Genomic DNA, 144,179 nt, shown 5'->3' on the forward strand with positions numbered 1-144,179 from the left:
TCATTGCAGGCCTTCCTGCATGTTCTATTAGACCTCTCCAAATGATCCAGAATGCAGCAGCACGTCTGGTATTTAATGAACCTAAGAGAGCACATGTTACACCACTCTTTGTCTCTCTCCACTGGCTGCCGGTTCATGCACGTACTAAATTCAAGGCCCTGATGCTGGCATACAAAACAGTCACTGGGTCTGCTCCAGCATACCTAAAAACATTTATGCAGAGCTACGTTCCCACCAGAAGCCTGCGGTCGGCTAAGGAACGTCGCCTTGTCGTACCAAAATAAAGGAGGCACCAAAACACTTTCCCGGACTTTCAGTTTCATCATACCACATTGGTGGAATGACCTTCCCAAATCAATCCGTGAAGCTGACTCACTCTCTATCTTCAAAAAACGGCTAAAAACACATCTTTTCCAAAAGCACTTAACCAGTCACAAAAAAAAAAAAAAAAAAGTTAAGTTGCACTTAAATCTGTTTTGTATACTATTCTGATGATAGTGAAACTTTGTAGTATGGCACTTTTCGTACCACTGTCTCCTTAAGATGATTTGCTTATGTTTTCGCTTAAGCGTCTGCCAAATGAATAAATGTAAATGTAGTTGTCACTTGCCCATTTGGAAGTTTTGTTTGATGAAATTGTTTCTGTTCCCTTGGATTTTTTTCAAGGCCAAAAAAATATATGGTGGGAAGGTCCTTTTCATTTAGTTGTGAAAATCTAGTTCTTAAAAAGGCACATTTTCCTCTTTCCTCAAACAGGTTTTTCAAAAAAAGCTTATTCTCTGTGATTTGATCTAAAGCAGTTGAGTCATCATGAATATTACTGACGCTTTGTTCAAGGATGAGTTGTTCAAGAAACTTTTTTCTTTTAGGCTTCTGATACTTTGCACAATATATTGTTGGCAAAATATCTTTATATGGACTTTGTCAATGTCCCACCATTGACTTAGTGATTGAAATCTATTTCTCTCTTCTCTCCAAGATTTCCAGAAAAGATTGAAATATTGAAGAAAGTTATGATCTTGCAAAAGTCTATTATTAAAATGCCAATGTGATTTATACATTTTAGGAGATATAACAGTGACAAACATTGAAAAATAATGGTGATCATTCAGAAAAAGAAGGAAAACACAGCTATTGAAAAAAAAATCTATCTCTATGTCTTTTTCTAACATAGAAGCAATCCAGTCTGGCTCCAGACAAGTTATTTAAATGTATTTTCAAATCATGGCAATTAATCAGGTTTATAAAAGTTCCAGCAGATACTGGATGGAGTTCATGATTCTGTCTAATGCTGGATGTATTGTACAATTAAAATCACCCCCAGTTACAACAACATTATCTTGAGGACACTGTAGCAGAGCATCAGAAAGTTTTCCATAGAAAAGTGCACGCTCCTGACCAACATATGGTGCATAAACATTAAATAAAGTGAAATCAATTTCACCAAGAGTAACATCGACACGTAAAATTCTACCAGGCATAATTTCTAGCAATACTGGTTGGTTACAATACGTGATGAAAAGAGCATTGCAACACCTGCGCTTGAATTTGTTCCAAAACACATTGCCCTTCCTATCTAAAACCCAACTTTGTAAATGTATATGGGTTTCTTGAAGCTGCTTTTTTAAGACTAAATAATCAAATAAAGCAGCTCTCTTTGCTGTGCCCTGGCAACCATTAATATTAAAGTTTCCAATGTTTAAAAATGCCATATAGTAAATAAAGATGGGGCAAAAAATGTAATGCATGGAGAATCATAACTAAATGTTTCTTATGACAGATTTTCAGTCTTTTCTTAACAGCACTCAAGTGTTTCTTAAGTCTGTAATGTTTGGGCTGGTCAAATTCCTCAAGTGTAGCTTTTCTCATAGCCATAGAAACAGATTTAACAAAATGTTGTAAATAAGGATAAAAGGTCTATAATTTAGGTTTTCAGTGATTAAATGTAGCATCAAAAAACGTTTTCTCTTCAGAATTTCCTTGAGAATTAATTTCAGTCACATCTGTTTCATCTGATGTATCACTATCAGAATCATAAACAATCAACTGAGATTCACCTTGTTCTTGCTCTAACAGTGGGTCTATAATATCCTGTGACAAATTCTCAACCAACATTTGTGTCTCCCCCGCAGACTTAATCTCTTCGCCAGAATCATTCAATTAACTTTTTTCAGCAGCAACTATTGCAGTCACTGCAAACTTCTACTCCATCATTCAAAAGTTAATCTGTCCACAGAATTTTTATTTTCATTCACATTGCTTGCTGATTCAACTTCCATTTGATGTTCTTTAGCATCAGACGGAGTCAACATTTCAATTTGTTCATTATTTTTTCCATTCCTGTTCTCACCCAGACTATGGTTTTCTGGAGGTGGAGTTACTTTCTGTACATTAGCAAGTTCAACCTCATTCTCAACTACACTCTCAGCCTCAATAGTCAATGGACATGCCTGTTTTATATGTCCATATAAATTGCCACAATTGAAACATTTCATCGAGTCTGTGCTAATGAATATTGTGTAATCCTTGCCTTGTAAAGTCATCTTCACAGAAACATTTAAGGACTGACAATCTGCTTTCAAAACATGTGTGTTTGGCGCCTGAAAGACAATGTTTCAGATCCGGGTTTTGGCTAAGTTAGACAACGGTAAAACTGGCAAGAAAATATCCCTTACAGACAATCCACGCTCAACCAAAACATCTACAATCGACTCCTCTTTAAGAAAAACAACAAGGGCTTTATTCATCCTAGATCCCGACAAGATATTACGAGCACCTATTTCATCACCGATATCATTTAAAAATTCTTCAACAGTAATCGATTTATCCAGCATGCATTTACAGCCATGCCGTGCAGTTAAAGAAGAAAAACCTTTAGAATGTATTCCCATTTCAGTGATAATTAACACAAAAAGTATAAATTACACCTTAAAAAAAAAAAAAATAAAAATCTACAAGAAAGTAGGAAATGTAAAGAAAACGTACAGTAAGAACACTCACTCAGACGCTCACACACCTCGCGCAGTCACTCATAAACGCAACAGAAAGAGAGATTTGACATTTTTCTATAAAGGTCAGGAACTTAATTTTGGTGTACAGAAACTTTTGTCTGTTTACATATTCAAATCAACTTGAATATCATGTATACAGCTAATTATAAACTACAGACTGCTATGCTTTACAGAATTACACTGTGTATTCTTAACAATAACTTGCCATAATTATTTTTTCATTCACCTAAAATATAATGAAGTAATCAATTGGTAGGATTATAAGGTTGAGACAATGGTTTAAATGTGTAATTGTGTAAAGCATTTAGAAAGGTTAAAGCACAATTATGTCAATGGTACTAATAGAAAAAGCTCTTAATTATAAAATAACAATGAACTGCTCTTGTTAATAATGACTGTTTTAATCATAAAGACTTTTTACTTAATGTTAAAATGCTATGTGTGATGGACCAAAACCACAAGTATAATCATCTATGACATATTTTTGATTGTGGAATAATATTTGAGAGCAGCTATTTACAGGAACAGGAAATTCACGAACCCATCTAAACACAATCACAACTACAACTATTATACATAAAGCTATGCAAAATCCTAAATTGAAACCCAGAGTAGAAACCAATGTCCAGGAATTTGGCAATTGAGAAATAATGGTTGTGACTGTGTCAAACAGCCTTGAAGATACAAGTGAAACAATGTGTCATCTCTTCCTTCTCCTGTCTAGCACACTGCATGTTCCTATGGACACAGACATGACCTCTTGCATTCAGAAATGTGTTGTCATTAACAATATATTGTCCAGAGCAACACTAGCAAGTGAAGAAAAAAAAAAATATCCCCATTTAACAAGTCTCCAGAGACCATGCAGCAATGTGATGTGTTAAGCCATGTGTTACAAGTGTGAGGGCATGAAGAGGCTCTGTTACAGACACAGTGAGATACAAGCACACTAAATATCACTATTCTAATGTAGACCACTGCAATTGAAATTCAATATAACACAATGTATTTTGGTGATGATGCACATAAAACCACATACTGTAGGTTATCTTAACATGTATTAGTTAGGTTGCACCTGAATTTAATTTAATATTAATTTCATTGTATATTCAATGTATTTACAGTATAATATTCAATATACAGTATTTCAGTCATGACAACTCTTGGAAAGATTTAACATGTGAATGTGGGTATGAATATTGGTAGGATATTGGTCTTGGCAGACTATGTAGATCTGTTAAAGCTGCTGCTCAGCAAATTCTGAGACTTGCTACTGCTATAAAATACACATACATATTGAGTTAGCTTGTATACATGCTGCTGCACATATATACAAACACAAGACATGCTTCTGCAAAAATAGACATTACAAACAATCACAGAGCGCTGCAAAAAAAAAAAATAAAACAGTTGATTGGCTACCCTATAACAAGTCAAAAGAACCAGTCAACTTACACCATGCAAGCCGATTGGCTTAACATGTCACATGTGAGCAAGCTGATTGGCTAATAGATAACAAGCCATAGAACATATCAGCTTGTGCTACATATAGTGAAACGTATATCTCTGCAGAACAAAAATTGTATTTTTCCCCAATCAGTGGGCATTTTCAAACCATTGAGATTCCCTGCTTTCATTGGTTAGTTTAGAAATGCCCATCCTGGTTTAGAAACGCCCACTGTTTTCTACATTGAGATTCCCTAATTTAATTGGATTGTTTAGAAACGCTCATCTAGGTTTGAAAACACCCACAGACTTGAAAACACCAATTACTGTTCAGCAGAGACCTATACTTCCATAGAGTTGCCTGGCTGAACGTTGGTCATTTCAGTCATAACAACTCTTTAAGATAAGATTTAGCCAGTGAATGTGGGTATGACATATAGATAGGATATTTGTCTTGGCGGACTACATCTGCTAATGCTGTTGCTGCAGAGCAAATACGGAGACTTACTACTGCTAGAAAATGCACATACACACTGAGTTAAGCATGTGAACTAGCTGCTGCACATAGAGACAAAACTCAAGACATACTGCACAGAGCATCTATTACATGCTGCAGCACAAATAGACATTACAAACAGTCCCCACACCCTCCCAACCAAGCAAATCTATCGCAAAGACTTATAGACTGCTGCTTCTGAGCCATGTGCACCAAGTGTTGCATAACTAGGCATGCCACATTCCAATGGTGTAATGCTAATTAACTAAATTTCTATGTGTGCCTCAGCCTGTTTAGCCATATAGCTTAAAAAGGACCTATTATGGTTTTTAAACATGGCTAATTTTGTTTGAGTAGTCTCATACAATAGATTTACATGCATCCAATAAAAATAAAAAATAAAAACACTTTAATTTGCTCATAATTTAAATTGCAGCATTACCTTTTTTCCCCAGTGTCAAAAACGACTCGTTCAATGATCCAAAAAAGCATTCATTCTAAACTCCTCCTTTCAGAGAGCCTGTTCTAATCTGATTGGTCAGATGTCCCAGTCTGTTGTGATTGGTCTACCGCTTAGTGTAGTGTTTGAGGGTGGGTCAAAGCTGTACACGAGCAGCCAATGAAGACCAGAGGAAGGTTTTTTTGTTAACAAATTATGTAGGTTAATACAGGAAGTAAGGCTGGAAGTAAGGCTTGTTTCAGGTGTTCAGAATCGGTTCATTTGTCATGCACTTTGATTTTGTAAACTTTCCAGACTTATTTACATTCACAAACAGCTCTATAACACACTACATGAAAGGTAATTTTTGAAAAACCATAATAGGTCATCTTTAAATTGCAAGTGACCTAACTCATAATTTGTACCTAGAAAGCCCAGATATTATTTAACAAGTGACTTAGTCTAGCTATGTGTGGATTTATGTAATTTAATAGCCTAAGATAGCGATGTGTGCCTGCAAGATTTGGCTAAGGCTTAACTTGTTAAAGACACACTTATATGTGTCATGGTCAAAAGCAGACCTTATCATGCAAGCTGATAGAAGAAAAGCCCTAGCAAACCACCCGAGCAAACAGCATTTTATAAAAAATTATTGCATAGCGATGCATTGAAACCAGCTGATCAGCAAAACTGAGCCATTTAAAAATTAGACAAAGAGAGAGACTCAAGTTGATTGGCTACTCAATAACAAGTCAGAAGAACCAATCAACTTGCACCATGCAAGCTGATAGGCTTAGCATGTTACATGTTACATATCAGCTTGTGCCACATGGAGTTGCCTGGCTAAATATTGGTCATATATATATATATATATATATATATATATATATATATATATATATATATATATAGATAGTGAAGAGAGTGAGACTGAAACATAACAAGTAATAAAGAAAGAAGACTTAGAACAAGTGAGAAAAAAATGAAAGGATAGAAAGGAATGCTCCAAAGAAGTGTTATACTGATGTGAAGTTTTAGCTCTGTCTCGTGGTGAATTGTGTTGGTCATGCCTCTTCACAGATTATCAAACAGAACTTTTTTCCCTACTCCACTCCGGTTCATGTTATAATATACAGTTTTATACAGTATCGTTACGTTATGTTATGTATATGTAACCGGCCCTGCTCGCCCCGCTCCGAACGGGACTCGAACCGGCATCTCCGGTGTGGGAGGTGGGTGCACTAACAAGGAGGCTAAAGGCTACAGCCTCTAGTGTCAGTCGCTAGTGCACCTCTTGAGGTCAAGAAAGTGAGGTTTACACACTGCACAGTTATCTACCAGCTGTCTCCCGTTACACTCACCCCCCTAAACCTCACTCCCATCCGTATCACGTCACCATTGTAACCGGCACTGCTCACCCTGCTCCAAACGGGACTCAAACCGGCGTCTCCTGCATGGGAGGCGGGTGCGCCAACAAGGAAGCTAAAGGCTACAGCCTCTATATTGACAACATTTGAATGGTCTCCTGTCCACCAGAGGGAACCCTCACCGGAATTCTGAACACTGTCACTTCCTGTTTCTTGCCACATCAGTTCCTGCTGTATCAGTTCCTGTTTGTATTGTATATAAGCATGCATTCACACTCCCTTATTGCGAAGTATTTCCAGTTAATCTGCATTACCACGCGTTTATCAAGTGTAGTCTCGTTCATAGGCGTAAACCCTATCTGAGGGTTGTCCCCCCCCCTAAAATATCATTAAAATATGTGTATTGTAAATAATATAATGATATATTCTTAAAATAATTGTTTAAGAAATAAAATATTTCAAATGCAAACGGGGCAACAACAAAAAAAACCTTGGTGTCCCCTTCAAAAATTGCTCTTGAGAATTGTTATGTTTATTGTCCCCTCCTACATTTTGATGAAATTTTCGCCCCTGGTCTCGTTCTGCATTATTTTATGATCTTCTGTCGGTTTATTGGTTTCACATTTCTGGATTACCCTTTCTGTCTTGTTGGCTTTACAGTTGGCTTTCTGACCATGTTTGAGCTTTCTGACATGGATTTGTTTAATAAACTCTTCTACTTAATGGAATCTAACCCAATCTCCAGACTGAGTTCATTTCAGTTATCATGTTTATTTATAAAAAAAATTAAAAATGATTAAAAATACTAACTCATTTATTGGTATTAAAATAATACAGGCTTTAATTAGACTTTCTTCTTGTACACACAACAGGCACAGTTTTAACCAAACATTTAACCAATGTTTGGTTATTTTCTGGTTATTTTATTTAAAATTCATACATCTGTCTCTCTGAATTCCACATCTGAAATAAAGCAAGCAAACATTGGGCGACCTTCTGTGACTGGCATGGGTTCAGCATGTGACTGGAAGCATCGAGATGCAGTTCATTAAGACTCGAGATGCAGTTCAAGTAGAAACACCTAATGTTTTTCTATCCTGCCTGGAAGCCTAGCTTCTCTATCTGATGATAGGCCGAGACCTCATACGGGCAAAACCAAGTAACAAATGACCATTCATTGAAACAGTGATGTACGTGAGTAACAGCATTTACGATTAAACATAATCGCTGTCATTCAGTGGGTGCAGAGTGATTGGTTTACACTTTTAAACAATTAATTTAGTGATTATAAATCATCACTTTTATCATCTGCAAATGTTTATGTTGTAAATAAAATTGTAAATATAAGGTTCAGTATTTTTGGTATTTTATTTTTGTTCAGCAAGTTCACAAGTTAATATTTTTTAGAGCTGTGTATGTGTGTGTTGGCAACATGTCTGCTTTTGGGGGCAAAATGGCAGACACTGCTAATGTTGTTGACTTAATTTTGGAGAAATCAATCAAATCAAAATGGACCATTTAGTGCAAAAATATAGGAGAGCAGACTTCACATTTAAGTTGGCTAAATAGACCATCAACAAAAACAACAACAACAGAGACTAAATGAAATATATAATAACATTTCAAATAAAAAAAATGTACGAATACGCTTTCTTTTTTTTATCGACATCTGTGCTTCCCCTTTTTTGAAAGCTGCCACTGTTCCTCAAGTACCTTATTATTTTTACAGTAATGAATAACACAAGAATAAAAATTATAAAACCGCCCCTCTGGTAAACAGATATGTTATAAATTAATCTAAGGAACTAAAAGCTGGGGTGTAAAGTAATGAATTAAAAATACTCACGTTACTGTAATTTGTAAGGATTCAGACGAGGGCAGACGAGGAGTGAGGATCTAAACGCAGCTTTGCTTTATTAAATAAAAAAGAAACATGGAATTACACAAAACACTTGGGAATAAACAAAACATCCACGAGGGGAAAATAAATTATAAACCTGAGAAACAACCACAGCGAACAAGGGCAGGAACATACATGTATACATATAACAACTGACAAAGACTGAACAAACAACAGGGCTTAAATACAAAAAGACTAATGACACACAGGTGAGAACAATGAAGTGCATAGGCAGTGAGGGAGGTCGGGAATTGTGGGAAATGTAGTTTTATACACAGACAGTGAAACATGGGCGGACAACAAGGAAAACGCGACATGGAATGTAATAAGTGACAACAGGAACAGAAAACACGGGGCAGACAACACAGGAACATGACATAATCCCCCCTCAAAAGGACCAGATTCCAGACGGTCCTAAACAACAACAAAAAAGTAGAAAAAACAAACAAAAGTTCAAGGAGAGGGGGCTAGACGAGGGGGAGAACAGACAGACCAAAGGGGCCACAAGGGACACAGAGACAGACCAAGGAGGCACAAGGGACACAGAGACCGACTAAGGAGGCACAAGGGACACAGAGACCGACTAAGGAGGCACAAGGGGCAATCAGGCAGTCCACGGAGGCACAAGGGCAAGGGGGCAGTCCAAGAGGAGCACACGGGACAGGTCCAGGAGGCCTGGGAGGCGGCCACAAGACAGGAACAGGTCTAGGAGGCCTGGGAGGCAGCCTCAGGACAGGGACTGGCAGAGCTGAGAGGGGCTCTGGAGACGAAGCTGAGGGAGGCTCTGGAGGCTCAGGAGGCAGAGCCAAGGGAGGCGGAACCACAGAGAGCTCTGGGGCCTCAGGAGGTGGAGCCGAGGGCGGTGGCGCCGTAGGCAGCTCTAGAGGCGGAGGCCTGGAAGGCTCTGGGGGTGGAGCCGAGGGAAGCTCAGGAGACAGAGCCGAGGGAGGCCCTGGAGGCCGGGCCGAGGAAGGCCCAGGAGGCGGAGCCGAGGAAGGCTCGGGAGGTGGGGCCGAGGAAGGCTCAGGAGGTGGGGCCGAGGAAGGCTCAGGAGGTGGGGCCGAGGAAGGCTCAGGAGGCAGGGCCAAGGAAGGCTCAGGAGGCGGGGCCGAGGAAGGTGGCTCCATGGGAGGTTTCCGAGGCAAAGACCTGGTAGGCCCTGGAGTCTCTGGGGGCAGAGCCGTAGGAGGCTCGGGAGGCAGAGCCGTAGGAGGCTCTGCAGGTGGAGCCGAAGGAGACTCGGGGAGAAGAGCCGTAGGATGCTCTGGAGGCGGAGCCGAAGGAGGCTCGGGAGGCAGAGCCAAAGGAGGCTTGGGAGGCAGAGCCAAAGGAGGCTCGGGAGGCAGAGCCAAAGGAGGCTCAGGGAGAAGAGCCCTAGGAGGCTCTGGAGGCGGAGCCCTAGAAGGCTCTGGAGTCTCTGGGAGCAGAGCCGTAGGAGGTTCGGGAGGCGGAGCCGTAGGAGGCTCAGGAGGCGGAGCCGAAGGCGGCTCAGGGAGAAGAGCCATAGGATGCTCTGGAGGCGGAGCCCTAGAAGGCTCTGAGTCTCTGGGAGCAGAGCCGTAGGAGGCTCTGGAGGCGGAGCCGAAGGAGGCTCGGGAAGCAGAGCCGTAGGAGGCTCAGGAGGCGGAGCCGAAGGCGGCTCGGGGAGAAGAGCCGTAGGAGGCTTGGGAGGCGGAGCCATGGAAGGCTCGGGGGCGGAGCCCTGGAAGGCTCGAGAGGCGGAGCCCTGGAAGACTCGAGCGACTCGAGAGGCGGAACCCTGGGAGGCTCGAGAGGCGGAGCCCTGGGAGGCTCGAGAGAGAGGCGGAGCCCTGGGAGGCTCGAGAGACTTGAGGGGCGGAGCCCTGGGAGGCTCGAGAGACTTGAGGGGCGGAGCCCTGGGAGGCTCGAGAGGCTTGAGAGGCGGAGCCCTAGAAGGCTCGAGAGGCTTGAGGGGCGGAGCCCTGGAAGGCTCGAGAGCCTCGAGAGAAGGAGCCCTGGAAGGCTCGAGAGGCTTGAGAGGCGGAGCCCTAGAAGGCTCAAGAGGCTTGAGGAGCGGAGCCCTGGAAGGCTCGAGAGGCTTGAGGGGCAGAGTCCTGGAAGGCTCGAGAGGCTTGAGTGGCGGAGTCCTGGAAGGCTCGAGAGCCTCGAGAGAAGGAGCCCTGGAAGGCTCGAGAGGCTTGAGAGGTGGAGCCCTGGAAGTCTTGAGTGACTTGAGAGGCGGAGCCCTGGAAGGCTCGAGAGGCAGAGCCCTGGAAGGCTCGAGAGGCTTGAGTGTCGGAGCCCTGGAAGGCTCGAGAGGCTTGAGGGTCGGAGCCCTGGAAGGCTCGAGAGGCTTGAGGGTCGGAGCCCTGGAAGGCTCGAGAGGCTTGAGAGGCGGAGCCCTAGATGGCTCGGGAGGAGGAGCCCTGGAAGACTCGAGGGACGCTAGCTCTGGGACGGTCATGTCTACGTGCGTTGGCTCTTGGACGGTCATGGCTACTGGCGCTGGCTCAGGGACGGTCGAGGCTACAGGCGCTGGCTGCTTGGCAGAGGTAGGCAGAAGCTGGAGGGCAGAGGCCTTTCCTTTTCTCCTCCTCCTCCTCCGGGCGGACGAGGCTGGCAACGCTGGCTCGCTGACCGTGGCGGGCGTGGGCTCTGGCTCGCTGACCGTGGCAGGCGTGGGCTCTGGCTCGCTGACCGTGGCAGGCGTGGGCGCTGGCTTGCTGACCGTGGCAGGCGTTGGCGCTGGCTCGCTGACCGTGGCAGGCGTGGGCCCTGGCTCGTTGACCGTGGCAGGCGTTGCCGCTGGCTCGCTGACCGTGGCAGGCATGGGCTCTGGCTCGTTGGCCGGAATCAAGAGGGGTGGTTCCTCGGCAGCGAGTTTCTCCACCACGAGACTCACATACTCCCTCCACGTGTGCTTTCCGGGTTCCGGCGCTTCCCTCCGCTGGCATGATGGTAACCCGATCCAGTAGATGGATTTCAGGGAAGCGTCGTCGAACCCGGTGTAGATGGCGACAGTGGAGAAGAGATGTGAGTACTTGCGAATGGTCAACTCTGCCTGGGCCAGTTCGGTAAATACCGCCGCTAGATCCATCTTTGGTCGGTTGTTCTGTAAGGATTCAGACGAGGGCAGACGAGGAGTGAGGATCTAAACGCAGCTTTGCTTTATTAAATAAACAAGAAACACGGAATTACACAAAACACTTGGGAATAAACAAAACATCCACGAGGGGAAAATAAATTATAAACATGAGAAACAACCACGGAGAACACAGGCAGGAACATACATGCATACATATAACAACCGACAAAGACTAAACAAACAACAGGGCTTAAATACAAAAAGACTAATGACACACAGGTGAGAACAATGAAGTGCATAAGCAGTGAGGGAGGTCGGGAATTGTGGGAAATGTAATTTTATACACAGACAGTGAAACACGGGGCGGACAGCAAGGAATGGAACGTAATTAGTGACAAGTGAAACAGAAAACACGGGGCAGACAACACAGGAACATGACATAATTAAGTCGTTTTTCCCAGGAATCATACTTTTTTAAGTAGTCTAAAAATGGTTTACTTTTACTTTTACTTGAGTACATTTTAAGTGCTGTAGTTGTCATTTTTATTTTCTGATATCTGTTGCTGAATGCTGTTTGATTGACAGGCGGCACATGTTTGTGCGCTAATGTGGGTATGCGACTTAACCGTCAAAAACACTTTATAATTCCACCAATTCCCGTCTTGGTGAGGCTTTAATATAAACACAGTCGATTTGGTCTAAAGTGAATGTTAACAGTGGGACAAAAAGCTTATTTGCATCAAAATGTTGGACTTGAAGTGTGCACATAACCGAATTTAGCACTTTCTAATAGGCTATGTCATGAAAAAACTATTAAACAAACAACAATAACAAGGAAACAAGAAAACCACTCACTACTTTGGGCTGAATAACTTAAGTAGCTTTAAAAGTATTTATGTAATAGAATAAAACATTGTTTTTTTGTTTTTTTATATTGTTAGTTTTTTTATAATACTGCCCCCTGATGTAGAGAGTGTGTTAATTTGTATAGTAAATTACCAGGAAATTAGAGATGATAAAATAATTTGTAATTATGCTTAGCCTTTATCATGTTTTTTCTAATGTCTTTTAGAAAGGTATCAACCTTTGTAGAGACATTCCACCAGTCACAAACTTCAGAAATGTGTGCATCATGAATTAGAATGAGAACACAACTATTTCTGGGCTTAAAAGATACAAGAACTAAATCAATGTTGAACCTTGTATCTCAAAAGGAGGACAATGTGGCCCCCCATGTGCTACTTAAAGAAATAGTTCACTCAAATATGATAATTCTCTCATCGTTTTCTCTCCCTCATGACATCCCAGATGTGTATGACTTTCTTTCTTCAGCAGAACAAAAATTAAGATTTTTAGAAGAATATTTCAGCTCTGTTTGTCCATACAATACAAGTGAATGGATATCAAAATTGTTATGCTCCAAAAAGCACATAAAGGCAGCACACAAGTAATCCATATGACTCCAGTAGTTAAATCCATGTCTTCAGAAGAGATATGATAGGTGTGGATGAGAAAAATATCAATATTTAAGTACATTTTTGCTAGAAATTCTTCTCCCTGCCCAGTAGATGGTGATATGCATGAAGAATGTGAATCAACAAAAACAAAAGAAGAAGAAAGTGAAAGTTAAAGTGGAGATTGACTGAGCAGGAAGGGGAATTTATAGTAAAAATTGACTTAAATATTGATCTGTTTCTCACCCAACATATCATATCTCTTCTGAAGATATGGATTTAACCACTGGAATCACATGGATTAGGATACTTTTATGCTGACTTGTGTACATTTTGAGCCAAAGTTTTAGCACCCAATCACTTTTGTTTTTGCATTCCTTGAATTGTTTTGAACATGTTTTATGCGCAACAGTAACTTTCTTTCGACAATTTAGACATTACACATAAACTGATTTTAATGTAATTATTTCATACATTATGATATAAACTGGGGATCATTATGTTGAAAATAACTTTAATTTTTTAATTTCTGAAAAAATTCCCAACTCAATACTCACTACTCATGAGTACTTTTAAATGAGTTAATCTTTTACTCTTGAGTAGTTATTAGGACAGGTATTTTTACTCTACACAAACAATTCTTTTTTAAGGAGTAACGTCTAGGTTACGTATGTAACCTCCGTTCCCCGATGGAGGGAACAAGACATTGTGTCAGAGAAGCGACACTAGGGGTCTCTCTTGAGTGCCGATATTCACCTCTGAACTATGAAAAAAGGCCAATGAGAGTTGGCAACCAGTATTTGCATGTCCCGCCCCCGGACATACGGGTATTTATGCGGCGCAAATACGGGAGTTCATTCAGGATTTTTCTGAGGAGCCGGAAATGGTCCGGCCACAACAGTGGCTTGGCTCAGCGACGTGGCAGGGGAGACACAACGTCTCATTCCCTCCATCGGGGAACGGAGGTTACATACTTAACCTAGATGTTCCCCTTCTGTTGCTCTCTCCACGTTGTGTCAGAGAAGCGACACTAGGGGTCCACTTATAAAAGTGCCATGCGCTGAGCCGTGTACGTCAACTGCTGATACAGGAGCGAGCAGGTATTCTTACATGCAGGACGACCAACTGCAGGACGACCAGGCTGCATGTACCCTTCCCCAATGCCCCATTTAAGCCATCATGAGCCAGTCGTCGGGGTAATTGAGTATGCGTATGCCGGCTTCTCGGAGCAGGGCAAGAGCTGCCTCTGCGAGTTTCGTGAAGACGCGAGGGGACAGAGGCAGGCCGAAGGGGAGGACTTTGTTTGATACGCCTGGCCTTCGAACACGAACCGTAGGACTGGGTCGATGTCGAGGGCGAATTGAGATGTGGAAGTACGCGTCCTTCAGGTCTACAGATGCAAACCAATCTAGATGCCGGACGCCAGATAGAATTTGTTTCTGGGTGAGCATTTTGAACGGGAGTTTGGACAAGGTCCGATTGAAAACTCGCAGGTCCAAGATCGGTCGTAAGCCGCCACCTTTCTTGGGTACAACAAAGTAAGGGCTGTAGAAACCCTTCTTCATTTCGGTTGGAGGGACAGGCTCTATCGCGTCCTTTATTAGAAGGGAGGCAATTTCTTCGTGTAGGGAATGGGCATGTTGGCCGTGTACTGCGGAAAAATGTACGCCCACGAAGGCGGGCGGAGACCTGGCAAACTGAATTGCGTAACCGAGTCGAATGGTCCGGTGCAGCCAGCGTGACGGGTTGGGCAGTGAAAGCCACGCCTCTAAGCTCCGTGCTAGGGGCACCAAGGGCTTCGCAGCGGTGCGGAACAGGTAACGCGGCGTCGGGAGACAACTTGGCATCCCGAGGCTCTGGTGCTGAGAATAAACTCAAAGCACTTACCTTGCTCCACGCACCCGGCAGGGGGCGGGTTCGTGACTGAGGAGGAGGTCTGATGCTGGCGTCCTCTGGACTCGTCTGAACCGGCCGGCCGGGGAACAGTCGTGAGGCTGAAGGCGGGGACACCGCATCCATGGAGCCGGGACTGTTGAGGCCTGAAAGCAGAGTGCCGTGAGAACGGCATTTGCGGGCCATGTGCCCCAGAGACAAAGGAAATAGCTCTTTTATTGAGAATTTGGGTACATGAAAAAACAAAGGATTCTCCTCCCGGCCCTTCACCGGGGGACAGAGCGGTCTTACCACCTCCGGAGCTAATGTCTTGGGCTCTGGGTGCGTTGTCTCAGGAGCGCCTGGGAACCTTCCGGGTCCTCGAGGGGGTCCGTGAGACAGGGGGCGTGCGCTTCCCGCGGTTTGCTCGACGCTGGGGCTGAGAGCTGGGCCCGGGTTGAGGTGGAGCAGGAGCTTGTCTTCTGGCTGCGGGAAGACGCCTTCGGTGAGCAGATGGGGCATGGGCCGTGGCGGCAGGCTTGCGGCGAGGCATGATGTGAGAGATGGCTTCCGTCTGCTTCTTTACCGTGGAGAACTGCTGGGCAAAGTCCTCGACGGTGTCGCCGAAGAGGCCGAACTGGGAGACAGGGGCGTTGAGGAAGCGAGTCTTGTCGGCTTCACGCATCTCGACCATGTTCAGCCACAGTTGACATTTCTGGACCAGATTCGAGCTCATCTGCTTCCATCGCAAGAGGGTCGGCAGACTGGCTGTGAGGCGAGTCGCCACCGCCTCGAGCACGGACGGGACTCAACGAGCGTGCTGGGTGCGGGTTGTCCGAGGGGGCGTAGCCGGCGGAGCTGCACCCGCTGCCATCCCCAAATCGCCTCCATCGCCAGCCGCATCGTCCTCAATCCCGTGGGAAGAAGGAGCAACACGGGGGCGGCTGGAGTGGCTTGCTCATGGTTGTAAGCAAGCCACGACCACAACGTTGTCATGGTCACGTTCTCGCAGTGAGAACATGAACCATCCACAAACGCAGCCTCGGTGTGATCGCTACCCAGACACACGAGACAGTGCCTGTAGCCGTCTGAAGCGGAGAGCACTCTACCGCATCCAGAAACAACACAGGGGCGGAAAGGCATCTTTATAAAGACGCGTCCTTAAAAGGACGTTCAACGCTGCTGTGTTTTGCTCTTTTAGAGGAAATTACTCTTTTAAATAAAATCACTCTTTTATGAAAAAAGGACTCGTGAGAGTTCTTTTATGATCTGCACTGTCGAGCGCTCAGGGCAGGAATGCACAGCCGTGCAAACAGGAGAAAGCCGCTGTTGTGCGCGTGGAATCCAACAGCATGCAGCAGAGGAATGACAGGAACTCGGTGTGTAACACGCAGCAATTGCAGACACGACCATCGGCTCCGAAGAAATTTTCTGAATGAACTCCCGTATTTGCGCCGCTTAAATATTCGTATGTCCGGGGGCGGGACATGCAAATACTGGTTGCCAACTCTCATTGGCCTTTTTTCATAGGTCAGAGGTGAATATCGGCGCTCAAGAGAGACCCCTAGTGTCGCTTCTCTGACACAACGTGGAGAGAGCGACAGAAGGGGAACAGTACTTTTACTTGAGTATTATTTTTCAATACTCTGTCCACCCCTGACTAAAAGTATGAATGTTTGACAACATAAGGCATTTCACATGACACAGGTGAATCCAGCACATGTTCCTTCTGAAGCATATCATGGTATCCAGTCACCATTACTGAGCTGTCAGCACAGCAAAGGAGACAGAATTCTGTTGGTGTTTATTAAACACTGTTTAAATGTTAAAACTGTTGAAAGAGGGGTCTTTGGGTTATCAGAAGAAAAATCTGTGTGGGTTTTACGTTTGACATGTTATCTTAATTTAGATGCCTGAGCCAGCAGGAAAAGCTCCCTGTTCTAGAAAGATAATAATTCTCTCAAATTGTGTTTCTTTTTCTTTTTTTATTTTCTTTTTGCTAATTCTGTCACATAGTATGAATTATCAGTGGCACAAAAACTGGGTATGCAGCATAAGCAGCGTTTGATACTGTGTTGGTATCAATAAGATCTATTTTCATTTGCAGAGAGCAAAAGTAGACACAAAAACTGGCCATATTGTGTCTGAAATTTAAGTTACTCTCAATGTAAACTTCTTGAAGTTCATAAACTGTTGTATAAAAGCAATAGCACACTCACAATTGAACAGTTATACTACATATTAGCACAACTGTCATTACATCACAGCTGAACTGAATTCAACTCAACTCAGCTCAACTCAGCTTTATGTATATACTGTTGTACATTTAATACAACAGAGTTGACCAAAGTGATTCACAATTATAAAACCTAAAACAAACCAACATTGTAACATTACCACAAACACACATACCACTAAAGTAAAAACACTTCAAAACATGTCAGAGCAGGCTATGTCCTTACTTTAAGACTCAAAAGCCAATGAAAGTAGATGAGATTTCAGATGTGATTTAAAAGTCTCAACTGACGATGACAGGTGAATTTGGAAAGGAAGGTAGTGGAGGCGAGGGAATGGTCGAGCATTTGTCTGGAAAGAGAGTAAGCGGTAAGGGTCCTCACCTGAGATGAATTGCTGGTAATCGTTTGTTTCTGTGTTCACAGTTAGAGACGGGGAAAATAAAAGGTCCAGACCTCAGTGTGAGGGGAGAGACCATCTAACAAGCTATTTGTGTCCTGGCCGTTTGCTGTTAGACTGAAGCTGCCTTGATTTAATTCCCCCTTTTGATTTATTGATTTCTATTTGTTTTCTTTGTTGCTGTTAAGCAAAGGTGTCTTGTCATTAATAAGACCATTTCTGAGTTTGAAAATCACCATCTCCTGTATCCTCATTCCTTTGAATATTGTTACAAAGATTATTCCACAACATTGGGACAACAACAGCAATTGCCCAATCAAGTTTGAGGGGCAGCCAACAGACATTTAGTTTGTAGATCACTACATTAACCTCAACAGCACTCATGTTCATGTGAGGTAGCTCAAATGTATACAATGCAATGTAGAAAAGACACAAACAATAGTTTTTTCATAAGAGTTTGTAAAGGGATCAATGGAAAGGAGGAGGCGAGAACCGGCTTGACGATATAAATAATATTTTAATGAGAAACTTAAAACAAGGACACAAACACACATGATGGACATGTCCGTAAACTATCTCTCTCTCCCGCACGATCCTCTGCAGTCGACCTTTATCCCTCTCGGGAGGCTTAATTAGCCTAATACGGAATCGGGTGTGTAGGATCACGACCCGGCCCCGCCCTCCGCCCTGCCACAGAGTTATTTGCATGTCAATGAGTTTTGTTGTATTTTGGGATGATACCACTCCTCTGAGACCATTGCTAATTGAGAGCAGTCTGATGTTCAGTACTTATTTTTAAAGATTCACTAATAGAGGAAATGTTACTATGAATGCAATATGATGTAGTGTTGCATGCAGAGAAACAACAACCAGAATTTGTTTAGTTATGTTTAATAATTATGTATTAGGGGATTCCTAAAGAATTAAACCCTGTGTTTCAGCCTAACAATTAATTTCCTCTCTTTTCTTGAAAGCATATTGCCTTCTTCCATCATTATGCATTTTCCCTCACAGAACTTTCTTATTATCTCTCTCCCTCTCCTTCATTTGATTCTCCATGCCCTTGAAACCACTCACAATGCTGTATGTCATTGTTAATGAATAATCAGATGAACTATGGTCTTTTATATATAGCACATTAAATGGACTAAAAAGATTATTGGAAGGCGAAGAAGAGACTTGATGATGAGAAAGATTCCACTGGATGGGCAGACATATAGAGAGAGGATAAAAGATAGAGAGAGAGAGTGGCCTGTGGAATCCAATCTAATAAACACACAAAAACACCGTCCAATGAGCCAGTGCCCTATGCGTGCCTGTTGGTTATGGGTCAACAGCAGTTTGCAGGTCTACACACACTACACGACTGACTAAAAAAGCCCAAAATGAATAGCTCCATTTACAGTGAGAGTGACAGGAAGGATAACATTTATTGCCCTTTTATACTGGAGGCCCAGTGTTGAATAAACAGAGTAAACGTTTCTTTTTTGCTACAGCTGACCCCCGAGTTCTGTTTGAGAGCCTCGAGAGGCTCCAGAGCCATTTAATAGCTTGAAAATATACTGTTCACAACTCTGAAGTATCAGGGTGATACCTCATGACTTTTAATAATCTTATGAGTAAAAGTCTCCTACTGGATATAAATAAAATTGCAACTTGAAAATACACTTCAACCATCCTCCATAAAAAATAAATGTTCCCTATCTGTCTCTCACACAACATTGTGTCAATGAGTTGACACAAGGGGTCGCTCCTGCGGAGCCCAGACATCTCTGACCTTGAGAAAAGGCCAATAGAAATTGGCGTGTGGAATTTGCATGCCATAAAAGGAGTGACGCTGCAAACACACATCAGATATCTTCTTCGGAGCCGAGCGAGCAAGTTCACAGAGATGAATTCCTCTGCCGCCTCCATTCATCTCCCTACGCTGTTGGATCTACGGTGCATTCCAGCGGTCCTCCCCCTCGCACACCACGGTTGTGCTGAGCAAATACCCCTGGGCGCTTCAGCATCAGAAAACTAAGCAGTGAACAACTTTGTTTATATATATATATATATATATATATATATATATATATATATATATATATATATAAACACATAAAAGATTTTAATTTCCTCAAAAAGAGTAGCGCAAACGAAAAACGTATTTTTCAAGATGCCTTTTTCGTTTGTGTATGTTTCCTGGTTGCGATCGTTACCTCTCCGCTTCTCACAGCCACTATCGCTGCCTGCACTGCCCATGCAGGGACAACACTTGTGGATGGATCATGCTCTCACTGCGAGGGCATGATTCTGGCAAGGTTGTGGTCGCGGCTTTCTCTCATAAGAGGGAGCTCCCAGACTCGGCCCTTCTACCCACGGGTATGAGGCGGGGTCGGTTATCACTGGGGGCGATTTGCGGATTTCAATGGGAGCTTCTCCCATTCCCCAGCACGCTTGTTTGCCCCAGCGAGTTCACGATGTGACCACCGGCTCGTCTCAGGGCGAGTTTGCGGTCGCGTTCGCAGCTTGCGACGTGGATGAGCTTTCGATTACAGCATTGGAGAGTGGGTTGGTTCAGTCTGTCGCCATGCGCAGCTGACGGCCATGCTTGTCCGGGTGGCTGTGAGCATCGGGATGGGGTGGAATCCTCCGCTCTCCACTGAACCCTCGCTTACGGCCCACGCCCTGCCCCCGTACCTTTCCTCCCGGAAGTGCATGATGAGCTCACATGATCGCGGTGTGATCTCTCACCTTTTACTGCCCGGACCCGGTTCGCGGGCTCGTCCTCTCTCACTACCCTCGATGGTGGGGCTGCCAGGAGGTGCTCGGCGACTCCCCACGTTGGTAAGGCGATCGCGGTGCACTTGTGCCCACAGAACGCCTCCACCTGGCGGAGCCATCCGAGTCTCCCATCGAGGGCCCGTGGGTTTACGTCGTCACTCACGACTGAGCCTACAGTGCCATTGGACAGGCTACCTCTGCCCTGCATGCCACGGCTCTTCTGCAAGTGCACCAAGCCGTGGCACTCAAAGAACTGCACAAGGGTAGTTCTGACCCGAGATTTATTCTGGAGCTGCACTCAGTGACTGGTCTCGCCCTCCGAGCGATGATGGTCACGGCGTGGTCTCTCAGCCAGGCGATGTCCACCTTAGTGGTCCAGGAGTGCCACCTTTTGCCCAACTTGGTCCAACCAAGGTTCAACGGCATTCAACGGCGTCCGCTCCACAGTGGTGTGAGGTGTGAATGCTGCTGCCTAGCGCAGAGATCGCCTCCCTTCTACGAAAGGACGCGATAGAGCCTGTCCCTCCAGCCGAGGTGAAGAAGGGGTTTTACAGCCGCTACTTCATCGTACCTGAAAAAGGCAGTGGGTTGCGCCAATCCTAGACCTGCAAGTTCTGAACCGGGCTCTGCACAGACTCCCACCGAGATGCTCATGCAGAAACGCATTTTAGCGAGCGTCTGGAATCAGGATTGGTTCGCGGCGGTAGACCTGAAGGATGCATACTTCCATGTCTTGATTCTTCCTCGACACAGAACCTTTCTCTGGTCAGGCATATCAGTACAAAGTCAACACCTTCGGCCTGTCCTTGTCCCCTTGCACCTTTACGAAAGTTGCAGAGGCAGCCCTTGCCCCGCTAAGGGAAGTAGGCGTCCACATCCTCAACTATCTCGATGACTGATTAATCCTAGCTCTCTTGCGGGACATGCTGTGTGCATACAGGGACCTGGTGCTCAGGCACCTCAGCCGCTTGGGGCTTCGGGTCAACTGGGAAAAGAGCAAGCTCGCCCCAGTTCAGAGCATCTCTTTTTTTGGTATGGAGTAGACTCGGTCTCAATGATGGCGCGCCTCACCAACGAGCATGCACAGTCAGGGCTGAACTGTCTGCATGTGTTCAGACAGAACATGTTGGTCCCACTGAAATCCTTTCAGAGGCTCCTGGGCATATGTCATCCTTAGAGATGGTCACGCTGCTTGGGTTGATGCATATGAGACCACTTCAGCACTGACTACAGACCCGAGTCGAGAGATGAGCATGGTGCCACTGCACACACCGCATCCTTGTCACGCAGGCTTGCTGCCGTTTTCTCAGGCCCTGGTCAGACCTAGCATTCCCACGGGTAGGAGTTCCCCTAGGCCAGGTCCCCAGGCATGTTGTGGTTACAACAGATGCCTCCCAATGGGGCTGGGGTGCCATGTGCAATGGGTACTCAGTCATCGGCCCTTGGAATGGCCCACGACTGCTTTGGCACATCAACTGCCTCGAGTTGCTGGCCTACTACTTGCCCTGAGGAGGCTATTGCCATTGATTCGGTGTGAGCATGTGTTGCTCCGGATGGACAACACAGCGATGATAGCATACATCAGCCGCCAAGGCGACCTACACTCTCGTCAAATGTCACAACTCACCCGTCGTCTCCTCCTTTGGAGTCAGCAGTGGCTCAAGTTGTTGCGAGCCACCCACATTCCGGGCCAGCTCAACAGCACAGTGGACGTGCTGTCATGACAGATTACGCTCAGGAGAGAGAGGAGACTCCACCCTCAGGTGGTCCAGCTGATCTGGAGTCAATTAGGCAAGCACATGTAGACATGTTCACTTCCCCAGAATTCTCTCACTGCCCAATTTTGTACTCTCTGACCGAGGCTCCCCTCGGCACAGATGCCCTGGTACACAGCTGGCCCCTGGGGCTGAACAAGGATCCATTCCCCCCCAGTGAGCCTACTTGCACAGACGTTGTACAAGGTCAGGGAGGATGAGGAGCAGATCCTCTTAGTGGCCCCTTATTGGCCCTCCCGGATTTGAATCTCGGACCTTATGCTCCTCACGACAGCCCCCGCTGTTGAATTCCCCCTAGGAAGGACCTTCTTCCTCAGGCATGGGGCACCATCTGGCACCCTCGATAGGACCTCTGGAATCTCCATGTCTGGCCCTTGGACGGGACACGGAAGTCTTAAGTGGCCTACCACCCGCGCCTCTCTAGCAGATATATGTAGAGCTGCGGGCTGGGCAACACCTTTGCAAGGTTCTACAACCTCAGGGTTGAGCCAGTTTATCAGGTGACACAAACAGGTAAGTTCGGGTCAGCTGGCCGGGTATATGGCTTGTGCATAGCGCCTTTTCTCCCTTGAGGAGAAGACGTGCGCTCTTTCCCCAGCTGCGTTCGCAAGAAGTGTGAACCCTGGATGTGGCCAGTTGAGTGTTTGGAGAGGCTCGCTGCCGCCTTAGGCCCCCGTACTGAGGTAAGTGCTCCACATGTGCTGGTTTTCCCCCTAGGCAAACCCATGTGATGTATATTCTGCAAAATGTTTTCCCTGCCGATAAACCACATCTTACTGGGACAGAGGGCCCTCTGTCCTTGGTCGCCCTGTTTGTAGTAACTCCTCCACCCTTGGGTAGGATCTAGCATGACGCCACTCAGCACGATTTGCTTCCACTCCTAACTGGTAAAGATTATGTATTGTATTCCACCTGGACCATATATTTGGCACCCAGCCGAACGATTGAGAACAATAGAGAGAAGGCCACGGCTGGGCCAGCCAGTCCTTATACTCCTGAGAAGTTAGCCGTTCCCATAGGTGCAGGGGACCGCTTCATGCCTGCCAGTGTGTTGGGGGTAGTTATGCGACGACTTGCTGCACTGGCTACGAGGCACACAGAGGTCTGCCCGTCTCGCACAGCCAGTCTGCGTAAATCGGTTCACCTCTTGTGGCGCTTTCCATTGGGACCCCTAGTGTCAACTCATCAACACAATGTCGAGAGAGTGACAGATGGAGGGAACGAGACGTTGTGTCCCTCCTGCCACAACACTGAACCGTGGCTCGGCTCCTCAGTGCGATACCTGATGTGTGTTTGCAGTATCACTTCTTTTATACCCGTATGTCCGGAGGAGTGGCATGCAAATTATACACACCAATTTCCATTGGCATATTCAAAATATCAGAGATGTCTGGGCTCTGCAGGAGCGACCCCTAGTGTCAACTCATCGACACAATGTCTTGTTCCCTCCATCAGGGAACGGAGGTTACGTCAGTAAGCGAGACATTTACACCTGTTTGTTTACATTTATGCATTTGGCAGACGCTTTTATCCAAAGTGACTTACAGTGCAATTATTACAGGGACAATCCCCCCGGAACAACCTGGAGTTAAGTGCCTTGCTCAAGGACACAATGGTGGTGGCCGTGGGGTTCGAACCAACAACCTTTTGATTAACAGCCCTGTGCTTTAGCCACTACGCCACCACCACTGTTTACCACAGAACATTGATTAGCACTGATTCATGGACAGAAGAATAAGCAAATGGAAGACGTATACCACAACATCACAAAATCCATAAAAAAAACTATTTTGCTATCACTTGATGTTTGTGCTGTTGTTTTTCCACCAAAATTATGTCACTTCATGGAGGATGATGTCAATATGGTACTGACTTTTGATAGTTAAAAAGATTTTCAGAGAAATGGCTAAAATATCAACATTTGCTAAAGCCAAATTAGTGAAATTATTTAAAATTCACCACTGTACTTACTTGTGAAATGTGAACATGATTTCCATGCTGAGAAATTGTGTTTAAAATGTTATCCAATATATTACGATACATGATGGGGATGAAATATACTAAATATAATAGGATTGACCCTTATTGGAGGGGTTTTCAGAAAGAAAGAAAAAAGAGGTGGAAAAAAAAAAACAGTCAACCATTACAAGTTTTAGTATTTTCAGTGAGTCTAAGAATTAGGATTTTGCACAGCTTGTCACACGGCTAATGGTCCCCTGCTTGGAGGCCATATGCACAGTTCTGGATTGTGGTAGAGTGTTCGTTGTTGGTGACTCTGTTTGAAATTTAGATGGGTAGGGGTGAGACCAAAGCATCATGGAATGAGAGTGGCTATACTGTTCTGACATAAATACGTTTTGTTACCTCACGCTCAATCAATAATTTGCTAAGTACATAGATCACCAAGCAACCTCATCCAGGTCTTATTGTGCAGGATTCATCAGTGCATGTTTTTTCAAAGAGATACAAATATTTTTCTTCAAAATCTTTAATAAAAATGTAATGACTTTGCTGATGTCACCTAGGCCATTTGGTCTCACTCAAAACCAAGTGGAATGCTTCAGAAGACATTGATTAAACCACTGGAGTCTTATGGATTACCTTTATTCTGCCTTTATCTCCTTTTAGGTCCTTCTGAGTTCTGGCCACCATTCACTTGCATTGTGAGGATCAACAGTACTGAGATATTCTTCTAAAAATCTCCTGAGTTAAAATGATATCACCTCAGTGAATTATTTGATAAATAAAGAATTCTTCAGCTTAATTGCAAAAAACTGTATAAATATTAACAAAGAGTACATTTTAAAATGTGTCTGTATGTTTTGCCTCTCTATATCAATTATTGATTTGTCAAAAAGTAATTTAATACATTCAGCATGAAATAAAACATTGCAGGAGTGAATGAAGCAGTAAACTGGCTTCTCTCTCTCTCGCCCGCTCGCATTCACGTTTTCACCATAATAATTACGAGAAAGGTTTCCAAACCTCTCTTCTAATTGACAAATTCATCTAGAGCCCTTAAAGGGATAGTTCACCCAAAAATTTAAATTCTCATTATTTGCTCACACTCATGCCATCACAGATGTAAATCACTTTCTTTCATCTGCTAAACTCAAATGAAGATTTTTTTTGGAAGAATTTCTCAGCTCTTTTGGTCCATACAATGTAAGTGAATGGGTACCAATGTTTTAAAGCTAAAAAATATGTCAGCATAAAAGTAATCCATAAGACTCCAGTGGTTCAGTCAATATCTTCAGAACCAATGTGATAGATGTGGATGAGAAACAGATCACTTTCACATTCTTCTTCTTGTGTTTTTTGTGATTCACATTCTTTTCTGCATATTGCCCCATGCTGGGCAGGGAGAAGAATATCTAGCAAAAAATTACAAATATTGATCTGTTTCTCACCCACACCTATCATATCACTTCTGAAGACATGGATTTAACTAATGGAGTCATATGGATTACTTTTATGATTCCTTTATTTGATTTTTGGAGCATCAACATTTTGGCACCCATTCAATTGCATTGTTCTGACCTACAGAGGTGAAATATTCTTTTGTGTTCTGCAAAAGAAGAAAGTCAAACATATCTGGGATGCATGAGGGTGAGTAAATCATGAAAGAATTTTCATTTTTGGGTAAACTATTCCTTTAAAGTGATAGCTCAGCCATAATTTTATATTCTGTCATCATTTCCCTACCCTCATGTGGTTCCAAACTTGTGTGACCTTCTGTATTCTGTGGAACACAAAAGATGTTAGACAGAATGTTAGAGACTGACAGTCTCAGTAACCGTTCACTTTCAAAATACAGAGAAAAAAAAATTCACAGAGAGTAAATAGTGACTCAGGCTAACATTCTGTCTAAAATCTTCTGAAAATTGCATTGCATGGAAGAAAGAAAGTCATACGTGTTTGGAACAACATGATTGTGAATGTTGACATAATTTATGTTTTTAATAACAAAAATAATAATAATAATTCTGTAATACATGTTAAATGTGTATTATGTACTGGAATATAGGGGAGTTGACATCCATTATGTCATTTGTGAACGTAACAATTTACTCACTACTTGAGGACTCTTTTAATTGGATACTTTCTTACTCTCACTCAAGTAATTATTTATGTTAGTACTTTTACTTCTACTTCAGTAATTATTATTTTTTAAAGTAATTGTGGATGGTGGATGGTGGTCTGATTACAGCCTGTATCCAGCAATGCTTGGTAAGTCCCCCCCTGATTCTTACCGGAATCCGGTATGCTCCAGCCCGATCGGGGGCAGCCTGCTGGATATCGGAGACCCGCACCACCGTCCCCACCTCCATCAGCGGACACTGATCCCGGAAGTGGTCCGGGTCTCTGCATCTCCAACACGCCGGCACAGGCGCTACGCCCGTACCTGCGTCGGTGGGCGCCCCCACCTGAGGGGGAGCGCGGCTGAAGGTTGGGGAAGGGGAATATGTTGCTTCCCATGGCCGGGAAGCTGGTCTCGTGAATCCTCCTCGCCTACGTGGGGCAGGAACAGGCCCTGGGGAGAGAGAGAGCGAGAAGGCAGAGAGGAAGTGGAGGGAACAAGGGAAAATACAGGGGAAGGGGGAAGAGAGAGAGAGAGAGAGAGGCCTCCCCCGCCCTCGGGATCGCCGCCATGTGGTCCTCCGCGAGCCGGACAGCAGCCTCCAGCGACGCCAGGCGGTGGCACTGGACCCACTCCGCCATTCTCCTGGGCAGGCGTTGGATGAACTGTTCCAGCACCACCTGGTCGATAAGTCCCTCGACGTCGCAGTCCCCCACTAGCAGCCACCTCCGGCAGGCGTCCGGAGGTGGCTGCTAGTGGGGGACCGCTAGTGGGGGGCCGTTGGGCAAAAGCGAATGGGCGGTCGTTCTTCTCCAGCTTCATAGCCCAGAAGAGTTGACAGTTCTCTTCCGGGCTCTGACAAACCCGTTGCAGGATGGCTCTCTTGAGGTCAGCATAGGCCAGGAGGCTCGTTGCCGGAAATTGTTGAGCCGCGAGTTGGGCTTCCCCGAACAACAGAGGAACAAGGCGAGCTGCCCATTGGTCGTGCGGCCAGCCCCAAATCTTGGCGGTGCGCTCAAAGAGGTCGTGGAATGCTTCTGGATCGTCCGCCACCCCCATCTTCCGTAATGCAGGTGGGGGCAAAGAGGCGCAGGGGGTCTGGGGTCGCGGCTGTGGCTGGATCGGCCTCCTGGCCGAGAAGACTCCGGATCGCATGCCGATCCTCTGCTTGAGCCTGCATGATCTCAAAGAACCGACGATCCTGGTCCTGCCGGAGCTCAAGCAGGGACTGTTGCAAGTAGGCTCTGATGCATCGCAGCGAGGGACTGGAGGACCTCCGCCAGCTGGGAGGACTCTATGGGGCGGTTACCTTCCATGACTGGGATAACGTTTTCCTGGGTTTCGGCGCCAGTGTAATAGATCTACTAACAAGGCAGTTCAGGTCAGTCAACTTTTAATGTTTTCCTCAATGTCACACAGACAGCTTCAATGACATACAAAACAGCACTGAGCCTTCAGCTTCACACATATATCAAATTGTCCATTCTTAGTGGTCATTTATCTACATCTCCTATCTGTCTGTCTCTCTCCCTTGGAGGCTCTGTGGCTGCTCTCTTATGCCGCTCTCCCCGTGCTCACTGAAATTAGAGACAGGTGTTAGACATAATTTAGCTCAGGTGCAAGCGCCCTTACCGCTTCCTCTCCCGGACGGGCGCTTGACCACGCCCCCGCTGCCACAATAGTCTATTGATTTTGACAATTGACAATTGTCTTTGATGATTGCTACATTTGAAGGATCAATAAGCTAGTGTTAATTCTAATCAATGTTCCGTTAATTTTAATAATGAATGATTATCTTTGATAATTAATATTCTATTGAATTTGATAATTGATGGTTGTCTTTGATGATTGTTGATTTAAAGGATTAAAAAGCTAACATTGAGTCTAATCAGTGTTCTACTGATTTTAATAATTGATAATTATCTATGATAATTACTAGTTATTGCTAATAACCAAACCCGCTCCTAAACGTAGAGCCCTACATTGTGCAAGATCCCTCCTCGACGATATTTCCCATGGCGAGCTGTATATCATGGTTTCATTTCCAGAAACCATGGCTCTGCCAGATGTTTTCAAACTGGGATACGCGGACCACCAGGGGACCACAAGGGGGTGCTAAGGGGTATGCAGAAAATGTCAGGAAAGGTGAAAAATGCACAATATATAAGGATGCACAATTAATTGTATTTTAACTGTGATCATGCCTTCTGCCTCTCGCAACAGTCTGTGATATTAGTGAGCTAGCAAATAGAAATTATCAGCCATAAAATAAAGTTGCACTCATGAAGTCAACTCTTTTTTTTTATTATTGACTGTGTCAACAGATGACACACCAAATCGCAAGTGCCAAAGCTCTTCTGAAGTCTATTTTTTACTCAATTGACCAATTACGTTCTCTTCAGAAGTTCACCGCTGACCAATCAGCTTCACTTTCGAGCATGCGCTGAAATACAGAGCCGCTGTAGTTTGAGTATCATATGTCTCATGTGTGGCACTTTGATTACACGAGGCTCACATCAGAAAAATGGAAAATGATGCATTCGGAGACTGTATGGCAAGTAGGATGGAAATTATGTGTCTTTCAACTGTTCTGAGACATGTTTCCATAAAAGTTCCATTCATTCAACAGCGCTGTCATTTAAAAGCCATTAAAATTAGGCAGCAAGTAAGCTGAATAAACTTTGTATGCAGCACGGTGTTACAGCATTTCTGTCGATCTGCTCGATCGACGTGAACTTCCATCTCATTATACAGTATATTATGCACAGAAGTTCAGAACAGCTCTGCTCTGAGATCGGTACAGTTTGTGCGCACCGTTAACGTGCGCTGACTCCAGATTTACTTCAAATGCATAATTTCAAGTATGTTTGGCCATTAAAAGTGCTAAAAATTCTAAAATACACTCATGTCATCATGGTTTTGTGGACCAAGAATGAAACACTAACACCTTTTGTACTACACAGAATGATTTGCTGTTTTTCAGTTGATGGAACTGGCATTTCACAACTCCTAATGTGTTGCTGCAAGCTTTAGCATGTTAGCTCAGTACAATACTTCTCAAATAATATACAGTGAAGATTCACAGACTGATGGCTAGGTGATTGCAAAGTATTTAACAAAATTTTTAAGGTTCTTTAAAGAAGTTTTGGTATTGGAACCTTTACCATTATAAGTTACTGTTTTTACAGCCAGTATCGTGTAGGCAGCTGTGAATCTTGACCATCATTACAAAATGTTTTTTGTTGGGTTCATAAAGTACATCATCTGGGTACTTGCAGTAACTACTCTAGGTCTCATTTTATTTTTCAGTGTGAACACATTACTCACGCTAAATCAGTAAGCATACTTCTCTGAAAGCAATTATTTAAAATAGATAGTGTTTATAAAAGTGTTAATAAAATAAGTGTTTCAGATCTTTTTTTATTTATTTTGTTTGAATATGTGAAGAGGTATTGAAAATACAATGCAAAGACATGCTGCCCCCAGTTGTTACTTTGGATATCATATGGCTCCCATAGACCTTTTTGACCTATTTGTTTCTGCCATACTTAGTAGCGTAAATCTAGCAAACATTTTAATATTTTAAATTAGGTTGTTTAGTGTAAATGTATTGCATTATGGTTTATTACCCTGGAATTAGTTGCAATGTGCAGTGGAATGCAGTCTAGCTGTTAGTCATTTTGAGTGTTACTGACATGTCATTGAAAGCTAAGTTTGAAAAAATGTTGCGACTTTTACGATTACAGCAACTTTAACTTCTATAGTAGGCTTAATGTTAAAAATAGGAGGTTAAAATAGATAATTATTTATTGTGATACAGAGGAAAAATACATGACAAATTTCATTAAAAAAATAAAAATAAAAAAAATAAAAGACATGGAAGATGAATAGTCTATGATAAAGCTGATGGGCAAGAATCAGCTGAAAAAGAAGGTGAATGCTGCTGATTTCAAATGTATATTAATATGATTATTTCAACTATGTCCATAACAATGAGTTTGAGTTTGCCTGCTAGATTGGATTTGTTTCTGTGTTGTAGTTTTTCTTTTTTTCCCTGGACCTTTTTAAAAAGACTTGGATTTCAACTTCATAAAAGTTCTCCTGAGTGTCTGTATTTGTATCCATCTTAGTCCTACCTCATGTCTTGACAATAAATTCCAGTTTAAAATGTTTTCTCCCAAAGGCCATAGAAAGGACATTGTTTATGATACATTTGGAGGGCAAATGTCTGTATGGTGATGTCTGGATGAAGGTTGACTGGACAGATTTACAGGAATATACAATAAGTAAAATATCATTATTATGGCTGGTATTTGAACATCAATGAAAAATGAAAAAGTCCACTTCCTATGGCATGCTGAAGCTGGTTAGTATTTATTTTTTTTGGTCTGTTATACATTACAGACTTTTCTCAAGTTTAATTTGTGTCACAACAACAAACTGACTGGACTAGGACAAATCTGTTTAGCATCTGCCACTCATATATAAAATGGAAGTTACGGTAGTGCCTGGTCTATGTTAGAGGTCTTTTCCTTTGCTGTCACATAAAACAATACAGTACATGCCAAGTAAACTAGACAAGTATGGCATTAAATGTCAGGTCCTTCTATGCCTGGAATATGTACACTCGAAAACCCACTGGTGTAGGGCCAGAAAAATAAATAAATAATCAGGGCATGTGGTTCTTGACATAATAGCTCCAGGGACTTAGCATTTATAAGGGACAACATATCCGCTGCATTTGCACTTGGCCAGGAGCTGCTCTGGGTAACAATGTCTGATTGTGACAATGCAGGAATGCACAATGCACAAGCCTGTGCTCATATTGTGCTGATGGTAATAAACATTCAAAAACATAAAAAAATCAACATTCATATTTACATAGACTAACTTGTGTCATTTTGTCCCAAAAAAGCACAAAATTGCCATGTTAAGGAGCACACTGCACAGGATAAGTACCAGGGAGGACATGATGCCCAAGGTAGTCTTGGTTTGCAACCACATCAAAGGAGGAGTTGACAACCCTAACACAAGGTATTTTACTGATTGTTTACTGCTGTATTGTGTGCAGTATTTCACATTGTTTATGTATTATAATTATTATATTAATATTATTATTATTTGTAAGCAATATTACAAATGCAATGTTTTATCAGCATGTTGTGATTCAGCCATAGCAGCCTTTTCCCTCAAGTAATCAGATTTTTTTGGGGTAAAAGTACAAATAAAACAATAATCATTATTATATTTTTATTTGATTAAAGCTGTGTGTATCAATTTGATTAAATACTAATAGATCATAACATTTAATTAAAACATTTAACATGGAATCCAGAAAAATGTAAATGGAAAGCGCATAATTTGTATCTGTGATGTGGTATAAGTAATTTTCTGTGTAATTACATTAAACATCTGAGGTTTTAAATTTAGTATTCGATTTAGTATTGATACTGAGGTACCAGGACTGGTATCGTACTGAAGTTTGGTATCGGAGAAACCCTTATTGAGATAAACCTGTCTATGTGATGCCATTAATCCAGGTACTTCAGATTACCGTGGTACAAATGCGTACCTACCCGTATAATGGAGAACTTGTATATTCTAGTTCTAAGCAAATGTGTTTATGCATTAAGGAACTTAATGGTAGATTTGATTAATATGACTGATAAATGCCCCCCATTAGTGACCTAAAGCCCCCCCTCTCAACTACTTTGCTCTCAGCGGCCCCTGGTATCCTTTGAATGCCCCCGTTGAGAACCCATGTTCAAAACAAACTTACTTTTAACTTACAGAAAAGTCATCATTTTACAAAGTGTAGAAAGAGTACAAAGTGTTTCAAGCACACAATTTCATATCTTTGAGAATATCTGAGGCTGAGACAAAAGTCAGTGGGTGGCTTCCTTGATTTGTTCTGAAAAAGGGGCTAAAACTGTTACATTTTTACGCATTTTCTTTGTGGATCAGTTCGCTTGCAAAAGGAAATATTTAAAAATGGACCAAAACTGTGTTAATAAAAGTCATATGTAGGTTAACTGTCCTCTCTTTGGTCATAACGTTTGTGCGCAAATCTGTGATTTAGGTCATACATCAATATACCGGATAAAATAATACCTGTAAAAATTGTGTCAACTGGTACAACTATTAGGTTACTATCTGTCACTCACTCGACGTTGAGTCAATGAAATGACGCTAGGGGTCACTCTTGTGAGCCCGAGACACCTCTGATGATAAAAGGCCAATGGGAATTGGCGAGTGGTATATATGTATACCACTCCCCCAAACATACATGTATAAAGGAGCTGGTGTGTGAACCGCTCATTCAGATTTTATCTTCGGAGCCGAGTGGTTGATGTTCGTTGAGCTGAATTCCCACGGCTTCCCATTCACCTCTACTGGATTCCCCCTCTGCACTGGCAGAACTGAAAGAGTATATAAGAGCGGCACACACGGAAACGTCTTTTTAAAGACGACTTTCCGCATGTGTGTTATTCCTGGTTGCGGTCGTTATCTCTCGCCTTCCGACAGCCACAATCGCTGTCTTTCGTGTCTGGGCGCTACTCACACGGAGACATCTTTGGTGAATGCATCATGTCCTCACTGCGAGGACATGACCATGGCAAAGTTGCGGTCGTGGCTTGCCTTCGTAAGAAAGCAAGCAACCCTAGTGGCTCCCCGCCTCGGTCCTTCTACCTACGGGAATGAGGCCAGCACAATTTGGGGACCTCAATAGGACCACCTCCGATGGGTAAATCCCCATGGACCTCCCATTCCCCAGCACACATGTTTGCCCCAATTAGGCTTCCGGATGAGTGCGCCGGCACATCTCAGGGCGAGTTCAACCTCTTGTTTGGGGCCCGCGAAGGTAATGAGCTTTCGAGCGCAACATCAGGGAGCAGGCTCATCCAGTCGGACGCGGAAGCCTTGGATGGGCTGCCCGCCTCGGATACTCCCAGTCTCAGGCCGACGCCAAAATTACGGACATGCTTTCCCAGGTGACTGTGAGCATCGGGCTACAGTGGAAACTTCCACTCTCCCCTGAACCCTCACAACTCGATAACTGGTTCCTGGGCCCTCTTTCAGCTTCCCCGCCCTCACTACCTTCAATGGTGGGCCGTCCAAGGGTACCCACTGATGCCCCCAGTGGATAAGGCGCTCGCAGTGCACCTATGCCTGCAGATCACCGCCACCTGGTGTGGGTGCCCGAAGCTCCCGTCCAGGGCTTGTAGGTTTATGTCGTTCCTGATGGCCAAAGCCTACGGTGCCGCTGGACAAGCTGCCTCTGCCCTGCACACCATGGCTCTCCTGCATGTCCACCAAGCCAAGGCACTGAAAGAGCTGCACGAGGGTAGTTACACCCCAGGATTGATGCAGGAGCTCCAGGCGACGAAGGTCATGTTGCGGTCTCTCTGGTGGGCGTGTACACCTTGTTGGTCCAGAAGCGCCACCTTTGGCTCAACCTTGTCGAGATGCGAGAGGCCAAAAATGCATGGTTCCTTAATGCCCCCATTTCCCAGGCTGGCCTACCTATTCGACGACATCATCGATAACTTTGCCCAGCTGTTCTCGGCAGTGAAGCAGCAGATGGAGGCCATTCAACACATCCTGCTCCAGCATGGCTCAAGATCCCGTACCCCATCTGCTCGTCGCCATGGGCGTCCTCCTGCGGTGGCTGCACCGGCTCCACCATGGCCCACCCCCGCGGCTCCGCCCCAGCATCGAGGAAGCAGACGCCACCCATCTCAAGGCCTGCCGCCAAGAAGAAGACTTTGAAGCACTCCTGAGATGGGTGACCCAGGGACGAGGAGACCTGCTGTTTTTCCGGAGCTGGTAGACAGACCACTCCGTCCACCAATGGAGGGCCGGGAGGAGAAACTTTTGTTTCATTTTCATTTAATTTCACCACATGTCCACCATTCCACCATTCCATTTTGGCAGGTTCGGTGCTCGAGCGGCGGCCCCCCACTCCTGCGTGCCCAGTTATGGCATGAACACGCCCGCACCCGGACGGTTTTGACAGACTGCGGGGATGATATACCTCCTCCCCTCTCCCCGACCAATCCTCTGATGGGTATCAGGAGCCAGGTAAGTGCTTCAATGTCCCTCGGCTCAGCCCGGCCACAGGGCCCAAGCCCCTTCAATGTGGCACCTCTGGTTCCGCTCCACCATGAGGTCCCACCAGCCAGTATGTCCGACGAGATTGTCCCCTTGGTCCCCCTCGTCCGGAGCTTGAACGCGTGGCTGGACCGGACCGCCCGACTCGGATTCGCAATTCAGTTGCGTCCACTTCACTTCGGTGAAGGGCGAGAACACCGCTACCTTGCACGCAGAAATCACTACCCCTCTACGGAAGGGTACGATAGTCCCTCCATCCGAGATGAAGAAGGGGTTTTACAGCCCCTATTTCATTGTACCGAAGAAAGGCGGTGGTTTGCGGCCAACATTGGACCTCTGAGTACTGAACCAGGCTTTACACAGACTCCCGTTCAAGATGCTAACGCAAAAACGCATTCTAGCAAGCGTCCGGCATCAAGATTGGTTCACAGCGGTAGACCTGAGCATACTTCCACGTCTCGATTCTACCTCGGCACAGACCCTTCGTGTGGTTTGCGTTCGAAGGTTGTGTGTACCAGTACAAGATCCTCCCTTTCGGCCTGTCCCCTCACGTCTTCATGAAGGTCGCAGTGAAAGCCCTTGCCCCGTTAAGGGAAGTGGGCATTTACAACTTTCAACAAAGAGTGAATGCTGTTTCACTCAGTCCTGGTGTATTCTCTAATGTGTTAACAAGCCTGGGTACTGTGTTCTTTAGAGAAGCTGTTAAAGAAGTGAAAAATATGTACTAAGTCATCTGGGACAATTAATTTTTGCAGGGGACAATGTAGTCAATTGGAGAAATGTCATGTATTTTAACTCTAGTCATAATTCGGACGTGGCCCCTTTAAGACCATTTTTCAACACCTGCTATCCTGCACTGTCTTGTATTAGAGACATATGAGCATACGTGGTGCAAGAGAGCTCCCGGTTTTGTTCATCATTTCAGAATTATTTGGGATGCATATGGATTGCATGTGTGGTGTTTCACCACATTTTTGCAAGAACTGGCCTCTACCGTATTTCATAAACGTATTTCATTCCCGTATTAAATTTTTTATTTAAAAAAAAAAAAACATTTATATAATATGGCCCCATCGACCACTGTTTTATTCCTTGTAACAATCAGCCATCAGAATAAAACCCCAAAAGATATTTTTGTAACGTGGTGACCACTCAGAATCTAGTAATCCAGAGAGTTGTGTATTAAAATATTTTAATCCAATCAGAGGCATATACACATCACTTACATTATAAATAGTTCAAGGTTTGCACTCAAAAACATTTTCACAAGAACTTTCAGTAAGGACAAATTTTTGTCATTGAGTGCATGATAACATGATAAACAAGAGATAGGAAACACTGTAAAAACAAATTGAAAGGTGACCTACTTCAATTGATAACATCTACATTATCTGGGTTTTAGGTAAGTTAAGTATTAATGACTAAATTAAACTGACAAACAGCTCCAAATATAGGCAATTCAGGTGGTCTATTCAAAATGAGAGGTTGGTTCAAGTTTAAGGTATAGTCAATGTTCAAAATTATCTCTTTCCTAAAGCTTGTAATAGCATATATCTTTCAGTAATTAAGATGAAGATGTCAAATCACTCTAATATGCCATGAATGCCAAACAGTTATGTAATTTACCAGTCATATCATCAGTGACACGCTTTATGTAATGGCTGTTTTCTGACTCCAGGAATTTGTCATGAATTGTATCTGATAACATCTAAAATTTCAGAAGAGTGCTCAGCTGCAAGGATGTTGTTGCTTGTCTAGCAGATTGGCCATCTCCATCCAGGGAAGATCCCACTGGATTTCAGTCGCATCCTGCTTGGTTTTAGGCATTTCCTGTTGGAACCTTTCCACTCTAGATGTCCCATTTGGGCAGACATTAAATTTCTCCCTGAAAACCAAGCAAAAACACCATGCATGCAACATAAATAACATGTCTTGATGAACATACAGAAAGCTATTGCATCAAACAATACACACAAACTGAAATTTCATACAGTGTCAGCTAGGGTAGCCAACTTCAGTAAATGCACAAGTCTTTATATTTGACTATTTACTGTTTACAGTACAGCCAAAAGTGTGAAAAGGAAGCACATACACGTTTGCTGTTCCTTTACCCATTGTTAAGTGTATCATTAGTGTAACATTGCAAAAGCCAATGTTAGAGCTCTCACACCGCTCAAGCAAAAAAGTGTCTGTATTTTACAGTGCCATTTCAGTGCCACCTTAAAATAAAAAATAGTAGATTTCTGATTGCTGCTGCCTCTGTGTTATATTCCTATTATGATAATCACATCTTCAATTAATTTGTTCATGCAATTTTACCTCCTTTAATCTCCTTTTTTAATGATAATAACTATTACTATTATTATTATTATTATTATATTTAGGCTAATTAAATAAATATTTCTTAACAGATAAAGCTGAATATGTTGTCAACTGTGGATTGTTCCCTCTCATTATAAAAATCAAATATAATATTCATAATATATAATACTGAATTATTAATGTGTATTATTGTATAACTTTTAGGATTACATTGGTTTTTGCCTATGCAATTGTAATAATAATAATAAAAAATTCTCAATACAAATCTGGTGAAGCCCTGTAATCTCATTTTCTGTGTATGCTTTTTTATTATTTGTGTAATAAATTGATGTGGTAATAAATGTTTGGAATAGCGCAAATGTGTGAGCCTGCAGCACTTTGTTATCACAATGTATGTAAACTGCTTTTGAGAGTGTCGCCCATTCACTCTGTAGCACACACACATGCTTTCAAACCATTAATTTAATTTACTCAGAACCATTTGTGGTTTAATAATCACATATCACGATTTTAATGTTATTTTTGTTAATTCACGCGGGATCGTGAAATTAGAGTAATGATGTGCTCTTTAGGAAATCATGTGGCCAAATAAAAAGTGCATTCAAATCATCGTGGTAAAATCATTACTTGATTTTATATCGCCAGCAAAATCTTTGCAGTGATATTCCAGACTTACACAACCTTATACAACATTCTGTAATTGTTTTTTGAAGATAACTGCGTTCACTTTGTTTTACAGAAAGAAATCGATCATATTCATCAGAAACTTCAAATTAAACTTTTAATTATATTTTTGTTTTGTTTGAAATGTATTGAATTTGAATTTAGAAATATTTTTTGGTAAATATATTAATATGAAAAAAAGTGCTGTCTTTGTTTATATCACTGGTGCTTGACAGGGTATGGACTATATAAAAGGACAATAATGGTGTCAGTGCAATAACCGGAGATGAACATCGGAATTCAATTGCACGCATCCAGCCCATTAGCGTTATGCGTGTGCAATTTTGCCAAAACCATTTGAGCCTTAGCGTATGCATACATAAAAATATAAAAAATGTATGGCAATGCCCACTGACTTTGCAAATTAAATGGAGACAGCAATGCAACCATCTTATTTGAGCTTGAGTTCACACCGTGCACATTTTCATTCTTCAAGTGTACTCTTTATTCATATTGGCTTCACAGATTCACAATTGCGTTGTAATTTTATTGATGTTTATTAAAAATATTGCTTTATCCTTGTGCTTGTTGGATACTTAGTCTGAGAAATATTTTTTTCTAAACCATGCACAATAAAGGGTTAAAATTTTATCGATATTGATTCTTAAATCCAAAGATCGATCTTTTACTCTATGCGCAACGCACCGCTACAATGAGAGGAAATCACATGCATTTGCATGCGGTTGGCATGCATTGTGATTGCAACTCTGCAGGTTCAGAAATACATCTTTGTATTAAAGAAACAAAGATGACTGTGATTAAATCATAAAATAATACAAGACATGTTCACCTTGAACCTAAAATTTAGTTCTATTTTCTTTTCTTTAGGCAGCATTTACTGTTTTACCAAAACGCAATACAAACACAAATTCAATAAGAACACATTTGACAGCATTATTTTGGGAACCTATACCTCAGGGGAATTTATAAGTCTTTATTATTATGATTATTATTATCTTTACATTTATGATTGTCTTTAGTTCTTAATCTGTAGGCTATTAGTAATTTTCCACCTGGTGTCATTGACAGATGCTTGCGGGATGGCAAATGGAGCCTTTGGAGACAAGGGCTGAAACGATTAGTCAACGACATCGACACATTTTTTATTGTCGACAAAAATGTTCATTGTCGAATAGTCGTTTGATCTAATTTAATATAACATGAGATCACTTTGAACTCTAATGATGAGAGCAGCACTGCAGCTCGCACTTGACTTAGGAGAGGAAGAATTACACGGCTCACAGTCCAGATGCACTCTAAACTTTCCAAAAAGCTCCAGGTGATGTAGATCGCAAAGTATGAGGGAATTATAATGCAAAAATTCTAATTAAGTAAATACAGAAGCACTCTCATTGTGGAATAAGTGGAGCTGCAGCTCCGCTGAAGCAAAACTTGCATGTGGAGCGTCTTTAAAGGAAACAACCCGACGTTGCATCTTATATGCAGTTATATTTAATACTTTATAGCTTTATTAAAATAATTAAATAATACGGAAGCAGATCATGTAAATAACTACAAACTCCGAAACTGCATTTTTCTGTGTGGTCATGTCCCGATGTCCCGATCTGAGGGGGAGAAATTGAAACTGCACCCGGCTGATGCACACTCTGTCACGGGGACACTTGTCCCTCGAGCGCACGCTTGCTGCAGCTAGATTATAACACGACTTATTGTATCATAATATATGTCACTGTGCATTCCTTATTGTGAAGCTAATTGGCAACACGCAGATTTATTAATATGAGAGAGGTTTTTTTTGTGAGTTAAAGATGGATTGAAGTGAAAAGAAAGGTGAGAGTAAAAATATGTTTTTTGATTTGATTTTGTTTTGGCTTGTTTTCCAATATAAATATGCAAAACTCTTTTAAAAAGATGTATATTTTTTTAGAAACTATACTGCAGAAGAAAGAATTGTTATCTGAGAATGTTGAAATACAAATATTTTTAAATATCTAAAAATCCTTCAAAATAAGATGCATTCATCTGAGAAGCAGCATACAAGATATTTTACTTGCTTTTAGAGAATAGATCTTGAATATAAGTACATTTTGTATTTTGTCTTTACTGCACTTGCAGAAGTATAACCAAGTAAAAAATACACGTACAAAATACACGTACTGTATATTTAAGATTCATTCTCTTAAAAAAGTCTAAATATCTTATATGTTGCTTCTCAATCAAATGTATCTTGTTTTGTGGATTTTTATACAATTTTAAATGGAAAACAAGACATTTGATAACAACAGGATTTTTTGCAGTGAATTTCTTTACAGAATTAAACTTGTAAAAAGTATATTTCCCCCTTTATTTATTTATACTAGAGGTCATTTAGAGGTATTTTTAAAAGATTTTTTTTTTCCTCTTTATTGTTAGTAAGCACGTTTGATACAACCTTTTAAACCGGGGCACAAGCTGAAGAATCGGATAAGAGCTAATGATTAATCGTTGCAATAATAGTTGAATAAAAGTTCTAATAATCATTAGATTAATCGATTATCAAAATAATCATTATTTGCAGCCCTAATTGATTGCATACAACTGAGAATACACTGAGTACAGTCTACCTGAGACCTGGAAATAGCAGCCAGAGCACAGGAAGAAGCACCAGAATAATGAAGATGATACAGATCCCTGACACCCAGACCAAGGATCCTGGAAATCATTCAAAAGTATAAGAGCATGGGTATTGTATGATACAGTGCATCCGGAAAGTATTAAAAGCGCTTCACTTTTTACACATTTTGTTATGTTACAGCCTTATTCCAAAATGGATTAAATTCATAATTTTCCTAAAAATTCTACAAACAATACCCCATAATGACAACGTCAAAGAAGTTTGTTTGAAATATTTGCAAATTTACTAAAATAAAAACCGAAAAAATCACATGTACATAAGTATTCACAGCCTTTGCCATGACACTCAAAATTTAGCTCAGGTGCATCCTGTTTCCACTGATCATCCTTGAGATGTTTCTACAACTTGATTGGAGTCCACCTGTGGTAAATTCAGTTGATTGGACATGATTTGGAAAGGCACACACCTGTCTATATAAGGTCCCACAGTTAACAGTGCATGTCAGAGCACAAACCAATCCATGAAGTCCAAGGAATTGACTGTAGACCTCCGATACAGGATTATATCGAGGCACAGATCATGGAAAGGGTACAGAAAAATATCTGCAGCATTGAAGGTCACAGTGAGCACAGTGGCCTCCATCATCCGGTAAATTTAATACGTTTGGAACCACCAGGACTTTTCCTAGAGCTGGCAGCTCGGCCAAACTGAGTGATCGGGGGAGAAGGGCCTTAGTCAGGGAGGTGACCAAGAACCTGATGGTCACTCTGACAGAGCTCCAGCATTTCTCTGTGGAGAGAGGAGAACCTTCCAGAAGAACAACCATCTCTGCAGCACTCCACCAATCAGGCCTATATGGTAGAGTGGCCAGACGGAAGCCACTCCTCAGTAAAAGGCACATGACAGCCCGCCTGGAGTTTGCCAAATGGCACCTGAAGGACTTTCAGACCATGAGAAACAAAATTTTGAACTCTTTGGCCTGAATGGCAAGTGTCATGTCTGGAGGAAACCAGGCACCTCTCATCACCTGGCCAATACCATCCCTACAGTGAAGCATTGTGGTGGCAGCTTCATGCTGTGGGGAAGTTTTTCAGCGGCAGGAACTGGGAGACTAGTCAGGATCGAGGGAAAGATGAATGCAGCAATGTACAGAGACATCCTTGATGAAAACCTGCTCCAGAGTGCTCTGGACCTCAGACTGGGGTGAAGGTACATCTTCCAACAGGACAACGATCCTAAGCACACCGCCAAGATAACAAAGGAGTGGATACGAGACCACTCTGTGAATGTCCTTGAGTGGCCCAGCCAGAGCCCAGACTTGAACCCGATTGAACATCTCTGGAGAGATCTGAAAATGTCTTTGCACTGACGCACCCCATCCATCCTGATGGAGCTTGAGAGGTCCTGCAAAGAAGAATGGGATAAACTGCCCAAAAATAGGTGTGCCAAGCTTGTAGCATCATACACAAAAAGACTTGAGGCTGTAATTGCTGCTAAAGGTGCTTCAACAAAGTATTGAGCAAAGGCTGTGAATACTTATGTACATGTGATTTTTTTTTAATAAATTTGCAAAGATTGTTTTGTTAGAATTTTGAGGAAAATAATGAATTTAATCCATTTTGGAATAAGGCTGTAACATAACAGAATGTGAAAAAAGTGAAGCACTGTCAATACTTTCTGGATGCACTGTAAGTAAACCAAATTAAATCACAGGTATAATATCTGAATCTCATACCTGTAGATGGCTTTTCATCTTGTGAATCAACTGTGGAGTTCTCTGCAAAGACAAGTTTACATAACAAACTGAATAAAATGGAATCACATACAGTTAACAATTAAATTCAGATTTCACACCTCTTACTGAAAGCCAGATCTCTGAACTCTCCAAACTCGAATTGGCGAAAGCACATTTGTAAAACCCCTCATCTGCTTTGGTGACATTCTCAATAGTCATTTCAGTGCCATTCAGTGACAGGAAATTTACACCATTTTTGTAGAATACAGTCTGGCTAACTTTATACAACAAGGACTTGCATTGTAGAGTTGCTGTTCCTCCTTTCATTACTGGGTGAACTGGGCTGAAGAGAATCACCTCACCATCTGGAAACAGAGAGAGGAACATGAAACAAAACCTACCTCTACCAACTGTACAACTAAAGATAATAAACACCTCATAAAAAAGGCAAGCCTAGACAGTTTGCAATTCCCATGCTGGTTTATGCTGTATTGTGCTGGTTTGGTGCTAGTCTAGCAGGTGGACCAGCATAGCAATGTTGTTTACCAAGGAAGGTAGCCCAATTTCACACCACTCAACCAAACCAAACTCGAACATCAAACCAACTTGAGTCTTGACCTAAAACTTTAGTGTGAAAGCACCAGTGTGATTTAAATATGCATTATTGGCACTGTATTCTTACAGCTCACAGTGATATTGATGGTCTTGCTTCGCTTGTCTTCAGCAGGACCCTCACACCAGTACATCCCACTGTTCTTGCTGTTGATGTCAATAAAATGACATTCTATAGGCCTGTCTATAGATGCTGTGCCATTTAACTGCAAACAGCCAGACTTTACTTCAGTTCCTTGAAGCCTCTTCAGCATCCAGCCTGTTGAATTACCATCATTTACTGAGCAGTGAAGGGAGAGCTGATCACCCCTGAAGTGCTGTCTGCTGTCAGGCCAGACCTCCAGAGAAGCAGGGGGCATCTCTGAGTGAGAGGACAGCAGGTTGGAGATAGCAGGGGGAGATGAAAAAATGTATTAGCTATGATTGAAAAATATGGAGATAATGATATTTACTAAATAATTATAAATAAGATTAGCACTAAATGTGTTTGAAATGGTGGAGTTCCCTGGCTTCCACCTTCCATGTCAGATAAATGAGGTTGGTGGGTAGGTTCTTAGACACTCTGATGGATGTGGAATAACATCACCAAAAAGCCAGAATGAGAGACAGACAGAGTATCTCTGACGTACAGTTACATACCTTTAGACACTCCATGCATGAGAAATGATGAAAACAGCACTGAAACGTTACATAATGCAAAAACATATTAATATCTCACACTTTCATCTCACTCTACATATTTTAAAACCATTCTTAGAAAAAAACCCTTGAATAAACACTTTGAATTACAATCCTAAACAACACATACTTTCAAAATTACACATTTACATGTTTGTCCCAAATGAGTATTGTGAAGAAAGGGATTTGCTTATCAGCAACAAGCAGTAGCATTACAAATAATACAGCAGACCAGTGGGTCTTATTTTAGATCCGATTCATGGTTTGTCAATTATTTTATGTTTAAATTAGTTTGAAATCTCACCAAAACAAACAGACAAGTCCATATTTCCTTTAGTGCTGGAGCTTTTTCAAGAGAAAAGAATGACAGAGGCATCAACAACATTTATTTACCCCTCCTTTTCCACTTCCTACAGATAAACTGATACATTTGTTCACATGAACTTTGTGGATTGGGAATTGAGCCTTCTTTGCATAGTAACCAGTGAAATGTGTGTGTAGGCTATAGTGGTAAAAAAATGAAAAATGAAATAAAAATCCAATAATTGTAGGATTAAAATTACAACGTAAATTGCTGAAATAACAGGAATTGAGAATAACAGGGAAACAATAAATAACAAATGCGAACATTAACTGGTGATTAATTTGATATATGGCCACGTGTAAATGGAATGCGCTTCTTTAATCGGATGGCAATCCGATCAGTAAAAAGCATGAAGTGACGAAGTGTAAATGTAAGAGCTATTGTCTACCTATACAACTCTGGCAGATTAATAAATTAACCTCTAAATCACCATTATTATGCATTCAGAATTTTGTAGAGAGTCCTAATATAGCTAACCAGTATCTGAGTGTTAAAGCAGTGGCTAATTGTAGCTATTTGGCTAAGCATATCTAGCTATCTCTAGCTAAAGAAGTTAAGAACATACTCAAATCTAGCCTACATGAACATTAGCATAAACATAACCAGAACAGGAAACTTAAAAAAATCAGTAATATCCTGAGATACACGGCACACTTTTTATGCTATCAAAACACTCACAAACAAAGGAAGGAATCTCTCAAAGTAATTGTGATTAGTCTCAAGCAATAAGCTGATTCTCCACTTTCTAACATCTTAAAATGACTGAATTATTTAATGACTTTGTACAATGTCAATTATATTTAGAATTACGTTTTAAGTTAGTTGGCACTAAGCAACACTTGAACTCCACGATTGTCCAGACTGCATATACAGCATATTACAGCATATACATCGTGCTGACTTATTCTTCCAAATGAGAACCTTTTCAGTTTTACAAACTAGTTGCTAATAACAAACATTAGATACAAATAAGATGTATCACTGGCACTGTGAATAAAACACGACTTAAAAGTGTGTGACACCAAAAAATAGTGGAATATTTGTAATAATTGTATTTATTATTATTATTATTGTTTTTTTTTTTTTGTACATAACTTTCAGTAGTAAAAAAAAACCCATCAAATCTTTTAAACAATTTCTCCATAAGAATGCCGGACTTTTATTTTGAAATGTGAACCAATTTAGGTCCTTTTGCTATCTAGCTTCACAACATTTTCCCTGCATAAGGCTAAACATTATTAGACCCGAAATAAACTAATATACAGTTATATTTCCAGGTGGGTCTGGACCTCGCTTACGTGACAACATAATATGTTGCTGAGATAAAGAGTTAATTATATTCTGTTCCGTGTTACATTCAGTGTTAACAGAAATTGGTCTTGTAAAGAAATTCAACAGTAGTACTCAGAGAGTTAACGTTACCGCGACTGCCTCGCCATCTGTTTGTACTAGTCGCTGTTTTATAATTAAGTGTTCATGTTATCAACTCGTGCACGTGCTTTTATTATTTATAGCTCATTTGTTTAAATGTACCAATGTTTGTGTTGCCTGACACCATACATTTGTTTTAACTTAGCCTATATTAAAGACGTGCCACCTGCATCGCATGTTGAAATTATTCCCTTTATTTATATCAACTGCTATGTTTGCACTGTGTTGTGTAGATGAAGAAGACTTGATCGCAGGTGTTGTCGGATGCAGGCAGGTGCTGTGATCAGGAGCAGTGGGCAGGACTGCAGGTATGGACACCTGGACGCCCAATCCAAGAGCCAAACCCTTCATCCCCCGCCAGCACCGCAGCCTCTACCTCACCTGGAAATACAGACTCTCCAACAAAAGAGCAGTACGGCGAATCTGTCAGGTCAGCATATGTCACTTAATAAAATAACACTCACAGTGGGGGTTTGTTTTTCTCCTTGCATGGTAAGCAGTATCATAAAACCTAAATATCTGGCTAAGTTTCACAGAACCAGGCAGCACTTTGTCTTTAGATATAGGTATGGCATTGCAGTTAACTGAGTATTTTGTGGGTTTTGTATTTGCAGGCCAGTGCCGCCCTGTTTCTTCTGATTACAGTGATTGTGAATATCAAACTCATTATTGATACAAGGAGAGTTGCAAGTGAAGAGGATGCTGCTCAAGATTATGGTAATGTGGATAACAGCCTTTGATGTATTATACATAACTGTCAAATTCATGTTATGTAATATATTATATACAGCGTTCATCCATAACAACCTGTGCAGAGCAGTTATCTGAGTTACCGTAGACCACTGATGTGCACAGAATGGGGGCTAGAGGCCCAGGAGCTTCAGTAAATATTCACATCAACCACCAGAATGGGGAAAAATGTGATCTCAGTGATTTGGACCATTGCATGATTGCTGGTACCTGACGGGCTGGTTTGAGTATTTCTGTAACTGCTGATTTCCTGGAATTTTCACTCACAACAGTCTCTAGAATTTACTCAGAATGGTGCTAAAAACAAAATCTATCCAGTGAGCGGCAGTTCTGTGGATGGAAATGCCTTGTTGATGAGAGAGGTCAACAGAGAATGGCCAGTCTGGTTCGAAATGACAAAGTCTACGGTAACTCAGATAACCGCTCTGTACAATTGTGGTGAGAAGAATAGCACCTCAGAATGCTATTCTGAGATGCGGGTTGGTGCTGTTTTGGCGGCACGAGGGGGACTTGCACCATATTAGGCAGGTGGTTTTAATGTTGTTACTGATCGGTGTATATATGTTAGATATTTCATAGTCTGATGCTGGGTTCACACATCCTCCGTGAGCGAGGCGTGAGCAGCGTGTTTTCGTTATAGCACCCATATTAACAGATGACACCGTTTACACTGTAAGCGTGCGTCGCGAGGTGAAGTGTTCCAGACACTCCAGTGAGCAGATAGTTTCGGCGTTGAGCCTATTTTTGCCATGCGGCTCACGGTGCAGTACAACACTAAAATAATTAGGAGATTATTGAAAAGACACAAAAGCAAATAAAAATTATTCAAACCAAACCTTTAGTACACTGCATTTTATATGTCTGCATGCAAGTAAACTCAATAAAATAAAGAATTAACAAACTGCTGGACCTTTTGCCATTCTGTCTATATAGGTGTACATTTTAGATGTAACATTAAACATTCACAACCAAGTGTGTTGATAAAGATGAAGTGCAAGTGACTGCCTGCTGTTGTCCTTGAATCAGCAATAATCTCAGTTTAACGTCTAACGCGACTACTCATGCCTCACTCACAGAGGATGTGTGAACCCGGCGTTATTCCTTGGGTGGAATAATTTCACAAGTGGTTTAAATAACTGTGCAGGATTTACATGATCCTATAGAGGCTGAATGTTTATTTCAGTTTCGTTTTTTGGGGGGGTTGGGGGGTTCAGTTAGATTGTAAATATCCATGAGTTTTCAAATGTTTTAACCTTTAAAACGTGGTTCCAACATGAGATCTTTGCTTTCATTTAACAATTTTTCAGATGATGCTCTGCTCAACATTGAAACCCCACGCAGACCAGCAAGTGGGAGGAAGGTTTTAGATATTGAGGTGTATTCTAGTCGCTCTAAGGTGTATGTGGCAGTGGACGGCACAACAGTAAGTTTACAGGCAACTATATCAATTATTGGTTGACCGATATATCGCTGAGGCCAATAAATCGCCTGATATTTTGACTTTTTTTTATTTATTGGCATTTGGATTTGTTTCTTGAGGGCTCTGAGAATCACCTGCTTGCATAAGAAGCAACTGAGACATGAAACATGATATGAAATATCAAACTAATATAAATCCTCCTCCTGAAGCACATATTCTAACAGTCTCTACTCAACAGTTCCCTGTCACTTTTCTAATGATAAAAGGCAAATATCAATAAAATGTCTATTATATACCATCTTGCAAATATGCAGGTAGTTAAAGCAAATTTATTTCACAAACCTCATGAAAATACAGTGCTTTCTTCCTGTCAAGTGCTCATCTAATATCTTCCTCTGAAGCATGTATTCTATCAGCCAGAATCAAAACTTCAGGATCAAAAGTTCCTCTGATTTATAAATCATGATGACAATCGAAGCAGGCAATTCAGGCTGTTTACACAGTCAGGAGATTGCTGCTTGTGCTGGATACGCATGAGCACGTGAGTGCAACCAATGTCTTTCTAGCAAGTTAGTCCAATGTTGGCCATGTTTGGAACACACTCGGGAGGCTATTTCCAGTCATGAAAGTGCAGCTCCCATCTACTTGAATGGAGAAAGACCAAAATCTCCAAAACGGTTGGTCATGATTACGATCAAAGAACATATTTCAAAATCAGCAGTTAAATTTGATAGTACTGGAATCATAAATGGTGGTGCTTTTCCTCATTTTTCCAGCTTTTTCCCAGCTTCTATAGCTAATGTGCAAGAGTTGAGTTGATTGACAGGCAATGTCTGTATCTAAAAGGTGATTGCCTCTTTTACCTGTAAGGTGGGACTTCCTATCTACATCTATTGACTTGGCTGCAGTTGGGCATTCTAATGTTGCCCATTTATTTTAATAGAAGTGGCCCGTCTCTGCTAAATAGTCTCTGGTGCAACTTCAAAGTAAAATCGCTTCACGTGTGCTATGATTAAATGTTATATTCACTATGCACCGTATGTACGATTTCTTTTATTCTGTATTTGTTTGAGAAATTGCGATTTGCTAATGTGGACATGCCATCTTTGGACAACTGTGTGTACTGTTATTTCCTTCCTAATATATTAACAATTTCTTCATGTGCAAATAAATTGCTACAATTTGATGACTAAACAGAAATCAGAAGAAACCGCTATCTTCCATTTAAAATACAAAATAATTTTTTGAAAATAAGTTTTGTGTGAAATTGAGTAAACAATTTTATGTTTATGTTCAGTTACTATATTGCATTGTGTGATATATCGGCCACCCTGCTCTCTGGATATCTGCATTAGCCATAAAAAAAAACATATCAGTCGACTACTTATATCAATGTAAAAGTCAAGGACCATATTTAAAATCTGGAAACTCATGTAAACCTGGAAATTGAAGTGAAACAGACTGTTGTTTGATTTTGGAAAATGTAAATCAAAGGAAATTTCTTCCATAAAATAAAAAAAATAAAAATAATGCTGTACTATTTCTTGGTCACTAGTCCAATGGAAGCAGATTTGTGACAATGCCAGATTTTCTTAGCTTCCATTGAATGCTCTTTAGACTATTCTCTAATAATGGCAGGATGACTTGAATGATCTGATTTTGCTCAAACTTGTGTAGTCTATTATCTAGGATAATTACCACAGAAATTAATTATGACTTCTTAAAAAAAAAAATTAGGTTACAGGATTACTTGCAAAGGTTACTTACAATGGATTTGAATGGGGACCACGAAAGCGAATGTGGCCAAAGCAGAAATATGAAGCTTATAATTTTATAATAGCACTTGAATTAATTCTTCTGTTAAACTCATGTATTATTTGAGCTGTAAAGTTGTTTAAATTCACATTTTTACATTTCAGGTTTTAGTATTTGACATTATATCGTCATAGCAACGAAGATGTAAAATGGGCTGTTAAACACAGAGTAGGTTAGAAAGTGATTTTATCACACAAATTATATTTACATGCATATCATTCATGTCTTGTGGCTATATATTTGAAACAATGAGTATTTTAACATAAAAAAAATTGGCACCCATTCACTTCCATTGTAAGTGTCTCACTGTGACCCTGATTTTTGCTTTTTGCTTTTTGCTTTTTTAATGAAAAGGAGGGAGGAGTCGAAATAATTTTTTGTTATAATCAATATTATGCCACAAATGCTGTCGACTGAGCTTAACTTGAATTGAACCCAGCATATTCCTTTAATTCATGGTTGTTCTTATAATATACAGTAGTTTGTAATGAGAAAAAAATAAATTTTCTATAGTGGTTTCAGACTACTTGAACCCCACCATTTATGTTGGCATGTTTTCTTCTGAAAATTGTTTATTGACTGATCTGGATGAACATGTTGGTTTACTTGTAGATTGCATGAAATTGGAATGATATTTGATGTCTTTTACAGGTGCTGGAGGATGAGATGAGAGAGCAAGGCAGAGGCATCCATGTTATAGTTCTCAATCAGGCCACTGTAAGCACAAACCGTGGCTATTAAACCCTATCCTCTCTGGAATCTTACTGTCAGATGTCAATTACATAATTTTTTTTCTTCCAATTATTTAGACTGTTGTTTGATATCTTTGCTGTGATCTCTTTCTTCAGGGTCATGTAATGGCCAAAAGAGTGTTTGACACTTATTCTCCCCATGAGGATGAAGCCATGATCCTCTTCATCAACATGGTCACACGTGGCAGAGTCCTCATCTTCACTATCAAGGTTATAGAACTGCCTCTTCAGCCCAACCTTGTTGTTTTGGGTGTTTTTTTTTCTTCCCTTTTTTTTGTCATTTGAATTGAGCTTTCTGTTGGTTTCTTCAGGATGAGGGGACTTTCCACTTAAAGGATGCTGCCAAGAACCTTTTGAAAGGTTTAGGGAGTCAGGTGGCTGTCACCTTAAGCTGGAGGGACATGTGGACTCTGGTTGTGAAGAAGGGAGGTGAGGGCAACACCTCGTTCTATCTCATTGACTCACATACTTGTACAAGCTTAAAATTTCACAAAATGTCAGTGTATATTTGAAAAAGTATTGTTCAGCTGTAACTTGACGTACATTTTATGGAAAGTACTATTTATTTATTCAGGTCAAGTGTATGGCGAAAAGCACTCCAAGTCTCCTGCTCTCTCTACATGGGGTGATCCTGTGCTGCTGAAGACTGAGGTCCAGCTCACTGCTTCTGAAGGTATTTTTGCCTCTTTTCAGTGTAGAATTCTTTCATTGCCTTTGTTGGCAGCAGTTTATGTCATGGGCAGTTTGCAAGAAATGTTCTTGCCATTTTGTTGTATGCTTATAATATTTAGTTTTTTGAAAAGTAGGCAATATTTTGATGATTACAAAATATGAACCTATCTGCTACACATTAATCAAAGTCAGTCTCATTGCAGCTTGACACTTATATAATTTTCAGAGGCAGAGTGTCATTGGGCAGACACAGAGCCGAATCATAGGAGGAAACTCTTCTGTAGTAAAGTGGAAGGCTATGGGAGTATTTGTAGTTGCAACGATCCAGCACCTATAGAGTTCAATCCTGATCCAGTAAGACACATGAACTTTAACTAAGAGACCTTTATTCTGAAAGCATTTGCTATAGTGTTGACTTTGTGTTGTGTTGACGAAACCTTTCTGTGTTTTGTCTAGCTGCCTAATAACAATCTCTACAACATCCCAGTTGCAGTTATAGCTGGAAACAGACCAAACTATCTCTATAGGTTGGTAGACTTAAAAATAATTTTTGCTTCACCCACATAATATGTGCAGTTAAATGTATTAGTGCTGAAACAACAAATTGATAATTATCGATAATGGAAATCATCGACAACTAATTTCATTATGGATTAGTTGGATATTTGCAGTAAGCACGGAGAAGCCCCGTCAGTGACGTCACTTCACAACCAAGTGAAAAATGTGTTGCATTATGAAACTTGTTTCAAAAACAGTGGAGACAAGTTGAAGCGGAAAAAACACGACCAAAGTTGTCCAGCGCACGAGAGCACTTTATAAAGACTTCAAAGAAGATCATAATAAGCGTGCAGTTTAATGTGGAGCGGTTGCTGCATCAGGTACATTGACAGAGCACTTGTGCTGTTTGATTCGTGAGAGTTGTTTCTCTCCAGCGCATCAATGACATTTTACTGCTATTTTCTATATTTTGTAATATTGTGAATTAATATCAGCCGCATATTTCGAAAAACTGTTTGTTCTTACCACAAGCGAGTCTTCGTTAAACTATATTGAGCATGCAAGTGTGCACATCCACATCAGTCAAAACAATCGCAATGGAGAAAGTGAGTGCAACCATTTACATCATACGCGATTTCAGATTTCAATGTAATCAATTGTGCAGCTTTCCTGGATATCATGACTGAAGTCCGACTTCAGTCAAGGTGTTATGGTTACCCTGTCTTGTTTCACTGTTGCCCTCTTGTTTTCCATCTTGTCACTTTTGCACTTCTTAGTTTTCACTTTAGTCCCTTATGTAACTCCATTTTCCTCTGTTAGCGTTCGTGTTCCCTGTTATTGTTTTCACCTGCCCTCATTAGTTTGCCGTTTGCTTCTGTTAATCACCTTATTATCTTGTTTGAGTTCTGTTCGTTCATTGGCCCCTTTTTCCCTTGTTTGTGTATTTATACCCCGTGTCTTTGTTCAGTCTTTGTCGATCATTGTTTGATGTCAACCCGGTGTGTGTTTCCTCCTCGAGTCCCCTGTCTTGCTCACGTCGTGTGTAGTTTACTATTTTATGTTTAATTTCCCCATCATGGGTTGTTCCTTTGTGTTTTCCTGTTTTGGTTCGTCTAATAAAGTTCAAGCTGCGTTTGGATCCGCATTTCCTCGTCTGCCTCATTACAGAACGATCGACCCACCCATGGATCCAGCAGTCCAACTTGCGAACTACCATCTGCTCTGCTTAAAGCAAGAGGACCGCCCCATTGAAGACCACATCCACGATTTCCTGAACCTGGCGAGTGTCTCGGACTTCCCGGGCTCAGCCTTGGTGGCCTTCTTTCGGGGCAATCTGAACGCGGCGCTGAGGGAGCGGTTGCCACAGGCAACGCACGGCTGGACGCTCTGCGACTTCCTGGAGGCGACCCTACTAGTTTGCGGCTCACAGCTCACCGTGGGCGCCGTGGAGGAGGACCCTACCCCTCCACCCACTGTGGAGACCCTTCAGCTGTCCGGGGCCCCCTGTCACACCTACCCCGGTCTGCAAGCCAGAGCCCATGCCTGCCCCGGTCTGCGAGCCAGAACCCACGCCTGCCCCGGTCTGCAAGCCAGGGCCCACGCCTGTCACAGTGAGCGAGCCAGCTGCCACGCGATGTCACAGTGAGCGAGCCAGAAGCCACGCGATGTCACAGTGAGCGAGCCAGCGGCCACGCATGTCACAGTGAGCGAGCCAGCGGCCACGTATGTCACAGTGAGCGAGCCAGCGGCCACGTATGTCACAGTGAGCGAACCAGCGCCACGGCCTCTACCATCAGCAAGCCTGAGTCGTCGTCAACCACGGCCAGCGAGCCTGAACCCACGCTGACCAGGAACAGCATCCCAGCCACGCCAGTCGCGATCAGCCCGGAGGAAGAGGAGAAAGGGAGTGGTCTCTGTGCTCCAGCCTCCGCCTGCCGCAGCCCCATGCCCTAAACCCCCTTGACTCTGCCCTCAGCCCGGCGAACCTAAGCCGGCACATACCACGGTAACCCAGCCAGAGCCTGTAGCCTCAGACGCCAGTGAGCCATTGCCGCTAGCCTCAAACGCCAATGAGCCAGTGCCGATAGCCTCAAACGCCAATGAGCCAGGCCTGTAGCCTCGACCGCCCCTGAGCCAGCTCTGTAGCCTCGACCGCCCCTGAGCCAGCGCCTGTAGCCTCTACCGTCCCTGAGCCAGCGCCTGTAGCCTCGACCGTCCCTGAGCCAGCGCCTGTAGCCTCGACCGTCCCTGAGCCAGCGCCTGTAGCCTCGACCGTCCCTGAGCCAGCGCCTGTAGCCTCGACCGTCCCTGAGCCAGAGCCTGAAGCCATGACCGTCCAAGAGCCAGTGCCAGTAGTCATGACCGTCAAAGAGCCAGCGCCAGTAACCGTGACCGTCCAAGAGCCAGCGCCAGTGGTCGTGCCCATCCTAGAGCCAGCACCTCCCGAGCCTTCCAGGGCTCCTCCTCTCGAGCCTACCAGGGCTCCGCCTCCCAAGTCTCTCAAGTCTCTCGAGTCTTCCAGAGCTCCGCCATCCGAGTTTCCCGAGCTTTCCAGAGCTCCGCCATCCGAGTTTCCCGAGCTTTCCAGAGCTCCGCCATCCGAGTTTCCCGAGCTTTCCAGAGCTCCGCCATCCGAGTTTCCCGAGCTTTCCAGAGCCCCGCCATCCGAGTTTCCCGAGCTTTCCAGAGCTCCGCCTTCCGAGTTTCCCGAGCTTTCCAGAGCCCCGCCATCCGAGTTTTCCGAGCTTCCCAGAGCTCCACCTCTCAAGCCTCTCGAGCCTTCTAGGGCTCCGCCTCCCAAGCCTCTCGAGCCTACCAGGGCTCCGCCCCTCAAGCCTTCCAGGGCTCCGCCTCTCAAGTCTCTCGAGTCTTCCAGGGCTCCGCCTCTCAAGCCTCCCAAGCTTTCCAGAGCTCCGCCCTCCGATCTTACCAGGGCTCCGCCTCTCAAGCCCCTCGAGCCTTCCAGGGCTCCTCAAGCTCCGAGCTCCAGGCTCGCTCTCAAGCCTCCCAAGCTTTCCAGAGCTCCGCCCTCTGAGCTTCCCAGAGCTCCGCCTCTCAAGCCTCTCGAGCCTGCCAGGGCTCCACCTCTCGAGCCTGCCAGGGCTCCGCCCCTCAAGCCTCTCGAGCCTGCCAGGGCTCCGCCCCTCAAGCCTCTCGAGCCTCCCAGGACTCCGCCTCTCAAGCCTCTCGAGTCTTCCAGGGCTCCGTCTCTCAAGCCTCTCGAGCCTCCCAGGGCTCCGCCTCTCGAGCCACTCAAGCCTTCGACGGCACCGCCCGCCGAGCCTCCCGAGCCTCCTACGGCTCCGCCGCTCGAGCCACTCAGGCCTTTGACGGCTCCGCCCTCAGAGCCTCCCGAGCCTCCTATGGCTCCGCCTCCCGAGCCTCCTCCGGCACCGCCTCTCAAGCCACTCAAGCCTTCGACGGCTCCACCCTCAGAGCCTCCTACGTCTCTGCCCCCAGAGACTCCAGAGTCTTCCTGGTCTCCGCTCCTAGAGCCTCCCACGGCGCCGCCTACCCCGGCTCCGCCTCCTGAGCCTCCTTCGGTTCCACCTCCTGAGCCTCCCTCAGCTCCGCCTTCTGAGCCATCACCTCCCTCGGCTCCGCCTCAGAGGTCCTCCTTGGCTCCGCCTCACGCGGCTCCGCCGGCCTCCCCTGTGGCCACTCCATCTCCTAGGCCACCAAAACCGGCCTCTGTCCTGTGGCTTCTCCCCAGACCTCCTGACCCAGCCCCAGTCCCGTGGCCTCTCCCCAGGCCCCCTGATCCAGTCCCTGTCCCGTGGCCTCCACCCAGGCCTCCTGACCCAGTCCCCGTCCTGAGTCCTCCCGCCTGGCCTCCTGACCCAGTCCCCGTCCAGTGGCCTCCTCCCAGGTTCCCCAAACCTGTCCTTGCCCGGTGGCCAGCTCCCAGACCATCAAAACCTGTCCCTGCCCGGTCGATACCTCCCTGGCCCCCTAACTCTCATCTCCACTTGTGCCCCCGTGGACTGTCTCACCTTCATTCGTGCCCTCGTGGACTGTCTCATTTCCCCCCCCGGACTTCCTGTCTGCCCCTGGCACCTCCCGGACCTGCCTGTCTTGCCCTCTGTGCCCCCCGGACTTCCTGCCTGCCCAGTGTGCCCCCCTGGTCTGCCTGTCTGCCCATGTGCCCACTTGTACTGTCTGTTTGCCCCTGGTGCCCTCATGTTGTTCTTGTGGGTTTTTGTCTTTTGTTATTTGTTGTTAAGGATCATCTGGAAGCCGATCCTTTAGGGGGGGGCTCTGTTATGGTTACCCTGTCTTGTTTCACTGTTGCCCTCTTGTTTTCCATCTTGTCACTTTTGCACTTCTTAGTTTTCACTTTAGTCCCTTATGTAACTCCATAGTCCTCTGTTAGCGTTCGTGTTCCCTGTTATTGTTTTCACCTGCCCTCATTAGTTTGCCGTTTGCTTCTGTTAATCACCTTATTATCTTGTTTGAGTTCTGTTCGTTCATTGGCCCCTTTTTCCCTTGTTTGTGTATTTATACCCCGTGTCTTTGTTCAGTCTTTGTCGATCGTTGTTTGATGTCAACCCGGTGTGTGTTTCCTCCTCGAGTCTCCTGTCTTGCTCACGTCGTGTGTAGTTTACTATTTTATGTTTAATTTCCCCATCGTGGGTTGTTCCTTTGTGTTTTCCTGTTTTGGTTCGTCTAATAAAGTTCAAGCTGCGTTTGGATCCGCATTTCCTCGTCTGCCTCGTTACTCAAGCATAACACAAGGTGTGCGGGTTTTCAAAGCGTTTTCTCCTGCTCATGTAAGCACATGTAATACATTGATCACCGGGATGAGTCTTTTCAGAGCGAAAGTGAATTTGCACATTGTTTACAGATGATTGTACTCTATTAAACTGTATGTAATGATGAATATAATGTATAATAATTCTAAGGGTCATGATATTTGAAAGTCCTCCTGAGAATGTCTCATTTTGGCAAGCATTATTTTATTGGATAAGCATACACAATATTTTGAAAAGAATAGTTTAGAAACATTAAATCAGTGAAAATACTATTTTAAAAACTATAATATTAAAATTCTTAAATGTTTGTAATCAGTGACTGTGAACAAGCATAAGTATCTAACATAATTGTGTATTTTTCAGCTGGGCATAATTATTCATATTTCTATTTGTCCTCTGCTGGGCTGATTTTTGTTCCAGTCCATGTACTATGGATCATTTTACTCTTTAATGATGAGCACTTTTTGCTCAGTTTTACAAGTAAAGGAACCGTTTTGCATATGTCCTGAAAGTAATAATAATAATAACAAATTCAAACTTAACTTTTCATCGTTCAGGCTTTGTTCAAAGTTTTGTGAGAGTATAGAATTGTGAATTCAGTAATCATACCAATACTTTACGCCCTTTATCATAATCATAAATTTTTTGAAAAAACATTTTTGAATAAAATAAAGGAAATCCGATAAATCGTAAAATAACCGATATTTTATATTATATTATCAATATAATCGTTAGTTGCAGCCCTTGTGTCAGGTATTAATTTATTTATAAATTTGAATTTCTTTGAGCCAAGTTACATCTGTATTTATATTTGTGGAATAGTTGCATATTTTGAATACCTAACTAACCATTAGCCATGTTTTTTTCTATAGAATGCTGCGCTCTCTCCTTTCATCCCATGGCGTCAATCCACAGATGATCACTGTTTTTATTGATGGATACTATGAGGTGCCATATCCTGCTATAATGTTTTGCTCTCTTCTCTTCAACACATTCATATTTCTTCTCAAATTTGTGTTTTTTATGATAAAAATTATCTATACATATTCACAAAAATATCCTTTGCACAGGAACCCATGGATGTGGTCGAACTTTTTGGTCTTAAAGGAGTTCAGCATACTCCTATCAGCATCAAGAACGCTAGAGTGTCACAGGTGACTTTACATGTTTGTAAGGATGAATAACTGAAAACCGAAATCATGCATTCCAAATCTTGGAATGGCCAGTTATTGATGCTCATTGTGGTCCCTTATACAGTATAAGATTAAAAACATTTACAGTGTTCCCATAGTAATGTAAAACCTGGAAAATCAGGGAATTTAAATAGTGTGATATCCAGACCTAAAAAAGTCTATTGTATTTAATTGGCAAGAAGTTGCTCTTTGTGAATGCAATCTCTATTAAATGATAAACAAATGAATAAATAAATGAATACTTGCTAAATTACATTATGAATAACTAGAAAAGTCATGGAAATTCACCTCTATTTTTTTCACAGCACTACAAAGCCAGCTTGACTGCAACCTTCAGTCTGCATCCAGTGAGTATATGCTCAAATGCAATACAACTTGTGTACAAATAAACAATTAAACGGCTTGCTAAAAATATTTTTTCAGGATGCAGATTTTGCCATTGTCCTTGAGGAGGACCTGGATATTTCCATAGATTTTTTCAGGTATGGACACAAATAAATGCACAGTGTGTAATACTATAAGGTGTCCACTAGAGGTAAGCAAATTCCCACACTATTACTACTATACAGGCTAGTTTACAAATAAAGAACATCTCTAAGATCTTAATAGTGATTGAGTAACAACATTCGACAGCTAATTTTTAAATGTTATTTATATGTTCCTCTCCCACATTTATCTCCAGCTTTCTCAGTCAGACCATTCATTTGTTACGTGAGGATGACAGTCTTTATTGTATCTCGGCCTGGAATGACCAAGTGAGTGAAGAAATTGCTTAAATTTGTGCATAGCTTTAAGATACACTATTGCTTTTTATTTTGTCAGTCTTTCTTAAAATAATGGTGACAGGTAGAAAATTCTGCCAAATGCTTTTTCTGTTGGTATGTTGCACTTTAGAGTCAACTGCAAAGCAATGGCATCCATATTGATCTCTCATCCTAAATTAGTAAGTCTTTGAATGTGCATTTGACCCTGCAGCTGTGCTGTTTTCTAGGGCTATGAGCACACAGCAGAGGACCCGTCTTTGCTCTACAGAGTAGAAAGTATGCCTGGTCTTGGCTGGGTGCTTAAAAAAAGCCTTTACAAGGATGAACTGGAACCAAAATGGCCCACTCCTGAGAAGGTCAGGCAGCTAAATTCAGCATTTAGCCCATAATATATGTTTAACTTGGAACATTTGATGTATAGAACAATTTTGCTTATATACAGTTTATATGCAAAATCCATCAAATGTAAGGTGAAATTTGGCCCAATTTTCCATTTGCATTCATGGAATGCTTTTTAAATGGATAGTTTGCCCAAAATTGAAAATTAAATCTCATCCCAGATGTGTATTTATTACTTCAGCTGAACACAAAAAAAGATTTTTTTGAAGAATATCTCAGCTCTGTTGGTCCATTCATTGCATGTGAATGAGGCCAGAACTTTGAAGCTCAAAAAAGAACATAAAGGAAACCTAAAAGTAATTCATATGACTCCAGTGGTACAATCCATTTCTTCTGAAGTGACATGATACGGAGCAATATTTAAGTAATTTTTTACTATAATTTTCCTCCTTGCCCAGTAGGTGGCGATACGCAGAAAGAATGTGAGTTGCCAAAAACAAAAGAAAGTGAAGATTTATAAGAAAAAAGGACTTAAATATTGATCTGTTTCTCACCCACACCAATCATAAGACCACTAAAGATAAGCATTTAACTGGATTACTTTTATGCTATTGCTATATGTTTTTTGTAGCTTATCAATTTTTGCCACCATTCACTTGCATTGTAAGGACCTACAGAGTTGAGATAGTCTTCTAAAAATCTTTTGTGTTCTGAAAAAGAAGTAAGTCATATACAACTGGGATGTCATGAAGGTGAGTAAATGATGTAAGAATTTTCATTTTTGAGTCAACTATCCCTTTAAAGTGATTAATCCTTCTCTAGCTAGTGGGAAGTTATGTTATCACCATGGGCCTCTGATTTTAACTGCTTTTATCATTTGTTTCCTTTTTCATTTGAAAAACTTCACTAACGTTGAAAAGTCATTCTGATGGATTTCAGGAGTGTTTAAATTAAAGCGGGCCCAAATAGTGTTTCGCTTTTAAAACTAAGATGAGGAAATAAAGTTATATCATTGAGATTACACTCTCCTAGATATCAGATGTGCTTCAGGGGTCTTTTCTCCTTTCATCCATCTATATTATTACTATCTCTTAGCTGTGGGATTGGGACATGTGGATGCGGATGCCGGAACAGAGAAAGGGGAGAGAGTGTGTCATACCCGATGTCTCTCGCTCCTATCACTTTGGTATCGTTGGCTTAAACATGAATGGTTACTTTCATGTAAGTGACAAAGTTAAAGTTACAATTAAGTAATGGGGCTAGGCGATATGTAAACAATATTTCATCATTAATCGACCTTAAAAATATTGCAATTAACAATTATATCATCAACCCCCCTGCCGAGGGTCGGTGAATATTTTTTTTTTGCTTCAAAGAAATTATAAAATGTATTGAAAATTGAAAAATATAAAAGACATTTCACTTTAAACTAAACAAAAAATCAATTGAAGTGATCAAAAAATCGAATTTAACCACCTCCCCAATTCCCAAAATGTACCATGGCTCCATTTGCCATCACGCAAGTATCAGTCAGTGACAACAGGTGCAAAATTACTAATAGCTTACAAAAATAGCCTTATAAATGGTAAGATAAGCATAATAATAATAATAATAATAATAATAAAGCCTAATAAATTCTCTTGTGTCCCCAAAATAATGCTGCCAAATGTGTCTTATCGAATTATGTTTGTATTACGTTTTGGTAATACAGTTAATGTTGCCTAAAGAAAAGAAAATAGAACGACATTTTATGTTCAAGGTGAACGTGTCTTGTATTATGATTTAATCACTTCCATTTTTTCTTTAATACAAAGATTTATTACTGAACCTGCAGAGTTGTGTTCACAATGCATGTTAAACACAAACTGCTCCGTGGAAATAAAGTGAACTAAACCCGCAGCAGCACCTCCTGAGATGATTGGAGATCATTTTCAGCATTTTCATACACGGCATTATTCTTGCAAACAGTTTTCAGACGAAGAGTGCGCCTGTTCCATGCGATTCAGCCTTGTCTCATGTGGCGGGCGGCGGTTGCTAGTTTCACACCATGGGGTACTGTTTAACATATTTTCCAAATTCCCAGACCATGATTTTGCCATTTCCCTATATTGTCGATCATCGTCTGTCAATTGAGTGTCGTAATCGGCATCGGGATCTTTGTAAGATATTGTCGATATCCAATTACATTGTCCTATCACCCAGCCCTATTATGTAAACATCTTATAAAGGTTTACTTGTATGATATTTAGTATTCTTTTTTTTTCATTGGGAGATTTTTCAGTGTTTCTTTTAAAAGGTAAAATTTAATAAAAATGTAATGTTTGTGTGCAGGAAGTTTACTTTAAAAAGCACAAGTTCAACACAATTCCGAATGTTCAGATGAAGAATGTAGATAGGTATGTATATTTCCAGTTGATTTCTTTGTTTCATTGAAGACAGCATACTGTAAATATTTAGACTTATTTTTCATCCTGCTCAGATATCTCTTTTGATGTTTTCTCCATGTTCACAGCTTGAAGAAAGATGCTTATGAAATTGAAATTCAAGATCTCCTACGGTGAGTTATGTGTGAAGATCCTACTCCTTTGCATAGTTAATATAACACTTTAATATTGCAGTATTACAACAACTGTAATTATCAATTGTTTGCCTGCAGTGAGGCAGAGGTCTTGGACCACAGTAAAAATCCATGCGATGACTCATTTATCCCAGACACTGAGGGAAAGACTTTTGTGATGTTCATCAAAATGGAGCAAGAGACAGACACAAACACCTGGACAGAACTGGCAAAGGTAAGACTGGAATACTAGAAGTATGTAAAATAAAGTTGGGGATGCATCCTAGGTTTGTCATCTCAAGGAAAAAATGGTTTTAGAGCTGGTAAGCCAATAGTAACAATCTTGATTTGCTCAGCGTTTCTCATACTGATTGGGCTCCTGTTGGTTGTAATCCGTCATGTAATGCAGAATTGATATTTGTCCAATATGTTGCTTGTGACATCTGAAGGTGCAAATTGTATATCAGACATAATATGCTTTAGACAACACCCATCATGGTTTACACCTCCCAGGTTAAAATATGCCATCAAGAGGGCCTGCAAATGTAAGAATAAATGACTTGTAAACACTGAGAGAGGGAATAAAGAAAGAACTACTTGGGTGAGGGTAATAGCACTGTATTATTAAGTTAAGGTCTTGTCTTGTTTACTGCTTATAGTGCCTGCATTTGTGGGACCTGGATGTACGAGGTTATCACAAAGGACTGTGGAGGCTCTTCAGAAAAAGGAACCATGTCCTAGTGGTAGCTGTTCCAATTTCACCCTACTCGTAAGTATACAAAAACATCCCTATTGGGCTAATTTCAAAGCCTAGAACTAAAAGATATGAATTATGTTACTAAATAGTGTTATCTAAAATTCAAAACTGAAACATTGTCTCTGCCTAAGTATGTATGTTCACATTGTAAAAGCCTTTATCGGCCAACTATTAAAGGACTATGCATCTATGTGAACTTCAGTTGTTATTCCAGGATGACATTAATCATTAATCTGACAGTTCATACAAAATCTTTGTTTAAACACTGGCCTTAATACTTACTTAGTTTAATGCTTACTTAATTCATGCTGTTTTGCCAGAGGGGGAACTGGCTCCCACAGTGAGTTTAGTTTCTCCCAAGGTTATTTTTCTCCATTAGCCAACATCTTATGGAGTTTTGTGTTCCTTGTCAGTCGCATTTAGCTTACACACAGGGGTTCTAAATTCAATTCTTATTTAATTTTTATACACTATTTACAATCATATTTAATCAAACTACACTATGATGACTAAGACTTTATAGATATTACAGTTTAATTTTCTGTTAATGCATGATTTTCTGTAAAGCTGTTTTGAAATGATGTGTGTTGTGACAAGCACTATACACATAAAATTGAGGAAGAGATCTTTCAAAGCAATGTAAGCTTTTAAGTCTTTTGTTGAATGTACATACTAGCCTCATTGTTTTGGATTGATATCAGGGCTTTGACTGGCCCATTGAAGGACTTAAACCATGTTTTTTTTTAGATAATTGGTCTTGTGTACAAGGTGGCAGTTATTGTAAATTCAGATATTTTGTCTAATACAGAGCTTCTACTTTACAGTCATTTAATCAAGAACATGATAATACTTCCTACAAAACCCTAATTTGTAATTCATTGGAAAGGATCATAATATGTCTCATAATACACCATATAATATGTTACAATGTCTCATAAAAATTATAACTGCAGATGCAATGCATTATAAAACAGTCAGCATACAATTTTATCAATTAAGTTGGTGTGTGTGTGTGTACATTTATACATTTTGCAGATACAATTAGTATAGAATGTTGGTCACATTAGAATGCAATTTATATTCTAGCATATAACTAAGAATAGGTAAGTAATATATATGTGGTGACATTTATGGGAAGTTATAACATATTATAAGACATTAATATGCATTATAATGCAGCTATAATGCATTATAATATGGGCTTCATAGAAAGTGTTACCAATAAGACTACCAGTACTTAAACATCGTTAATTTGGAATTTAATCTAGAATTTAAAAATTGCATTTCATTATACGATGTGAAATAAAAATGTCGAATATATTATTTGTGGTGTTATTTTTGTGAACTTGGCTAATGTTTAGAAATTAAATTGATTCATAAATGAAGCAAATACTTTATTTAATATGTGTTAGTGTTAGGGTAAGTCTATAGTAATTCTAATTAGCCTCATATAAAAACAGTAGAATTTTAATGTCTCCATTGAGATGGCCAAGATGTTTTAGCATATCATGTATTTGTTGTTGTGTCTAGAATGTATTGTGTAACCTTTCCGTAACATTTCCCCCAACAGTATTAAGAAGCCCAATAATGTCACTCCCATTCACCTGGAGCCTGCACCAAAAGAGGATGGACCTCCTGTGGATCAGATTTAGAACAGTCCTAATCCCACCCAAGGGCATTTTCTAACCACTGACAGACAAGGCCTATGTCAGGCTGATACTGGGACTTCTGTTACTGTTCAGGCCATTGGAAGACAACAAAGTGGGTGAGCCCTTGGATGAATCATCTGGTGCTGGTAGCTTTTTGAACTACAGGTTCTTTTAAACTAGAATGATATGAGTTTGGATTTCTTAAAATGGTATGTAACGGAACTTTCCCTTGTTGTTGGTGTGTGTTGTGCACTGGAAGCGGTTCCTGAGGTCATGATATTAATATGTTTTTATACTGGGAGGTTAAAGGCCAGTGCTGTTTGAGTTACTGAATGTTACTGGAGATTTTCAAATCAGGATGCTGCAAAAAGGAATTAGGAGGATACGGCAGACGTAAGCAATTTTTATTTTTTTAACAACACTACTGAGTGCTTTGAGCAATCCTGCACATACTGTACATTTGAACTCATGTCTATTTATTGTCAATATCAAGATAACTGGGTTTATTTTTTTCAATTATTATTATTATAACTTTTTTCCCCAATTTGGAATGCCCTATGCGCACAAAGTCCTCGTGGTTTCGTAGTGACTCGCCTCAATCCGGGTGTCGGATGAGGAATCTCAGTTGCCTCCACGTCTGAGACCATCAATCTGCACATCTTGGCACGTGGCTTGTTGAGCACATTACCGCGGAGACATAGCGCATATGGAGGCTTCACAATTTTCTCCGCAGCATCCACACACAACTCACCACGTGCCCCATGAGAGCGAGAACCACATTATAGTGACCACGAGGAGGTTACCCCATGTGACTCTACCCTCCCTAGCAACCGGGCCAATTTGGTTGTTTAGGAGACCTGGCTGGAGTCACTCAGCACGCCCTGGAATCGAACTTGCGACTCCAGGGGTGGTAGTCAGCGTCAATACTAGCTGAGCTTCCCAGGCCCTGGGTTTATTTTTTTTCTTAACAAATTTGCTTTACACAAAAGCAATAGGCTACATTAAGAAACAAAAAGTTGATTTGTTTACTGATAACTTTGTACAGACATATATTTTTAGAACAAATATTGTCATCATATTTGTGAGTATTCATTTTCAAATGTTTTGGGTTTTATTAATTAAAGGAGCTCATTATTAACTGAGATCCTACAAGCAGTATTCCCAAACTACACATGATTACCTTAAAGCAATATTTCACCAAAAAAAAATAAAATTCTGTCATAATTTGCATCTTTTTTAAAGAAATAAATTATTTTTTAAAGGGACTATCCCTTTAATTGGGCAGCACACTTTACATATTTAAAAGCAAACAAAGTAGTTTCTAGTCAGAAAAGAAAAGATAAATAATATAATAAAGAAATAATTGGCTTTTTTTAAAAATAATAATAATAAAAATGGTTAAAATAACGATGTGCTATGATAGCGATCCAGCAACAGCTTTAAGAATCCTCTTTTCCAGAAAACCTGAGGTGATGCTTGCTGCTTGGGTGAGAAGATCTATGCACCCACACAGTCACTAAAGAGCCTTAGGAACGGTGGGAGGAGTTGAACACTTGAAATCAATGCGATCTTCGCTGCATTATAGATCTGTACTGTGTTAACATGTTGCTGTATGTGAGGATAATTGTGAAGTATTGATTTATGTAGTAATGTCCAAATTATTTCATTGAAGAGATTTCAAATAGGAGTGTTGTGGGTTTCTGGAGTGTGTTTTTTTTTTTTTTTTTTTTAAGATTTAATGGTCCGTTCAAATTTGTTTTTTTTGATGCCACTAAATATTATCATAGTATCTGGAACATGTGCAATACCTGAAATGTTTATCATCTCCAATATCATTGATCTTTAAGATGCAGAAGTTCTAATATGTTTATTAAATTCTACAACAGGCTTCTTGCTTAGTTTTGTATATTTAAGTAGTTGAAAAATGGTTTGTTTTTTATATCAAATAAAAAAAATCTTAATCTTTTCTCTCTCTTTTTTTATTATTTTATTTCCTTGTTCATATGTTACTTTAGTTTAAAATCCATTTGATCCAATTCAACTCCGGCATGTAGTAATTTGTTTCCTGTTAACTTTTTCAATCACGTTTTCAATAAAAGTTTTAAAGTAAGTTTTGATATCTTTTGCAGTGATATCTTGGTGGTAAATTAATAATTATACTGTTCCTAGTTAACTAAAATTTAGTTTTATCAGGACTACTTTCTCCCCATTAGAAACTGAAGTCTCAATAGGGTCAAGAAGACCTTTTATAAGGGAGTAATGTTACTGTTCAGTTCGAAAAGTATAGTATTCAGTAAATATAAATAGGTAATGCGATTTTTATTTGACCATTGCACTTTTTTTTTTTTTTTTCTCGGTTAGATAAGCAGACAGCACAACAGGCAAAGTATGTGAAAATCAGAGGCCAGCCACAAAGGAAATGGTGTGCCTATTGAAATCTATGCAAATTTACGGTGTGGCTGGTTTCCTGTAAATGTGATTCAGCTTTGTGTGCTATGATTTGATGCATGTAGGGATGATTTCATAATGATGCTGACTGCCATATAGACTTATGAATGTGAAGTTTTATTTTGTAGAGTGAAAGAAACTTAGTTAAAAAATAAATTGCAGTATTTTTTAGAAATGTAATTTAAATATTACTTTAATATAATCTATGCTGATATAATCAATAAGGTTGAAGGTCGCAATTTGTCTGTTTGCCTTTCATTACAAGAATTCTTAGAGGAACTAGAATGACACACAGGTTCATGTCACACAAATGCAGTGTATATGTAAAAGACATTTTTATTTTATCTATGACAATAGAGCAAATGATATATAGGAGATAGATCATTAAGCATGATAACTTTCGGTTAGGGATATGTTTTGGTTTAGATGAAGCAAAAACATATATGCACATTTCTAACATTCTCCATAAACTAGCTCTTTCTAGTCTCTCTGAACAGCATTATTATTTAATTATGTAATATTTAGGCTATAACAGAGAAACAAGGACATCCTATACATGTAACATGAAATGTGTCAGTACAAAAAACTATTTATGATAAAATGAATTCTCTATTAATGGACTTCATTCCAGATTATGAAATTATATATGCAAAAATAATATGATTCCATTATGCAAGGTGATGCAAGAAACGTTTTTATTTCATTACAAATGTCATAGACCTTTTTTAGACAATAGAGATTTTTGAGCAGCATTCCAGTTAGCTATGTCACTTATCTCCAAAAACCAGTGAGGTATTATTAATAGAACTGGGAAATATTACAATTTCTTTATTCTGCATTTTCTTGTTTACTTGATACAATTGTAAACTTACTATACAGTAAATAGAAAATAGTAATATATACTGTACATACAACAACTATCTACAAAACTAGCTAAGATTTTCTGTTTGACAAACAAAAGTTGTAGATACACAAGAATAAACAGAAGATTTTCAGGTGGCATTGTTGTCTAGGTAACAATAAAGATATATGGACACCCCCATCGCTGCCAACTAGAAAAGAGAGAGACATTATGCTTTGTTGGTGTTGGCAAATGATCTGTCAATGTGTCTGACAGGTATAAGGAAATTCAAATCAGATCATATGCAGTAAAGATAATAACAGCCTCCATAACAGCTTGTGCTGGACATGCAAATTGATAACTTATTTTTTTATAACAAACATGGCTTAAACAGAGACATCAGGATGAGATGGGTCAATTGTATGTCAATGAAAGGCAGAAATACTGTAATAATGCTTAATATGATGGCTGTAGGAATGGAAGTCGGCCTTACAGATAAAAGAGCCTATTGCTTGTCTGTTTCAGACTGATATGTCACGTGAAAATCGGCGACAGGAGGTCAAATAATTTGTCTTCTAAAATCAGGCTATGCTTTCCAAGTTTCCGAACTTCATCCCAATGGCCGAAGATACAACAACAGTTTTGCATAAGCGCACAATCGCATGATTCTCTACACAAGCTCAGAACATTAGTAAACGTTATACAAAGCAACATTTGAATGGATGTGACATGAAAGGCATAACGTATGATTTTAGAAAACATTTGAGTGGAAAATTACAGTCCAAAACAGTGTTTGTTCACATACTTCAATGCAAATATATTATCTTGCTAGCTGGAGATCAAAATGGATATCACGTCAAAGGTACAAAGCAGCAAGTTTTCGAGGCATGTGTGATCATGTTGGTCCATAAACTTGAGAATGAACATATGCATTAGCTGGACCAGATTTGAGCTAAGAAGCACGTGATACTTTTGTAGTCAGATATTGTTTCAAATTTAGCTCAACAACTTAAAAACTTTTTTTCTCATAGAGATCAACCAATCAAAAAACGGAATTTCAATCGATACCATGCAGGCTACGAACTTTTGCTAGCCTCCTGTACAACAATTTAAGAAAATAAATGTCAATGAACAAATCTTTACTGATGTCTCTTTCAAACCCCACATGTTTCTCTTTGTTCCTTGCTACACAAAAGTTATCTTCCTACTACAGTCATATTTAGGTTTGGGTTAGGAGTTATATTTTATGGTTAAGGTTATGTTTATGTTAGGGGATAAACTAAACTCATAATAACATGTTTGTTGGTTCATTAGCTTTCTCTATGGGAGTTAAAGTCATGCATGTCAACTGTACGATTTCTTATGATTTTGCCATCTTGTAATTATTACAACTTGTCATGAGCGGGGCCAGATGTAGGCATGGGCAGGGGTGAGCAGAGCCCACACAAATGTGAGTCTTGCCCACCCAATCAAACAGTTGGTAAACATTGAGGGTGGGCTATAGACTGCCCAACCAATTACAAAACAGCACCAGAAATGTGTAGTATTTTTCTATTTTTGACTGCTTTACCACAGCGAGAACAGTAATAAGAGATTTATTTGTGCAATTTATAGGTTTTTAGTGCCCATATAGAAGCCTGGTTCTGTTTCAGTGTGCAGTGACCATGTGGCTGCTGTTAATGTGTCACAGGCTTCCTCTTATCAAATATCCCCCTCTCCCTCCACATCAGCTAAGGGATGGATTTTTCAGACCCGCTCCAGAGAGATTCTGTCCTGCAAAAAAACTTGTCATATTTTGTCCCGCTCCTGCCTGCAACTTTCACGTTTTGTCCCGCTCTTGACCGCAATAGCCTGAAGGTGGTGGTCTGCGCTAATTTTTCAGTCCCACTCCCGTAAGATTCTGTTCTTTTTATCATAGGCTATTTTTATTACAATTCCCATCTGAAATAAAAAAAATATTAACACTATTTGTTAACACTAGCATTTCCAAAATAGCTGATTTACCTTTGGTTGCTTTCAAAGTTTTGTTTGTACCTTTCTTAAAAAAGCATTAACATCCATAGCACTAAGGGACTTTATGCTGCATGGAGCACAAGGATGCATTTAAATGAATCAACCATGCACCTGTAAATTGTACAAATATTGTGTTGCTCTTGATGGATAACACGAATAACACTCTGTATCTTAAATACATTAAATAAATCTATTTTATTTTTTAAATAAATTTATATTTATATTTTGCGGGAGTCATGCAGGTTATTTCTTTCATCCCGCTCGCACCTTCACTTAGCAGTCAAAACACACTGTTGCAGGATGCATGCTTCTGTTTTTCCTGTTGTTAATTCGGTGTCGATGAGATATTCTGTCTGTCTCCGGGTGTCTTACATCTCTTATACATCTTTTTACAGTGCTATGATAGTTATTTTTTTTATTGTTTGTCATTGCTTTTTAAACTACTCTTTTTTTGCCTTGAAAATAACCTTTGGTGCTTACATGGCATTACTTTCCATCCATCCATCAATCCATCCATCCATCATCCATCTGTCCATCCATCCATCCATCCATCCAAATTCCTGTGTTCCCTAAATTAAACTGAATTATTTTGATGTGATTTTGTTGTTACTCAGGGGTGGGTAGTAACTCGTTACATTTACTACGTTACATTTACTTGAGTAACATTTTGGGGAAAACTTTACTTTTGAGTAGGTCTAAAAGTGGGTACTTTTTACTCTCACAAGTAAATTTCTAATGAATTGTTTTTACTTTTACTTCTTTACAATGTGTGGCGTTACTGCTGTTACATTTCTGGGTTTAATTTGAATTAATGTGTAATTTATTGAGAGATTATTAAATGGGGCTTTTAGGAGAGTGGAAGTTCACAGCTGCGTGCGATGAGACGCTCCCATTTGAGTGAGGAGACTGTCATTCAAGTCATCAATGCTGCAGCATCAAACTCTTCAAAGTGAAGCACTTTCTTCACTCCACACAGAGAAAAAAAATAATAGTTTCGTCATGCAATGCCTTCATTTAACACCAAGACAAGCTGATATTTCAAGATTAAAGTCACAGCTCCAACTTCAGGCAGCACGCTGAGGTAAACTTTTGCTTTAATTCTAACGCGGGCTTTGCTGTGTAATGGGATGGTCATTTTCTGGGTGATTCTGTAACTGGGCTCTAATGACATCCGTTTTTAAGTGTACATTTTTAAATCAGTGCAGGAATATATCAAAGTGCTTTGTCCCGCATGTCATAAGCAGTATTTTATGCATTTACTCCGTGCCCTCGCAGGGGTACTGGAAACCATCGCAGCTACTTCAGGTGGATTAACTGTATAAATCCATGTAAACATCCAAGTTAAGTGTAAATTACTGCCATTCGCGTGATCGACAACTGGATTGCAAACAGACAGCATTTCTGCGTGTGCACAGTGGGGCGCGTGCGTGTGATGTGCTGGCGTGAGGCGATCATCGCGACGAGAGTGGCTGTGTCCCAATCATTCACTATTTCCTATATAGTGAATGGCAGTTAGTGCACTATATCTCAGCAGTAAGTGAACGAAATTAGTGAATTCGGACGAGAGTGTCGGAGCTCTGGGGCTGGTGCAGAAACGTCACATATGACATTTTTAAATACTTGGGCCTTATTTGTTATTCTTATTAAATAATATATTAATACAATAAATCTTCATTCTGTTTGTCATGTTTAATATATAGTCCGTGTTAATATAAAGAGTACATTTTAAAATGTATCTATAATTAGTCTCTCTATATGTTATTATGTTATTTTAATCCAGTAATGATTTGTCAAAAGTAATTTACTACATTCAGCATGAAATGAAACATTGCAGGAGTGAAGGAAGCATTAAACTCCCAGCTCGTACATCTTCCCCGTGGTGGATTGTGGGAAATTAACCATCATCGAGTGTACTTGAAATGTAAGCTTGAAATTAGAGTGCATTGTGGGTAAGAATGATTGAACAAAAGTAGAGAACGAGTGGCTAACTCAGAATTCAGACACTCCTACAAAATAGCTAAAACTCGAAATAGTGCACTATATAGTGGATAGGGGGCGGTTTAAGACACAGCGAGTGTTCCACGATCAGGGTTGGTGCCCAAAGTAGGCTGCGTTCTCTGCATTTAGAGAGCAGCAGTAGCCTACTGCTGTACAGAACTAATGATCTAAATACTTACAACACTGAAAACTGTAACTGCACTGAAATAAGAATCCACACAGGACTTTAAAAGCTATAAAATAGCAAAAGAAGGCATTATATTTCAGCATTATATAAAATGTACTTTGACATTTTCACGTTTTCAATGTAATAATTACTAGAAATGTTTCCAAACCTCTCTTCTTATTGACAAATTCATCCAGATCTGACAAGAGCCCTTAAAGGGATAGTTCACCCAAACATTTTAATTCTCATTATTTACTCACCCTCATGCAACCCCAGATATGTATGACTTTCTTTCTTTTGCTGAACTTAAATTAAGATTTATAGAATAATTTCTCAGCTCTGTAGGTCCATACAATGCAAGTGAATGGGTGGCAAGGCAACATTTTAAAGCTATACAAAAAAACACAAGTCAGCATAAAAATAATCCATAAGACTAGTGTTTAAATCAGTATCTTCAGAAGTGATGTGATTGGTGTGGATGAGAAACAGAGAAACAGATCACTTTCACATTCTTCTTGGGTTTTTGTGATTTGCATCCTTCTCTGTATATCGCCCCCTGCTGTCTAGCAAAAAATGACAAATATTGATCTTTTTCTCACCCACACTTATCATATCACTTCTGAAGACATGGATTTAACCACTGTAGTCTTATGGATTACTTTTATATGGCCTTTATGTGCTTTTTGGAGCATCAACATTTTGGCCTACAAAGCTAAAATATTCTTTTAAAAATCTGAATTTGTGTTCTGCAGAAGAAAGGAAGTCATACTCATCTGGGATGGCATGAGGGTGAGTAAATTATGAGAGAATTAAAATTTTGGGGTAAACTATCTCTTTAAAGTGATAGTTCAGCAATAATTTAATATTCTGTCATCATTTCTCTACCCTCATGTTGTTCCAAACCAGTGTGAGGCTTTGTATTATGTGGAACACAAAATATGTTAGACAGAATGTTAGGGACTGACAGTCTTGGCCACCATTCTCTTTCAAAAAAATAAATAAAAATAACAAATATATATATATATATATATATATATATATATATATATATATATATATATATATATATATATATATATAAACATTCACTGAAAGTAAATAGTGACTCAGGCAAACATTCTGTCTAATATCTCCTTATTGTGTTGAATGGAAGAAAGAAAGTCTTACAGGTTTGGAACAACATGATGGTGAATGATGACAGAATTTCCATTAATATTAATCATAATTCAATAGTACATGTTCAGTGTGTATTATGTAATGGAATATAGGGGAGTAAACATCTATTATGTAATTTGTGAAAGTAACAAATTACTCACTACTTGAGTACTCTTTTAATTGGATACTTTCTTACTCTTACTCAAGTAATTATTTATGTTAATACTTTTACTTCTACAAAAGTAATTGTACTTTTACTTGAGTACAGTTTTTGGCTACTCTACCCACCTCTGTTGTTACTGCATTTTCACACATTGGTTTCGCTGAATTCCAGAATATGATAAAAACTCATCTGTCACTGGACAAATTATAAGAGACCTGTTTCAGTCAGAACTCAATTTTGCATTTTGCCTTTGTAGGGTAGTATCATTGTGTCGAGCAGCACGTGGTCATGTGTCTGTCGCCAGGGAGAGAGGAAACGGTAAGGGCCATCACCTGGTGATTTAATGATACATAACACCTGTGTCTCGTTACAGTGACGATGGAGATGGGCTTGAAAAGGCTGCCGAGAACGCCAGTGAGGCACACGAGAAACAAGTGACAGGTGTGTCTTAGTAAAGTTTTTATTTGTGAAGCAACACCTACATTGGTGAAGCTGAAAAGCCTGGTTTTTGTTTGTGTGTCTGGAAAGACTGTGCCTTATTTGTGAAGCTGAACGCATTAATTAAAAAAGGTGTAATACCTGGACGGCTGTCACGCTCCCTTTTGCTCAAACTTGTTACACATTTCTTATTACATTTCTGTCAAATAGAAAGAATTGTCATCATTTAATATTACATAATTACTTCGTTAAGTAGTTCCCATCTGTCAAATTTTAAGATCTTAAACTTATATGTTATTGATCTCTCCATCTAATATATTTCCTTTCACTCCATCCTTGCATTTGTGGGAACTCAGATTTTTCTTTGTAATTTGTTTTAAGGCTGTAAATCTAATTAATCTAAAAGTGTATTGTGTTATTTTGTTTCTGAGTCAAGTCAAGTCAAATTGATTTGTATAGCACTTTTCACAACAGCCAATGTTTCAAAGCAGATGGACATGAAATTATGCTATAAGAGAAAATGTATTAATATAATGCTAATATTAGTTATGTTTAGAAATATTAGTGGTTAAAATTAGTAAACAAATTAAGTGTGTATGATTCTATACAATGTTTATCAGTTTATTTGTTTCAAAATATTTTTAATATGGATCTTGTGATCTTCGCAATTATGCTACTTTATGCCAATTAAAGACATTCAATTAGTAGTCTGAGTAACCCCTCCCCCATCCCAAATGCCCACCTATGATATCCCTCAGCCCACCCTAACAAAGTTGTAAGAAGCTGGGCCTGGTCTGAGACAGAGTAAGTTTAACCAATCAAGATGAATCTTGAGAGCTCCTCAACTCCGAAAATAAATCAAATCACATCTAGAACAGAAGTTCTTATTTGCAGAAATGTATTGTGTTATTGAAACAGCATGATGAATGTGTTGTATTTACCTCAATGGCAGTGACGCCAGCAGCTATTCCTCCTACAATGTTAGCATTCCTCTGGACAACTGTAACAATTTGTTTAAAACAGCCCTGGGAAAAGAAACCAGTATCTAATGAATGGGCCAAAATTCCATCAAATTACATAACCAATTCACTGTAATAAAACCACCTACTGCAAACATGTTTCATTTAAACATAACCAAACTGTTCTTGAGGAATTTTGCATTGGAGTAATTTAATATAACAGATTAAGTTCTTAGGTCATTTTCATCACTGTATGCTTTCTCACCACCACATCACTGAAAAGTGCAAAATCCTCATCACAGGGGAAAATCTCAGTAGCCAAACAGCACATAGGAGGAAAAAGATCCCCATTCTGCTCAAGGTAGTTGGACTCAGAGAAATCTGTATAGTTGTTGAAGCCACAGCAATGCAACTATTACATACAAAGCAAAGACAAGAACAGTTAGATTATAGCAGAAAATATGGTATAAGGTACAAAACTAGCAAAGCCATTGATATACTGTATGTGCAAATATTGATCTGTGAAGCTCTTGAAGGGTTTTCATTAGCCTGTCAAATTCTTGGCAGTCTATTTAGTAGGCTAATTTTCACATTAATTTCAACCACCTCATATTGGTTTTAAGGGTGTTTTTAGATAGGAAATATGACATGATGGATGAATTTATTTGACCACATACTGAAAAGCCCAAGGCACAAATCAATGGTCTGTGTTTCCCCATAGCGGTTTGTATGCATGGTTAACAACAGAACAAATGTGTGTGCTTTGGTTAGCTATGGCTTACTGTTGCCATGGTTGAGTTCCACAAGTCTGTGAACACTTGGTCTGTCCCATACTGTTCCTTCAGCCCAGGTAGAGCCCAAGCTCTTAGGATGCTCTCAGTCTTCCAAAAGTGCAAACAAAGAAAAATAAGGTACACATGAGAATTCAGAATGAAATGGAAACTCACAGGTCAAAAACTACTGCTCCAAGGCTACTGACATTCTCTTAGCACACACACACTCAAACAGGTTTTACTCAAAGGTAAAACAAACTGTGTTCACCATTGTGTGCATTAAACCCTCTCACCCTTACAAGCAATGACATTTATCATAGCCTAAACTGAAGAAAGACTCTAGGCAGTAAACTCATTGCTCTGCAATGCATTGTTGCTTTGGTCACAATCGTGAGGATATTTCCACATAGAAGAGACAGGGGCCTGTTGTTACACTGGGAAATTGTTTTAAGGGCTACTGTACATAACTACTGTGTAAGGTTTTTATTCAAATATGTGTTTTCTAGAGCATGTGTTTTGTAAGTTGCTTTCAAACACCTAGTTCAAAAAATATTCTAAGATATTAGAATATCTTTTGTGAATTCTATACTCCACAGTAAAATACAAATGTCATCTTTTTTATCTTATCAGTTAAACAATTGAACACAACAAATCCACACAAACACACGTACATACAGGCGAAGGTCAAATATCTGTGTTCTCAATACAAAGATATTTTCCATAAATTGAAAAATCCATGTTGTCACATTTCTTTTAAATGTTATACATTTCTAAAATGTATTAAAAAGACAAACTTTGATGTTGGTGTAACGGGTCTAATAGTCTAGATGGGATGTACCCAAAAAGTGAAAGTGAGGAGCATTTATGGGTACAAGTCGGGAACTGGCCTACTTTGCATATTTCAAGGGTGCTGAATCCAAATTTTTTTGACCTTCTAATTTGCATATCAAAATGGCCGCCAAATTGCCTATCTTGCTCAGTCGTTGGACCATTTTCCCCTAGTTTTTTTGTAAGTAGGCAATCAAGATGAGGAAATTAAGTTTCTAGATCGATAGTCAAGGGCCAGAGCAAAGATATAATGGAGGCTCACTGCCTTTTTATGTATATATATATATATGCAAAATACCAACTTTTAAGGTGAAATTAAGCATTATTTGTGTCATTTTTTAAGGCCGACATAAATATTCAATCAATATCACTCTTAAATGTTCCCAGTGTATATATGATATGTGATGTATTCCATATTACATAATAACTAAGAAAAACACCATTGCAAGTTGTCTGAGATTTCATTTTTTTTATGCAAACAAAGCATTTATGCTCTTATTTCAAACATCGAAAAACCCAAGTGAATGTTGTAAAATAGGGAAAAAAACACCATGAAACTTCCCTTGAACAGATCTACAGATCACATCTTGTTTCTGTATATTTTCTTTCATGTTTGTAGCTGAATTGCTTTGCTTTTCTCTGTTAGATTTTTAGTTCTGTAGTTCACTCCCTCTGTAAATTGTTTTTGGTAAATAGTTTTTATACCTTTCTAGTTTGCTTGTGTGCCATTTGTCTTTGGAATTTCATTTTGATTAGTATTTCTTTCTGCAGTCCTTTTCCAAGTTCTTTGGTTACCCCTTGCCTTGGTATACTTGAGGACTACAACTCCACATTTAAACAAGGACATTGGTCATCACTCTGACATGCACACACTGCAGTGCATAACAGCCCTGATTTTCGACATTTGCACTGGTGTGTTCTGCATTGTTTTTTAAAGGTACACAGGATCATTTCCAGGCAACTTTCAGGTATTGGATTCTGTGACATAAGAATGGGCTGTAGTCCTGAACCGCCATGTTTCCATCCCATGTCCAAGGGTGAAGGAAGCTCAGGTGTGGCATAGTGAGCATTTCTCCAAACCATTGCCTGGTAGTGTACTCTCAGCAGATGGAAGTGGAGCGCATCGCTTGTCGCCGGCATTGCTTCTGGTTTACCTGTCCTGGAGAAAAGTATATGCCTTGCTGCATCAACAGAGTCTGTTTTATGCACTTCATATATTCTGCAGACAAAAGCCTCTGAAGATCTTTGAGTCTCCTCCGTGAGATCACCAATTCCGAGGTTGCTGAGCAATTGATGGTGCATTTTCCAGACTTTCCACGATGTACTTTTGGTGTGACTTGCAATGTATGATGTGGTATCACAACCAGTTAGTGCATGAAATGCTACAAGGCTTGGTGCTGAATCCTTTGGCAGTTTGTTAAAAACAGCATCAATGGGTATATATTGTGGCTTCCTTGTGGTACCAGACAACAGCCAGAGTTTTTTACACGCTACATGCGGGAAATGGGAAACCAGAATCACAAGCACATCAGTGTCTCTAGATGACACGACTACTGTGTCTGACTGGCAGTGCACTGCATGTAATACCAATCGGGTATCTGCCTCTTCGTGTGTGGCTCTCAGATGAGTCAGGTTGGTTGTTGCTTTCGATGACCTAACCTCTGTTTCTTTGTCTCTGAACCCACCAGCAACAACTATCTCTTTATCATCTGGTGCCTGAGCACATAGTTCTTCTAGAGAGGGTAGATTGGCAAGATCAGCTTTGTTGTCAGGGAGGGACAGGAAGTTGGTCCAGTTTTTCGGAAGATGCACATCACGACCCTCAACAAGTCGTCTGATTGTTTGAGCTGCTTTTGTGCGTCGTGTCCTGGTAGCACCCTTGATGGTCTTTTCTCTGTATCTGTCAAACACAACGTCTATCCGTTTATAGGAACATCCTGCTTTCAATACTGCTCTGACAAATGTGTCAGCCAAATCTCCAAATGTTACTGCTTTGTCTGGCTTTCCTAGGGCAAACACCAGTGCCTGTCCATCTATGATGAGGCAAGATGACACGTCGGGAAGTTCAATAGCCTCAGGACAGACTATGTCTTCTGTTAACTTATTTACCAATACAGACTTGTTTCCAGTGCGAAGGGTCCCATTCATTTCAGCAAGGGATATGGGAACTGGCAGAAGCTCGTATTTTAGGACAGCTGGTAAGTGTAACGATTACCCTGTCTTGTCTCACTGTTGCCCTCTTGTTTTCCATCTTGTCACTTTTGCACTTCTTAGTTTTCACTTTAGTCCCTTATTTAACTCCATAGTCCACCCTGTCTCGTTTCACTGTTGCCCTCTTGTTTACCATTGTTGTCACTTTTGCACTTCTTAGTTTTCACTTTAGTCCCTTATGTAATTCCATAGTCCTTGTTAGCGTTCGTGTTCACTGTTCATTGTTTACACCTGCCCTTGTTAATTTGCCTTTGGTTTCTGTTAATCACCTTGTTATCTTGTTTGAGTTCTGTTCTTTCATTGGCCACCTATCCCATGTTTGTGTATTTATACCCGTGTCTTTGTTCTGTCTTTGTCTATCGTCGTTTGATGTTAAACCTGGTGTGTCTTTCCCTTTCGAGTTCCCAGTTCATGTCTACCTTGATCTGCTTACCCAGTTTATGTTTCTTTTCCCCATCGTGGGTTGTTACTTTGTGTTTTGCCCTGTTTAGTCATTCAAATAAAGTTCAACTGCGTTTGGATCCGCATCTCCTCGTCTGCCTCGTTAATCAAGCGTAACAGAGCGATAGACCACCCATGGATCCAGCAGTTATCACGGGCCAACTGCGGTTGCTCAACCTTAGACAAGAAGGCCGCCCTGTTGAAGACCACATCAGCGACTTCCTCGGCTGGCGAAGTTCACGGACTTCCGGACTCAGCCCTGGTGGTTTTCTTCAGGGACACGTTACACGGTTCAGCTCAGGGAGCGTCTACGCCCGGCAACGCTTGGGTGGACTCTCCACGACTTCCTGGAGGCGACCTTACTGGTCTGCGGCTCACCCTACACCGTGGTCTTCGCCGAGGAGGATTCCACCTCTCTCCCCACTGTGGTGACTCCCCAGTCGTCCTTGGCGCTTCCTGTCGCGCCAGCCCCACCTGTCAGCGAGCCCGTCCCCACGCCAGTCGCCTTCCACGAGCCAGCGCGGCCCACTGCGTCTGCTCGGAGGAGGGAGAGAAGACGGACTTCCGCCTCCCGGCCCGCGCCTGCCACGGTGAGCGAGCTAGAGCCCACGCATGTCACGGTGAGCGAGCTAGAGCCCACGCATGTCACGGTGAGCGAGCTAGAGCCCACGCATGTCACCGTGAGCGAGCCCGAATCCTCGTCAACCACGGTAACCCAGCCAGAGCCTGTAGCCTCAGACGTCAGTGAGCCAGTGCCGCTAGCCTCGACCGTCAATGAGCCAGTGCCGCAAGCCTCAAACGTCAATGAGCCAGCGCCTGTAGCCTCGACCGTCCCTGAGCCAGCGCCTGTAGCCTCGACCGTCCCTGAGCCAGCGCCTGTAGCCTCGACCGTCCCTGCGCCAGCGCCTGTGGCCTCGACCGTCCAAGAGCCAGTGCCAGTAGCCATGACCGTCCAAGAGCCAGTGCCCGAAGCCACGACCGTCCAAGAGCCAGTGCCAGTAGCCGTGACCGTCCAAGAGCCAGTGCCAGTAGCGTGACCGTCCAGAGCCAGTGCCAGTAGCGTGACGTCCAAGAGCCAGTGCCAGAAGCCTTGACCGTCCAAGAGCCAGTGCCAGTAGCCATGACCGTCCAAGAGCCAGTGCCAGTGCCAATGGCCGTGACCGTCCAAGAGCCAGCGCCTCTCGAGCCCCCTAGGGTTCCGCCTCCCAAGTCTCTCAAGTCTCTCGAGTCTTCCAGGGCTCCTCCTCCCGAGCTTTCCAGAGCTCGCCTTCCGAGTTTCCCGAGCTTTCCAGAGCTCCGCCTTCCGAGTTTCCCGAGCTTTCCAGAGCTCCGCCTTCCGAGCTTTCCAGGGCTCCGCCTTCCGAGTTTCCCGAGCTTTCCAGAGCTCCGCCTTCCGAGTTTCCCGAGCTTTCTGGAGCTCCGCCTTCCGAGTTTCCCGAGCTTTCCAGAGCTCCGCCTCCCGAGCTTTCCAGAGCTCCACCTCTCAAGCCTCTCGAGCCTTCCAGGGCTCCGTCTCTCAAGCCTCCCGAGCTTTCCAGAGCTCCGTCCTCCGAGCTTCCCAGAGCTCCACCTCTCAAGCCTCTCGAGCCTCCCAGGCTCCGCCTCTCAAGCCTCTCGAGCCTCCTAGGGCTCCGCCTCTCAAGTCTCTCGAGTCTTCCAGGGCTCCGTCTCTCAAGCCTCCCGAGCTTTCCAGAGCTCCGCCCTCCGAGCTTCCCAGAGCTCCACCTCTTAAGCCTCTCGAGCCTTCCGGGGCTCCGCCTCTCAAGCCTCTCGAGCCTTCCAGGGCTCCGCCTCTCGAGCCTCCCAGGGCTCCGCCCCTCAAGCCTCTCGAGCATCCCAGGGCTCCGCCCCTCAAGCCTCTCGAGCCTTCCAGGGCTTCGCCTCTCGAGCCTCCCAGGGCTCCGCCTCTCAAGCCTCTCGAGCCTCCCAGGGCTCCGCCCCTCAAGCCTCTCGAGCCTTCCAGGGCTCCGCCTCTCAAGCCTCTCGAGCCTCCCAGGGCTCCGCCTCTCAAGCCTCTCGAGCCTCCCAGGGCTCCGCCTCTCAAGCCTCTCGAGCCTCCCAGGGCTCCGCCCCTCAAGCCTCTCGAGCCTTCCAGGGCTGCACCCCTCAAGCCTCTCGAGCCTTCCAGGGCTCAGCCTCTCGAGCCTTCCAGGGCTCCGCCCCTCAAGCCTCTCGAGCCTTCCAGGGCACCGCCCCTCAAGCCTCTCGAGCCTTCCAGGGCTCCGCCTCTCAAGCCTCTCGAGCCTTCCAGGGCTCCGCCTCTCAAGCCCCTCGAGCTTCCCAGGGCTCCACCCTTCAAGCCTCTCGAGCCATCCACGGCTCTGCCTTCCGAGCCTCCTCCAGAGCCTCCTACGGTTCCGCCTCCCGAGCCTTCTGCGGCTCCGCCTCCAGAGCCTCCTGTGGCTCCGTCTCCTGAGCCTTCCTCAGCTCCGTCCCCGGAGCCTTCCAGGCCTCCGCCTCAAGAACTGCCTACGGCGCCACCGCCCTCAGCTCCGCCTCCTGAGCCTCCAGAGCCTCCCTCTGCTCCGCCTCCTGAGCCTCCAGAGCCTCCCTCTGCTCCGCCTCCTGAGCTTTCCAGGGCTTCGCCCCCCCGAGCCTCCGACGGCTCCGCCTCCAGAGCCTCCAGAGCCTTCTAGGGCTCCGCCTCTAGAGCATCCTACGGCGCCACCTCCCTCGGCTCCACCTCCAGAGCCCTCCAGGCCTCCGCCTCTAGAACCTCCTTCGGCTCCGCCTCCTGAGCCTCCCTCAGCTCCGCCTTCTGAGCCTTCTACGCCATCGCCTCCCCCGGCTCCACCTCCCGAGCCTCCCTCGGCTCCGCCTCCCGAGCCTTCCACGGCGCCGCCTCCCAAGCCTTCTACTGCTCCGCCCCCAGGGTCTCCTGCGGCCCTGCCTATGCCTCCTCTTGCGCCGCCACCCAAGTCTTCGACTGCCCGCCTCAGAGGTCCTCCTTGGCTCCGCCTCACGCGGCTCCGCCAGCTCCCCAGTGGCCACACCTCCCAGGTTCCCTGAACCAGCCCTTGCCCTGTGGTCATCTCCCAGGTCCCCTGAACCGGCCATTGGCCCACGACCACCTCCCAGGCCACGAAGCCGGCCTCTATCCTGTGGCCTCCTCCCAGGCCTCCTGACCCGGTCCCTGTCTTGTGGCCTCCTCCCAGGGCTTCTGACCCTGTTCCCGTCCTGTGGCCTCCACCCAGGCCTCCTGCCCCTGTTCCCGTCCTGAGTCCTCTCTCCTGGCCTCCTGACCCAGTCCCTACCCAGTGGATGTCCACCAGGCCACCTGACCCTGGTCCCTTGACACACCCCCATAGACTGCTTGCCTGCCCTCTTGGCCTCCATGGTCTACCTGTCTACCCTCTCCACCTCCCTGGACTGCCTAATGGCCCCCGTGGACTGTCGCAGTGCCCCTTGTACCCCGTGAACTGTCTCTGTGTGTTTGCCCCTGGTGCCCTCATTTTGTTTTTTTCTTTGTGGGTCTTTTTTGTCTTTTGTGTTTTTTTTGTTGTTTTTGGATCGTCTGGTATCCGATCCTTAAGGGGGGCTATGTAACGATTACCCTGTCTTGTCTCACTGTTGCCCTCTTGTTTTCCATCTTGTCACTTTTGCACTTCTTAGTTTTCACTTTAGTCCCTTATTTAACTCCATAGTCCACCCTGTCTCGTTTCACTGTTGCCCTCTTGTTTACCATTGTTGTCACTTTTGCACTTCTTAGTTTTCACTTTAGTCCCTTATGTAATTCCATAGTCCTTGTTAGCGTTCGTGTTCACTGTTCATTGTTTACACCTGCCCTTGTTAATTTGCCTTTGGTTTCTGTTAATCACCTTGTTATCTTGTTTGAGTTCTGTTCTTTCATTGGCCACCTATCCCATGTTTGTGTATTTATACCCGTGTCTTTGTTCTGTCTTTGTCTATCGTCGTTTGATGTTAAACCTGGTGTGTCTTTCCCTTTCGAGTTCCCAGTTCATGTCTACCTTGATCTGCTTACCCAGTTTATGTTTCTTTTCCCCATCGTGGGTTGTTACTTTGTGTTTTGCCCTGTTTAGTCATTCAAATAAAGTTCAACTGCGTTTGGATCCGCATCTCCTCGTCTGCCTCGTTAATCAAGCGTAACAGTATGTCAACTGGACGACCTGCCTCACAGGCCGTAACAAGGCATTTGAGGACGTTTCGGTCAGCCTTTTCGACGGTTCTGTTGTCTTTGAATTTAGGATTTTTGGCCACTTCATATAGAGATGCAAATGTTTTAGCTTTGCTCTTATGTAGGGTTGCATGGATTGGGACCTCTGGTTTATCTTTGTCCTCAGGAACAATCATCCTTTTCACAACCTGCACTTTTTCTTGTCCTAGGTCTTTGGCAGAAAGTAATGAGCTTTGGATAGCCTCTTTGAATAACTCTACAAGCTGTTTTGATCGTGTAGCCTGATGTAGTGTAGTAGCTAGTCCGATATGTTTGGGTGTCCATTTTCTGCCGCGACTGACACAGTAAACCAGGTCCTGTGATATGCTCAGTACTCTTCTACGAAGAAGGTCTTCATTCTTTTCAGAATTGTCATTTTCAAGTGCCTCTTGACCACCAACGATTAGTCTCAGTAGCATATACAAACTATCTGGGACACATGCAATGGCGTCATCCTCACTTACAGAGAAACCTTTATGGCCTGGGGTTTCTATCAACTCTTGACAAATTTTCAGCGCTACATGTACAAGTGATAAGAAACTGTCATCTGTAGACACATATTGAGGCAATGTTTTCTCACTCTCATCCTCATCCATCATTTCCAACACTGCCGTATTTGTCACCGTATTTGTGTACTTTGTCGGAATTAGTATGGTTTTTCGCTCGGATGAACACCTATCAAGAGGTTGAAAAAAGTTGAAGATGTCACCCAGCTGTGACTGCAACTTTTCACAAAATGTTGCCTTTCTACTGCAGTAAGAGAGTGGAATTGTGGTTGATGATTTTTCACTGAGTACCTTATACTGTTCCCAGACATCATCAAGAAGAAGTACATGTCCTTTATCTGCTGCCCCTTGCAGCTCTTTGCATAGCTATGTCATCGCAAGGTCTGGGTAGACTGAGTTTTCAGAGTGTTCTTGTATTGCCTTCTTTGTCTTGTCCGTAGATCTGATGAATGCTCTTAAACATGTTAAGTGATATTTTGCCTCAGCTGCAATTAGATCAATCACTCCAGCCAGCCGAACATAAATGTTATGGTCTAAAGACGAAGCTTGAATAATTTGATCACTCAGTTTTGTTGTCATTACTGATCTCAATGGTTTCTTCAAAACATCTGTTTGGCAGAACAGGCATAAACTCCAATCTACTGGATCCATTTGCATTCGCAGTGAACACCTGCTACTGCAAGGTTGTGCTTGTGCAGTTTGTCTGCTGCTACCTGCATGTTCAGAACCCACTGTCTTTTGCAAACGTTCTAATTTGCTTTTGTCAGTGAAGTGTGAATAGCACATTTTATGCCATAAAATACTCTGGGCTGCAGCGGAGTCCAATACATCTTCAACACGATCAATCAAAACACTGTTCTTTGAGTCATTTAGATTTCTCCTGGTTCTGGCGGCATGCCTAGCTTTTTCCAATCCTTGGTCAGATGCATTACTAAGACTCCCCTTGTTGCTTAAACAAAAAAAGCAGACAATGCTGTAATCTACCGGTCTCAGGTTTGTTATTGGATCCATTTGAAGCTGAAAAGCAAAATCAAAGAAAAATAACATTAAATTTACTTTAGAAGATCTATATTATTTAGGGGTAATTGTGTTATGATATGTAGCCTATATTTGGAGCAAGGCACAGATTCACAGATGTTATGTTAGCACTCAAAACCTGTGATCACCATGAATCATCATACATTTATTCTACAATCTACACATCTTCTATACAGAATTCACACTCTATACAAATACCACAGCAGTACAAGTTTCACACCCTATTGTTATACTAAATTTACCCCATACAATAGCCTAACGTTACTGCCTACTCATCTGGAAGCAGCAGACATTCAGTGTAAAAGTAAAAATGACATAACATTATTTAATATTTGAATCACAGCTTAGGCTATAGGCTAGAGTTTTGACATCGACAGCCCAGTGCATCTTACCTCAAACTTGCGACTAGTTAACTTTCTAAAAGTGAATCGCTTCTCGGGTCAATATTAACACACTTTAAAAGATTATACCACTTTTTAATGCGTGATTGTGTAAAGGTGTTCACGAGATACCAACCTTTTGCGAACTTGCTTTCAATGTTGATCACTCCTTGTCATGGAGACGCGGTGTGCACAGAGGGGGAGGGGTGTGTGTATGTGAAATGAAATCTCAGACAACTTGCAATGGTGTTTTTCTTAGTTATTATGTAATATGGAATACATCACATATCACTGGGAACATTTAAGAGTGATATTGATTGAATATTTATGTCGGCCTTAAAGAATTACACAAATAATGCTTAATTTCACCTTAAAAGTTGGTATTTTGCATATATATATATACATAAAAAAGGCTGTGAGCCTCCATTATATCTTTGCTCTGACCCTTGACTATCGATCTAGAAACTTAATTTCCACATCCTCATTTCCATTCCTTTGCCTACTTACAAAAAAACTAGGGGAAAATGGTCCAACGACTGAGCAAGATAGGCAATTTGGCGGCCATTTTGATATGCAAATTAGAAGGTAAAAAACTAAAAATTTCGCATGGGTACCAGTTTTTTTGGACTCAGCACCCTTGAAATATTTAATGTAGGCCGGTTCCCGACTTGTACCCATAAATGCTCCTCACTTCTTATAGAAGGCCATTTTGCTGAAATCCATCTAGTCTATAACACTCATTAGCCTCCAATACCAGCTGTTGCAAGTTCGGATCCCGTTCGGAGCGGGTTGAGCAGGACCGGATACAGTGGTGCTTTGGCCCGGATGGGAGTGATGTTTAAGGGGGTGTAACAGGAGCCAGCTGATATGTGATAGCTTTGAGGTATGCACGACCGATGCTAGAGGCTGTTACCTTTAGCCAACACTTTAGAGCACCTGCCACCCATTTTGGCTTTAAATCCTGCTCGGAACGGGTTGAGCAGGACCGTTGGGACCATTGGCTTGAAAAAGAATAGTCTAAAAGTTGAAACTAGTTTCAAAAGTTTGGTGGTTATTGGTTGTACAAACATCACAGATGAAAAACAGTCAGCACAATTCAGAATAGTCTGAAGGTCTGTACTAAGTTTGGTGGATGTGGCTGGAAAGCTCTAAGAGGAGTTACAATTGATCATTTTGATCTTGGTTGATCTTGGAAAAACAGTTTACCAAGTCTAGAACTGCAGTGGGGGGTGTTTACACCTGGTTTCTTCATACGTTTTTTTACTGATCTGATTGCTATCTGATTAAATAAGCACATTCCATTTACACTTGGCCACATGAATGTGCCACAGCCTAACGGATAATAATCCGATCTTCGATTCCTGCGATATATTAAAATAGAATTATGCTAATGCCTGGCATGGGCAGTCAAGGAAAAGATGATTTCCATCATCTGTTTCTAATTTGGTATTATTTATTATTCAACATGAGCCACATGCAAATACTCGGTAACAGCTGTTACGTTTCAAATGTTCTTGATGCTGACATAGCACAGTTTGGGCGGAGTCTAGTTTACATATGTAGCTTGAACAGCCAGATGCATTTGCACATGATGTCCTGGTTACTTCCGTAACCTCCATTCCCTGATGGAGGGAACAAGACGTTGTGTCGATGAAGTGACACCTTCTGATCTTTGATAAAAGGCCAATCGGAATTGGCGAGTGGTATTTGCATGCCACTCCCCCATACATACAGGCATAAAGAAGCTGGCGTGCAGACCACTCTTTCAGGTTTTGTGCTGAGGAGCCGAAAGAGAAGATCCCGGCCATTTCAGCAGGTAGTCCAGCGTTATGGCAGGAGGGACACAACATCTCGCTCCCTCCATCAGGGAACGGAGGTTACGGAAGTAAACAGGACATTCCCTGTCTGTCACTCACTTGACGTTGTGTAGATCAAATGACACTAGGGGTCTCCTACAAAAATGCCACAATCAGCTGGACTGTGTTACTTGAACTGGCGGTGCGATATGGGCAGGAGGGCAGTCTTCCGAGAGAGTGCCTTAAGCTCAGCTGACTCTAAGGGCTTGAAGGGGCCCCTCGTAGGCCTTGCAGGACTACAGAGAGGTCCCATGAGGGAACGAGGCATGGTCTGGAGGGATTCAACCTCCTGGCACCTGATTATCAGGTCGTGCTTTCCTAAGGACTTACCGGCAAATGTGTCGTGGTGTGCAGCTATAGCGGCTACATACACCTTCAAGGTGGAGGAGGACAGCTGTCCCTCCAACCTCTCCTGCTGGAAGGAAAGCACCGACATGACTGCACATCTCTGGGGTCTTTGCGCCAGGAAGAACACCACTTAGCGAACAGATGCCACTTCAAGGCATACAGGCGCCTCGTAGAGGGGGCCCTAGCCTGTGTTGAGTGGTAAGCCACTTAGGTCTTCCATGTCCCATCCAGGGGCCAGACGTGGAGGTTCCAGAGGTCTGGTCGTGGGTGCCAGATGGTGCCCCGTCCCTGAGAAAGAAGGTCCTTCCTCAGTGGAATTTGCCAGGGAAGGGCTGATGTGAGGAGCGTGAGGTCCGAGAACCAAGGCTCATTGTGGGAAACGCATATTTGCGCAGTCCAGGGGGCCAGCTGTGTGACAGCACGTCTATACCGAGGGGGGCCTCGGTCATGGCGTACCAAAGCGGGCAGTGGGAGGATTGTGGGAGGTGAACAGGTCTACCTGTGCCTGCCCGAATCAACTCCAGATCTGCTGGACCACCTAAGGGTGGAGTCTCCACTCTCCCTTGTGGGTAACCTGTCATGACAGCTCGTACACTGTAGTGTTGAGGTCACCCGGGAGGTGAGTGGCTTGCTTGCGACATGAGGTGTTGCTGACTCCAGAGGAGGAGATGGCGGGCGAATTGTGACATAAGACGGGAGCATAATCCACCTCGACGTTGATCATGTTCTGTGTCTGAGCCAACACATGCTTGCCCTGGATCAATGGCCGGAACCTCCACAGGACAAGCAGTATTGCCAACAACTCGAGGCAGATGTAGCAGTGGGCCCATCCAGGAGCCGGCGGTTGCATGCACGTTGCATACAGTACCCCAGCCCGTCTTGGAGGCGTCGGTCATAACCACTACATGCCAGAAGACCTGTTCTAGGGGAAAACCTACCCGTAGAAATGTGAGGTCGTTCCAAGAGCTGAAAAGGCGGTGACAGATTAGCGTGATGGTCCTGTGGCGCCATGCCCTTCTTGGGACTTGAGTCTGGAGCCAGTGCTGTTGCGGTCTCATATGCATCAACCCGAGCAGTGTGGCCACTGCTAAGGATGCCATATACCCCAGGAGCCTCTGAAACTGTTTCAGTTGAACCTTCTGTCTGAATGCCTTCAAACAGGTCAGCATGCTCATTCCTGACTGGGCATGCTCATTGAAGCCTCAACGCGCTCAACAAGCCACATGATAAAATGTACGTATTGACTCTCAGATGCAAAGGCAACTGAGATTTGTCCTCTGCCACCCGGATTGAGGTAAGTCACTATGCCACAACGAGGACCTAGAGCGCATTGGGAATTGGGCATGTCAAATTGGGGAGAAATGGGGAGAAAATCAGGGTTATTCCACCAAATATTGATTTCTGAACTCTTCCTAAGTTAACACATTAGTAAAATGAATATGAGCTTGCTTTCTTTGCAATATTTGAGGTCTGAAAACACTGCTTCTTTTTTGTTATTTTGACCAGTTGTCATTTTCTGAGAATAAATGCTCTAAATTACATTTTGATTTGGAATTTTGTAGAAATGTTGTCAGTACTTTATATAATAAAAAAAAAAAAAAAAACATTTTACTCAAACACATACCTATAAATAGTAAATTCAGAGATACTGATAATTTTGCATTGGTCTCTTAATTATTTCCAGAGCTGTATACATATATATATATATATATATATATATATATATATATATACAACAGTTAGTTCCGGTTCTCAAATCACTCCGCTTGTGTCCATGCCATTCTAAACTAAGGTGTTAGAGCAGTATATATCTGTTAGGAGTTACTGTCTTTATTTTTGAAATTACATATGTTAGCCAGCAGGTGGTGGCAAAAGATCATTTTTGTGTGTAATGAGCCAGTTGGTGACGTAAAGTGAATCCGTATGTCATTGTTTACATAGAACAGCACTCAGTGATCACTCATATTACCACTACATTACTTAAGCTTGGACATTGTTTTAAATGGCTTTAAATGAACAATTTCAGTATTAAGGCTCATTGCAGCTGAGAGACACAACGGACTGTTTGATTACAGAACTCGAGGCGCTAACCGAGTTTCCACATTGGAAACACACTGTTTAAAAATGGTGGAGGACATCGCTGTTTCTAAAGTGATCGACTCTTGCATGGCTACCACGAAATAGGGAGAAATACCCCCGCTTGGATGCTATTTTTCAGCTGAGAAAGCTTACCTACAGAACTCTGACAGCGACAACAGGTGATCACACATGCTCCGTCTCTCCCTCTCTCTATCTCACACACACACACACACACACACACACACACACACACACACACACACACACACACACATGTTGTGTTTCCATGTTTTATGGGGACATTCCATAGACATAATGGTTTTTATACTGTACAAACTTTATATTCTATCCCCTAAACCTAACCCTACCCCTAAACCTAACCCTCACAGAAAACATTCTGCATTTTTACATTTTCAAAAAACATAATTTAGTATGATTTATAAGCTGTTTTCCTCATGGGGACCGACAAAATGTCCCCACAAGGTCAAAAATTTCGGGTTTTACTATCCTTATGGGGACATTTGGTCCCCACAAAGTGATAAATACATGCTCACACACACACACACACACACACACACACACACACACACACACACACACACACACACCCATCAAACTATCCTTGTTTATCCAATAACTTGTTAGAAACAGCACAAGCCATGATACTATTTCTGAAGTGAACTTTTTGAATCACTAATGGAGGTTTGGATGTATCATTTGTTTTGAACCAGCAATGGCAGATTCTGATCCGTAGTGTAAGAATGTAGTTCAAATGCGTTTTTATGACCTTATTCGTTTTTTCCATTTTTTTTTTATTTACTTGTTCATTGAACTGTTGATATAAGCAATATTACACTCGCAATCATACTATATGGCCCTAAATCAGCACTGCTGTAATTACCTACGGCACTCGGCCTGCGGCCGAATCACAACAGTGCGGATGTAGGACCATATAGCCCTCTTGCTCATGTGATATTACTTAAATATATATATTTGTAATACTAATAATAATCTTTAATTTAAATGGTAGCACTGTTATTTCCAAATGCCAGGACATCAGCATCCCTAAATGAAATCAAAATAATATGGAATAGGCATGATTAGATATTAGATCACACAATCAAAAACTGTGTTACCCACTGAACATTAAAACATTTAATTGCCAACATGATTGGCTTATTCTTAATCTACAGTATTTTACATATACAGGTGAAACTCGAAAAATTAGAATATCGTGCAAAAGTTCATTAATTTCAGTAATTCAACTTAAAAGGTGAAACTAATATATTATATAGACTCATTACAAGCAAAGTAAGATATTTCAAACCTTTATTTGATATAATTTTGATGATTATGGCTTACAGCTTATGAAAACCCCAAATTCAGAATCTCAGAAAATTTGAATATTACATGAAATCAATAAAAAAAAAAGGATTTTAAATACAGAAATGTTGGCCCTCTGAAAAGTATAATCATGCATATGTACTCAGTACTTGGTTTGGGCCCCTTTTGCATTAATTACTGCCTCAATGCGGCGTGGCATGGATGCTATCAGCCTGTGGCACTGCTGAGGTGTTATGGAAGACCAAGATGCTTCAATAGCGGCCTTCAGCTCATCTGCATTGTTTGGTCTCATGTCTCTCATCTTTCTCTTGGCAATGCCACATAGATTCTCTATGGGGTTCAGGTCAGGCAAGTCTGCTGGCCAATCAAGCACAGTAATACCATGGTCATTGAACCAGGTTTTGGTACTTTTTGCAGTGTGGGCAGGTGCCAAGTCCTGCTGGAAAATGAAGTCAGCATCTCCATAAAGCTTGTCTGCTGAAGGAAGCATGAAGTGCTCTAAAATGTCCCGGTAGACGGCTGCGTTGACTCTGGACTTAATAAAGCACAGTGGACCAACACCAGCCGATGACATGGCTCCCCAAACCAATACAGACTGTGGAAACTTCACACTGGACTTCAAGCATCTTGGATTGTGTGCCTCTTCATTCTTCCTCCAGACTCTGGGACCTTGGTTTCCAAATGAGATGCAAAATTTGCTCTCATCAGAAAAGAGGACTTTGGACCACTGAGCAACAGACCAGTTCTTTTTTCTTTAGCCCAGGTAAGACGTTTGACATTTGAAGCCCATGTCCAGGACCCGTCTGTGTGTGGTGGCTCTTGATGCAGTAACTCCAGCCTCAGTCCACTCCTTGTGAAGCTCCCCACACATTTGAATGGCCTTTTCCTGACAATCCTCTCCAGGCTACGGTCATCCCTGCTGCTTGTGCACCTTTTTCTTCCACACTTTTCCCTTCCACTTAACTTTCTATTAATGTGCTTTGATACAGCACTTTGAGAACATCCAACTTCTTTTGCAATTACCTTTTGAGGCTTTCCCTCCAATGGGAATGATGGTTTTCTGCACAACTGTCAGGTCAGCAGTCTTCCCCATGATTGTGAATTCAACTGAACCAGACTGAGAGACCATTTAAAGGCTCAGGAATCCTTTGCAGGTGTTTAGCTGATTAGAGTGTGACACTTTGAGCCTACAATACTGAACCTTTTCACAATATTCTAATTTTCTGAGATTCTGAATTTGGGGTTTTCATAAGCTGTAAGCCATAATCATCAAAATTATATCAAATAAAGGCTTGAAATATCTTACTTTGCTTGTAATGAGTCTATATAATATATTAGTTTCACCTTTTAAGTTGAATTACTGAAATTAATGAACTTTTGCACGATATTCTAATTTTCGAGTTTCACCTGTAAATATAAACAGGCAATACTAATAAAATGCACATTGTGTGATTGTTGTGACTTTGCAAAGCATATTTCTTATCAAAACTTCAATGGGATAACTGTGCGTAGACTTACACATGAATTATTAAAAAAACTATTTTGTCTGTCATGATAATAAATGAATGTACGAATATGTGATTGTGACAAACAGCACATTAAATGGGTATTTGCATGCTTAATGTTCCCGCTAAAATTTCAGATGATTTATAATTCACAAGAATGTCATACACTTCTTTCCTGGTGTCCCTCCAACAGCATTAACCATCCTGGCTTGAAGTACAAAATGTTATCTAGATAGCTATATAAATGATGTTTCATGAACAAACTGATTCTCTGCTTGCATAAATGCCTAGAAGACCATTTTAAATTTCAATGGAGCAGAAAAATTACCAAGCAACACAAATATACAGTATATATATATATATATATATATATATGTATGTATATATATATATATATATATATATATATATATATATATATATATATATAGTATATACATATATATATAGTATCATATATGTGTATATCTATGTGGGTTTCTGATTTAAATGCATAATTGAAATTATCCATTCATATATGCATATAAATTAAATGAGACTGCTGCCTGTTAAATATTATTTTTTTTATTTGTTCTAAAAGGCCTTTACGTTTTTTTAATAAAATGCCATTATTCTCTTAACATATCCTCCATAATTCATTTAAAGTTGTTGTAATTATTATACATTACACAAAATGTGTGAAGATCTGTATGTAAATAGCCTGTTCTGCATACAAAATACCTAAATGTCAATATTGTAGTGCGATAAATTGCTCAAAGTGAGAGTGCTGGCATCATGCCTGAGGCAATCTGGGAGTTATTAAGTAGTTGAATGTGCTGGAGCCATTTGCACACACCCCTATCTTAATGATGGCCAGAGTATGATGTGAATTTACATGCAGCTAAAATGTCTGGGCGGGGGGTTGATCTGAGGTCAGTGGTTTAGAGTAAGACTCACTTGTGAAGTATAGAACAGGCCAACTATTGCAGCTCCAACCTCAGCGATGCAAATGACCAGGATAATGGAGAAGAACTGATTACACAGAGAAAAATATAGATGGAAACATAATATGAGAGAGGGGGGGCAAAACTTCAATCCAAAACAACAATGTTCATAAAGAATTTGACAGTGATCATAAATCACAAAATGAGTTTTACCGTTATAAGAAGACACTTGCTCTCTTTCTGAGCTCCACAGCACCCCAGCATTCCGAGCAGAATCATAACTAAGCCAATCACTATGCAGAAGACGGACACGTTGGGGTGACGCAGGTAATTGGGAGAGAATGGTATCAAAATCCGGATGAAGGAGCCCCCATCAACTGTCTCCCATATCCCTGTAACCGTCAGACACAGGCCCCCCAGCTGCCGAAACATTTTCCAGTATTCAGTTCAACAAGAAATGTCATTGCATTTCAAAATGAAGGTGATTTAGAAATGTTAACATGTTTAGCTGAGAAAACACTTTTTTTATTTTCTTGATGATTACTAAATAACTCATTTGATCTATTAATTATGAAATAAATGTAATAATTGATTGGGTCAGTGAGTGATTTGTGTAAAGTATCTCTGAAATATTTCCTTAAGCTGCCTTTGATGTCCATGTAATTTTTTACCAGTTTAAGAGTTAAAAACTGTGGAAAAACTAATCTTAATATTGTATTAGGTCAAAATGTATGCAGCATATCTATAGTTGTGTTCAGGGTTCTTTTTTTATTTTTGAACACAAACACAAATGTGAGAGATTTTCAGCAAAACAGATTGATTCAATTTAAATAAAAAGTCAAAAGGATCACGATTTTTGCATATGAACGGCATCAAGTAGTGTATGTCAAGTATGACAACGGTGTTTAAATTTAATAGGCTGATTTACTGCACTTTGTATCATTAAAAAAAACGATAGCACTCATACTTTAGTTCTGAAACATCATAATACCAAGTTATTACTATAACAAATGTCCAAGTTATTCTGGTATTAGCTCTAAATCACACAAAGCCATATGACTAGAAGGATGTATCAGTCATGTGGATTCCATATATTTTACTACTTTCCCATGATCTTCTCATTATGTTGTTCTTATCATTATGTTGTACAATAAGAGACCCTGCATGGATTTCCCATAATTGCCAGAGTGTACCTGAGGAATGTGCACTTTTCCTTAGAGGTAGGTCATTCAGCAATGGCAATGGCTCATTTTGAAACAAAAAGGTCTTTATAATGGCCACATGTGTGCAATATTACATGTTCAACTGGTCATTTTTGTCACTTTAAAGACTCATACAGACAATAGGTGTGGTAGTGGCACAGATCTCCTGGTGCATTAATGGACACATACAGTGCATTCAGAAAGCATTCAGACCCCTTAATATTTTCACATTTTGTTAGGTTGCAGCCATTTAATAAAATACTTTAATTTTTATTATTTTTTTCACATCAATCTACTATCCATACCCAATAATGACAAAGTAAAAAACATATTTTTGATAAGTTTGCAAATGCATTAAAAAGACTGAAATATCACATTGACAGTATTCAGTCCCTTTGCTACAACACTTGAAATTTATCTCAGGTGCATCCCATTTCTCTGGATCATTTTTTAGATGTTTCTACACTTTGATTTGAGTCCACATTTGGCTAATGGCTAATTCAATTGATTGGACATGATTTGGAAAGGCACACACCTGTCTTTTTAAGGTCTCACAGCTGGGAATGCATATCAAAGCAACAACAAAAAAAGCCATGAGATCATAGGAACTGGCTGCAGAGCTCAGAGACACGTTAAGGCACGAACCTGGAGAAGGGTGGGGGACTGGCCAGGGTTGAAGGAAAGCTAAAAGCAGCTAAATACAGAGATATCTTTAATGAAAACCTGGTCCAGAGTGCTCAGGACCTCAGACTGGGCAAAAGGTTCACATTCCAACAGGACAATGAGCCAAGAAAACACAAAAGTGTCTTAGGGACAACTCTGTGAATGTCCTTGAGTTGCCCAACCAGAGCCCAGACTTGAACCCAATCGAACATCTCTGGAGAGACCTGAAAATGGCTGTCCACCGATGGTCCCCATCCAACCTGATAGAGCTGCAGAGGATCTGCAGAGATGAATGGCAGAAAATCCCAAAATCCAGGTGTGCAAAGCTTGTCTCATCATCCCCATAAGATTTGAGGCTGTAATCGCTGCCAAAGGTGCTTCAACTATGTAATGATTTAAGGGTCTGAATACTTATGTCAATGTGATATTTCAGTTTTTTTATTTGAATAAATTTTCAAAGTTATTAAATCTGATTTTTGCTTTGTCATTATTGGGTATTGAGTGTAGAATAATGTGAAAATAATTATTTAAAGCATTTTAGCATAAGGCTACAACATAAAATGTGAAAAAAAATTAAGGGGTCTGAATACATTCTGAATACACTGTATATTCAGAGTCATATACAACTACATACAGTAGTTGGCTTGTTTATGTATGACCATTTAACCTTGTAAAGGAGATGAATTTGCATGGCCCTTCCTTTTCCTAATTTTCCAGAAAATCTGATATTGCTAATGCAGAATGATAATGGGTGTCGCGGCAGATGCAGGTAGTCACACAAGCTGAATCTGTCTTTCTCTCTCTCTCTCTCTCTCTTAAACACACACACAGGGTTGGGAGGGTTACTTTTGAAATGTATTCCACTACATATTACAGAATACATGCTATAAAATGTAATTTGTAACATATTTTGTTAGATTACTCAAGGTCAGTAACATAATGTAAATAATTTGGATTACTACATCAGCATTGGTAGATTTTTTAAAACTTTTTTTGACTATAAAAACAAAAGCTGTGGCTCAGGTGGTAGAGCAGGTTAGCCACTAATTTCTGGGTTGGCGGTTTGATTCCTGGCCCACATGAATCCTCATGCCGAAGTATCCTTGGGCAAGACACTGAACAGGAGTGTCGCGAGAGTTTACATGTGATCAGCACAATTTGCAACATGGTCCAGGTGGTGCTTATGCGGTGGGAAATTAATACGTTAAAAGTTGATAAAACAATAAAATAGTGAGAAATATGTACTTATAGTGACATATAAAATGTTTTGCAGTGTGTTTGTGACACGGATGCCTGTGGGTCTCGCCGATTGATTCCGATTTCAGTTGAAACGTTTCTCCTCGTGTGAAAGCAAATCTCATAATTTTTTCTTAAAGAGCATAAGTGTTGATGAAATATCAATATTTAAGTGACGCTGAAGGCATTTTGTGCACAATCGTATGTGGGAGTAGTCTGATTAAGTGTATTTTGTCTTGTTTGATCAATAGGGGAGAAAAACGTGCTCTCTAGGCAGTATATGTGTGTATTTCTGAGTGGCGGTGAAGCATCAGAGTGAGGTTTATTTACTTATATTTGTTTCTAAATTGTTTATTCATTAAAAAGTGTATTTCCTGAAATGAATGTAGTAATGTTCCTGTAACTTTTTGTAAGTTTCTGTATTATGTTTTCTACTGAACACAGAAAGAGAGTGGTTCATCAAATGCTGTGTGTTGGTGTGTACATGTGCCAGTGTGATGATGAACGGTAAGTTTAATTTGTTTAATTAATTTCCAAAGTGGCACTAGCGTGTTTATTCAATACTGTGAGTGCTTAAATAACCAAATGTGTGTTGTGCTCAAATTGTATTAATTAGAATAGAAAAATGTAAAGTGTGAGTGCATATTTCTTTCTGATTTATATTATTTTGGTTAAATTGAAGCAGGCTTATGTGGTATGTCATGCATACAAATGTTATATTTATTTATTTATGTTTTTCTTTAGCAAAAGAGGCTGCTACCATTGTCTATGCTGACCGTTGTCTATTCCTTCTTTGTTCATTTGTTGTTTGTACAAAACCTCTCTTAATTCTGTAAGTTAATATAAGATACAGTCTGGAATAAAACAACCCCAAATTAAAATAATTTTATCCTGTGCCCTGTTGTTATTTATTCATATTACTGGGACACGTATGTATAAATATTTCCATCTGAAATGACTAAATATTCAATTAAACAAATGACAATAAAATGCAAAGTAATCTCTTCAGAAATCAAAATACTTTTTGAATGTAACTGTATTCTAAATACCAATTATTTAAATTGTAACTGTAGTGGTTACTGTAGTGGAATACAGTTACTTATATTTTGTATTTTAAATACATATTCATGTTCCTTGTATTTCGTTACTCCCCAACCCAGCACACACACACACACACATCCTTGTTTCTCCACTGACTTTTTAGAAAAAGCCCAAGCCGTCGTTACTAGTTCTAAAGTGGCGTTTTTGAATTAGTTACAGAGTCTTGTGCACAACTATAAATGACAGATCCAGAATGACGTGAGAAAGTAGTTCCTAGCGTTTCTTTTTTTAAAGACAGTCCTTAGTTTTTCCTCATTTTTTTATGTACTTATTTTTTGAACTGTTGCATAAAAGTAATATCACACTATGAATGTTCCAGATTCAATACAAGTTAAGCTCAAAGGTTAACACACATAGGTCAAAGGTCAAACTAATTTGTAAAACTGGAAATCACTTTACACAGATGAGGTTAGTAAGCAATTTTATCACACTAAAACAATGTTAAAATGTATGTTTAGGTCTTGTGGCTATACTTTTGAAACAGTGTGTATTTTGCCATTCATGAACTGTAAGCACATTGAGAATCAAGGTAAAAAAAAATATATTGTGAACCAACAATTATGGAATAAATGCTGTTGATTGAGATACATTTTAATTAAAACTGGAATATTCCTTTAATTGTCCTTTGTTACATTTTTTTAATTTAAATTATAATTCCACATCATGGTTGCTATCTCAATTCAAAGTCAGTCCAAATACACAATTGAACTGGAATGTAAGTCATTATCAATTCATTTCTGAATGGCACACAACTGTCTGACATCAAAAGGTCTAAGCTCCAGAGCACATTTTCCCATTTGTTGGTTGTTTGGGTTAATGAGCAGGTTGATGTCAGCATGCTAATTCATAGTTGATGCAATAACCATTTCTGAAATCACATATATTCTGTCAGACACAATCACGGATGTCAGAACAGTTCATATCCATCTCTGCTAGCAAGACAGCTGGACTTGAAACAGGGAATACTTCTTCTAAAAATATTATCTTTACTAGTAGAAATGGTCAAAGTACAAAATAAACAAGGAAAGCTGAGCTTCCACAAAACAGATAAACAAAATAGACACAAGGGTCAAAAAGTACGACAAGGATAACACTTAACTTGAGAGCTGGTAACTGGAGGCACAAGGTACATAGGCTCAAGACTGAACAACATTGCAAGAAACAAACAGACATATATAGGGCTAGATACAGGTGAAGGGAATGAGGGTTAATGAGCGGGGAGTAGAACAAGGTTAGGGTCATTGGTGCCATCTAAAGGAGTGGAGCATGGCACGTTAGACGAGTGCCCTCTGCTGGTCTGGAGGGGAAAGGCACCCCAAAGAGGAGATACCTTACAGGAGTCCCTCCCCTAGGAACGGCTCCTGACATTCTCCAGTCAGTTCCCAAGGGATCGGTGAATCTTGGCCATCAATGATACGAGGTACTGGGGCAGGCTTCCTAACAGGAGACAGAGTGGAGCAAACAACAGGTTTTAAGCATGAAAAATGAAAAGTGGGGTGAACCTTCATGGACCTGGGCAGACAGAGTCGATAGGAGACTGGGTTGATCTTCTTGAGGACCTTGAATGGGACAATGTAACGTGGGGCCAGCTTTCGGGATTCCACCCGCAGAGGAAGATCTTGGGTGGACAGCCATACTCTTTGCCCTGGGCGAATTGTGGGTCCCACCCTCCGGCGTCGGTTAGCCTGCCTCTGTTGTTGTCGGGAGGCTCTCAGTAATGCCGCACGTGCTCTTTGCCAAGAACGTCGGCACCGGCGGACCAGCTGTGTAGCAGCAGGAACTTCCACCTCTGGCTCCTGTCCAGGAAACAGGGGGTGGGAACCGTACAGACATTCAAAGGGGGACATACCTAGAGAAGAATGGAGGAGGGTGTTGTGTGCAAACTCGGCCCAGATTAATCGAGGGCTCCAAGCAGAGTGGTTGTCGGAGACCAAGCATCTTAATGTCCTTTCGATGTCTTGGTTGACTCTCTCTGTCTGGCCATTGGACTGGGGGTGGAAGTCGGAAGACAGGCTGATGGAAGAACTGACCAAACGCCTTCCAGAACTGTGACGTGAACTGTGGGCCAAAGCTGTAGATCCTGAAGACGTGCCTCATTAATAGTTCTGCTGTTTGGTTAGCTGTGGGGAGCTTAGGCAAAGGTAAGAGGTGACAAGTATTAGAGAATCTGTCCACCAATACCAGAATTACCGTATTTCCCTGGGACTGAGGTAAGCCCGTGATGAAATCCAAGGAGATGTGGGACCAAGGGCGTCTCGGGATGGGCAGTGGGTGTAGCAGGCCTTGAGAGTGGGTCTTGGGTTCCTTGTTCTGGGCACAGACGGGGCAAGCAGCGATGAAGTGCATTTTGGGCCACCAGAATTTCCTCTGGACAAGCTTGCAAGTCCTGGTAGTTCCCGGGTGTCCAGAAGGGAGGGTGGTATGAGCCCACTGCAAAACCTCAGAATGGAGATGGTTAGGAACAAAGAGGTGCCCTGAGGGCCATTACCTGGTCCTGGTTGCTGTAATTGGGCCCTCTTGACAGCTGTCTCGATGTCCCACTGGATGGGGACCACCACTCTGGAGATGGGGAGAAGGGTTCTGGTCAGGACTCCCCCTCTAGTGGCTCAAACAGTCTCGAGAGAGCATCCGGCTTGAGATTCTTGGAACTTGGTCGATAGGAAAGAGTGAAATTGAAACAGTTAAAAAAGAGGGACCAACGGGCTTGATGAGAATTCAACCTCTTTGCCTCCTGGATGTAAGTGAGGTTCCTGTGGTCTGTCCATATGAGGAAAGGGTGTTTGCCCCCCTCCAGCCAATGCCTCCACTCTTCCAATGCCATCTTAATGGCCAGCAGCTCCCTGTTCCCAATATCATAATTCCTTTGAGTAGGGGTAAGCCGATGAGAGAAGAAAGCACAAGGTTGAAGCTGTATTGTCACTCTTACTCCTCTGTGACAGGACAGCTCCACATTCGAGGCATCCACTTCCAAAACAAAAGGCATCTCTGGATAAGGGAGAGTAAGGACAGGGGCAGATGTGAAGAGTCGCTTCAGTTTATTGAAGGCCTGGTTAGCTCGGCTGGTCCACGCAAACTGTCCGGTTGACATCTTAGTTAGTGCAGCGAGAGGCTCTGCAATGGAACTGAAGTTTCTGATGAACCTCCTATAAAAATTGGAGAAGCCAAGTAAGCGCTGTACCTGCTTCACTGAAGTTGGACAAGGCCAATCCAAGACTGCCCGAATCTTGCCAGGATCCATCTGGAGACTGCCCTTGGACAAACAGAAGCCGAGGAATGAGACTGCCGGAACATGAAATTCACTCTTCTCCAGCTTCACAAAAATTTGATGCTTAAGCAACTGCATAAGGACCTGCTGAACATGCTGAACGTGTTCTTGGTAATTGTGGGAGAAAATGAGAATGTCATCCAGATAGACAAAAACAAATCTATTAAGCTTCTCTCTGAGGACATTAATAAAGGCCTGGAAGACAGGTCCAGGTGGTGCATTTACCAGGCCGAATGGCATTACCTGATATTCATAGTGGCCCGTCGGGGTGTTGAACGCTGTCTTCCACTCATCTCCCTCACGGATTCTAACTAAGTGATAAGCAATTCGAAGGTCTAGCTTGGTAAAGATGGTGGCACCCTGCAAGATCTCGAAAGCCGTGGACATGAGGGGAAGAGGGTACCGGTTCTTGATGGTTATACGGTTAAGACCTCAGAAGTCAATGCAGGGTCGGAGGCTGCCATCCTTCTTTTCAAAAAAGAAAAAACCGGCTCCTGCAGGTGAGGTAGAAGGGGGGATGACTTCGGTGGACAGAGTCTCGTGGGCAGAAGTGCAACTCCGCCTGGAGATATCTGGCGGAGGATCTGGGAATGCTCTTAGTAAATTGGGGGGTACAGCAGAAGGTGGAGTCTGAGGTACAGCAGTTGGTTCCCCAGGCTCTAATAACCCCTCGGGATCAGTCTATGTGTGGTTTGTGAGCGGTCAGCCATGGGAAGCCAAGAATTAGGGGTAGCTTAGGAGAGTGAATCAAAAGGAACTGTATCTGTTCCTGGTGTTGCCCCACCCTTAGCTGGAGAGGTGGGGTACATTGACTAACCTGTCCAGAACCCAGAGGACTGCCATCAACTGCCATAATGTTAAGGAGACTCTGTAGGGTTACAGGCTGAATAGAAAGTTTCTTGGCCAACTAAAAATCTATTAAACTCCCGGTGGCCCCAGAGTATACAAAGGCACAGACTTGGTGATGCTGAACGCCGTGGGTAAGGGAGGCATGGATGGTCAAACCAGAGGAAGCAGAGTAGGGGATGGTTCCTATTCTCACCCTGGCTCCACTCCTCCTGGACGTAAGTTGGCTTTTCTCGACAACTCAGGACATACAAGGCGAAAGTGGCCTGGCTTGCCACAATAGAGACACCATCTGTCCCTCATCTGTTGGTCGCGTTTGGCTTGGGATATCCTAGTTCTATCCAGCTGTATGGGTTCCTCGGGGTCGCTAGGGGATGAAGGCAGTTTGATAGGACTGGCGGTCTCCAGCAATCTGATCTCCTGCTGTCGCTCCTGTTGGCATTCTCTGAGGCAGTGGTCAACACGGATGGCCACGTCAATAAGGGATTCAAGATCAGGGGCAGGGTCTCGGAAAGCAAGCTCGTCCTTGATCTCAGGGGACAAGGCATGGTGAAAAGTAGCTCTCAGGGATTGTTGATCCCACCCACTCTCTGTGGCAAGGGTGCGAAACTCAATGGCAAACTCTGCTGCACTCTGGGTACCTTGAGAGAGGTGAAGCAGGCGACGATCCACATCTCCCCTACTAGCTGGGTGAAGGGAAACTCTCTTCATCTCAGAAATAAAGTCTTGACTATTGATTGTTAGTGGGGATTTCTGGTCCTACAGGGCTGAGGCCCAGTCCAATGCCTTGCCTGTGAGAAGGGTTATGATGTAGGCCACTCTACTACTTTCCAGGGTACACTGAGTAATGAAACCTCTACACCTTTATTGGCCATTATTTCCAGTCAAGCTGTAATTTTTCCATATGCAAGAAGTGTGAATATATAATTGTGTGCATTATGGAGATGTAAATGTTAGCAATGAAATTAGCTTTAGCAAGACAAATAAGGAGTGTAAAAATAAAATACAAATTTAATTTCCATCACCTATTTTACCACAGAATTCAATTAGACACAACAGAGAAATTGGTATGTTATTGAAATGATACTGCTGTGGAAATTTTCATGACTTTCAGAGAAAAAATTACAAAAAGGACATAAATCTAGAAGTAAACAAATAGAAAAATAGTGAAAATAGAAAAATGTCCAAAGTACTAAAAACGCCTTAAATTGAAAAGAATACCATGCAAAATCATCACTATTTGTAACACATTTGTGACATAATTTTTCCACATATAACTTAATCACTTCTGTTATTATTATGTGGCACACAGCGTTACCAGCCCCATGAATGTGTTCCATAACCATAATGTATTCGGCAAGCACATACTTCATTTTCCATAGCAATTTTTAAAAATTAAGCTTGTAATATTTAAAATTGTAATACCAAAAGTCAAATTAGTTTATCTTTTGTTGTCCGACTCTTGTTCTTAAATCACAACATAAGTCTCACTGATTGACAGACTTATTTGTTAATGTTGAACTCTAACAAAAAGCACATTAGCCACAGAAAACCCATCACAAGGCTAATTTTTAGTTTTTAATTGGCATGGAATTAAATGTTTGCTGACAACCTTAACCTCGTATATGGAAGCCCATTTTATGCCAGTTTTGTGTTCTACAGGGTTGCAACAACCAATCATGATAAAATCTATTTTCAAACTAACAATATACTGCATAAGCCACCAAATGACCAAATGCATTCACATAATGTCAAACACTTGCAGGCATTAGCTCTCAAACAAAGTGACAAAATCAGTGCACTATGAATAATAATGAGATGAAAATTGTTGCATGTGAGCAAGTGTGGCTGCCTTAGTCCCATTCACACTTAATGTAATAATCAAGATTTCGCCATTGAACAATGAAATATTTTCAAATGGATCCCTCTGTTATTTGCATTAGTTCAATTTATGTGTGTACCCTGTGTGTGTGTGTGAACATTTGTAAAGAGGAGGGGGTGAATAATTTGTTGCCCATTCAAAGGCAGACTGAAGCTATATCATTATTTACCACCCCACATAAAAGTCTCAGTCAATAAATAAAGAAATGCAATTATTCTTCTAAACACTCCTCTCCCTGGTCTCAAATGCATACAGTTAATGAGAAGAAAAAATATATACTCACAAAGATAAGCAAGTTGAACACAACCATCATAACTTTGACAAATGTGTAGCTGCCCATTTTAATCTGCAATAAAGCAATAAAGATAAATCACTTTTGCATATATTTATTATTTCTCTAACACACACATGCATGCACATTTATATACACACATAATGTGTTTGTGAGCGACTCCCTATTACTAGAATCCATTCAAATTAAATTATATTTTTTGTGCCTTAAAAGAGACCCACCTTATTTTGAGCCAAAGTGCTGTAACAGAGGTAAATGCAGTTGAGTGAGTCGTTATGTGATAGAGGATCGTTGAGTGATAGATGGAGAGTAAGAGAGAGAGGGAGTATGAGAGAGAGTGATTGGTGGTGCAAAAATTTTATAAATGAGAAGCAGAGATCAGAGAAGAGGAGGGATGCTTACAGGTGAGATGGGTGTGGTTAGGGTATAATATGGCTGGTCAGAGTAGTTGAAGTAACGTGTGTCATGTGAATGGCATTGCCCTGCAGTCAGAGCAGTTTCGGCGGTGGATTACCTTCATGATATCACTTCATTAAGTATAAGGTCAAATACAGTATCTCCTTCAAACATCTAGAATTGATTACATAGAAAAATCACTGTTTCTGAATAGTAATGATTACCTCAAGTCATTTGAAAGGTACTTAGGATACAATCCATAAATGTAATAAATAATTGTAAAAGATTTTTATGATTTAGTTATAAAAAATAAAGTGTTCTCTAACAATCCAAGGTCAGAGTGTCCAGAGACAAATGGTCAAGAGGAAAAGTAGGATAGTTGCCTTCATGGCTGAATGGTCACTTTTATTACCTGACAAATACTTACATGTGGTACATATCCCTTACTTTCCTTTGTGTGCTTTCCGTTTGCTTTCCTTTGTTCTTTTGTCCTCAAGCACCTATTTATGCCAACAGAGGGCAGTGTTGTAGTGTTAAGGCTCAACTCAGCTCAGAAGGCTTCATTAGTTCACCATTGTGGTATCTCTAGATGCTTGGAGATGATTGATGGTCCCTCAGTGGAGGGGAATGTCTTTCTTTGTCCAGTTTTCTCCATACAAAAACAAAACAAAGAGATAATAAAATCACCTCAAATGCTTTGGAATATCAGGTTGTGTCTTGCAGCTTTCTTGAGCACTGGAACAACCTCTTCTTTATTAGGTATATCCAATATGCTGCTTATGCTCCTTCTCCATGTTGTTGTTTTTTTTTTCTTTTTCTTGCAAGGCAGCACTAGAAGGGTATAAGTGCACTACTAGTACATTATTAAATCCATTTACCATCATTCATTGCTACTGTATCTCCTTCGTCTTCATCTTTATCTCTTAGGGATACTGTATTGGGAAGAACTTGACTCTCTCTTATTGAGTCTTATAGTTCTATGGGTCCTATAGATTATTTATTGGTAACGCCTGCTCGCTCGCACTTTACTTGTATTCTGCCTATATACCCATTTCTTTCTTTCTTTCTTTCTTTCTTTCTTTTCTTTCTTTCTTTCTTTCTTTCTTTCTTTCTTTCTTTCTTTCTTCATGGTCAGTATTATTTGACATATTATTCATCGCACATCTATGACTGGGACCCTGCAGGTGAGAAACCACATAAAGAAAAAAAAATTATAGATTGCCTGGTGCCACCTTGCCAGAGTTAAACACATATCAGCACCAGCCCTCTACGTAATATCACTTTAATGGTCCTATTGTGAGTTATGACTGCTCTCCAATCACATCATTAACCCACCCAGTCCTTAATCTCACCAAGAAGAGCACCTGTCAGGCATCGTTCAAAATTAAAGCAGTTAAAAACTTCCACAAATATTCATGCGTTTAATGGGAAAAGGAAAAAATATTAGGAGAAATTATATTTTTCATCATATCTAAGGCAAGCGATATGAGAATTGGCTACACCGGCAAAGCCAGTAAAACATGGACAGCAGTAATGAGGTTGGCTAGATTAAGTATTATCTGCTCTGGAACTCTGGTGATGCATGGTTTGTTTCTCGTCGTTGTTGCGATGCTACACAGGTACATGCCATTGTTAAGAACCTCCTCCCAGGACAGGACCCCTTGTCGTGGGCTAGCCAATGATGCAACCTCCGATCTTGCAAAACAAGCAGCTCTGCTCTAATGAGGAAGCATGTGAACACGAGAGTCATCATAATTGCTCAATATACAAATCTCAGCACCATTTTTTTAGTTCAGAAAAAAACCTAACATCAAAGAAGTGAGTTATTACATCATTAACATCGAAAACATAGCAGTTGCATTGACCCTTTGGTCAATTTACCATCTGGACAAAACAAACACGAATAGTCATGTGGGAAAAGTCCAATCAGGCATTCCTATTACTTTATTTAGACCACAAGAGAGCCTGCAATGACAGCAGTCAGTATAATCACATTGTAAACACAGCATGTAAGTCCTTGTGTGAGACTTTCCTTTTCATCATTGTGAGGTATTACAAAATGTGCTGAGCAGCAAACATAGGCAGCAGTGACTGTGCCTAAACACAGAGACTCCCCTGTGACCTCTATTGTCTCCCCTAGTATTAATTTATCACAGAAAGCCATAAGCAAATGCATATTAATTCAAGCTGGTCCATCATGCCATAGACGACATGGCCTATAAATCAGACCAAGGAGTATTGCCTAACACAGTTTATGGAGAGGGAGAGCAAGATATAGATGCATTGCTGTGGAACAAAGTATGATTCCTTTGTTCTGTACATTGTTTATGGGACTGTGTGGATTTTATTATACAGGGAGGAGAATTACAAATGGTATTATTTGCACAAAAAATTGTTTCAATTGATTAGTTGTGTTTAAATGTGGTGTAATTATTTTCATGTCAAAATACTTTCTCAACTCACTATGCAGAGACAAATACAAGTAAGCCATTGGTTGGCTGAATTTCTCAAAATAAAAATAAATATTGTGGCTTGGTGGTGCTTTTAAAACATTGCTCTGTTTGTTTGAACATCCTGACATCCAGTCTGACATCGCAACATTAACTAAATCAATGTGTGAGTTTGGCATGGGACAAACTGTTTTCCCAACAAATGGGAGATGTGTTCAGTATTCTGAAAACTTGTATAAAAACAATTACTATTTTTGCAATCCCATTTGAAAATGCTAGTGGCACCGAAATGGTACTCTTATGCAGCTTTAAGAATGTAGTGATTTGATGGCCAAATGATTTAAACTTTACATTTAGCGCATGACAAACTTATCCAAAGTAACTTCCAGTGTATTTGAGGCATATATTTGCATCAGTGTATGCATTCCCTGGAAACTGAACCATGACATTGGCATTGCTAGTGCCTGGCTCTAACAGTTCAGCTAAATGAACACTGCAGCTTTTACGTTTTCACACAATACTAACATATATTTACACAAAAATGGACCCCAATTACTTTGTGTCAGTAAAAGAATTGACACCAAATGAAATCCATCCATTAGAGGCCTCTCCCCTCCTAAGAGGTTTAGTACATGTAATATAACCACAACAAAAGGTCTCAAACAGTGCTGCAAGCCCCTGTAAATTGTTTTTCAGGGAGAAAAGATAAGTATTTGGGGACAAAAAGGTCTAGCTTTGAGACTGTTGGTGGCATTGAGCCTCTCGCTTCTTTCCAGGGGATTGATCATGATGGGGGCTCTCATGCAATAAATGGCTTCAGGGAGAGCTGGAGATGAGCATCCCCGGAACGTAGCTCCCCTTAATGGCGCCTCCCCTTTCACCTGCAGAAATGTTAAGCACTGGGAGCACTGAAGCAGAGCGACATCCGCCTGGCCATATTTCATGCATATGGGTAGGTTAAATATGCCAGCCACGCATTAGATGCTGGACCACCCTTTCTCATCTCCCTCTGTAATATCGCTCTTTTCACTCCTCTTTCACTCTAAAGAGGAAAGAGTGGTTTCATCCCTTCAACACATTTCCTATTTTTTAGCTTTATCAGGCATGCACTATAAGTGTCCTCTTAAGGCATTAAGAGTAATGGCTTGCTGTAGCCTACTATAGGTTAATGTGTTGCCTGATTGTAAATTGTTTGGCAAGTTCAAAGGGGAAAATAAAGAAAATACTCAATCTTAAAATTCAATCAACCTCCAAATCCTTGGAGCTCCTCCTTCTTCTGTTGTTTTCTTCACCTGAATTTTTCGCTCTTTGTTTCTGAAGAACACGTCTTCTAAGGGTGTGAAGAACAGAGTAGGTTGGTAAACTCAAACAATGCGACAATCAGACATGGACTAGTGCTGGTCTAGTTGGTGTACCAGTATTGCCATGCTGTCCACCAGCAAAACTTAGCTAGTCTTCATGTGAAGCTTGTTAAGCTAGTTGAGAAGCCTGATGGTATTCCCTGCACATTAGTATCTGATGCTAATAAGACCAGCATCCAAAACATACTATAAGCTGGTGACCAACTATGCTGGCCCTTTTATCATAGATAGAAAATCAAATAAATAAATAAACAAATAAATAAATATAAAGATCAGAAAAGATTTTCAGAAAAGGCCAATGAGAATTGGCGTGTGGAATTTGCATGCCACTCTCCCGGACATACGGGTATAAAAGGAGTGATGCTGCAAATACACATCAGGTATCGCAATGAGGAGCCGAGGCAAAGACCCGGTGCTTTCAGCGGTTGGTTCAGTGTTGTGGCCGGTGGGACACAACATCTCGTTCCCTCCAACGGAGTTTAAGTCAGTAACCAAGACGTTCCCCGTCTGTCACTCACTCGAAGTTGTGTTGATGAGTTGACACTAGGGGTCCCCATGGAAAATGCCACAAGAGCTAGACCGAGTTATGCAGACTGGCGGTGCGAGACGGGCAAACCTCTGTGTGCCTCGTAGCCAGCGCAGCAAGCCATCGCATAACTACCCTCCAACACGTTGGCTGGCATGAAGCGGTCCCCTGCACCTAGGGGAACGGCTAACAAGCTCAGAAGTATAAGGACTGGCTGGCCCAGCCGGGGCCTTCTCTCTATTATTCTCCCCTGTAAAAGAAACAAAATTGTTTGGCTGGTGGCCAAACATATGTTCCAAGCTGGGGGGGTGTCCCTCCAAAGAGGAGGACACCACGGAGACCACACCCGGCCCCGAGAGGGGGGATACACACGTGTGTTAGGTGGAATAGACACACAGTCTTACCGGTTAGGAGCGGAAGCACATCGTTAGGAGCGGAAGCACAGCGGAGGAGTTACTACAAACACGGTGATCCAGGGAAGAGGGCCCTCTGTCCAAGGAAGACGCGGTTTACCGGCAGGGAAAACATTTTGCAGGATATACATCACACGGGGTTGCCGAAGGGGACAACCAGCACATGTGGAGCACTTACCTCATTACAGGGGCCTAGTGACACCCGTACCGGGGTGGCAGCGAGCCTCTCCGAAGACTCGACGGCCGCTAGGCTAGGGAGGAAGAACGACAAGGGTTCACACTTCCTGCGAACGCAACTGGGGAAAGAGCGCACGTCTTCGCCTCAAGGGAGGGGAAAGGAGCTATGCACAAGTGATACACCCGGCCAGCTGACCCGAACTTACCTGTTTGTGTCACCTGATAACTGGCTCAACCCTGAGGTTATAGAACCTCGCAAAGGTGTTAGGTGTTTCCCAACCCGCGGCTCTACATATGTCTGCTAGAGAGGCACCATGGGACAACGCCCACGAAGCCGCAATGCCCCTGGTAGAATGGGCTCCTAGGCCAGCAGGGGGCGTCACGTGCTGGGCGTGGTATGCCATTGTGATGGCATCGACGACCCAGTGGGCAATCCTCTGTTGGAGACAGTGCTTCCCTTCCGCTGTCTGCCGAAGCAAACAAAGAGCTGCTTGGAGCTTCTAAAGCTCTGCATGCGGTCCAAGTAGATACGAAGAGCACGCACCGGATACAGCAACGCCAAGGCTGGTCCGCTTCCTCCTGGGGCAGCGCCTGCAGGTTCACCGCTTGATCCCTAAAGGGGTCGTGGTAACCTTGGGCACGTAGCCCGGTCGGGGTCTCAGGATGACTTGAGAGTAAGCCGGACCGAACTCTAGACACAGTTCACTAACAGAGAATGCCTGCAGGTCCCCTACCCTCTTGATGGAGGAGAAAGGAAAGCACTGATCCAACTGCGCATCTCTGGGGGTCTTCACCACGGGAAGAACACCACTAAGGGAACAGACGCCACTTCAGGCTGTAAAGACGCCTCGTTGAGGGGGCTCTCGCCTGAGTAATCGTGTCTACCACCGCGGGTGGTAGGCCACATAAGTCTATCGTGTCCCTTCCAAGGGCCAGACATGGTACTTTGTACTGATATGCCTGACCCTCAAAGGCAAACCAGAGAAAGGGTCTGTGTCAAGGAAGGATCGAGACATGAAAGTATGCGTCCTTCAGGTCTAGCACCACAAACCAATCCAGATGTCGGACACTCGCTAGAATGCATCTCTGCGTGAGCATCTTGAATGGGAGTCTGTGCAGAGCCCGGTTCAGAACTCGCAGGTCGAGGATTGGCCGCAACCTGCCACCTTTTTTGGGTACGATGAAATAGGGGCTGTAAAACCCCTTCTTCATCTCGGCTGGAGGGACAGGCTCTATCGTGCCCTTCCATAGAAGGGAGGCGATTTCCGCACGCAAGGGGACTATAGTGTCGGATGTACCAGCAGGCAAGGTCTCGCGACGGGGCGGAGACCGGGGTGCTGAGTCTATGGACATCGAAGCACTTACCTGGCTCCTTGTGACCGCTCCCTGAACAGCCTGGGACAGGGGAAGAACAATTTCGTCCTCGGGGCTAGCGGAGACTGTCGGCTCGGGGCGGGGTTTTGCCACGGCTGGGCACGTGGAAGCGGGAGATCCGGTTCCAGGGCGCTATACCTGCCAAAGAGAACCGGTGGCCGGCAGTCGTGATAACGACGGTCGGGGAGACCAGAAATAGAGCCCGGGGGCTGAGGAAACTGCTCTTTTTTTTGAAAATGTGGGTACCGCAGCCCGTTGGGCGTACGGCGAAATAAATTTCAAAAGGAAATAAGTATTCTCCACCCACCCCTCCATGGGGAGGGAGTGGTCTGCGGCTCTGCCTGGGCAGGATGTACTGTATAGCCTCCGTCTGCTTCCTCAGCCTTGAGAACTGCCGGGCGAAGTCTCCAACGGTGTCGCCAAACAGCCCAACCTGGGAGATGGGGGCATCAAGGAAACATACCCTGTCAGCCTCTCGCGACTCGACCAGGTTGAGCCAGAGGTGGCACTCCTGGACAACCAAGGTGGACATCGCCTGCCCGAGAGCCCGCGCTGTGACCTTCGTTGGCCGGAGGGCGAATTCGGCCGCCGAACGCAGCTCCTGAATTAGACCCAGGTCAGGACTACCCTCGTGTAGTTCTCTAAGTGCCTTGGCTTGGTGCACCTGCAGGAGTGCCATGGCATGCAAGGCGGAGGCGGCGTGCCCAACGGCGCAGTAGGCTTTAGCCGTCAGAGACGACGTCAGCCTACAGGCCCTGGATGGAAGCCTCGGGCGGTTCCGCCAGGTGGAGGCGTTTTGCAGGCATAAGTGCACCGCGACCGCTTGGTCCACCTGGGGAATCGCCATGTAGCCCCTTGCCGCCCCGCCGTCGAGGGTAGTGAGAGGGGAGGAGCTCACGAGCACGTTTGCTCCTCATGCACCTCCGGGAAGAAAGGAATGGGGGCGGAGCGTGGCCGTAAGCGGCGCTCTGGCCCCAGGAACCAATCGTCAAGCCGCGAGGGTTCGGGGGGAGGCGGAGGATTCCACTCCAGCCCGACACTCGCGGCTGCCCGGGCAAGCATGGCTGTCAGCTCCGCATCAGCCTGCGACTGAGCCGCCGCACCCAAGGGTGGGAGTCCAGCCGAGTCCTCAGCGTCAGACATGACGAACCCGCTCATGGAGCATACGAGCGTGACGGGGAGTGGGAGGTCCGTGGGGTTATACCCGGCAAAGAGGCTCCCACAGAGGTCCCCATATCGCACCCAGCACTAACCGACACTGCCTCATACCCGTAGGTAGAAGGACCGAGTCGGGGAGCGGCTGGGTTGGCTTGCGCTCTTATGAGGGCAAGCCGCGACCGCAACGTAGCCATGGCCATGCCCTCGCAGTGATGGCATGAACCATCCACAAACGCTGACTCTGCGTGGGTAGCACCCAGACACGAGAGTCAGTGATCGTGACCATCAGACGGGGAGAGACAACGACTGCAAACAGGAAATACACACAAACGGAAAGACATCTTGAAAAAGACACTTCACCGTTTGCGCCACTCTTTTAGAGAAATATACTCTTTCATTGGTGTTTATATATATATATATGTGTATATGGGAATATAATATATATATATATATATATATATATATATATATATATATATATATATATATATATATATAAATGAAGTTATTCACTCCATGAGCTCTTTTTCTTCTGCTGAAGCGCCCAGAGGTGTGTGCTCAGCACAACGTAGTGTGCGAGGGGGAGAAAACATTAACAATGGTAGTGGCCTGTATAACCCCTGAAAATGTAGCAAAACACAGAAAAATGCATACATAAAGCCACACAGGTTTCATAAACATTCTTCATTCATATACACATAACAAAAACCACCTTAAAAAACAATATCTTGTGGCATAAAGCACACATGAAATTAAGTGAGCATTAACCTTTCACCAGTTTCATGTAATATACTTGTATAATAGTGAATAAAACTCACTCTGTTGTGTCACACACATTTTGGAGTTCACAAAGAGGGCTCACATAGAACTTTTCCACCAACATGGTTCAAGTGGGGGATCCTGGGCCGGTGAGAATTATTGAACTGTTCCATGCATTTCCTCTGCAGAAAAGGCAGTTCTGGGGCCGAAAACCTTGTTCGACACTGGCCCCAAAAGCTTCCTGGTCTCTACGCAGGAAACAATTACATCAGGGTACAGAGGGTGGGATAATGATTCGTCACCATGGTAAAGTTTTCCCAAACAACAACAGTAGCTAACGTCTGCAGCAAGGAGTACTTCTTCGGTCTATAACAACAATAAAAAAAACACAAAATTATCAGACATCAAAAGTCTTCAGGTAACATGATGAAACGAGTGCTCTACTTGCAATATGTTATTTAAAGAGATCCAAGATAAACTACAGAGATCTCAAAGGAAAAAAAAATACTCTATGAAGATACAGCATGAAATGATGCACGGCACTTTAAATCGGACAATTGACCAAATCATAAACAAACTGAAAAACACTTAAGGGAGTACAGGGACCATGAGAATGACATAAGCAAAAGCAACAGTAGACAGTGCAACAATGACTTGGACACCGACCAGCCTGCTAACTAACCAGGGCATTGAATTCAGCCAGTAACGCTCGTGATAAACAGTGAATCGCTGGTGTCCTCTGCAGCTGATCTCAGTAAATTGTTTTATTTGCCAACTTTGTTAGATTTTCTTACACTGTTGTCATCTTATTATGTGCATTGTTTTATTATGTAAGGGGATTTTTGACCAGATACTCATGAAGTTTGGAAGATCGTGGCTATTTGTTGAGTAAAACGGTGGGATTCTCCAAAAACTGCTACTGCTACTCCAAAATTAATTATAATTCCACCAGCGGTGAATTCTCAGGGCCAGTAAAGCCTTCTCTGCTGGCCTAACATGTCTAATATATAATCATTTTTCCATCCTTTCATCCTCATTCACCTTTTTGCTATTCATTTAAAAATGAATAGCAAACAACTAATAGTTTATCTAATTAGAATTTATTCCTTGATCCTCACAACTGAACCATGACGACTGGTTCACAAATCACATGCCCAAAGCCGAGCACTTCCGAAGCCGCACGTGAGTCTGAGCTCCACCCCATTAAGCCTTCAGAATTTCTATAGAATCCCTCAACATTTTAATTGAATAGATATTTAATGTCAGATTGTCATATTCAACAGCCATTCAGATTGATTTATTTGTTCTTGGTGGGTGTGGTCTTTAGGATATGTCCCAACTGAAGCCTTCTAGCTAGCCTTGAGTGATGCAATCAAGCTTTAAGTGATGTAGGTAATTTGAAAGCAAAGAACGTGAGATGTAGCTGACAAGTCGGCTATCATCACTGCCGCTATCTCCATTGAGAAAGAGATCCTTATGTATTTAAAAACCTGATATGTAAACCGGAAAGGAGGGCTGATTTTCACTTCACTGCGTTTTGCATTGTTTTTGCAACATCAGGAGTCTTCTAGGTGTAAATTAGGGTGCTTGAGCATTCAGTTTCAGTTTTGAAAAGTAATCATGTACTCTTATGAAACAAAAAATATTGTAAGCAACATTAGATCGCAAATATTATTAGATAGCTTTTTCCTGGTATTACACCTTCTTGGTTTTGGCTTTCATGCATGGACGTGTTTTAAAAATGTCAATTATTTGGCTGTTATGTAATGTATGATGTCCATCTTATTAATTGTGAAACAGTGTTTTCTTAATGGCATGAATCACACTGAAGGCCAAGACTTAAAATGCACGGCTCACCATTTGATACCACTGTAACAGTTTACAGAACTTAGCAAGTTAAGCTATAGTTCATACAATATATTGTAATTACATTACCTGTCATCTTTAGCGTAGATGTCATCTCTGACAATCTTGTTGAACAATGCAATAATGATGGATTGCATTAATCCATATGTTTACATATGTCCTCAAAAACAAGTGTAAAAGTTTTATGCATACACACTGTTTATGTTTGTGGTAGTCAAGTGAAACTACCACGTTGCAGACATCTCCTGTGCATGAGCCAGCGGCAGAGTGCCCATTTCACATGGCGCCCCAACCCTGTTGAGAGGTGTCTGTGGTGACCACGACACGTCTGGACACCTGCTGCAAGGGGACTCTGGTCCACAGGAAGCAGAGGTCTGTCCGAGGGTTGAAAGTCTGATGGCAGGAGGGGGTGCTTGTGACGCGGTATTTGCCGTGGCGTAATGCCCATCTTGGGACTCGTGTCTGTAGTCAGTGCTGAAGCGGTCTCATATGCATCAACCCGAGCGGCGCAACCGCGGCTGAGGATGCCATATGCCCCAAGAGCCTCTTGAATTGTTTTAGAGGAACCGCCATGCCGAGCTCGAAGAGAGTGAGGCACCTGAGCACTGACTGGGCGTGCTCCTTGGTGAGGCACACCGTCATTGAAACTGAGTCTAACTCCATGCCGAGAAAAGAGATGCTCTGAACCGGGGCGAGCTTGCTCTTTTCCCAGTTGACCTGAAGCTCTAGATGACTGAGGTGCCTAAGCACCTGGTCCCTGTGAGCGCACAGTAACTCTTGAGAGTGAGCCATGATGAGCCAGTCGTCGAGGTAATTGTATGCGGATTCCCACTTCCCTTAGGGTTGCCTCTGCGACCTTCATGAAGATGCAAGGGGACAGGGACAGGCCGAAGGGGAGGACCTTGTACTGATACGCCTGGCCGTCGAACGCGGACTGTAGGAAGGGTCGGTGTCGAGGCAAGACGGAGTCGTGGAAGTACGCGTCCTTCAGGTCTACCACCGTGTACCAATCTAGCTGTCGAATGCAGGTAAGAATCGGTTTCTGCTTGAGCATTTTGAACAGGAGTCTGTGCAAAGCCCAGTTGAGAACTCGCAGGTCCAAGATTGGATGCAACCTGCCACCTTTATGGGTATGATGAAGTAAGGGCTGTAGAGACCCTTCTTCATTTTGGCTGGAGGGACGGGCTCTATCGTGTCCTTGAAAAGCAGAGTCGTGATTTTCGCCGCGTACGGAGGTGGAGCGAATACCACTGAAACGAGGCGGGAGCCGGGCGGACTGAATCCGAGTCGGATGGTCCTGGCCAACCAGCGTGACTGGCCAACAGCGAAAGCCGCACATCAAAACTCCACGTGAGGGGCACAAATGGGGCGATCGGTTTTGACATACCGGGTGGGTCTTCGCAGTGGTGGGGGGAGCAGGTAATAGCACGTCGGGAGGCAGAAGAGTGTCCCGAGGCTTAGGTGCTAGTCCTAGATCCTAGAAGGGGTCCTAGAGAGGTGGGACGTACACCGCCTGCGAGGTGCTTGACGCTGGGGGTGAGAGCTGGGCCCAGGTTGTGGTGGAGTAATGTGTTGTTTAGCCACAGGGGGATGCCCTCGGCGAGCAGGCAGGGCACGGGGCGCGCTGGTTTGGCGGCGCCGCGGCCCGATGTGGGATAACGCCTCCGTCTACTTCTTCACTGCTGAAAACTGCTGGCCGAAGTCATCGACAGTGTCGCCGAAGAGGCCAAGCTGGGAGATGGAGGCTATCGTGTCCTTGAGAAGAGTTGTGATATCTGCCCGTAAATCACTGGATTTTTTGCCACATACGGAAGTGGAGAGAATACCCCTAAAACGAGGTGGGAGCCGGGCGAACTGAATCGCGTAGACGAGTTGGATGGTCCTGGCCAACCAGAGTGACGAGTTGAGACGGGTTGAGAAAGCGTTCCTTGTCAACGTTGTGCATCTCGACCATGTTCAGCCAGAGGTGATGCTCCTTGTCCACGAGGGTGGCCATCGCCCATCCGAGTACCTGCGCTGTGACCTTCATGGCTCTGAGAGCGAGGTCGGTGACAGGGCGCATTTTATGCAGCACGTCGGGGTCGGGACTACCCAGGTGCAGATCTTGAGTGCCTTGGCTTGGTGGACTTGCAGGAGAGCCATGCCATGCAGGGCGGAGGCAGCCCGTCCGGTGGCACTGTAGGCTTTCAAGGTCAGTGATGACGTCATTCTACAGGCTCTGGAGGGGAGTACCGGGCAGTCACACCAGGTGGCGGCGTTCTTGGGATACAAGTGGATCACAACTGCTCTGTCCACCTGGGGACCTCCATGTACCCATGGGCCGCCCCGCCATCCAGGGTAGTGAGAGCGGACTAGCGGAGGGGTCGGTTCCGGGCAGTAAAAGGTGCCCTCCACAATCGCGTCAGCTCCTCATGCACTTCCGGGAAGAAAGGAACCGGGGGGGTGTGGCTATGAGCAGCACTCTGACCCGAGGAACCGATCGAGTAGCCGTGAGGGGGGGACGAAAGTTTCCAGTCCAGACTTGCGCTCACGGTGGCCCGGGAAAACATAGCAGACATCTGCACGTCAGCCTCAGACTGAGCGAGCAGACCCGAAGGTGGCAGCCCAGATGAGTCATCAGCATCAGGCGCTGCTGTGACGCTCTCCGATGCAGCGCCGATGTCGTCATCCAATTCCGGGGGCTCAAGGGAGAATGCCGGCTGGCCGAGAGGCGAGCTGCACTCATCTCGAGCTTGGAAGCAAGCAAGCTGATCCCGGAAGCAAGCAAGCGTGCCAGGGGCGGGTGGTTCGTGGGGTTTTACCTGCCGAAACCGAGCCCGTCGTCATCTCTTGTTACTTTCACAAATTACATAATGGAAGTCAACTACCCTATATTCCATTACATAATACACCTTTAACATGTATTATAGAAATTTTGTCATCATTCACCATCATATTGTTCAAAACCCATATGACTTTCTTTCTTCCATGCAACACAAGGAGATTTTAGAATGTTTGCCTGAGTCACTATTTACTTTCAGTAAATGTTTTTTTCTCCATATTTTGAAAGTGAATGGTTACTGAGACTGTTAGTCCCTAACATTCTGTCTAACATCTTTTGGGTTCCACAGAATATAGGTCACACAGGTTTGGAACCACATGAGGGTAGGGAAATGATGGCAGAATATTTCATTATGATTGAGCTATCACTTTAAAGGAATTGTTCACCCAAAAATTAAAATGTTCTCATAATTTACTCACATATCATGCCATCTCAGATGTGTATGACTTCCTTTCTTCTGCAGAACACAAATTATGATTTTTGGAAGAATATTTCAGCTCTTTAGGTCAGTACAATGCAAGTGAATGGGTGCCAAAATGTGATGCTCCAAAAAGCAAACAAAGGAATCATAAAAGTTATCCATTTGACTCTAGTAGTTAAATCCATATATTCAGAAGTGATATGATAGTTGTGTGTGAGAAACAGATCAATATTTGTCATTTTTTGCTAAACATTCTTCTCCCTGCCTGTGAATCACCAAAAGCACAAGAAGAATGTGAATGTGATCGGTTTCTCATCCACACCTATCACATCGCTTCTGAAGATGTTGATTTAACCACTGGAGTCTTACGGATTACTTTTATGCTGACTTATGTGATTTGTTTTTTAGCTTTAAAATGTTGGCACCCATTAACTTGCATTGTATGGACCAAAAAGAGCTGAGAAATTCTTCTAAAAATCTTCATTTGAGTTCGGCAGATGAAAGAAAGTCATAAAAATCTGGGGTGAGTAAATTATGTGATAATTTTAATTTTTTGGTGAAATATCCCTAAGGGCTCTTGTCAGATCTGGATGAATTTGTCAAGAAGAAGAGAGGTTTGGAAAACTTTCTAGTAATTATTATGGTGAAAAGGTGAACAGTGTCCCACGGGGACATTATATATTATTCTGAAATATAAACCAAAGCAAGATCATGCTTTATGAATGCCTACTTTCACTATTTCATAGCTTTTAAAGTCCTGTGTGTATTCTTATTTCAGTGTAGTTACAGTTTTCCGTGTCGAAAGAATTTAGGTCATTAGTTCTGTACAGCAGTACTGCCGCTCCCTAAACGCAGAGTAAGCAGCCAGCGTAAGGGCACCAACCCCAGTTCCGGAACACTCTCTTCGCCATATGATCGCCTCATACCCACACATCTCTCACATGCGCGCCTCGCTGTGCATGCGCAGAAATACTGTCTGGAACCTGTATGTTTACATGGATTAATAAAGTAGGCAGATTAAGACACATTTTAAGGATGTTTCCCTGCACTTATCAGCCCAAAGTAGCAGTGATTGTTTGCAGTACCCCCACAAGGGTGCAGGGTAAATGCAAAAATACTGTCATGACATGTACATCAAAGCATACTGATATATTTCTGCACTGATTTAAAAATATACACTTAAAAACTGATGTCATAAGCGCCCATATTTACAGAATGACCCTGAAAATGACCATCACCATGTCACAGAAAAAACTGTGTTAACATTAGAGCCACAACTTACCCCAGAGTGCTGCCTTAAGTTGGAGCTTAAATTTTATTCTTGAAATATCCGCTTGTCTTGGTGTTAAATGAAGGCATTGCATAACAAAACTATTATTTTTTCACTGTGCGGAGCGAAGAAAGTGTTTCACTTTGATTGAAGAGCATAATGCTGCAGCAGTGACAGACTCGGCTTGAGTGACAGTCTGTGACAGCGTGTGCAGCTGTGTGAACTTCCGCTGTTGTAAAAGTCCCATACAATAATCTCTCAATGCATTACGCATTAATTAAAATTAAACCCTGTAATGTAACGATAGGAATTGTAACGAAGTAAAAGTAAAAATGTTTCATTAAAAATGTACTTGAGTGAGAGTAAAAAGTACCCACTTTTAAACCCTCTAAAAGTATTTACTTATTTATTTATTTTCAAAACGTTGCTCAAGTAAATGTAACAGAGTTAATGTAGTGTGTTACTACGCACCTCTGGTTTGGAACCATAAAGATGTCTTTATATTCCTTCAGAATCAAGTTATACAAATGCAGGTATCTCCTGACCTACTTATACATGTGCTTGTGATGTACACATACACTATTGTAGTTTCCATCCTCGTCTCCTGATGTTTAGCGGCATTTACATCTTCTGCGCAAAAGCAATGGCTCAATTGTAAGACTGATGAAGATTTTGATCGAAACGTAGCTGTTGTTTTTAAATTAATAAAAGGGAATAGTAAAACAGTGTGTGGATCTACTTCAGTTTTATTTCAATTGTGAGTGTTGCCACCTTGTTGACCCACTAATTGCTGCAAATAATTCCAGGCACGAGCGCATTCTGGCGTCCAGAGTACGCACGTTTAGAAAAATTGGGCGCATGTGTACAGTGCTTGAGCACTCTGCTGATGACTAAATTTGCGTTGCGCGCCCTGTAAACAGACACCTAGCATTAGCCTCTGAATGAAATATACTTTGGGCTTAAGTCTAGAGTACATAATGTACCCTCCATATATATACAGCTCACAGAGCTCATTTGCTGTTTGTCTATCTTCCACACACATTCATCAGTGTCTATTACTTTTGCCCCTGTCTCCCTTTTGCCTTTTCCCGTTTCCCCCTCTTTCTCTTCCATTAGTAGAATCATTAATTTACCTGCAAGTACTGAGTGGTCTGAAATCTTTCTCTTTGAAAAGCCACATGGGGATGACACCACAGCAAAGAAATGTGAGAGAAAGAGAGAGTGGGGAAAAAGATAGATTTGAACAGTCTACAATGCCATCCCCAGCACTGTGGCCACTTTGGCCACGATTAAAATTTAATCGAGAGCAGAACAGCGTGTGTATATCAGTAAAATTTAGATTTATTATTTATTAGACATACTGAGCTGTTCAGGCCCTGTGAATCCCTTATATAGACTCATATAGCTGATATATGAATCTCGTAAAAATGCACGAGAGACGAAGTGAAGGATCATCATGAAGTCATGTGAGGTAATCTCAAAGCTCTGTTATGGATCCCGATTGCCAAACAGCTCTTTGTTTTGTTGCACTCCATCAAGCCCATTCCCCTTGAACCACTGTCCTTGCTGCATTATGCTTGTGCTTGCCTTGTCAATGACAAAACCCTCTCTGCTTTCTAATGCAACAGATGGACCGCTGCCTCATTAACTTTAATACATCCAACATCAATTAGAGAGAAGTTAATTGGGATGCTTGAAAGGTGACAGCCGGCAAGCGCACTGCATACGAAAGCCCTCCACTTAATAAATGAAACTCGTCAAGGCAAAATATGCCAACAGCGAAGCCAACGGGCCCTGTTGTGAGCAGGGACTGCGCTGTCATTTCGCTGGCTCATTTTTCTCATGTCACGTTCCTGAGGAGTTGACCTTGAAGGGGCACCGCGGCGCCGTTCCGCACCATGCCTCCCCATCCTTTGTTGTTTCCACGCTGTCACACTTTTTTGTAATGATTACTTTCTCTTATACCCTCACTGCTCAACCGGTCTCGTTTTCATATGCTCACTCCCCCCCCCTCTCTGTTCCCTTCATACTCTTTATCTCTCAACAGCTTTATTATCTCATGACTGTGCCATGGCTTATGAGAGATGAGTGTCCCACTTTGTGTTGTTGTAGTTGTTGTCTAGCCGCTGTGGTCTTGAGGGACATCTTTTTGGATGAGACAGAGCACCATGTTTCTGTCAGACCTGCGTGCTGATTCAGCGCTTCTCATGCCATGTGTCTTCCTGGATCAGGTGCTGCCTTCTACCAGACGAAAAATGAGACATGCATGCTTTCAAAAGCTAGCACAACACACAGTTTATTATAAAGACGAATGGTTTATTGGTGACGCGTGACTAACGTTGACATTTAATGCAGAGCAGTGGCAGACTTAAGACAAGCTGTTTGAGACAGGATCCATGGTCCAGGGAGCCAGGAGAAACAGTCCAAAGAAAGTTAACACAGTGATGAGTATTATTTACTCACACAGATCTGGACCAGAATATTTACACTGAATTATTATTATCATTTCTGACCTCTGGTTCTTCACTTCAAATGTATTACTATCGTTGTGGGGACATCTGCTTCCCATGATTTACAATATAATCATAACTGAAAAATAGTGAAGAGTGTCTATATGATTTTACAAGACATGGTTTTAAAATCAGAATTAAGGAAGGTAAACAGATTCAAAATATTACTAAAGTGGAACAAACTCAATCTCAACAGGCCAGATAAGTTTTTTGACATTTATCTTCAGAATGCCTTTGCCCATGTCCGTCAGATCCAAAATGCTGCATTAAATCACCTTGAAATTAGGATTTTTTTTTTTAAAGGAAACAGCAATTAACCTGTGAAAATAAAAGAATAAACACTATTGGTAAAGTGTATGCCCTGGCTCATCCCCAGGGCATCAGTGGTGGTTCTGGATGGCTGACTCATTAGAATCCCATTTTCTCTCTCTCCCTCTTTGTCTCTCTATTTCCCTTTCTCTTGGTGCCTTTCTTCTATGATGAGTGTGTTATACCACACCAACAGGGCAGACCTGTTTCCCACCACTTTGCAAAAGGGAAATTTGCATGTGCACTGACTGTAAAATTGAGTGCTCCCACAAAATGAAGTCTTAATCAAGCAACTCTTATGATCTTACATTGGGATGAGATTAAATTCTGCTCTTTCCCTCCTGTATCAGAGCATACTCGATGCAGGGCGTGGGTCGGTGCATAGACAGAATTATTTAATAACTGGGTTGTAAGATGATGAGTAGGCCTATGATGCTACTGTAATTTCAATTTTACAGTAATATGCTTGAGTTGAACCAGAAATCAACAGTATTTATTTAATATTCCAGCATAATTTAAATGTTACAAGAATGGCACGGTTTGGCTTTAAATCAGCAGTAAATGGTTTATGTTTAAGAGTTTGTTAATGGAGGAAATACCATCAGAGGGGAACAAAAGAATAATTGTTGTTATAATTGTGGCCACTGAGGGGCAGTGTTTATTATGTAAATATACTGAAAATAGGATATTTTCCTCTTTGCAAAGATGGAACACAATAGAAAGTTCTGCAAAGAGAACACAACATTGGAACATCAATATTCATCTGGTTTTGTTTGGTCTAAAATCAAAGAGAACATGACAAACAGAGAAAATCCTTGAAGGACAACATATTGTTTTAGGTATTACTTGACATCAGATTATAAGATCATGTAAAATAAGATTTATATAAAATTTTCCCTGCACACAGGTGCACTTTAAGGAAAAGGAAAACATTTTCATTATTTGCTCACCATAATGTCACTCAAAATTTTTCTTTCTTCCTTAGAACACAAAAGGTGAAAAAAAAAAAAGTATTCACAAGATTTATTAAACATTATGACACTGAATAAGTGACTTTGGTCTGTCAAGCTCGAATAAGACCATGGCGTTGCAATGAGAACCAATGGGTTTTAATATTATTAACGTGGTTGTCATATTTGATTTAACTACATTACATTACTAATATATTAATATATATATATATATATAATTAGTATTGTGTTTTTAAAAAATAAATATGAACTTGGTTACTTTGCCTTATTCGAGGTCTGAAAACACTGCATTTATTTTTATTTTTTTACCTGTTGTAATTTTCTGCAAATAAATGCTCTAAATGACCATATTTTGGGGGGAATTTGGGAGAAATGTTGTCAGTACTTTATAGAATAAAACAAAAATATTTAAACATTTTGCAGTGGTCTCTTAATGTTTTCCAGAGCTATATATATATATATATATATATATATATATATATATATATATATATATATATATATATATATATATATATATACGTACACTGATCAGCAACAACATTAAAACCACCTGCCTAATATTGTGTAGGTCCCCCTCGTGCCGCCAAAACAGCGCCAACACACATCTCAGAATAGCATTCTGAGCTGCTATTCTTCTCACCACAAATATATATATACTGCAAAGTTTACAATGTGGGTTAGTCATGTTTATTTGCTCATAAATAAGAGTGTCCCTGGTAAGTACATAAAATACATTGAATATGGCAGAGTGTAGGAAACAAATTGTAGTTAGCTTCTGTTGTAGGCAGAAGGCACATTAAGCTGTCAAAAGGGAGCTGGGACATTTTGATGCAGCAACATATTTTTCAATGCGTAACAATGAGCAAAGCACACCCACTACGTGCAGATAAACAAGCATGCACATACACGCTTGCATTGCATGGATATATACTGTATCAGGCACATTACCTGTACTATATGTGTTGGCTGTTTGAAGTTTGAGCAAATGTGGAACATTAGAGTGCAAAAACGAGCTGCAGCATTCTGCATCATCTGTGTGAGGGACAGCAGAGCTATACTAATGTGATGGTGGTGAATGTGGGTCAGTGCCATGCTCACTGAACCAGCACAGTGAGCCTGAGAGACAGTGTCATCCTCTGCCCATTCTAAACACACACACCACACACACACACACTAGCACCCTGTTTCAAACACACATTTAGTTTGCAAAGCAAATAATGACATGTATAGCAAAGACAGATAGAGCAAAAGAGGAGAGTTTGAAAGACAGGATGAAGAGGATGAATCAGTTGTTTCAAACAAGAAGAAAAACTATGACTGAGCTCCTGATAGACTAATCAGTTGTACAGATACAGATGAGAAGAGGTGGAAACACACCATGCATAAAAAAGCAAACAAACACAGAGTATTTGACTGTTTTCCAGTGAAATATCAAAACATCATTAAATCAAGATCGTTTTACTTGAAAAACTAAATTGACAATAAGACTATTTCTGATAATACATATTGAATTAGGTTTTCTTACCACACTGGACATTTTTAAACATAAACTTCACTACATTTAGCTAGATTTATGCATAATCAAAGAAATCTGCTTGCCAATGGGTAAACTTAAAGGGGTAGTTCACCTAAAAAGGAAAATTATGTCAACGATTCCCCACCCTCATGTTGTTCTAAACCTATATGAGTTTTTTTTTCCTCATGGAACACCAAAGGCAGAAATATTAGGCAGAATGTTAGCCTCAGTCACCATTCAATCATTGAATGGAAAAAAGTATGCAATGAATGTTAATAAGTCTTACATTTTGCAAAACGTCTCAATTTGTTGTTCTATGGAAGAGAGAAATTCATTCAGGTTTGGAACAAAATGAGAGTGAGCAAACTATATTTTCTGAACTATATTTTTAATTCAAAAATATTCTCTGAAAACAGGTTTTAATGTTTTAAGGATGCTTGGATTTATTTTTTTAAAAAGACGTTTTTGCAGTGTGGTAATGAGATAAGACAGGACAGAGCACCACTACGACGCAGGGTAAAATACGAAGGTCAACGCACCGCTACAGACATTTACTCCTGCTTCTAACTTGATTAAAATGGGTCTTGACAATGAAGCCGCTGCACTGGGCACATGCTTTGTTAGTGCAGCGACCTCTTTAATATTCAGTAAGCTACAAGTCACATCCAGGAAGCATAATATCCCGATGAGTTGAAAACGAAGTGGCTGCCTTACTACTGTATGACATTGTGTATGGTCTATATCTAAAATATGTACTCAACTACATCCACACACTGTTTACTGTTTTTACTCTTTAATTTAATATCATTCCATGATCCATTGACCTCTTCTTCTTTTTATTTAGATTTATGAGTGTTATGTGAGTTCACTGCTATGTGATGCCATCTGAGTGTGAAATTTCATCATCTGTTCTGAGTTTGCAGAATTGTGTGTGTGTGTGTGTGTGTGTGTGTGTGTGTGTGTGTGTGTGTGTGTGTGTGTGTGTGTGTGTGAGGAAGGGAAAAAAATATTAAGGTGAGTATGTCATGGCCAGTGTTGGGTTTTATCCAATTATGTAGTAATTAGCTAAAAACATTTCAAATTCTTGTAATCAGATCACAGTTACTAACTTTCAATGTATTAATTTAAGTAGGCCTACAATACTTGGGTCATGCATATTTATATAATAATATTATTTATGTAAAATACATTTAAAACATGAATTATGTTAATATGAATCTATTTGCGTTTCTGTGACAATTGACGGGCTCGATAACAAACCATTCTAAGGGAGAAACGAATGGTGCTGCAGTGTATGACTTGTGTGCAGCCATGAACAAAGAGGAAATCTAGACATTAATTTGAATTTGTTGAGCAGGAGTAAAGTAATTCAAATGAATTACTTTTTAACAAAGTAATCTAATTATAAATTTAAATAAGTAAATAGTAATTTTTAGTGGATTACTTTTTGTGTAATTTACCCAACGTTGCGGTGGCTGGGATTACGTTCATGGATGGATGGATGGATGGGTTAAAAATTTCATGTAAGGATAATACATTTCACTGTTTAAATACACAGACATCTTTTGTTGAAACAGCTTTGGATTCCATACTAATTTAACACTGCATGGTCAAAACACTGTATAACTCCACCTTATCACAATAGGTTCAAAAAGACTGCCTTTGTAGTTAGGGTCTACTTTATTGCCATTTAGTGCCATTAAAAGAGATGTTTGCTGCCCTGAAACTTTCTAATAAAGGCTCCTTGTCTTGCTCAAAGGACAGGCAGGCAAGGAACATGACACCAGGTATTTAAAGGTACTATAAAAAAAACCTGCTCACTGTTAAACGCATCAATGAAATAGAAAAAAAAGGTCTCCTTGGGCCAATTCTTAATTTGCATTGAAACCACCCTGAATTTAAATGCAAACTGCTCATGGAAGAAACCCATGTAAATCCCTTTACGTTGACTAATTCTTTCAGCTGACTCCTTTTGATCCACACACCTCTATAAAATCTGAAGTCTTCTTACACATAATGTTATTAAACTTCTGCCCCAATGGCCTTCTTCATTCACACCTGAAGTCAAACAATATTGGATGTCATTCACTTCATTCAAGTAGGGAGGACTAACAAGGACCGATCATCCCGAGAGAGTGGCAGTTCACAGCAATAACTCCTGAGGTCAACAATGAATATTTAATATTGCCTCCATATCAAATTAGACTTGACCTTGAATGTGTGGTTCTGCCTGACAAACCCCTAAAAGGGTCATAATTTGCCATTACACCGGCCACAATTTAGAGGCCTGGGGTGGATAAAGCATGGGTTATAATTCATTCCCTTGTCAGCCATTGTGAGGACAAAGAGTGTTTTAAAGATGTATGGCAAGGCTTTCACTTGAGAGAGACTACATAATTCGAAAAGGCTAATTAAGGAACAGGATTTTTTGTATTTGTGGAATTGTATGTGCTGACAAACAGAGACAGAAGCTTTACATCCCTTGCATGGATGCACTGATTTGCACAACCTCAAGGGCCACAATGAACTACCAATGCCCCCCTGACAAGCAAACCGCTTGTAATGAGCTGAAAGCAATGGGAGACTGAACGTTCAGGATGTTAATGGAAAAAGATAGTATTGATTTGCAGATGACCCGATATACACTGCCTACAAATCAGGACTGGTCGCTCTCATTTGCCCTTTATGTTCATAGACACACTATGTGGCAGAGCAGAGCCTTGTTTTCATGCAGATTTTATTTCTCTGGAGGGTACCTTTTTACACAGTGCCCCATTGAGAAGTGCTTTCATTTTGAACTTCAGCATCCCTTGCTAGGTCAAATGGGCTTGATCTTCTTGTGCAGAGCACACGGGAGTAGGCCTCAGGGATATACAATGTACATAAACCCTGATACATGCTGCATATTACTACAAAGGTTAAGAGGAACACTTGTTTAATTTGGGGAGCTTTTAAATGTGAACTTGACTCTTATGTATTACGAGGCCACATAAACAGATGACACAATTTTCCTCTGGGCATCTCACAGCCGCAGTCATGGCTAGATCAATTCACACATACTCGTAACGTCTTTCCAGGTAGTGAGTGCAGTGAAATTGATTGCACATCCCGTCAGCCCCTCATAGCTTGCTCTTATGTGATTTGGTTAATGGTCTCTGTTTCCCCATGTTGGGCTTTTTGCACTCATTTTTCCTTGATGTCTTCATTCTTCTGTTCTAGTCACCACTTAAGAGACCACATTTGCAGTTTTTAGGTTGTGAACTTGTGATTATATCTTATTGTAATTCACATAATTACATAGTAAGTACTTTATGGTGTGAGCTCCAACTGGATAAGATACGCTTGTTTAAAACATGATTACATGATTCCCTGTTCTTTTATCGATGAATTTATTGGTGTATGGCAGAATCAATCTTATGAAAGGGATAGTTCTGAGAAAATTTAAAAATTCAGTCATCATTTCTCACCCTAATAAAGATACAAAACAGTTTGACTTGCTTTTGTGGAACGCTAAAGGTAAACAAACAAAAAGTCCATACAGGGATTATTTGTCATAATGACAGTGAATCGTCAAGAAATGTTATTTGAAATTCATGATCATCATCATGATATCATGTTGCACATTTGGCCACAAGACACAATAAGGTTCGATGCTATTTACACACTGCAAAATAAATAAATGTATAAATATTTGTAGCGCAGAGGAGGGTGGGGCTGGGCAGGAATGACGCTCGCCCGGCCCCCAATCAGCCTGATGAGGCGAGTGAGGGATAAAAGCGACCAGAGATGGCAGTTCGAGAGAGAGAGCGAGAGAGAGAGAGAGAACTATGCAGCTGCCCTGTATGTGTTTATGTTTGTGTGTTTTTGTTTAAGTTTATCTCTAAACTTTATTTATATTGTCAAGCCGGTTCTCGCCTCCTCTTTTCCCTTATAACCCCATTACAATATAATAATAATTTTCTTAATTAGTGTTTTTGTCTTGTTTTCCACTAAAAATATATAATCATTTTTAAAAACAAGATACTTGACTCTTTACTTGACAAGCAAAATGTCATAAGATATTTTGTCTTGTTTTTAGAGAAATCTAACATAATTTAGTGAAGTTTATGCTGGAAAAAATATAAACATTTAAAAAAAAAATTTGAAGGGAAAACAAGTTTCTTTGTCATACCCCATTGGCAATTTTTTTATTCTTCTTGTTTTGAGCATAAAGTTTATGAAATGTTGTCAGATTTCTCGGAAAACAAGACTTAATATCTTATGCCAATTTTGTTGTCAAGTATACAGTATATATATTGCTTTTAGAAAATTATATTGTTACTGGAAAACAGCACAAAAACACAAATTAATTATTTTTGCAGTGTAGCTGCTATATTCAATTTAAGTAATTTATAAAACATTTTATTTGAGAGTGACTAACGGCACAACACTGATCCTGTAATTTTACTAAATATTGAACGATTGTGAACCCAAATTCTTTATATAAAGCCAGATTATATTTTATCTAAGCATACATAAATAAATAAATAAATAAATAAATAAATATTGGATTTTATTAGAATATTCTGAAATCTTGCTCTCATCTTTATGTCGACAACTGGAAGGTATAAAACCCTGTTCACCTCTGAGTGCTTTTACCTTAATCTCTCAGTTTCATTACATATCTTGTGTAGAGGTCAAGTGTCCAAATGCACTGTGAGTGAACCGGCCCACAAACCCAATCTTGGCAAGAAACTCTATAATCAGTCTAACTGGTTTGACGATCCTGTTCTCGTGCTCTGAGGGGTGGATGAGTTACAGCTCAATTTTCTCCTAGCTGTGTCAGAATAGCCTAGAGGAGGGACTGTGGCAGATATGAAGGTGAACAGGTTTGGATCCAAACGAATACTGTATCCCTCCCCAAGGACAAGATCCACAGAGTACCATGATGATGATGAAGAAGGCTATTTCTCACTGTGAGCAGGATATTTAGGTTACAGTGATTAGATTGTCACTGGAATGTAGATCAGTGAGCTTCAAGAATATAATGTGCAAAATTGGTGAACCTGCTCCAATTAGAAGCCACATGGTATGTGTTACAGTCGGTTGACCAATACAGGCACGATGCTCATGGACTTGCGAAGATTTCAATGGAAGATATTGATTGGTGTAGGCTTGTGTGAAGGCCTTATGCTAAGAGGAATTTACCAAAAGAACAATACAAATTGGTATACAAATATTTTTTTTTAAAGATGCCTTTCTGCTTGTGTGTTATTCCTGCGAGAACATGACCATGGTAATGTTGCGGTTGCGGCTTGCCTTCGTAACAAAGCAAGCCACCCCAGCGGCTCCCCGCCTTGGTAATTTTACCTACGGGTATGAAGCCAGCGCGGCTAATGGGACCTCAAAGAGCCTAGATGTCAAAAGCTCAGCATTGGACTAGGTGAGACCAAGATCTCTAATCAAGTCGTTGAGGTCTTTTTGGTTGGGGTAGTATGGGTTTCTATCCTCAGCTCCACCTCTGAAATTGACATCTGGATCTACAACTTCTTCCTCTAACTTGCTGCTCTCTTCTAAAGACGAGTGCTCTCTCTGGAGGAGTGGGTTCGGGGAGCTCGTGGCACTGGGGCGATGGATGGAGGAGGGTCCGGATTTGTGATAGCAGGAGCATTCTTGCCAGTCCGACGTTTGAAAGGGTCCACCATGCAGAAGTAGCAGTTGCTTGAGTGGTCAGTGTGTTCCCGCAAAATTCTTGGGATAGCGAACTTCATGGCTCTCTTTTCTCTTCTGTACTATCCTACAAAAATAAATTAATTTCACCCATGACTAATGTGTAAGAGATTCTCGCAACATTTTAAAAATTAACTAATTTCTTACATAAATTGTCTCTCTTATCTTCCAGAGTTTTTTGCAGTCTCGCAGGTGAAATGAGGTGTCCAGGGTTTGTCTTGATCCCTGAAAGGCATGCCGAAATATGCCTTGTAGGCCTCACACATCTTTGCAGATGCTTCCACGGAGTACTTTTTTGCTTGCAGCCTCTTGATGCCATCTCAGAATAATGCAGATATGTATCCTCTTAGGCAGCTGGAACTAAACTGAACTGGTGGGCTTAAGGCCCCTGTATGTATACCACTATTTATATTACTTGAAAGTTCTAGAAAGTTCTAGAAGTTACTCCAAGTTTACTCAGCATAGAATCTATCTGAAATGTTTTGGAAAAAGATACATTTCAAAATATCACTGTACTGGTCACAAAAGCAAAGTTTGTGGGGAATAATAGCCATTTTCTATACTTTGAGGCATAAACAATTAGGAAATAACACTTACTACCCAGGAACGAAAAAAAATAATAAAACAATGTATTGCACGGTGTTATAAAAATGACTTAAATTCCTTTTTCAAAAAAATATATGAATATATAACCAGTATTTAAAAAAATATATAAATACAAAATTATATATATATATATATATATTAGGGCTGTCGTTATAAAAATGTACGCAATTAATCGCAATGCCCCATGACCGTAATAAGGAAGATTCCTGAGAAATGCAAGCTTGTAGTACCACCTGTTTACTCAAGAGGGCAGTAATTGAAATTTCAGCTTTGTGGCAACGTGCAGTTTATACAGTGAAGAAAACACGATACATTCTTGCATTCAAAACACTTGATGGAGCACAAATTCGAACTAGGGGATCTCAAGATGTGTTCTAAATATTAAACTATATTTATCTTGACACAGTGACCTAAAAATGTTATGTTTATGACGCAACGCACCTGAGACGCTACACAAGCATGTCTGACTCAGGTATACATTGACAGGCCCTTAAACAAGCCCTCATAATAAATCTCGAACTGATTGAGAAATTCACTGGCAAAATTGATTGCTATGAACTGTATGCCAATGATTGGCTTATGTTCAATAATATGGTAGTAAACAATACATTGTATTCTAAAGCCACTTTTTGTTTTGTCTTATCAATGATTAACACTTCTGCCACAAGAATGTAATGCATTTAATTATCTGAATATATATATATATATATATATATATATATATATATATATATATATATATATATATATATATATATACATATATTATTATTTATTTATTTTTTAAAGATAACTATGTATAATTATTGAATCATTATATATTTAATTATTGTTATATGAGGGGCTTTCAGCAAATATTTCTATATGCGATTAATCGTGAATGATTAATCGGGACACCATTTAATTAATTAGATTAAAAATTGTAATCGATTGACAGCCCTATATATATATATATATATATATACACTCACCTAAAGGATTATTAGGAACACCATACTAATAATGTGTTTGACCCCCTTTCGCCTTCAGAACTGCCTTAATTCTACGTGGCATTAATTCAACAAGGTGCTGAAAGCATTCTTTAGAAATGTTGGCCCATATTGATAGGATAGCATCTTGCAGTTGATGGAGATTTGTGGGATGCACATCCAGGGCACGAAGCTCCCGTTCCACCACATCCCAAAAATGCTTTATTGGGTTGAGATCTGGTGACTGTGGGGGCCATTTTAGTACAGTGAACTCATTGTCATGTTCAAAAAACCAATTTGAAATGATTCAAGCTTTGTGACATGGTGCATTATCTTGCTGGAATTAGCCATCAGAGGATGGGTACATGGTGGCCATAAAGGGATGGACATGGTCAGAAACAATGCTCAGGTAGGCCGTGGCATTTAAACGATGCCCAATTGGCACTAAGGGGCCTAAAGTGTGCCAAGAAAACATCCCCCACACCATTACACCACCACCACCAGCCTGCACAGTGGTAACAAGGCATGACGGATCCATGTTCTCATTCTGTTTACGCCAAATTCTGACTCTACCATCTGAATGTCTCAACAGAAATCGTGACTCATCAGACCAGGCAACATTTTTCCAGTCATCAACTGTTCAATTTTGGTGAGCTCTTGCAAATTGTAGCCTCTTTTTCCTATTTGTAGTGGAGATGAGTGGTACCTGGTGGGGTCTTCTGCTGTTGTAGCCCATCCGCCTCAAGGTTGTGCGTGTTGTGGCTTCACAAATGCTTTGCTGCATACCTCGGTTGTAACAAGTGGTTATTTCAGGCAAAGTTGCTCTTCTATCAGCTTGAATCAGTTGGCCCATTCTCCTCTGACCTCTAGCATCAACAAGGCATTTTCGCCCACAAGACTGCCGCATACTGGATGTTTTTCCCTTTTCACACCATTCTTTGTAATCCCTAGAAATGGTTGTGCGTGAAAATCCCAGTAACTGAGCAGATTGTGAAATACTCAGACCGGCCCGTCTGGCACCAACAACCATGCCACGCTCAAAATTGCTTAAATCACCTTTCTTTCCCATTCTGACATTCATTTTTGAGTTCAGGAGATTGTCTTGACCAGGACCACATCCCTAAATGCATTGAAGCAACTGCCATGTGATTGGTTGATTAGATAATTGCATTAATGAGAAATTGAACAGGTGTTCCTAATAATCCTTTAGGTGAGTGTGTATATATATATATATATATATATATATATATATATATATATATATATATATATATATATTACTGTTTGCATTTAGGTAATAATTATGCAGCTGTTAGTGAATAGTTGATATGACCTGGAGGAATGCCAGGATGAAGGAATTAAAATATTCAGTCCAATTTGACCATCACAGCTCTGTTTGTCTCACATTAATTTACTGTGGGCCACAATAAATATACAGCAAATAGCAACAAAGAGATTAAAGTATAATCTAAGCACAGGGTGGTTTGCCCTTTAATTGCTTCAATTATTGCTTCCCCAAACCAATAAATATGAGTGACATAGTGCTGATGATTTTGGAGATAGTGGGGAAGGGAAAGGTATGAGAAAATTTCTAGGATAGACACCAGCTGTTACCAAGGGTCACAAACAATACAGAATAATGAGGTAGTCTATGGGCAACATTGCACAGCAGAAATAATTGCCCTTGACCTCTCTCCTGTATTGATGTCTTTCATTTATCTGTTTCAGTGCGTTTAACTGATTGTTTTTATTTTACACCATCAGCAGATTCAATGTCGTTCTTACTGCACTTTCAACCTTTATCATTATATTGAGACAGCAGTTCAGTGCAGGTTATGGCATTGAGAGCCACCTTAGTGTATGAACAAAGACAATAGGTCTACCAATAGTACCATTTTGTTATGGTGGCATGGTGTGTGAAAACTGTTGCAGGGGTCAAACTCAGAGTAAGAAAAAGAGGGTATGAAAGGCAGAGTGACCTGTGAACATCAAGTTTAGATCGTGTAGCAAATTTGATGCATTATGCCTTGTTTTCAGAAATAAATGATTAAAAAAAACCTTAACAAAATGCAGTGAGGTTTATGCATAAAACAAGAAAAAAGGCCAATGGGGTAAACAAAATAATGTAAAGGAAAAACAAGTTTATTTTTCAAACTCATTGGCAATACTTTTTTGCTTGTTGTATACCAGAACTATCACTAACTTTTTTCATTCGATTTCTTTTAAAACGAGACTTAATATCTTATATCAATTTGCTTGTCAAGTAAATGTTTGCAGTGAAGCAAGACTATGTTAAGATTTACAGACACTACAGAGCCTTGTCACACTTCTGCATTAGCAAAGCAGAAGGCAGCCCACTGCAGCCTCAGCTTTCTGATCTTGGCTGACAGAAGTGGAACCCGACATGGTCTTCTGCTGTTATAACCCATCCGTCTCAAGATTCTATGTGTTGTGCTTTCTGAGATGCTATTCTGTTCTCTAAAACTGTACAGAGGGGTATCCAAGTTACTGTATTTTTCTGTCAGCTCGAACCAGTCTGGCTATTCTCTGATGACCTCTCTCATCAACAAGGCATTTCCGTTTGCAGAACTACAGCTTACTGGATGTTTTTTTTTAACTCTAGTGACTGTAGTGCATGAAAATCCCAGGAGATCAGCAGTTACAGAAATACTCAAACCAGACCGTCTGGCACTAACAATCATGCCACAGTCGAAATCACTGGGATATATTTGTCCCCATTCTGATGGTTGACGTGAACAATAACTGAAACTCCTGACCCATATCAGAATGATTTTAGGCATTGCACCGCAGCCACATGAGCGATTCGATAATTACATGAACAAGTAGGTGTACCTAATGTAGAGGGGTAAAGAGACACGAACAATGAAAGCCAATGAATTTACCCCTGAGGGCAATTTATTACAATGCACAAGGGTAATAAAGCAGAGGGAGACACTGATTTGTGTATAGGTGACTCAAGTAAGACTAAATAAGTAGTTTGATGAAAAACTACTCAAGTAAATACATTACTAGAAAGTTTATGAAAATATTATTATATACAGTATATATGCTTCCATTTTTAACACAAAGACATTTTTGTTCTTGAAATAAATTGATGCTTCCTTTCACCAAGTAATATTTCAATTATCAAAAATACTGCCAAAATCATTAATTTCAAATTATTATTACGGTTTGAAATAAAAAGTGGTTTTTATAAAAAAAAAATCTTTACCCGTAATGGCAAACATACAGTGTCACTTATTATTTTCATTGTAAAGTGCTAATTTAGTACTTAAAAAAATATTCTTAATATTAGAACAATTGAAAATGGTTACGCTACTATGTGGAAATTGCAATACAGTGTTTTTTTTTCCGGATTTGCTGAGGTATTGAGTTCTTACAAGTTTCTTTACACTTGCAAATAAAATTTTGGTTTTAAAATTAGGCAAAAAGAAACACATTTCTCCTGAGAAATTTTTTTTTTGTAAAGTATATTGTTTTACATAAATTAAGACTATTCCATGCATTACTGTTTTGAAAAAATAATCTCTAACCAGGATAGAGAGGGAAGTACAGATACAAAAAGTAAATCACAGTCTCTAGTTTGAGAAACAGACTCCTCACAGGTTCTAATCTAGCATCTTCTAAATGCCAAAGACCTAAAACTACTGCAAGAGGATTCTTGGACAAACAGAACATTTTAAGAATACCATTTGAGCGCCGAATATACCTCTGATCTATGAAAAAAGGCCAATGAGAAGTTGGTGGACAGAATTTGCATGTCCCGCCCCTGGACATACGGGTATAAAGGCGGGGAAATGCGTCCGTTTCATTCAGAAATTTTCTTCGGAGCCGATGGTCATGTATGCAGCGAACTGCGAGTCACACACCTGTTCCTCTACCTCTGAGCAATACTGCTGTTGGATCTACGGCGCACTTCAGCGGCTTTCTCCTTCTCTGCATGGCAGTGCAGTTTGCGCCTGGGTGCTTCGACAGCGCAAAACTTAAAAGAGTGTTATATAAAAGAGTGATTTTCTCTAAAACAGTAATTCCCTCTAATTCCCTCTTTCCGCCCCTGTGTAGTTCCTGGATGCGGTAGAGTGCTCTCCGCTTCAGACGGCCACAGGTGCTGTCTCGTGTGTCTGGGCTGCTATCACACCGAGGCAGCGTTTGTGGATGGTTCATGTTCTCACTGCGAGAACAGGACCATGGCAACGTTGAGGTTGAGGCTTCAACCGAAGGAACGCCACTCCAGCCGCCCCCCGCATTGCTCCTTCTTCCCACGGGATTGAGGATGACGCGGCTGGCGATGGAGGCGATCTGGGGATGGCAGCGGACTCGGTTTTGCCGGGTACGTCCCCGCAAACCTCCTGCCCCCGGCACGCTCATTGACTTCCGTCCGGGCTCGAGGCAACAGCGTCTCACCTCACAGTCAGCCTGCCTATCCTCGGCCCATTCCCAGGTTGGCAAGCGGCACCTTGTTCCCCTGTCTAGGGTAACTATAAGGGTTCCGACAACTTTATGGGGCATTGGGGAAGGGTACGTGCAGTCTGATACAGCTGGTCGCTTTGTCACATAAAGAACCTGCCCGCTCCTGTGTCAGCAGTACACGTACACGTCTCAGCGCATGGCATGATTTAAATTGGACACCTAGTGTCACTTCTTCGACACAACGTCGAAGTGAGCGACAGATGGGGAACGTCTAGGTTACGTATGTAACCTCCATTCTCTGATGGAGGTAACGAGACACTGTGTCCTCCCGGCCACGGCACCTCAGGAAAATCCTGAATGAAACAGATGCATTTCCCCGCCTTTATACCCATATGTCCGGGGGCGGGACATGCAAATTCTGTCCGCAAACTTCTCATTGCCTTTTTTCATAGATCAGAGGTATATTCTGCGCTCAAGAGAGACCCCTAGTGTCGCTTCTTTGACACAAGGTCTCGTTCCCTCCATCAGGGAATGGAGGTTACATACGTAACCTAGATGTTTGTAACATTCTAAATGTCTCTAACCTACATGATGTGCATTGTGACTAAAACACATTCCTATTTCAGGTTTATTCTCATTCACAAATGTCCAAGTATTTTGGCAATTAAGTTAACATACTGTACAAAACTAATATAATGCAATAACAAAGAGGAGAAAATGTATCCTATGTGATATTGCAGCAATTATCCAGATACGGAAATATTATTAAGCAAAACTGGCAGAGTATTCCGGTGCAAGCTCTAGGATGGCAGAGGCTTCAGGCACAGGCTCTGGGACGGCAGAGGCTTCTGGCGATTGCTCTGGGATGGCAGAGGCTTCTGGCGATTGCACTGGGATGGCAGAGGCTTCTGGCGATTGCACTGGGACGGCAGAGGCTTCTGATGATTGCACTGGGACGACAGAGGCTTCTGGCGCTGGGACGGCAGAGGCTTCTGGCGCTGGGAAGGTTGCGGCCATGGTAATCAGACAGAGGTGAGGTTAGGGTTGCAGAGGACTTGGATGTGATGGTCACTGTAGGAGTGCTTTGTTCCTCATCAGCCACTCCAACAGTGAAGGCTGAGTCACTCAGTCAAAAATGCAGTCAATATGCTCAGCCAGAGTCCAATTAATTCTGCAACCAGGCATCAGAGAATAAAGGGGCTTATTTAAGCCAACACAAAAAAAGCTACACTCTTCAGGACAGTGGCCCTCCAGGAGCAGGGTTCCCCACCCTTTCTCTAGGGGAAGATTTCCCTGAAAAATATTAATTAGTTGAACTGCTGGGTTTGTCTTGAATACCATCCAGGTATTCTGTAATGATGGCAGAGCAGGAGCAGACGATGATAAAGATGAGGTGATAACCCATGTGCAGTTTATTTCTAATTCTAAAAACCCTCAATCCAAAATAAAACAAACCTTAGAGAAAACCTTAGAGGTTAGAGAATCTCCTCCGGTTGCCCTTCCTCGCACAGGGGCACAATTAATTGCATATTTTTTTTACGTAATTTGTGGTCTTAACACAACCTTTGCGCAAAATCCATATACTGACAGGGCATTCAAATCACTGATGACTGAAGTGTTGCTGGGGCAACCCCGGTCCCGAAACGCTCCTGCAAAAATTCCAGCACTGTACTGACAGGGCAGTGAATTGGATTTTCACATTGTGCTCTACACCAAGAAGCAAAAATATGCCACTTAAGCATATACACACTGCAAAAAATGATTTTCTAGACAAGTATTTTTGTCTTGTATTCCTGTCAAATTATCTAAACTTTCTTAAAACACGATTTATTTACTTGTCAAGCAAAATGGGATAAGATATTAAGTCTTGTTTTAAGATAAATCTAACTAAATTTAGTGAACTTTAGACTCAAAACAAGAAAAAAATCTGCCAATGGGATAAGCAAAATAAACTTGTTTTCCTTTTAAATTAAGTTTATTTTGCTTACCACATTGGCAGATTTTTTTTCTTGTTTTGAGTCTAAAGTTCACTAAATTTAGTTAGATTTATCTTAAAACAAGACTTAATATCTTATCCCATTTTGCTTGACAAGTAAATAAATCGTGTTTTAAGAAAGTTTAGATAATTTGACAGGAATACAAGACAAAAATACTTGTCTAGAAAATCATTTTTTGCAGTGTACAAAAAAAGGATTTTTAGAAATGTTGGCCAACTGAAAAGTATGAACATGAAAAGTATGAGCATGTACAGCACTCATTACTTAGTCGGGGCTCCTTTTGCCTGAATTACTGCAGCAATGCGGCGTGGCATGGAGTCGATCAGTCTGTGGCACTGCTCGGGTGTTATGAGAGCCCAGGTTGCTCTGATAGTGGCCTTCAGCTCTTCTGGCGTATCGCATCTTCCTCTTCACAATACCCCATAGATTTTCTATAGGGTTAAGGTCAAGCGAGTTTGCTGGCCAATTAAGAACAGGGATACCATGGTCCTTAAACCAGGTACTGGTAGCTTTGGCACTGACTGCAGGTGCTAAGTCCTGTTGGAAAATTAAATCTGCATCTCCATAAAGTTGGTCAGCAGCAGGAAGCATGAAATGCTCTAAAACTTCCTGGTAGACGGCTGCATTGACCTTGGACCTGAGAAAACACAGTGGACCAACACCAGCAGATGACATGGCACCCCAAACCATCACTGACTGTGGAAACTTTACACTGGACTTCAAGCAACGTGGATTCTGTGCCTCTCCCTCATCCTCCAGACTCTGGGACCTTGATTTCCAAAGGAAATGCAAAACGTACTTTCATCAGAGAACATAACTTTGGACCACTCAGCAGCAGTCCAGTCCTTTTTGTCTTTAGCCCAGGCAAGACGCTTCTGACGCTGTGTCTTGTTCAAGAGTGGCTTGACACAAGGAATGCGACAGCTGAAACCCATGTCTTGCATACGTCTGTGTGTGGTGGTTCTTGAAGCACTGACTCCAGCTGCAGTCCACTCTTTGTGAATCTCCCCCACATTTTTTAATGGGTTTTGTTTCACAATCCTCTCCAGGGTGCGGTTATCCCTATTGCTTGTACATCTTTTCCTTCCCTTCACCTCTCTATTAATGTGCTTGGACACAGAGCTCTGTGAACAGCCAGCCTCTTTAGCAATGACCATTTGTGTCTTGCCCTCCTTGTGCAAGGTGTCAGTGGTCGTCTTTTGAACACCTGTCAAGTCAGCAGTCTTCCCCATGATTGTGTAGCCTACAGAACTAGACTGAGAAACCATTTAAAGGCCTTTGCAGGTGTTTTGAGTTAATTAGCTGATTAGAGTGTGGCACCCGGTGTCTTCAATATTGAACCTTTTCACAATATTCAAATTTTACTGAGATACTGATTTTGGGGTTTTTCATTAGTTGTCAGTTATAATCATCAAAATTAAAAGGAATGAATGTATACATTATCCAAGTTTCACTTTTTGAATGGAATTACTGAAATAAATCAACTTTTTGATGATATTCTAATTATGTGACCAGCACATGCATAGCATCCTCGTTGATGGAGCTGTAGCATTTAGAATGGTATCAACCACAGCGGGGGATAACCCATCATTCACCATAGAGGGGCCACAGCCATAACAACCACAAGTCCGCCAGGGGTGCCAAATGCTGCCCTGTGAATTATTCAACATGTTTGCTCTGACTGGAATCTCACAAGGTGTCTTTTTCAGGAGAGAGACCAGAGTCAAAAACCATACTTGAGATGGCCAATATGGCACCACTAACAGAAGCTGAAACTGATCCTACCGAACCCTCTGCAGAACTGAGTGCAACAGACTAATCAGTCAAGGTGCGCTCTCGGCCACTGATAAGCCAGCACATCGATGCTCAATGGTGCTGGAGGCAAGAGAGAAAACCAGAGGGGACAGTGCGAGGTCTCGCTCGAAACGTTCCACTTCCGGCTCTTTCGAACCTCCTTCATGTTTGTTTCATAATCTGGGGATGTTATGTCCACTCTCTGGGTTCAATTTCAACCAGCTCGGAACATGTATGGCTCGTAGAGACAGTACATTGTCCTGTGCCAACAGAAGAATGCAACATGCCAGCCTCAGCATGCCATAAGAGCACAACCCTACTTGGCGATAAATATAGGACACCACCGTCCTGTTTTCTGACCGGATGAGAACATGGCTGTCCTGAATCTTCGGACGGAAATATCTTAATGCCAGTTTATGTACCAATATTGCCACTGACACGTCCAGACTCCATAGGCTGGATGACCTTCGTGTACAGCTCCCCAACCTGAGGAGGAGGCAACACACCTGTCCCAACAGAATGCCCAACATCAAAAGACGGGTCAATTTCCATGGCAGCCGTGTTTAGTAGCACCCACGTGTCACTCTGAATGGATGAAGCGCATGCGTCAGTGGTTGAAGTCCCTTTGTGGAGTTCATCCAGCACTGAAAAGGCCTTGCATGCAACATGCCCAAGAGAATTACAGCGGACGCTGCGATCATGAGCCCCAAAAGCCAGTGAAATTTTCTCGCAGGGAGAACACATCCCACTCTGAACATCGCTAGACACTGGTATAATGACAGAATGTGAGCTGGAGACAGGACCGCCTGCACGTGAGCAATCTGAATTAAAATTTCATTAGAATTAAATTCAAACGTCTCAAATCCAGAATGGGACACAAGCCAGCATCTTTTTTCGGGACCAAAAAATAACGGCTGAAAATTCAGCAAGGAATCTCATCTATTGCCCCTTTTTCTAAGAAATAGTGAATTTCCTGAATCAAAAACCAGTTCCCTAAAATAAACTTCTGTTGGAACAACCCCAGTGAATACTGGCGGAGCCTGCCTGAATTGAATGAAATAATCATGCTCTATCGTTCAAAGTACCCAGTTCGAAAAGCCCTGCAACTGCTGCCAAGCCGCTAGACAGGCAGACAGAGGAATTAATACATGGCTCTCATCTGTAGTGTGACATGTAACCACTAGATGGCGCTTGGCTTCCTTTTGATGGCTGCCCCACAACGGAGCTGTGCTCCTCTACTACTGTGGCTGGTTGAATGGGAATTTAAAAATGTTCTGCCTTATTATATTCAGGCATAAGGACCCTGGCTTCTGGTTTCGTACACATGAAACCCAGGATAGATGCAGTAACCTGTTGAGGGAGATGATATATTCCCTCTTTAACACAGTCAGATGCGCAGTCATAAATGTAAACAGCACTAGGCAGGAAGCACTGTACTGGACGCACCCTACTAGTTTTAATATAGAGCCGTTCAACCCCACTTCCTGCCTTTGGCTACTCTAAACTTGACCATGTCAGCCAATCTCTCACTCACACCTTGCTTGTGAATTAACCTGAGACTGAACATTTATCATCTGCCTTAACCCCTTGCAACCCTCCAACCAACCTACATCTTCCACATTCTCTTGAATCCCTCAACTGATTCAATCCATGGCAGTGAATTATAGTTCAATTAACCTTTTACACCAATGCTCACCATCATTGTCACCTACTACATGAAAAAGGTCTGACAGACACATGACTTCAATTCTCTATCTCTTTTTTAATTTGATTATACAACAGATAAATTGTCTTCACAAGCCTATACACCGTGAGCAAGCCACGAAGGAATCTGAACATGTGATGTAACTTTGGTTTTTGTGGGCTCCCTGTTTACTCAAAATTACACCAATGTCAGGTAGGCAGGTTTTTCACTATAAAATCCATTGTTTTGCTGGTTTCAGACTCAGACATCATGCCCATGGACTGTTGACTGGCTGTTATGAGTATTGCACACAAAAATTGCAAGAGCTTTTATTCTGCTATATTGACATTAGTCTGTGAAATATTCTATAATTCTCACTATGGAACCGTCAGGAATTCTGATCACAAATTTACATGCTTTTGCAATTTGCACTAATTTCTTCTAGAGGTCAACCGACATTGGATTTTGCCAATATGATATGGTGTTGGAAGAAAGCCGATAACTGATTTATCAGTCAATGGTTTTTAAAATCAATATATTAAATGTGTTAAAAACATGTTATTTCCATACTGTGATGTAGCTGCCCAGTTATATACTGGGTATCCATTTAAATGTTTTGCATTTTTAAATGCATTTCTAAAAATTAGACTAAAGAAAATACAAATCTGTGCATGTTTCCATCCACCACGTCATGCACATTATTTTGAGGGATCCCACCTTGTCATAGCTGAATGACCTCCTTGCTTCAGGATGCGTCGCAGAATAAGTATAATATCTGATGTAATGAGGGCTGAATTGGCTGCAATGCTGATATGCTGCCAGCTCTCACAAACCTGGGAGCGCCCACTCTCAAAAATGTCCTGGCGGATTGTGGAGATCTGCTTTAACAGTCAGCTTTGGGTTAAACACTTCCGAATGTCTAGGCTATGTTCAAAGATTTGTGTGCCACGGTTGGACTTATATTGGGTCAGTCACATCAAGCTTTTGTACACTCATATCACTTGCACTAATGGCCAAAACACGTCATTGTTTTCGAATAAACTTTTTCCGCCATCTTCATTTGCATTTTAACAAATGCAAAAGAAAGAAAAACTATTCCTGTTTTATTTGTATACAGATACACAAAACATCACAACTTTGCCTGTTGAAAATGTATAAATAAATAAACAAAAGTTAAAAAAGTTAAAAAAATTAAATAAAAATGAACAATCTCGATCTCCATGTCCTCCAATTGTTCCTGCTCATCTCGAAATGGGATCTTCTCCCTGCATTTTCCCTAATTGTAGATTCAATTATTAGACCTATCATCATTAATACTGGTGTAGTTCTTAAGGATAATATAACAAAGTATTGCAATAATTCACCCGGGCTCCCCTCAATATGCGATAATAGGTAATAGGATAGCGCAGAGTGGATCACATGCACGATTAAACTGGGTTTCCCTTGATATCATGTAGCATAACATACCTCACACGACCCATTTGAATTCTACATGAGGATTTTCTATTTTAAAGTGCTATGGTGGGGCAATTCAACCATTTGAATTTGCTGTGAACTGGCCTTTAGCACAACCCAAACATTTGTCACTGACAAATTGAGGATATAAATATGGATACGGATGAATATTGTCAATAACTACAAAATGGTATATTGTGAATCCCCAGGAGTTGTCAGTGATTGTTTATACTTAAGGTTTTGTTAGAGAACTCCTCAATGCCGACCACAGGGAAAAACTATTGCTGAACCATTGTGGTTGACTTTTGCTGAAAACCAATTCCAAAACAATTATCAGTGCTGATTAATCATTGATAATTATAAATTAGTCAACCTCTTAGTGCTTCAGTGTTGTCTGTACAACTTTTCATTCAGCCATCAACACCATTATTTAAATTAGATACCACTTAGCTTAGCTTGCTGGTCTCTCTACTGATAGTGATAGAGTAAGAGCAGTTCAAATGTTCATGCTTTTTCTGGCTGATTCACGCTGGTTTGGTGCTGGTCAAGCATTGCCATACTGCTCACCAACAAAACTTGTTGAAAGCCAGTGATGCTGGTCGAATAGCATGGCATTTCTGGTGATGTATGTTAGTTTGCTGGTTAAGCTAGTTAAGAAATCTGGTGGGGACACCAGCAAACAAGCATCCCATGGTGCATGGGAACTCAAAGTAAAAAATAACACATACTTGTTACTAGGTATGCTGGTCTTTTCAGCAGGGCTATTGTTATGTTTTCATCGATTTGAGATTTACCCGGCCCTAAACATCAGTTGCAAAGCTGCAAATTGGGCAAGACTTTATGCTCAGAGGACTGCAGTAATGTTAGCAAGAGTGAAGTGTCTTGCTACTGCAGGTTTTCTTCTCTTGAGTTGTGTTCTTTGGGACTTTGGGGTTTAAGTGCATCAGGAGTGTTTTGTTATTTTACTGTGCCATGTAAAGTCCTTTTTTCAGACAGCCCTCTGTGGTGTGGCTTATGCTCGCTCAATACATGCATGGGTAGGCACTAGCAGACTCTGGATTTCTAATGAATGCCAACATCTGCATGTTATGTAACTGTGGACAGGGCTTTTTAGAGTCTAGGGGATATTTTTAGGGCTGTCTCTTTCTTTTCTTAATCATCAACCTCAATTCATCTTTTTTTTCTGTTTTGCAGTCTCAAATGCCTTCTCTGTCCTGGATACACCCCATTATGTCCACATCACCCACATCACTCCACTGTTCGCTTTCTCTTCCACTGCAGTGGTGTGTCAGTCACATGGGATGTACAGCAAAGTTTATGTAAGTGTGTTTGCACTGAACCATTGTGCTTCAACAAAACTGCTCACTAATACAACCAGATTACTCTCGGTAAAGTCCCATTAGATATCACTATGCTAAACAAAAAATTACATGGCAAATATTATACCTGGGTTTCTTACGGCTCTCTGGAATACTTGAGATTGTGATTGGTCAATTGTAGCATTGACCGGTCAAATTTTTTTGTATATTGAACACTAAACTGACTGTTGTCCAAGACAACATAGCAATACTTCATTCATGTCTCTCATATCACGTAGACCCCGAAGCCGCCGCCAGGCGCCGCCATTTGCGCCATTTAGAATTTCAGCCGCCGCCAGCCAATAATTTCGTAAGCCAAATTGAGCCGCCATCTGATATAGTTTGGCTGAGCCGGCTAGAATTATTTGCATCAAATAATAATTCTATCACATAGAGACATACACACACGAAATATATAAACAATGCAGGAGATCTATTTTCCCACTGGATTCATAACAGCGCAGTCTTGTGCCCGTTGCTACGATACACAGACTCACAGTGAATTGACGACCAATTAAAATTGCTCGTTTTCCGTACAGAAGAAGCGATGCATGTTTTTCTCGCACTGAGGTGAAATGGCGGAAAGAAGCAAGCAAGGTAATTTTGATCTCACTTCTCACATACTTTCCTAATTCCTACTTACTTTTTTCTTAACTTAGGCCTACCCAGACTTTTGTTAAATCTTCAGAGCACGGTTGCACAAACACCTGAATCAAAGATTGATGTTATGAACCAAATATTCTGGAGCGGAGAGATTTATAGCACTGAGCGTGATATTACTGCAGTAACAAACCACCGTTTCCACATTGCTAATTCACGACACATGCTTCAGTGTACATTGAAGTGAAATGTGCAAAACTTTGTCCAAAATAATAGGCTACTGATAACAGTGTGTGTTTATATTAAGGCGAGACACGGCAGGCAAAAACATAGTTTTTTTTTACTGGTCAGTTTTGAGATTTTTGGATATTTGTCTTCAATAACATGTCTTCTTTCAGACTTGTGGTGAAAAAAAGTCCGAAATACACATTTAGGTCTTTATTTTACTACACTTCGTCTGTTTAGCGTCTGTAGATTTCTCATAAAATTCAACAAAAGTTTGCATTCTTAATCAAGGTGTAATATGATAAGCTTCATCCATGATAATGCCAAGTTATTGTATACAACTTAGCCTACATGCATTTAGCCTAAACACAACACATTGTAGGCTATGTGAAAATGTTTAGTAGCATACAGACTACAAAATAAATATGTACATACGTTGTGAAAGTAAAATCTGGTGTTTTCTTTATTACATTGTATTGCATTTTGTAGAAATATAGTGTAAGCCATGCATTGCTTGGAAATATTGAGATCTAGTAAATCAGTATAACATAGACAGTGGTGGACGAAGTACACATACCATGTACTTGAGTTAAAGTAAAGATACTCAAGGTAAAATATTACTTAAGTAAAAGTAGAAGTGCTGCCTTTAAAAATTCACTTGAGTAAAAGTACAAAAGTATTTGCCTTCAAATGTACTTAAGTATCCAAGTACTATGATTTTTTATGGCCATAATGTCCTATTATAATTTGTCACAAGACTCTTGCTTAACTCAGTCTACATGAAGACTAATGTCACTCTTGGCACACCAATCTATTAATAATATGACATTAATTAGTCAGATGTGTGTATATATATATATATATATATATATATACTACTATATATATATATATATATATATATATATATATATATATATATATATATATATATATATATATATATATATATTTGAATTGAATACATTTTTTGTGTGTTTAATTTTGGAGGGAAGGGACTGTTCCCATAAGGTATAATACATTTACAGTATTTACTGTATATATTTTTCTCGAGCGTCTATGGTCATAATTATTAACATCCTAATGTTATGATACATTCACATAAACCTGCACAATGCCATTAAATATAAATATATATATATATATATACACACACACACACACACACACACACACACACATACATATATATATATATATATATATATATATATATATATA

General features: G+C 41.6%; 3 protein-coding genes across 5 annotated transcripts; 1 reads left to right on the forward strand and 2 right to left on the reverse strand.

Moving 5' to 3' along the window:
- Positions 1 to 35,611: 35,611 nt before the first annotated feature.
- LOC127653988 (uncharacterized) lies at positions 35,612 to 43,438 on the reverse strand. Of its 3 annotated transcripts, none has more exons than XM_052140890.1 (7): positions 43,349 to 43,438; positions 43,006 to 43,044; positions 42,437 to 42,727; positions 41,881 to 42,119; positions 41,755 to 41,796; positions 40,009 to 40,096; positions 35,612 to 36,284 (listed from the first exon to the last, which is right to left on the reverse strand). In XM_052140890.1, exons 1-7 carry the CDS (start codon positions 43,368 to 43,370, stop codon positions 36,154 to 36,156), a joined length of 852 nt encoding a protein of 283 aa, XP_051996850.1. In that variant the 5' UTR covers positions 43,371 to 43,438; the 3' UTR covers positions 35,612 to 36,153. The 3 variants fall into 3 exon arrangements, with proteins under 3 accessions (XP_051996850.1, XP_051996849.1, XP_051996851.1); XM_052140889.1 differs by having other exon boundaries at positions 41,874 to 42,119; XM_052140891.1 differs by lacking the exon at positions 40,009 to 40,096 and having other exon boundaries at positions 41,874 to 42,119.
- A 1,149-nt stretch (positions 43,439 to 44,587) lies between these two features.
- On the forward strand, positions 44,588 to 64,818 carry pomgnt1 (protein O-linked mannose N-acetylglucosaminyltransferase 1 (beta 1,2-)). The gene is made up of 22 exons (XM_052140874.1): positions 44,588 to 44,685; positions 45,073 to 45,269; positions 45,454 to 45,556; positions 46,897 to 47,012; positions 49,476 to 49,541; positions 49,673 to 49,786; positions 49,888 to 50,005; positions 50,151 to 50,249; positions 50,475 to 50,602; positions 50,705 to 50,775; positions 56,370 to 56,445; positions 56,568 to 56,651; positions 56,996 to 57,037; positions 57,114 to 57,172; positions 57,373 to 57,445; positions 57,682 to 57,810; positions 58,889 to 59,014; positions 60,125 to 60,189; positions 60,306 to 60,350; positions 60,450 to 60,585; positions 61,010 to 61,119; positions 62,678 to 64,818. Exons 2-22 carry the CDS (start codon positions 45,150 to 45,152, stop codon positions 62,757 to 62,759), a joined length of 1,962 nt encoding a protein of 653 aa, XP_051996834.1. The 5' UTR covers positions 44,588 to 44,685; positions 45,073 to 45,149; the 3' UTR covers positions 62,760 to 64,818.
- A 1,143-nt stretch (positions 64,819 to 65,961) lies between these two features.
- On the reverse strand, positions 65,962 to 110,617 carry LOC127653989 (tetraspanin-1). The gene is made up of 10 exons (XM_052140892.1): positions 110,504 to 110,617; positions 105,925 to 106,006; positions 102,052 to 102,070; positions 101,822 to 101,884; positions 91,557 to 91,763; positions 91,357 to 91,431; positions 73,720 to 73,818; positions 73,203 to 73,349; positions 72,920 to 73,003; positions 65,962 to 66,256 (listed from the first exon to the last, which is right to left on the reverse strand). Exons 1-10 carry the CDS (start codon positions 110,520 to 110,522, stop codon positions 66,197 to 66,199), a joined length of 855 nt encoding a protein of 284 aa, XP_051996852.1. The 5' UTR covers positions 110,523 to 110,617; the 3' UTR covers positions 65,962 to 66,196.
- Positions 110,618 to 144,179: the final 33,562 nt, after the last annotated feature.

This window comes from Xyrauchen texanus, chromosome 13 (genome assembly GCF_025860055.1).
Source record: "Xyrauchen texanus isolate HMW12.3.18 chromosome 13, RBS_HiC_50CHRs, whole genome shotgun sequence".
Lineage (NCBI taxonomy): Eukaryota > Metazoa > Chordata > Actinopteri > Cypriniformes > Catostomidae > Xyrauchen > Xyrauchen texanus.

What these genes read in the sequence shown, in the direction of transcription:
- LOC127653989 (XM_052140892.1), bottom strand. An exon ending in GCCTGTTCTATACTTCACAA is followed by an intron (nt 73,819 to 91,356) that starts GTGAGTCTTACT and finishes CACTTTTGGAAG; the next exon opens with ACTGAGAGCATCCTAAGAGC. An exon ending in GGAACTCAACCATGGCAACA is followed by an intron (nt 73,350 to 73,719) that starts GTAAGCCATAGC and finishes TGTATGTAATAG; the next exon opens with TTGCATTGCTGTGGCTTCAA.
- LOC127653988 (XM_052140889.1), bottom strand. Translation starts at nt 43,370, where the DNA reads ATGGACTTGTCTGTTTGTTTTG. An exon ending in CATCAATATCACTGTGAGCT is followed by an intron (nt 42,120 to 42,436) that starts GTAAGAATACAG and finishes CTCTGTTTCCAG; the next exon opens with ATGGTGAGGTGATTCTCTTC. An exon ending in CTGCTATTTCCAGGTCTCAG is followed by an intron (nt 36,285 to 40,008) that starts GTAGACTGTACT and finishes CTTGGTTTTCAG; the next exon opens with GGAGAAATTTAATGTCTGCC.
- pomgnt1 (XM_052140874.1), top strand. Translation starts at nt 45,150, where the DNA reads ATGGACACCTGGACGCCCAATCCAAGAGCCAAACCCTTCATCCCCCGC. An exon ending in TGGCAGTGGACGGCACAACA is followed by an intron (nt 47,013 to 49,475) that starts GTAAGTTTACAG and finishes TGTCTTTTACAG; the next exon opens with GTGCTGGAGGATGAGATGAG. An exon ending in AGACCAAACTATCTCTATAG is followed by an intron (nt 50,776 to 56,369) that starts GTTGGTAGACTT and finishes TTTTTTCTATAG; the next exon opens with AATGCTGCGCTCTCTCCTTT.